Source organism: Oncorhynchus gorbuscha, linkage group LG08 (assembly GCF_021184085.1).
Source record: "Oncorhynchus gorbuscha isolate QuinsamMale2020 ecotype Even-year linkage group LG08, OgorEven_v1.0, whole genome shotgun sequence".
Classification (NCBI taxonomy): Eukaryota; Metazoa; Chordata; class Actinopteri; order Salmoniformes; family Salmonidae; genus Oncorhynchus; species Oncorhynchus gorbuscha.
The window spans coordinates 22,430,698-22,537,194 of record NC_060180.1 but is presented as its reverse complement, the minus strand read 5'-3'; the positions used below and the strand labels follow the sequence as shown (position 1 = coordinate 22,537,194).

Here is a 106,497-nt window from a genome sequence, read left to right as displayed (position 1 = left end):
CTGTCGTACACATAGATCCAGAAGATCCGAAACATGCTCAATGGGTGACATGTCTGGTGATTATGCAGGCCATTGAAGAACTGGGACATTTTCAGCTTCCAGGAATTGGGTACAGATCCTTGCGACATGGCGCCGTACATTATCATGCTGAAAAAATAGGTGATGGCGGTAGATGACTGGCATGGCAATGGGCCTCAGGATCTCGTCATGATATTCTGTGCATTTAAATTGCCATCGATAAAATGCAATCGTGTTTGTTGTCTGTAGCTTATGCCTGCCCATACCATAACCCAATCGCCACTATGGGGCACTCAGCAAATGTTGACATCAGCCACCCGCTCGCCAACAATGCACCATTCACGCTCTGCCATCTGCCTGCTACAGCTGAAACCGGGATTCATCCGTGAAGAGCAGACTTCTCCAGCGTGCCAGTGGCCATTAAATATGAGCATTTGCCCACTGAAGTCGGTTACGACGCCAAACTGCCGTCAGGTCAAGACCCTGGTGAGGACAACAAGATGAGCTTCCCTGATACGGTTTCTGACAAGTTTGTGCAGAAATTCTTTGTACAAACCCACTGTTTCATCAGCTGTCCTGGTGGCTGGTCTCAGACGATCCCACAGGTGAAGAAGCCGTTTTTGGAGGTCCTGGGCTGGCGTGGTTACACGTGGTCTGTGGTTGTGAGGTCAGTTGGACATACTGCAAAATTCTCTAAAACGACGTTGGAGGTGGCTTATGGTAGAGATCTGAACATTAATATCTGGCAACAGGTCTGGTGGACATGCCTGCAGTCAGCATCTAAATTGCACTCTCCCTCAACTTGAGACATCGATGACATTGTGTTGTGTGACAAAACTGCATATTTTAGAGTTGCCATTTATTGTCCACAGCAAATCAAATTTATTGGTCACATACACTAATTTAGCAGATGTTATTGCGGGTATAGCTAAATTCTTGTGTTCCTAGACCTAGCTCTAACAGTGCAGTAGTATCTAACAGTTCTCAACAATACACACTAAAAGTAAAATAATAGAATTAAGAAATATATAAATGTTAGACTGAGCAATGTCAGAGTGGCACTGACTAAAATACAGTACAATAGAATACATTTATATACATATGAAATGAGTAAAGCAGTATGTAAACATCATTTAAAAATGATTAAAGTGGCCAGTTATTCCAAGTCTATGTACAGTTGTGGCCAAATGTTGAGAATGACACAAATATTAACTTCCACAATGTTTGCTACTTCAGTGTCTTTAGACATTTTTGTCAGATGTTACTATGGAATACTGAAGTATAATTACAAGCATTTCATAAGTGTCAAAAGCTTTTATTGACAATTACATGAAGTTGATGCAAAGAGTCAATATTTGCAGTGTTGACCCTTCTTTTTCAAGACTTCTGCAATCCGCCCTGGCATGCTGTCAATTAACTTCTGGCCCACATCCAGACTGATTGCAGCCCATTCTTGCATAATCAATGCTTGGGAGTTTGTCAGAATTTGTGGGTTTTTGTTAGTCAGCCTGTCCCTTGAGGATTTACCACAAGTTCTCAATGGGATTAAGGTGTGGGGCGTTTCCTGTCCAAAATATCGATGTTTTGTTCCCCGAGCCACTTAGCTATCACTTTTACCTTATGGCAAGGTGCTCCATCATGCTGGAAAAGGCATTGCTCGTCACCAAAATGTTCCTAGATGGTTGGGAGAAGTTGCTCTCTGAGGATGTGTTGGTACCATTCTTTATTCATGGCTGTGTTCTTAGGCAAAATTGTGAGTGAGCCCACTCCCTTGGCTGAGAAGCAACCCCACACATGAATGGTCTCAGGATGCTTTACTGTTGGCATGACACAGGACTGATGGTAGCGCTCACCTTTTCTTCTCCGGACAAGCTTTTTTCTGGATGCCCCAAACAATCGGAAAGGGGATTCATCAGAGAAAATGTCTTTACCCCAGTCCTCAGCAGTCCAATCCCTGTACCTTTTGCAGAATATCAGTCTGTCCCTGATGTTTTTCCTGGAGAGAAGTGGCTTCTTTGCTGCCCTTCTTGACACCAGGCTATCCTCAAAGTCTTCGCCTCACTGTGTGCTGATGCGCTCACACCTGCCTGCTGCCATTCCTGAGCAAGCTCTGTTCTGGTGGTGCCCCGATTCCCACAGCTGAATCAACTTTGAGACGGTCCTGGCACTTGCTGGACTTTCTTGGGCTCCGTGAAGTCTTCTTCACAACAATTGAAGTTCTTGATGATCCGATAAATGGTTGATTTAGGTGCAATCCTACTGGCAGCAATATCCTTGCCTGTGAAGCCCTTTTTGTGCGAAGCAATGATGACGGCATGATGACCATGGTTGACACAGGAAGAACAATGATTCCAAGCACCACCCTCCTTTTGAAGCTTCCAGTCTGTTTTTCGAACTCCATCAGCATGATATAGTGATCTCTAGCCTTGTCCTCGTCAACACTCACACCTGTGTTATCGAGAGAATCACTGGCATGATGTCAGCTGGTCCTTTTGTGGCAGGGCTGAAATGCAGTGGAAATGTTTTTTTTGGGGGGGGGGTTTAGTTCATTTGTATGTCAAAGAGGGAGATTGCAATTAATTAAGCCTCTGGAATAAGTTAAATTGGGGCAGCACCCCACCATGTCATCATGTAGTACAGCTGTGTATGAGTACTTCATGGCTGAAAAACACCACGTATCCCTGAAGAACTCCTTTAGGGTCAGCTGAATGACATTGAAGTTGGATTTTCAGGCTGACCTTCAAACCTCTTGGAGTCTATTTCTCTGCTGACGAGTAAATATTGGCCAGGGCCCGGTTTCCTAATAGCGATGGAATTTAGGCTTTTGTTTTAACGATTCTTGCGTTTCCCACAACACCATGCAGAGAATGTTTGTCTGAGCACACCAAGTCATTTCAACGTGGATAATTGGGTAATATTTGGTTGAAACAATGATTAATGAGAACTATATTAACCCACTCAAAAAGACAGCCAAAAGTTAGTTGAATTTCCAATGTGTTATGACTTTCAACCATCTAAAAGCACAACCAAATTCCAATTAAAAAACAATGTCTTATTTTTGGTTCAGTTGTCACACAAATCACCACGCTTTATATAATTACATTGGAATCTAAATGTGACCATGGATGTGTTTCTTATTTTAAAGTTGAGTGTTAAATTAGTCTGTAAGAGCCTTAACTTTAAGCTATTTACAGTATTAAAAAAGTTATATTGAACTGTGTTTGGTTGTCAACGCAACATTTGAAGGAGATGCATCTTCTGTTTGGATAGTTCCATCTGTGCTGCTGGCTTTAATTTAAGATGGTCTACAAATTAATTAAAACCAACCAAAAATCTAATTTAAAGAATAGAACTAAATCAAATCAAACTTTAAATGCACTTTAAATCAAATTAGATTTTATTTAGTCCTATTCTTTAACTTAGATTTTTGGTTGATATGGAGACGTGAATCCAGCATATTAATGATTAATTTAAAAACAAACTGGTATTAAAGCCAGACTAATTCAGTGGCACAGATGGAACTATCCAAGCAGAATATAAATATCCTTAAAATGTTGATATTTGGTTGCGTTGACAACCAAACAATTCAATAAGACTAAATATAGTTATATTTGAAATCAATTAGACCTTGAAACCCTAGGCCAGTGATTCCCAATCTTTTTATAGCCCCATACGTACCCCTTCAAACATTTAACCTCCAGCTGCGTACCCCCTCTAGCACCAGGGTCAGCGCACTCTCAAATGTTGTTTTTTGCCATCATTGTAAGCCTGCCACACACAACACTGTACGATACATTTATTAAACATAAGAATGAGGTTGAGTTTTTGTCTCGTGGGAAGTGACAAAGAGCTCTTATAGGTCCAGGGTACAACTAATAATAATCAATAATTTTGCTCTTTATTTAACCATCTTACATATAAAACCTTATTTGTTCATCAAAATTATGAATAACTCACCACAGGTTAATGAAAAGGGTGTGCTTGAAAGGATGGGCATAACTCTGCAATGTTGGGTTATATTGGAGAGAGTCTCGGTCTTAAATAATTTTCCACACAGTCTGTGCCTGTATTTTGTTTTGATGCTAGTGAGAGCAGAAAATCCACTCACATAAGTATGTGGTTGCAAAGGGCATCAGTGTCTTAACAGCATGATTTGCCAAGGCAGTATACTCTGAGCGCAGCACTATCCAGATATCTGGCAGTGGCTTCTGATGAAATTACACTTTCACAGAACTTTTGTTTCGATGAGGCTCTCTTGTTCAGATATCGGTAAGAGGACTGGAGGCATCTCTCCATTCATAAAAACATAAAATACTTTGCCCCTTGACTCTGAGCGCAGCCCTATCCAGATATCTGGCAGTGGCTTCTGATTAAATTACATTTTCATAGAACCATTTGTTTCGATGAGGCTCTCTTGTTCAGATATCGGTAAGAGGACTGGAGGCAGTCTCTCAATTCATAAAAACATAAAATACTTTGCCCCTTGATAACCAGCGCACTTATGTATGTTGTGAAGGCGTTACATGGTCGCTGCCCATATCATTGCATAATGTAGAAAATATACAAGAGTTCAGGGGCCTTGCTTTAACAAAGTTAACCATATTCACTGTAGTGTCCAAAACGTCTTTCAAGCTGTCAGGCATTCCCTTGGCAGCAAGAGCCTCTCGGTGGATGTTGCAGTGTACCCAAGGGGCGTCGGGCCATCAGTACAGATACCAACACATCTTGACCACCAAAGTCCATTTGATGTCACAACGCTGTCCAGTACTTAAAAAATATCCTCTTCTGTTATCCTGGTTTCCAGAAGAGGATGTCTTCCTTATTTGACCCTCAAACATAGCTGGGCTAGCAACAAATGTAGAATTACTGATGCTAGCATTGGATGTGCTTGTGGAAGCAGAACAACTTGTGTCGTCAACAGGTGCAGGTGTAGTACTGCTGGTAGTAGCAGTACTACCAGTAGAGCTGGTATGTGTCTCTATGGACGCGGGCCTTACTTTTTTTTAACCATTTATCAATTTTCAAGCAAACGGAATGAGCAGCAGCTACGTTTGGCTACATACAGACCATTAGTGGATTTCCGCCGAGAGAGTAACAGGTAATGTGATTGGATGTTAATTATTTGACTAGGCTACCTGTCTTTGACATTGTGTTGTTATTTCGCTGAACACTAGATGGTTTAATTTTATTTTTGGCAGTGAAATGTGGCTACTCAGGCGAGAAAAAAACATCACCCAAATGTATAGCCCCATGGAAAATCTAAATGGACTGTTTGAGAATGTGATTCACATTTTTATTTGGCATACCCCTGGGTATACCCCAGTTTGGGCATAGCCGCCCTAAGCCTGTGTTCTCTATTTTTTTGTTGAATCGAAACAATAGCTATGGATGACTTTGCAAATGCTTTATACCGTAGTCCTAAATAGCTTAATTGGTCAGATTTCATTTGCTCTATTAAACCTACACTTTGGAATGGCTTTGATAGCAACAGTAAATCTATTTGGTTTTTAAGTGGAGATCGCTCAACAATCATTCTCATGATAGCACATTGGTAATAGTCAGTGATAAATATCATAGCTAAGCAAGGCTGGGCTTGGCTATAACCTTGCTGCCCAGCCTATTGAATTTTATTCTGATAGTGGATCTAATGTTGTTTTAAAGGTACAAATTCAACATATTTTATACAAGGTTTGTCTATGTTGAAATGTGGCAGCATAGCCATGCCCTCCACTAGTCCTCTACGCTCACTAGGGGAACTATGGGATGTGACTGCAGTCTGCAACGAGACATGAGATAGGCACAGTGGAAGGATACTCAGCTGTCACACCCTCAACCTGGGTGACTACCAATGTGCTGGAGGCTATGGTTATTCAGTAATCACATATATATATATATATATAATACCAGTCAAACGTTTGGACACACCAACTCAAAGGTTTTTCTTTATTTTTACTACATTGTAGAATTATAGTGAAGAAATCAAAACTATGAAATAACACATATGGATGTGTAGTAACCAAAAAAGTATTAAACAAATCAAAATACATTTTATATTTGAGATTCTTCAAAGTAGCCACCCTTTGCCTTGATGACAGCTTTGCACACTTTTGGCATTCTCTCAACCAGCTTCATGAAGTAGTCACCTGGAATGCATTTCTATTAACAGGTATGTCTTGTAAAAAGTTAATTTGTGGAATTTATTTCCTTCTTAATGCGTTTGAGCCAATCAGTTGTGTTGTGACAAAGTTACATTCTTCAAGAATCAATGGCTATATATTAATATATTAAAAGTCCCTTTAATGGATTTAAAATAATTAATTAAATCTGATGCCAACCAGATGTCATCAAACAGGCACCAACTCACATCAACAACTCTCCAACCCATGAATATCTAACAATATCAACACAAACGCTCTCCTCGCATGCATACAAATACGTGATTCATGTGATACAGATAGCCTAAACATATCTCATAACACTGTCTTACTATCTCATAACTCTTAGTTAGATTTGATTGTTTAGGTGGTGGGAACGAGCTTCCATAATAGTGTGTTTGACCCAGAGAACAGTGTAATTGGAAGGTTAAACTCATGAGAGTTTATTCTAGGCCTATTGATTATGATGCTTTTTAAAATTTCAAAACGTTTTTATAGGGAATAGTTATATGACAGGCCTATCTATTTGGTGATCATGTTGCACTATGCACTTACATTAATAAATGGAGGGGAAGAAATGGAAAGGCCAAGAGCTATCTATCTATGGGTGTGGTATAGACAGGTCAGGTGATGTATTTGGGCAGGACGAGACCAGCACAGCCCCGGTCAGACCAACGCCAGCACTGCACGTGATCAATAGCAATAACCTACTCTGTACTGAGACCACAGCTATATATATTCGCCCTCGACTTGCATGTTTTACTCCTGAAGAAACATTTGCTCAGACCAGCAATATTTCCCGAGGTCTGCAGCCACACATATTCTTTGAGGAGGCTGCACGCGCCCTTGACGACAGAGGAAAACGAGCATTAGTAAACTAATTAGAGAGCAACATGTGACAGTCAGCAAAGGACTGATTGCAAAGATGTTTCTGATGACATTGAGAAGAGGGTGACCATAGTAACCGCTACCTGCTGCAAAAGGGGAAAACAAACGATCGCCTTTGCTCCGGTGCCAAGCTCAAAAGATGACTGGAATGCAAACAGTTTGTTCTGCATGAGGATCTGGAAAACTGCACGACATTCGATTTTATTGGAGCCTGGCTAATATGTATCGACGAATGTACCCATTCACGGCCTGTGTAAGAAGAATCGCGAAGGGTTTAGCGAGCGAAGTGGTAGCAGGAGGTTATGTCAGCGCTTGAAACGGCGCATGGGGGTTTAGGAACGATTTAACTTCAGAACACCTACCTCGTGTGCTCTTTTCCTATGCATAGCCTAATAAGAAATGCTCAATTAAACCAGCTACAATACAGACAGTCTTGCAAATATCGGATATCGTAAATAGCCTATTGACTTTGAAATGTAATTTAACAGCCTGCTGACGTTGGATAATTGTATGCCTACAATGCATGTCCATCTCTGCTGGGCACAAACCTTGAATGTAATGTAGGCCTAGTAGACAAACATTGACCAAAATGCTACCAGGTTCTATTCAAATAACGGGAGAGGCACTGTCGGGAGCTGAGATCAAGGATATTTGTGAAAGCCTGAAAGAGAACAGTGTGAGGCTTTTGTCTATCAGGGGATGTCAGCTTTCAGACCGAGACTTCGGACGGGTGTGTCGCGGGGTGACGGAGTCTCACTCACTGGCGCAACTCAACCTGAACCTCGGTGTGGTCTCCACCATCAACCGAACCAAGCATCTTGCCGATGCACTCAAGACTAACAGATCGATCCAGACCCTTTTGTAAGTAGTGGATTACAATTAATAAGTTGTCTGTCTGATTGGTCTTAGTGGTTGATAATGATACGGCTACTGTCTATTCACTCATTGTAATCAGCATGGGTCCCTCAATTTGGGATCCATTAAGAGCTGTAGCATGTTTTCGCCATGGCATCACTTCCGGGGGACCAGACTCTAATTGCCATGAGGATGAGGATGAGCATGAACTCAAGTCTATGTCAAGTTGATGCTTTATGTAGCTTGAAAGTGGTGCTCTGCATTAGGCTATATGTGTAAACATGAGTGAATGAATTGGATGGTCTTCACTGGCACTTTAATATTGAATGATATTCTGCATTTTTTCCCCCCTCTTTCTCTCCTCCCATCTCTCATATGCCACAGTCTCCACGGAAGCCCCCTCCTGGATGCAGGATTGGTCACACTTAACACTGCTCTTTCCACTCACCCTTTACTGGTCTCTCTGGACCTGGGGGACTGTATGCTGGGGGACGAGGCACTGCGGCTAATCTGTGGCATGCTGCCTCCGGACGGGGCCAAATCAGGTAGAGCCACGCAACACTGCCCTCATTTTTACTGGAGGTATCGGATTCTGAACCTGCTTGGCCGGCTGAGGGACTGTGGCCTGGAAACAGTAGGCTAGTGTAGAGGTCCTCTCTTGTTAGTGTGTGTGTAGGGGAAATGGAAGCAGAGAGAGAAACACATGTTTTAGTATAGAAAATACAGTCCAGACAAATTGCAACTTCTATAGGCTTTATAGAGCATTCATAAAGTTGTAATTAACACCACATAGCTCTGTCAAATGATCTTTTTCCATCCTATATGTAGCATGACATTTGCTTATGAGTGATTTCTGAAGCATCTTTATAGGCCGTATAAAGGGCTTTATGAAGGCATTATGTTTACAATTAGACTCATTTGACATGATAATGGAGAAAACACACACTAGCTAGTCAGAGCCTTTAATATATGGCTACATTCGGCTCTGGCTATAGCTGGTTGGTCATTTGATGGTGATAGACTGTCTGTCCCACAGGTCTTAGGGAGCTGACTCTGAGTGCAAACCCCAGCATCACCACAAAGGGCTGGGCCCGCTTGGCCATCGCTGTGGCCCACAGCTCCCAGCTCCGAGTCCTCAATCTGGACTACAACCCCCTGGGTAAGAACCAATCACGAGGACACAAAACCAATTACTGTACTTTATATCAGTGAATTTCTTTATATGGAATCCGCTTGTATGGAATCAAGTTCTTAACATTTGAAAGGAATATTGCACTCAACCCAAAGTGTTGCCATTAAAAATACTTAATCAATATGAACTATTGTGAACTTCAAGTGTTGGAACAACATTAATGTGTCATCATGCGTAACGGGCCTGTTTCAGAGGTGAAGCACTCTTGAGTTACCGATGATGTCCATTTTATGGGCCAGTTGCCTCCTGCATTACCCAATAATATTTGTTATCTCCATGACAACCATCTGGCTGCTTGCACGAGAGAGAAAGAGAAATAGGAAAGGAGGCCATCTGAAGAACATAATGTCCCAAGTTAACTTAAGTTTACATTTTAGAGGCCTTAGGCCTTCTTGATACACAATTATAGGGCTATGGTCATTTTGGGTTATACCGAGTATTTAAGTATATAGGGCATAACATTTGGATTCCATTTCATCCATCTGAATTATGGAGGTCAATGACACTCCTAATGACTGGCACATCAAAATCAATCAAATGTTATTTATTTAATGTCAAAGTGCTTTGCAGAAACCTAGCCTAAAAGCCCAAATGGCAAGCAATGCAAGTGTAGAAGCACGGTGGCTAGGAAATGCATGTGCCTTTAACATAGCAAATTGTAGGGGTAGACCAGACCAGGACTCAAACCCGGGTTCAGTGACTGTCAGCCCACCACCTTAGCTTTTACGCCAAGTGATCTGAATCCCTTGACGAGGTCACTAGGTGTTGGGTTAAGGTGGTTACACTATAGCAAGTCCCTCATGTGAACTGCCCCGCCAATGGCCTCGCGGGCGCGTTCCCACTTCTGACACCAATGTAGTGAACACCGTGGGTAGCCCCAACTGGGACTTGTTTGGGCTCCCGAGTGGCGCAGCAGTCTAAGGCAGTGCATCTCAGTGCTAGAGGCATCCCTACAGACCCTGGTTTGGTCACGGGCTGTATCACACCCGGCCGTGATAGGGAGTCCCATAGGGCGGCGCACATTTGGCCCAGTGTCGTCCGGGTTAGGGAAGGTTTTGGCCGAGGTAGGCTGTCATTGTAAAATAAGAATTTGTTCTTAACTGACTTGCCTGGTAAAATACAAAATAAGTAAATAATGACGAGAGATCCAAACCTATTGAGGTCGCTAGGTGTTGGGTTAAGGTCACAATACTTATACTGTTGAAAAGATATGCATACGCCTGATGAAGGTGAAAGCCGAAATGTACACTCAGTGGTCAGTTTATTAGGTACGGCCATCTAGTACTGGGTCGGACCCCACTGTAGCCATGAAGGGATGCACCTGGTCAGCAACAATGTTCAGATACGCTTTTTCAGATACGCTTTCAAATGTTGCTCAGTTGGTATCAAGGGACCTAACGTGTGCCAGGAAAACATTCTCCACACCATTAGCCTGTACCGTTGACACCAGGCAGGATGGGGCCATGGACTCATGCAGCTTAAGCCAAATCCTGACTCTGCCATCAGCATGACGCAACAGGAACCAGGATTCGTCGGACCAGGCAATGTTTTTCCACTCCTCAATTGTCCAGTGTTGGTGATTGCGTTCCCACTGGATAGGAGTTGAACCTGGTGTGGTCTTCTGATGTAATGGCCCATCCGTGACAAGGACCGACTAGTTGTGCGGTCTGAGATGCTGTCAATTCTTTTGACCCCTTTTTTCTCCTCAATTTCGTGATATCCAATTGGTAGTTAGTCTTGTCCCATTGCTGCAACGCCTGTACGGAATCAGGAGAGGTGATGGTCGAGAGCCATGCTTCCTCCAAAACACGACCCTGCCAAGCCGCACTGCTTCTTGACACACTGCTCGCTTAATCCGAAAGCCAGCCGCACCAATGTGTAGGAGGAAACACCGTACACCTGGTAACTGAAGTCAGCCTGCATGTGCCCGGCCCGCCACAAGGAGTCGCTAGAAAGCGATGGGGCAAGGACATCCTGGCCGACCAAACCTTCCCCTAACCTGAACGACGCTGGGCCAATTGGGTCTCCCCCGGCTGCGACACAGCCTAGGATCAAACCTGGGCCTGTAGTGATGCCTCTAACACTGCGATGCAGTGCCTTAGACCTCTGCGCCACTCTGGAGGCCTGAGATACTGTTCTGCACACCATTGTTGTACTGCACCATTATTTGCCTGTTTGTGGCCCGCCTGTTAGTTTGCATGATTCTTACCATTCGACCGCTCTCATCAACAAGCTGTTTTCGCCCACAGGACTGGTGCTGACTAGATGGTTTTTGGTAGTCGCACCATTCTCTATAAACCCTAGACATGGTCGTGTGTGAAAAGTCCAGGAGACAGGCCATTTCTGAGATGCTGAAACCGGCGTGTCTGGAACCCATGATCATACCGCGCTAAAAGTTGCTTAGGTCACTCGTTTTGCCCATTCTAACGTTCAATCGAACAGTAACCGAATGCCTCAATGCCTGTCTGCTTTATATAGCAAGCCACAGCCACATGACCTACTTTCTGTAGGAGCGAACCATTTTCATGAACATGGTGTATCTAATCAACTCTATATCAGCTTTGTGCTGTTGGAATAAATTATTTATGCAAATACTAATCTGTGTGTGTGGTCCTAGTCTGTTCTGAGTCAATGGCACCAATCAGCTTTCTGTAATGCTCAAATGACAAAATCACCTTCTGAATTCACTCATGTTTTGGCTGTGTTGGGATTCCAGGGGACCAGATTGCTGGTATGCTAGCCGTGGCTGTGGCGTCCAGCAGAACTCTGGAGGTGTTAGATCTGGAGGGAACAGGCCTCACAAACCAGTCAGCACAGGTCTGTAGTGTCACCAACATCACCACTAGTGCATAGTCATCTGCACCACTGAGTGTGTGGAAAAACATTACAAAGAAAGTGGAAGAAATGTAAATAAAAAATAAACGCAACATGTAAAGTATAAGCCGATTTCTCTCAAATGTTGTGCACAAATGTGTTTACGTCGCTGTTGGTGAGCGTTTCTCCTTTGCCACGGTAATCTATCCAACTGACAGGTGTGCCATTGTCAATAAGCTGATTAAACAGCATGATCATTACACAGATGCACCTTGTGCTGGGATCAATAAAAGGCCACTCTAAAATGTGCAGTTTTGTCACACAATGCTACCGATGTCTCAAGTTTTGAGGTAGCGTGCAATTGGCATGCTGACTGCAGGAATGTCCACCAGAGCTATTGCCAGATAATTGAATGTTCATTTCTCTACCATAAGCTGTCTCCAATGTCAATTTAGAGAATTTGGCAGTATGTCCAACCTGCCTCACAACCGTAGACTGTAATCATGCCAGCCCAGGACCTCCACATCCGGCTTCTTCACCTGCGGGATTGTCAGAGACCAGCCACCCAGACAGTTTATGAAACTGATGAGTAGTATTTCTGTCTGTAATAAAGGCCTTTTGCTTGGAAAATCTCATTCTGATTGGCTGGGCCTATATCGTCCCAGGTCCACCCATAGCTGCACCCCTGCCCAGTCATATAAAATCATTAGGGCCTAATGGATTTTTCAATTAATTGATTTCCATATATGAACTGTAACTCAGTAAAGAAAAAAAAATGTTCAGCATAGTTTCATTATGATTTATAGCTTCCACCCCTGAAATGAAACATTTTAGTCATTTAGCAGACACTCTTATCCAGAGCAGCTTACAGGAGTAATTAGGGGTCAGTGTTATGCTGAAGGGCACAGACAGATTTTTCAGCTAGTCTGATAAGGGATTTGAACCAGGGACCTTTCGGTTACTGGCCCAACGCTCTTATCCGCTAGGTTACCTGTCGCCTTGTCATGTGAAAGTGTATTTCATATCATTGGAAAAGACACCCCATTCACATGGATTTGCACCCAAGTGAGCAGTTCGGATTTGTCACTTCAAGCCCAAATATCATGTTTGACTAAAACGATGACTTGACCTAAATCGTTGTGCAACATCATGGGTAAGCTTTGGCCATCGTCTTTCAGCTCGAAAAAGGATTTCTACTGGTGTGGCCATTTAACTTCCATGCCTCTTCTCAAAATGTGGTGCCCATTTCCAGCATTACTAATGCCAATCATCAATTGAAAAATAACTCATTTATTTCCATTAATATTATGGAGGTAGCTTTTCACATCCCTTATGGTTCCATTATATTTAATGAGCTTTAATGTGAATGTAACATTGTTTTTTTTCAATCCCACCTATTCTGTAGATTGTAAATTGATTTTATAGTTATATCCACTAGGTGGGGCTGCTGTATATCAAATCTCCCAATTTAGCTGTCATCGTAGCAAAGCCCTGTTCCTCTCATGGGCTAATTTCAAAGTCTGTCTGCTTTCTTAGGAGACGAAGGGGCTTTCATGTGCATGCATATGAGTGTGGAACAACAAGGGTGGGAGTGCTGAACAGAGCCTTGGGCTAGCATACCACAGTCACCGTCTGGTGGCTACGAGGCCTCCTCAGTCTTTGATCAAAGTAAACTTAATCTAGACAGGCAGCTCCTTCTTAGTCTCCCTCCCACACTCACTGGTATTGACCCATAACCCTGAGTCTAATTTGCTGTGAAGATGTGCTTACTACACTCAGACACTCTTTTCTCACAAACACACTTCGCCAGCTTTGGCCTGGCAAGTGCAAATGAAAAGTGCTCAAGGCTTATGGACAATTTATCCATTTCAGACTTTCAATTCATTTTCTAGCTACTGTGTCTCTCTCCTCTCTAAAGCTAGCTGATTCACAAAGAGACTAGCCTTGACATGCACTTCACATTAAGAAGAAACGTCACTGCTTTTGAGACAAGTACTATAAATCGGAGCAAACAAAAATACACATTGACATTGAAGTGATTTGTTACATGCCGAAGTATTCAAGATGAACAAACCACATACACTGAGCAAAAATAGTTACAGTTCATATAAGTACATGTAAAGAAATGAATTTGGCCCTAATCTATTGATTTTACATGGGAATGCAGATATTTATCTGTTGGTCACAGATCCCTTTTTTTTAAAGTAGGGGGCGTGGATCAGAAAACCAGTCGTATCTGGTGTGACCACCATTTTCTTCATGCAGCGAAACACATCTTATTTGCATAGTTGATCAGGCTGTGGAATGTTGTCCCACTCCTCTTCATTGGTTGTGTGAAGTTGCTGGTTATTCGCGGGAACTGGACCACGCTGTCGTATGCATCGATCCAGAACATCCCAAACGTGCTCAACGGGTGACATGTCTGGTGAGTATGCAGGCCATGGAATAACTGGAACATTTTCAGCTTCCAGGAATTGTGTACAGATCATTGCGACATGGAGCTGTGCATTATTATGCTGTAACATGAGGTGATGGTGGCGGATGAATGGCATGACAATGGGCCTCAGGATCTCGTCACGGTATCTCTGTGTATTCAAATTGCAAACGATAAAATGCAATTGTGTTCGTTGTCTGTAGCTTATAGCTGCCAATACCATAACCCCAACCCACCATGGGGTACTCTATTCACAACGTTGACATCAGCAAACCGCTCACCCACACGACGCCATACATGTGGTCTGAAGTTGCGAGCCCAGTTGGACGAACTGCGAAATTCTCTTAAACGACGTTGGAGGATTATGGTAGAGAAATGTACATTTCAGTTCTCTGGCAACAGCTCTGGTGGACATTTCTGCTGTCAGCATGTCAATTGCACTCTCAACTTTAAAACTTCTTTGGTGTTGTGTGACAACTGCACATTTTAGTGGCCTTCTGTCCCCAGCACAAGGTGCACCTGTGTAGTGATCATGCTGTTTAATCAGCTTCTTGATGTGCCACATCTGTCAGGTGGATGGATTAACGCTCACTGACAGTGACGTAAACAAATCTGTGCACAACATTTGAGAGAAAAAAGCTTGTTGTACGTACGGAACACTTCTGGGGTCTTATTTCAGCTGACGGAAATTGTGACAAACACTTTACATGTTGCGTTTTTATATTTTTTGTTTAGTGTAAATTCACAACCTAGATTACAAAATCCCCACTGGCATGCAGAACTCTATCTACCAAGTCCTCTTATCAACCCCTACTGCAGCCTATCGGTGCTTCATGACAGTCTCTCCTCCCCTGTGCCCTCAGGTATTCCTGGACGTGGTGGAGAACTACCCCACCTGTCTGCGCATGCTGGTCCTGGCTGAGAACGCCATCAACCCCGAGCTGCAGCAGCAGATCTCAGACCTGCTCTCCGAGGGAGAGGAGGACGACGACAAAGAGAGCGAGGCCCAATGCAGCGCTAGCATCCCCACCAGGGAGAAAACCACCTGGGTCCCCCACAGTAGTAAGGGCTGACCTGGCCAACCAAAACACCCTCCTTCCCTGTCCCTTCTTAGTCATAGTCTAGACAGTTCCACTGGGGTGTTCTGTTCTGGAGTCTTGCAGATTCAAAATAAATAATTTTCTATAAGCTGCTATAAACCCAAAACGTCGGTATAAGTGATGACCTAAAATAAATAACCCTACAAACTAACTAACCCATTTGCTTAAGAATGAGGCCTGCTCCCATTTCCAGAGTGCTTTAGAGTAGACTGGTAGTGAGATCTGTTTGTGCTTTGGCCAACTTGTTCATTGTCTTTCCGTATAAGGCTGAAGCACCCTACAGATGTGGCGACCAGGCTAGCTGTGGAGTTGTAGAAGTCCTAAACCCGTTTCCGTTGTCTCTGCCCCTTGCAGACTCCCACCCCCAGAGGGTCCTGCTGACGTCAGGTCTAGGCGAGAGCCTACTAGCAGAGACTGAGATGTGATTCCACAGCCTTCCTACCTTTTTTTTTTTTAATACCTCTTTTCCTTTTGCTAGTCTGCACATATTTGTGTTAAAGATCACCTAGTAGCCTGCAACCAATTACACTTTTTGCATGACCTGTAGCACTTTTACATAACACAATACATTTTGGAGCAGGCACAAAATCCTTAAAACCCACACCAAGTGACTTATAGGCAATAGTGAATTATTTATTTTAAACATGCACAGTCTATTTATAGTTCCGATTTTGAAGGTTATGTAACCAATACAAGTCTGTATGCTCTGATATGATAGATCGACTATATATGATTGTTGTGATGGTCTGATGTCAGAATAAATCTGTTTACATCTTCTTAAAGACGTTTGGGTTCTCGCGTTTCCTGATTGGAATAGCCTGCTTATAATGAAATTCCTGTACAATAGCTAACCGAACACGGGTTTCCTTTGATCTGAAATGTACTTTTCTCTCCACTAATGCTTCATATGAACATTATTTTGAAATTGTAGTACTAGCCCTAATAACAGGATGTTCCTGGGGTCAGCGCTTAAACGTCACATACAACATGATCTGAATTGAATGTAACGAGCATGTGGTAATTCAGTATCACACTATGACAATGCAGCAGTGTTGTTTCATCATCCCTGTATACAGGGAGCCCTACCCCCCACCACCATCGCCAGTCAAAGCTGATTACTATGGAGGAGAGACTTCATCCCCATCAAATCCCCTTGTTTGATCCCTTTGTGCCTAAATTAATTTCTAACTGGCCTATATCCACCCATGTTATAACATTCCTCCACATCAATACATTTTAAACGCCTCCAGTGTGCTTAGGGATGTTATGGACAGAGTACTAAACCTCAATATTATCCATATTGTGACATTCTATAGGACATTCCCTCTAACGCCTCTTTCTTTGATGTTGTGGATTGAGGGTACAACAAGCCAATGTTAAGAGGCACAAAGTCTTAGACACAGAATGAAAAATAGAGCAGAAATTACTTTCAATGCCCATTCTGGACCAGCACATTCTCATGTACTGTAAGCATAAACCAATCACTTGTACAATTCACATTCAGTTTGGCTGGTAATCAGTTAAGGAGTCCATAATCTTATTTTTCACTGATCTGAGTAATCCAGTGAGGTAGGTTTCTGATGTTGGGGTGCATAAATGAAAACAGACATTTACTGTGTTAACCCCTTTCAGTGCTCCATTCCCACAGGACAGCTAAATAATGAGTGGAACCAGGGATGGATATCACGATCAATCTCCCGAGTTGCTAAGTGACAGGGACAACACAAGCCTTTTATTCCAGTGTATCTCCTCCTGTTACACTTGAACCCCTTGCTGGATATATGCTTTGAGGGCCCATCACCTAATGGCATGATACAATAGTTTAGGGCAGTCATTAATGTTAATTACAGTGGGGAGAACAAGTATTTGATACTTACGATTTTGCAGGTTTTCCTACTTAAAGCATGTAGAGGTCTGTCATTTGTTATCATAGGTACACTTCAACTGTGAGAGACGGAATCTAAAACAAAAATCCATAAAATCATTGTATGATTTTTAAGTATTCATTTGCATTTTATTGCATGACAAGTATTTGATACATCAGAAAAGCAGAACTTAATATTTGGTACAGAAACCTTTGTTTGCAATTACAGAGATCATACGTTTCCTGTAGTTCTTGACCAGGTTTGCACACACTGCAGCAGGGATTTTGGCCCACTCTATACAGACCTTCTCCAGATCCTTCAGGTTGAGATGCTTCTTACGGAGCCCCTCCTTAGTTGCCCTGGCTGTGTGTTTTGGGTCGTTGTCATGCTGGAAGACCTAGCCACTACCCATCTTCAATGCTCTTACTGAGGGAAGGAGGTTGTTGGCCAAGATCTCACGATACATGGCCCCATCCAGCCTCCCCTCAATACGGTGCATTCGTCCTGTCCCCTTTGCAGAAAAGCATCCCCAAAGAATGTTTCCACCTCCATGCTTTACAGTTGGGATGGTATTCTTGGGGTTGTACTAATCCTTCTTCCTCCAAACACGGCGAGTGGAGTTTAGACCAAAAAGCTCTATTTTTGTCTCATCAGACCACATTACCTTCTCCCATTCCTCCTCTGGATCATACAGATGGTCATTGGCAAACTTCAGACGGGCCTGGACATGCGCTGGCTTGAGTAGGGGGACCTTGCGTGCGCTGCAGGATTTTAATCCATGACGGCGTAGTGTGTTACTAATGGTTTTCTTTGAGACTGTGGTCCCAGCTCTCTTCAGGTCATTGACCAGGTCCTGCCGTGTAGTTCTGGGCTGATCCCTCACCTTCCTCATGATTATTGATGCCCCACAAGGTGAGATCTTCCATGGTGCCCCAGACAGAGGGTGATTGACCGTCATCTTGAACTTCTTCCATTTTCTAATAATTGCGCCAACAGTTGTTGCCTTCTCACCAAGCTGCTTGCCTATTGTCCTGTAGCCCATCCCAGCCTTGTGCAGGTCTACAATTTTATCCCTGATGTCCTTACACAGCTGTCTGGTCTTGGCCATTGTGGAGAGGTTGGAGTCTGTTTGATTGAGTGTGTGGACAGGTGTCTTTTATACAGGTAACGGGTGCAGTTAATACAGGTCATGAGTGGAGAACAGGAGGGCTTCTTAAAGAAAAAACGAACAGGTCTGAACTGGAATTCTTACTGGTTGGTAGGTGATCAAATACTTATGTCATGCAATAAAATGCAAAATAATTACTTAAAAATCAGTGATTTTCTGGATTTTTGTTTTAGATTCCGTCTCTGAGTTGAAGTGTACCTATGATAAAAATGACAGACCTCTACATGCTTTGTAAGTAGGGAAACCTGCAAAATCGGCAGTGTATCAAATACTTGTTCTCCCCACTGTATATCATTGTGACGGCAACTGTAAGTAGGCTACTTACACTTTTCATAAGCAGATTGCTGACCCTGTTGCAGTCGTCATTGGATGCCACAGAGAACGGAATGCCCACAGGGAGGCAGGCTGGTTCACTGCTGGACCATGCCAAACGAACGCTGCATTGCTGGCAATGATAACATCTCGTCTGCAATGCAATCCGATGACGTAGAGAATCTCTAATGCCGGCATGTAATTCAATTAGGATTCTTTTTTTTTTTTTTAATCGCCGTCCCCTTTCTCTCTCAGGCAATGAAGGCATTTCAGCCATAAATCTAATTTGAGCTGCTACAGGATCTTTGGATGGAGCTCCAATTTCCTAGGTTTTACTATTGTGAGAACATTGGATGGTGTGATATTGAAAAGGACTTGTGCATACCTCATATACAAGGTCATGAAAAAGTCCCTTTGTATAGTCTTTAATGATTGTCAATTTTGTTTAGTGTCCACCAAATTAATACATTTAATCACTCACATATGTATAACAGGAGGGTGAAGTATTTAGGCTTTTCTGTTTGTATTATTATCAGGGAAAACACCACCTCGAGCTGGACTAACATTTTAAAAGTGATCCTTAACTGCAAGTCCAGGATGAGTCATATCAGTAGGGGGAACCCTTAGTTAAGAGCTACTGTTATCTTCCAAGGTAAATGTGTCAATGTTTAAAACGGAGCTGAACTTCCTGATTTAGGCTCGTTCATTAAGAAATGCAGCTTGTTTGACATCAAATGGACCAACAAATTACACCATGTAAAATGGGACACTTTTAATGTTGCACATCTTTCAGTTGTCTTATTAAATACAAAATATTAAAAGTATATGAATTTCTACAATTTATAGTTAGTTTGAAATTAAGTCGTTGAAGTTAGGAGCTATAGGTGAGTTGGTTGTTTAGCAACAAAGCCAACGCATGTGCAAATTTGGGGCAAAACAGACAGGGTTGGCTTAGATGGTTGACAATATGTAAACAAATACATTTGCACAATGAGGACTTCTCATACATCGTTGCAGTTGTTGGTTGGCTAGCTCGCAAATGTTAACCATATTGGAGTTGACGTGACAAAACACCAACTACATGGTATCAAGAACAAGATTTAAAACGAGCCACCTACGATTCACCACATTGCAGTTTCTTTTGATTGTTGCTGGCCATCGTCACAACACAGACTTCTGCCCCATTGAAGCGTGCGCATCGTTTGTGACGTTGTCAGCTAACCAGTCTACAGACATTTTAAAGGATTGGCCCATGTACATTGCGTTATTTACTTATAGGGATACCAAATTGACCACTGTCCTGACGATAGGGTTGCGAGCAGCTGCACTGCAGCTTGTGTTGTGGGCAGGATTGAAATCAACCCAAGAAACGTTCAGTACCCTTCATTCACTGAAATACTATTTTTTTCCTATCTCGCAAACCTGTTTTGGACGAGACTAACATCGATTATCTTATTGTCAATTTAGTCACTAGAATAAATGTTTGACTCAGATGCCATATTGGCCGTTTTCAAAACAAGACGTTTCTTTTTCGGGGCAGTCGATCTTTAACCTCTAAAAAGGAACAAACCAAGTAAAAATATTGGAGGTAACAAAGATGGCTACATAACCAGACCACAAATTAAGTTTAAAATATTTAATTTGTTTTAAAATATACATCAGTTAAATTCAGAAAGAAATGAGTTCAGTTTTAACAGTCTTTTGTATAAGTAATTTTTTTGAAAAAAAAAACAATCATATGACCATGGAAGCATACACTTACATACAAATCAAAAGGAAATCTACAAAGCTATGAATGAATGAACAGACACTGCATCAGGAGAGCGATAATATGCAACCAAAGAACTCAACGGAGCACACTTTTCTTAGTATGAGAAAATAATCTGAGTGACACTTAACTCCATGCAAGACTACTAGACAGGGTTTGGTTTGGGACCGACAGGTACCAGACGGCAGTGTGTCCCCTAGAATCAAATGATGGGTATAACAGTATTATTCCCCAATAAGCACAATCACACCGTATATTTTAAATGGCAACCTCCAGTCAAATAAAAGTCCTGAATTAGGCATGTGTATTTGAAAGTATTTAACATGTATTTCATTCATGTCAAAGGGATCATTTGACAACTGAACACCATAAAAAGGAGACGCGGTGAATAAGAAACAGCAATGGATGCATACATTGATGTGACAAGACAGCATCTTTATTAGTATTCATGAACCATCTCATTGCAATAACACCGCCCTTGGGCAGGGACTGGCTTTGTCACCTGGCAGAAATGAATGCTGAGCGAGAGAGAGCACAAATGCAACTTCCAAGCTCAGAATGTATGATTACACTATAAAACCCTGCTTCTGTATTCATATGTAGAGCCGGGGTTTTCTAATTGCATAATGTAATACTACACGCTCCAGTTAGTCAAATATCAATATTTCCAATAAACCCATGGCACTGTGTAAATATTGTATTGGAGATAACTGTGACTGGCTGTTTAAGTCATGCTCTGACTAAAACCTACACCTTCAAATTAACTGTGAGCTACCGGTTAACGGTCACCGTCACAGAGGGATTATCAGTGTGTTTATTCCACCGCATCAGAGAGAGCGACGAAGCTGCCATTTTTCAACATTTCAGACTAAATTTTAAAAAGCTCCACATGACTGGAGCATCCTGGGAAGGTGACCTTGGATCAAAGAAGCTATGTGTCGGGCAGAGATGTGTTCAATTATATTCTTGAAAGAGGAGTCATTAAAGTTGCAGGAGACCAGATGTAAAGGCCTATTTATAATGCCGAGTAAATTAGAGCCCCGCACATTTTATCCTCTTTCTCTCCCCCATTTCGATTTTTGTATTTGCACAAAACCTTGTCTACAGCACATCTGATGAGCCCATTAAATATTAAAAATGTACATTTCCAGTTTCAAGACCATGACAGACTACCATTCCTCCTTTCTCTTTTTGAAGTATTAGAGACCTATTTCTGAGTGTAATAAAACATGAATAATTTAGCCAAGGGTTGTTACAACTATTAATTACGGGCTATTAACAGCACATCTAGACATCATGGAAAGACCAATAAGCAGACTAAGCAAAAAATAAAATGGCTAAAATAAAAATAAAAAATGTTTAAGGCTGTAAATAGGTGGAGTGAGGTGGATTTCTGAGCCCTCATTCCCACGTCCCGGCCCGTCACACAACAATGGAGTTGAATTATTCAGGGATCAGGAGTGAAAGATTCCAACATATTGGATACAGTATGTGGAGAGCCTTTTATACCGGGATATGGGGACTCATCTCACTCAGGAGGGAATACAGCTCTCAAATATGACCCCAGTGACCGGCAGCGGCACAGTACTAAACAGAGCAATGTTTCCATTTCCTTGATATGTCTTGTACTTCTTGGTCTAAGGACAGAGATTTTAGGGGGGACTGAAACCCACATCTACCAGGTACAGGGCAGGCTCAAGAGACATCAAGGAGGAATATATACATTTTTCTCCAGGTGGTGTCTGTGTTCCAGCATGCACTGCCTGCCAATGGACTTGAAATGATATTACACCGTCATCAGTCCATAGAGGGTGGCATGAACATAATACCAGACGGATTAGAGTCTGACACCATGTGGACACGAGCATGTCTGAGGGTTGAGAAACACCGCACCAGGCGTGCAACTGTATCCTGGATTACTGCCTTATAACGGATGCAACTGCAGAGCTCCCACTGTGAGCGGTCAATCTAGGACCAATAAAACAGCAGGACTGTATCGTAGATTTCATAACCACACAATCAAAGAGCTGTTAGAAAGGGCAACAAAAATAAATCACCCCCCCCCCCACCAGTAAATCATCCTTATGTACTAAAGCTACATAGTTGAGTGTCTGATGCTGAATAAATGGAATTAAAATGAACACAAATTCAACATGGCTGAATGCAGAACACTTAGTCAATTGAATATAATGGACCAAATGAAGAAAAAAAAAAGTACACAAAATCAATTCATAAAATCACAAAAATAATCTCTTGATGAATGAATAAATATTCCCGATCCATATCAAAGGCATGTGGATGAAAAAGTAACTACAGTGAAAATAAACGTTACATACTGCAAGCCATTTATCAGATCCAGGTACAAGTATGACATCCTCGGTGAACCCCCACAATGGAGACGGAGTAATACACCAAATCAAAAATACTTTCCTGGTTAGGATTTTGTCAACGCTACAATTACCCCGAATCTCATCATCAACCAGCTGTCATACCATACAGACCTTTTGCCTTTCATTATCCCTGGTCCCTTAGATGGTCTGGACACATGTACTGTAGCTGTATGAGATAAAAAAATACGTTACCCACAGAAGTGGTACACAATGAGAATTGAAGGAATCTTCAAGGAGAATTACTTTCACCCAGAACCCAATGAATACTTGAAAAACACATCCACAAAAAATGCCTGGAGATGGATGGCTTGGTTCTTCCCGAAAAATACTGACTCCATCTTTCATGCCATATGAGTCTTCCATTGTAATACCCCATGTACAGTAGAGTTACCAATAGTACAACCGGCCTGTTTGTTTCTTGAAATGAAAATACAGTGATGACAAAAATCCAATGACAGAACAAAAGTGAAATGATCTTCAATTATAGAGCCAATGTTATATCTCCGTATCTAGTTCTGGAAATAATATTTACACACAACAATGACATGAGTTGCCCTCTGAACACAGAGCTTCAGGTTATAGGGGTGTAACGGTTCACCAAACCCCAGGTTTGGTATGTATTGCCGTTTTGGGGGTCATGGTTCGGTTTTACAGTGGGGAAATGAAATCAATTGTTGTTTATTTAAGAAAGTACAAAGTGCTGTTATTCCTGATTCCATATATGATCATGAATCATAACACCTGATGAGCACAGTCAGGAATATCACTTTGTATTTTCTTAAATGAAAACACACGATTACTCATCAACACTAAAATAAAGTGCAATGTGCATGTAAAATCAATATGTAAACATGGCTCAGACATTGTATAGGCCTATGCTATAAGGTTTTCTTACAAGGAGAAAAACGTGTGTGACTCTCATAAAGGGGGCCTGTCTGTAGCACGCTACTTGTCATTTGCCACTCCAGGGTAATGTGATGGGCTGTCACTTAATAAGTAGCACTCTGTCGCCCTGGAGGCCCATCAATCTGTAGTAAGCGCGACACAGGGTGTGATTGGCCAATTCATTGACAACTTCGGTTTTTAGCTTGCTTATATAGAGCGAGTACTAACCACCCGTTGGCTGAAATGGGTACGAGAGGGCGAAGATCGTAATGTTGCTCGAGCACTTTCACCAGGTGCTGAAACCCCTAATTTTCTGAACTAATGAAAATGGGCGCATATCCGCGGCTATAAACATCAGCATCGCTCTTGTAGTTTCTTTGGCCGGTCAGAATCAGCTGTGAAGGGTTCCTTGAATGTAGAGGAGAGACGAAGTTGTCGGCCTAAATGTGTCATGTTTGAGATGTTGGCAGCTGCATAGGCTCTTCTCGTTGAGCAGTGGCGACATACTCTCCCTGTCCATCGCTGTTGTAATCTACTAGGAAGCAAACATTTTCCAAAACTGGAGATTTAAATGATGGAGAATCCTCCTGGTTTATCAACCACACCACTCGCCATACAGAACTAGTTCCCGGCTGCGCCTCACAAAAGGACGGTTTGAAATGCACAAATTAAGATAATTTTGATTGCAATTTTGAGATATTTATTAAAATTTTATAATGTATGTATTCATTTGGGTACACAGTGCGGATCGAACCCAGGTCCCCGTACAAACCGGTTCAGTACAAATACGTGTACCGTTACACCACTAGTAGGTTACTCTAGCTCAGAGAACACAAATACATTGACTGTTCTAGATTATCATTGTCATAATATCTCTAGAAATAGTTGAGTTAACACCTCTGGCATAAAATGGTCGCTTTAAAAAAAAGAAGGCCAAAATGTAAATTATTTGAATGAAGTAGTGATTGAAGAAATAATAAAAGGGAACAAAATAAAATAAAAAAATCTATGAATACTGTATTTTTGTTATCTAGAAAATAAACTTTAGAGTGAGACCTAGAATTTCTGGAATCAAGATTGACCTTCCTAGTTGTTGTGTGGTGGACCAATTTCAGAGAAGAGAGCCCTTAAGAGTGGGTGCTCAACAAACCAGTGCACACTGCAGGACATTCAGAGGGGGATCAGAACAGAACATTTCTAGGCATTGGGGGGGTTACAAACCCCCTCAGACAGAGAGGGATAGGCACAGAGTCTGTGTGGGGGTCCAGTCCACAATCCACCCCAGACAACAGCATGCACTTGCAAGTGCTCATCCTCTCCCCCATTCATCAATGGAGGAAAGGTTCACATGTCATCAGATGCCTGCATGACGTAGCATTTCTCTAGGGAGGGGGAACACAAATACAGGGCAAAAGAGAACACAGGAGGGAGAAGGCAACGACTCCATCCACATTGTCTGTTTTCCAGTCCTGCATATCAACAATCATCTCAAATGAGGAGCTGAATCGTAGCTCCATCTCAGCTGTTCCATGAAAACACACTGGCTGGATGTTTACACACAGGAAATGACACGGTATGGCTATATCCTGGAGTCGCCCTTCTCCTCCGGCAACAGTTCGGAGTGTTTGAGAGACAGAAAAAAATCAAACCTCCTGTAGGACCCTTTGTTCTGCTACTGGAGAGGTTTGCAGCTCACAGTGGCAAGAGAGGAAACACTATGAACTTTGCCATTCAACTGGCAGGCAGGCATTGCACAGATCTCCAAAGAATCAGTTCTTGAATGTAGTTATTAGAGAATGTGCATATTTCCTGACTAAACTCATGAGAGACAGCAGCACGGACAAAGGTAGGACCAACACGTAGGTATGTTGGTCGACTCGAATCATCCTTCCTTGCTGGTAAGATAGAGAGCCCGCAGAGAAGAGTTAGTCTGTCAGACGACATATGAAGTGAGAGGAAAAAGTCCCCTAGGTCTCAGTCCAGCAGGTTACCATGCTCCTGTGCCCGAGTCAGGCTGTCTTTGCGGTGCAAGTGGTGTACTCCCATCCTCTTTGGGCTCTTCAGGGGTCGGCCGGAAGTGGACGAGTTGCCGGGGAGGGGAGGGGTGTTCTCTGTGTAGTCCTCTAACCCTGCCAGGACCCTGGGTACTATGACAGGGAAGTCCTGGGGCAGGATGTCTCTCTCCTCTGCAGAGCTGCCTACAGACCCCGTCTCCTCCACAAACTCATTCCTCTTGGCCTCCGCCAGGCTGGTCTCCACAGTGATGGCCGTTGACACGGTGTCGCCACTGGCGTCGTCTTTGTCGTTGTCCAGGGCCATCAGCAGCTGCTCGCTCTCCTCTGTGGAGAAGTCTGCTCCGTAATGTCCCCTCCTGTTGCGGAGGTCAGCCATGCTGCTGGTGTCAGTGTCCAGGCTGGACTCTCGGCTAGCTGTCCAGCTGCGAGTGGAGGACCCCTCCTCCCCGTCCGAGTAGGCTCCCCTTAGTGCACCCCTGTGGGATCCCTCGCCCCCTGGCTTGCTGGTCCGGGTCCTCTCCAGGTCCTTGACTGTCTCGCTGCTGAAGGAGGTGCGGTTGACCAGGGTGCCCTCAGAGGATGGTGCCATCTTCTCCACAAACATGCGCTGCCAGTTGGCCAGCAGGTCCTCCTCAGAGCTGCCTGAGCTGGCGAAGGCGCTGGGGGGCTGAGGGGGGCTGCTGAAGGGGCTGGACTGACTGGAAATGGGGTCTGCTGTGTCCAGCTGAGTAGGTGTGCGGCAGGGGTCACGCTGCCCCCCTCCCCCTGAGGAGGAGGAAGCCCCAGAGCGCCAGCCCCCGTCCGACACAGCGGGGCTGTTTGGCACAGTGCGCTGGCGCTCGTTCTCCTCGTCATTTTGCACCAGGCTGAGGGAGATGGCCTGGCGCGTTGCGTAGGTGCAGTTGGGCAGGGGGCTGTTCTTGGGGAACTTCACCTTGTCGTCCGAGGAGAATTCGATCACCTTGCGGCCGGGGTAGAGGGGATGGGGCGGAGGGGGGGCTGGGTAGGGGTTGAGCTTCTCAAAGGCCCCACCACCCTCTTCTCCTGGCTGGCCGTCTGCTGACAGGCTGCTCTGGCTCCGACACATTCCATTCTGCTGGAGGAGCTCTTGTGCCTGGTTGCTTTGGGCTGAGACTCTGCTGCTGTGGCGGGGACCCCCATTCTCTCGACCCCCTCTTCTTGCCTCGGCCTGGGGCCCCGTCATGTCCACATGCACAAACACGTCCTCTGCCTGGGGTCGGCCTGCGCTGCTGCTGGACTGGGCAGAGTTGAGCACCAGAGGCTCAGGCTTCTCCAGTACACGGGCGATGACGGAGGTGGGCACCACGTCGGCAGGCGTCAGGCTCATGGTGTCGGAGTCCTGGCCCTGGGCCCCCTGGGAACTCTTATCCGGCAGACTGGCCTTCATGTGCTTGTTCACCATGTCCTGCAGCTCATAGGGCAGCTGGAAGACAGAGACACAAATATAAAACGTGACATGTTTCACAGACAGGCAAAAAAGACCATGTCAAAATCAAAAAATTAAGGGCTATTTTAAACTAGAGTCCCGTGGTACACTAAAAGTACTACATATTACAGACGTAACTTGTATAAACAACATGGCACCAAATAATGAGAACGCCTCCCAACTGCAGTACCTCCCAATTCCCTCCATTAAGTAGAACGACTTTAAAAACCTGCATCTCACAAGGGCTGACAAATGTTTCCCGACTTGCGCTGTAAAAGCAGCTGGTGAAGCCACTAAGAGCTCGCAGTGGGACTATTTACAACCTCATGTCAAATGCAATGAGCCTTAAAACTTTACCTCGTAACCAAGTAGCTAAAACGTAGCACTCAATCGCTCCTATGCAGGGACTTTGTGCTCCGATCCAAATTAGAAAGCGGCACATCTCAGTGGGATACGAGTGGAGTCAGTATTGTCAATAGTTCCAGATTATTTATCAAAGAGCTGCTATGATCCTGTAGTGGATTAGCCTCCCTGTGTAAAAGCAGTGAGTGACACTAACACATGGCAGCCAGATCAGACACGGGGCTGGATGTCTGATGCCGAATATGTGAATGGAAGAGAACGCAGGGATCTATCTGGTGGGTTGCCTTCAGAGAGGACTATCTCAACCTCAATCAGCGCTGTGAAGGAGACTGTCTCCTGATGCCTTTCTTCCCTGGCAACCAAATGTCTCCTTGTCCCCGACTCCCCATTCACAGGAAACGAATAGCAGAAAGAATGAGAAGAAAAAAAATCTCTCACCTCTAATGAGATAACTGAAGGGTGGCAAGAAAGAAAGAGAAAGTGAGTAGAGAGAGTAAAGGGGGAAAAAAAGGCAGGCATCTAGGGCCCTTCTATCACGGTAATACTGGGTGTGAAGAGGCAGAGCAGATATATTGATTTGTGGAAAATGGGCAGAGAGAAGAGGTGATTCCGCAGCACCCACACTGCCTGATACCCTAACGATCCTGGTGAGCAACGATCGGACAGACCGCCCTCCTCCCGTTCACTTCCTCTGGTCAGCCGGGCGGGATCAATTAAACAGCACAGGGCTGCCAGGATGACCCCTGAATTTTATATGACATACCCCTGACCTCTGGGCCAACTACATATAGAGAGCCAACAGGCTCCCTGGAGTCATAGGTCATAACCAATGATGTATATATACACTAGATGACTGACTGACAAGGAGTGCTGTGTTGAAGCCACTGCGCCTCCATCTTGGCACTCACATTTGTAAAAAATAAATAAAAACATTTTGGAAGGTATAGAAATGCATTTATTAATGTCTACATTTGTTTTCTCCAAGTTTATTCTAATAGACACATTAATGCATACTTTCAAATGTTATAGTTTGAGCTAAACATATACAGTGCATTCGGAAAGTATTCAGACCCCTGTACGTTTTCCACATTTTGTTACGTTACAGCCTTATTCTAAAATGGATGAAATTGGGTTTTTTCCTCATCAATCCACACACAATTCCCCAAAATGACAAAGCAAAAAAAGTTCTGAAATAAAACTTTTAAAATACTTAGATGTCAAATTTACTTCAGTTTCAGATCCTTTATTCAGTACTTTGTTGATGGGGAGCGTCACTTCACAGTTATTTTCAGTTCTCTCCAGAGATGTTCGATCAGGTTAAAGTCCGGGCTCTGGCCGGGCCACTCAAGGACATTGAGACTTGTCCCGAAACCACTCCTGCATTGTCTTGGTTGTGTGCTTAGTGTCGTTGTCCTGTTGGAAGGTGAACCTTTGCCCCATTCTGAGGTCCTGAGCGCTCTGGAGCAGGTTTTCATCAAGGATCTCTCTGTACTTTTCTCGGTTCATCTTATCCTCGATCCTGACTAGTCTCCCAGTCCCTGCCGCTGAAAAACATCCCCCACAGCACGATGCTGGTTTTTGCTCTGACATGCCGTGTCAACTGTGGGACCTTATATAGACCGGTGTGTGCCTTTCCAAATCATGTCCAATTAATTGAATTTTCCACAGGTGGACTCCAATCAAGTTGTAGAAACATCAAGGATGATCAATGGGAACAGGCTATACCTGAGCTCAATTTCAAGTCTAATAGAAAAGGGTCTGAATACTATGTAAATAAGGTCTGTTTTTTAAAATTTGTAATAAATGTGCACAAATTAAAAACCTGTTTTCACTGTCATTATTGGGTGTGTAGATTGATGAGGATTTTTTATTTATTTTTTACTTAATCAATTTTCTAATAAGGCTGTAATGTAACAATGTGGAAAAAGGTGTCCGAATGCACTGTATGTAAAAATGATTCTCCTAAAAGTATACTTTTTTCAAAGGTTCTAATGGTTAATATCCACACTACTACAACAAATACACATATGTTTGTCCTTTAAACATTTAGGTGATTTACGTTAATTCTTATGCTGTTCCTTCTGGGGCGTGACAATATGGCCAACCGGTGGCTTCAAAGCCTCATTGGCCAATACATAATATCAGCAATCCAAGGTTTATATACAGTACCAGTCAAACGTTAGGGAACACCTACTCATTCCAGGGATTTTCTTTATTTTTTAAAACTAATTTCTACATTGTAGATTAATAGTGAAGACATCAAAACTATAAAATAACACATATGGAATCATATAGTAACCAAAAGTGTGTTAAACAAATCAAAATATATTTTAAATTCTTCAAAGTAGCCACCCTTTGCCTTGTAGTCCTTACTTAAGTAGTCCTTACTTTGATTTGTTTAACTCTTTTTTGGGGGGTTTGATGTCTTCACTATTATTCTACAATGTAGAAAATAGTAAAAAAAGAAAGAAAAACCCTGGAATGAGTAGGTGTTTCCAAACGTTTGACTGGTACTGTACATCACTGGTCATGACGAGCTAACAAGCAGCTATGCATCACGTCCATGTGCACACAAAAGGTAGTGTTTTAGAGCCTCAACTAAAGACACGCAATAGCTGTAGCAAAAAGTGTTACATTATTCAGTGAGTTAGAGACCTTTTCAGGGACCATTCTTTCCTATAGAACACTGGCTGTATTATTACAGGCACTGCAGGCAATCACCGTGACGTAAATCTGCACGGGCCCATTGATGGCCACAGTCATGGTCATTTTACACGCTTTTGTATTAACTGCTTGTGCACTGAAAATGTTATCAATTAGCATAAACGCATCAATAGAGGGCCAGTTTGAGGCAAAGTGGGCATACTATATATGGCATGATGCTTGGGCAGAAAAAAGCTGAGCTTTCTCATGGAACAATTACATGTGCAGCAGTGTGAATTGGTGCTCACAGACAGCCAATCCACTCTAGCGAGTAGCCTCAGGACTGGGCTGCTGGGCAACTTCTGCAACGCTGTATAATTGACTTGTTTCCTTAGGCAATCTTCAGAATTCATTAAATCTCCCACAGATGGCTGCTGCCCGCCTGATAAGATGATTTGTATACACAGCTTCGTTTCAGTCCACCTCCCAGGGAGCAGCGCATCTGGACACAGGATGACTCAATGCTGTCTGTCTCTTTCTGCCCTCCTGTCTGTCTGCTTGCCCGTCCTTGTCCATTCTGCAGGATCTTTTCCCAGGAGGACGCCGTAACCATGGTTATCCATGTTGCCCTTTTGGTGTGCTTTCATCTGCCGGTGTCATGCTTCCTCTCCCCCTCTCTGATTCTCTCCTAATGGATGATGACTGTCAAGGGGATGTTTCCTAACGGTTAATGCTTTGAATTTCTAAAACGTGTCCTTGTCTTCAAAGGCACTTTTCCTTGTTTTGTTTTGCTGCAACAATTAGACTTAGACCTCAGTCGGTAGACCCAGTACAAGAACTACCAAGTTCTGCTCACTAGTTTCTTATCTAAGTCCTAAGTAGCTTAGTTGGTCAGAGGGTGATGCTGGAAACACAAAGATATTTGAAATTCCAAGATGCTTCAAATGTATGCACTCATTGTACCTTAAGTCCTGCGTGCGTGCGTGCGTGCGTGCGTGCGCGTGGAATCTGCTATGTGGCATATAAATATACAAAATCAGTCTCGCAAGCTCAGGGGGGGAAATTGCTGGCTCACTAAGGGAAGTCTATACAATCAACAAGTGTTTGAACAGGCTGCACAACGTGGATGCCTTGGACTACTTGAGCAGTTTAAAGAAGATCATGTGAAATGTGTGTTTAAGTACTAAAGTTGCCTTTGGCATAGAACCACCAGGTAAGGAAAACGCTCATGACAAATATAGGAGAGCATAAAATAGTTCCCTCAAAGTACAAAATAAGCTGATCACAAAACAAGGGAATACATTGAGGCATGAGAACAGATCTGCAGTTTGAGGCAGGTTGTTAGGTTCCACAGCAGTAATCCCAGCTGCCACACATCCTGTAATGAATTACGGCAGGACTGCGAGATCTATTTCTGCTCAGATGAATTATACTTCTCCTAAAAATAGCCCTGGCTCCTGGCTGCCTGTCACGGCCCTGCGGCGACAACCTGGCTGGCGCATCGGTAGTAATAGTCCTCCGGAGACCAGAGTATCAGGAATTAAGACGGCACTGTAGATGAATAAACTAACTGAAGGTGTTCGAGCCGGCAGGTAATAGCCCTGGCTGCCTGTCACGGCCCTGCGCATCAATGGACTGGAGGAAAAGACCCTAAAGTCACTAAAGCCTCACCTCCAAACACGCTCTCTCATTTGATAAGGGACTGGATTGTTAAAGCACAGGTAGGGTTGGACTTTGGCACTAAAAGGGAAGCTGCTCATACTAAATGTATTTATTCAAGAGTCTCAGGGAGTGAAATAAGACTGCTTGTGCACTGAAAATGTTATCAATTAGCATAAACGCATCAATAGAGGGCCAGTTTGAGGCAAAGTGGGCATACTATATATGGCATGATGCTTGGGCAGAAAAAAGCTGAGCTTTCTCATGGAACAATTACATGTGCAGCAGTGTGAATTGGTGCTCACAGACAGCCAATCCACTCTAGCGAGTAGCCTCAGGACTGGGCTGCTGGGCAACTTCTGCAACGCTGTATAATTGACTTGTTTCCTTAGGCAATCTTCAGAATTCATTAAATCTCCCACAGATGGCTGCTGCCCGCCTGATAAGATGATTTGTATACACAGCTTCGTTTCAGTCCACCTCCCAGGGAGCAGCGCATCTGGACACAGGATGACTCAATGCTGTCTGTCTCTTTCTGCCCTCCTGTCTGTCTGCTTGCCCGTCCTTGTCCATTCTGCAGGATCTTTTCCCAGGAGGACGCCGTAACCATGGTTATCCATGTTGCCCTTTTGGTGTGCTTTCATCTGCCGGTGTCATGCTTCCTCTCCCCTCTCTGATTCTCTCCTAATGGATGATGACTGTCAAGGGGATGTTTCCTAACGGTTAATGCTTTGAATTTCTAAAACGTGTCCTTGTCTTCAAAGGCACTTTTCCTTGTTTTGTTTTGCTGCAACAATTAGACTTAGACCTCAGTCGGTAGACCCAGTACAAGAACTACCAAGTTCTGCTCACTAGTTTCTTATCTAAGTCCTAAGTAGCTTAGTTGGTCAGAGGGTGATGCTGGAAACACAAAGATATTTGAAATTCCAAGATGCTTCAAATGTATGCACTCATTGTACCTTAAGTCCTGCGTGCGTGCGTGCGTGCGTGCGTGCGCGTGGAATCTGCTATGTGGCATATAAATATACAAAATCAGTCTCGCAAGCTCAGGGGGGGAAATTGCTGGCTCACTAAGGGAAGTCTATACAATCAACAAGTGTTTGAACAGGCTGCACAACGTGGATGCCTTGGACTACTTGAGCAGTTTAAAGAAGATCATGTGAAATGTGTGTTTAAGTACTAAAGTTGCCTTTGGCATAGAACCACCAGGTAAGGAAAACGCTCATGACAAATATAGGAGAGCATAAAATAGTTCCCTCAAAGTACAAAATAAGCTGATCACAAAACAAGGGAATACATTGAGGCATGAGAACAGATCTGCAGTTTGAGGCAGGTTGTTAGGTTCCACAGCAGTAATCCCAGCTGCCACACATCCTGTAATGAATTACGGCAGGACTGCGAGATCTATTTCTGCTCAGATGAATTATACTTCTCCTAAAAATAGCCCTGGCTCCTGGCTGCCTGTCACGGCCCTGCGGCGACAACCTGGCTGGCGCATCGGTAGTAATAGTCCTCCGGAGACCAGAGTATCAGGAATTAAGACGGCACTGTAGATGAATAAACTAACTGAAGGTGTTCGAGCCGGCAGGTAATAGCCCTGGCTGCCTGTCACGGCCCTGCGCATCAATGGACTGGAGGAAAAGACCCTAAAGTCACTAAAGCCTCACCTCCAAACACGCTCTCTCATTTGATAAGGGACTGGATTGTTAAAGCACAGGTAGGGTTGGACTTTGGCACTAAAAGGGAAGCTGCTCATACTAAATGTATTTATTCAAGAGTCTCAGGGAGTGAAATAAGAATCTAATGGATTGTACACCTGAGAAAAACATTTAGTGGAGAGACATCACTGATCACATTATGGGCCAGAACCCAGAGGTGAGAAGAGCGACTGAGGTGCTTCAAGTGTTCATTGGTCAATGGCAGGTCCAAACTAAGAAAGTATTTCTGGTACTGTATATCGTCCACCTCATAGAGTTGATTGGTCACACACACACAAAGGCCAGGAGTTGGGATAAAGCAGCCAGGCAAACCTCTGCTTTTTTTTACCCTCCCCTCTTTCTACTCTCTTTGTTTCTCTCTTTGCCTAGTCCTCTCTGACGCCAGGGTCAGACAAAAGTCCCCCAGGCGACCGCTCTCTCCCCCTCTTTCTCTCTCCCATGTCCAAGAGTGTCACTGCGGAGGGCAAAACAAAGATCTAACAGTGCCACCATGACAAGCGGTAGGCGTTTTATTTATATATATATATATGAGATGTAATCATTCAAATCATACGATCAGAGCTGTACTTACATCTGCAAACTTGTGGTTCCTGAAATGGGACTTATTGCACTTCAAAAGCTGCACGGCCAAATTGCAATCTTGCCGATAGCGCTCCTGTCAGGGAGAAGAATAGAACAAGGGGTGAAAGGGTAGGGGTATGGAGAGAGAAAAAGATAACATTTTTGTTTTAAGTTAGAGGTATACTGGAAACGTCCATTTCTCACAAAGCACTTGGACTTTGATTCTCAGAACGGTGGTTGAACTGTTCAAGGTCTCAATCTTACACACACACACACACACACACACACACACACACACACACACACACACACACACACACACACACACACACACACACACACACACACACACACACACACACACACACACACACACACACACAGTGGTTCATTACATCTAACTTCCTATTTGGTGTGAGATAACTCAGAGGGACAGTGTGACAACACCCACGTTCAACTCCTCCAGCTTGTCGATGGTGTTCTTGGCGTCCAGGAGTTTGTTGGTGAGCTCCACTATCTCCTGGTCCGTGGTCTTCTTGTCTCTCTCCACCTTACGGAGCTGCAGACGGATAATGGTGGTGGGGATGCAGAACATTAGAAAAGCAGCATCATGCATCACTGGAGGGATAACCATAGCCAGCACTAGCTGCAGGACTCTATGTTTAAGTAAGCACACATGGGGATTTCCTCATTGATTACAGCGAATGCCAGTCTCCTCCTCCAAAGGCTGTTGCTAGCCACTCAGCTCAGCGGTGTTGAGAGAGGAAAAAAAATAAAAAATAAGTACAGCTGCAGAAAATGTCATAAAAACCAATCGATGGCACATTATGAAGGGACAAAATGGGAGCTCTGGGTCTGAGTCTGTGCCGAGTCACCCTAATAATGCGGTTACTCCCTCTCGCACTCACGCCATACGTTTGGGGAATACAATAACCTAGAACTGCAGTCAAACAGCTGGGCAGGTGACACGCCGTTGTATCGTCAAGAGAGCCAGTGAATGGCTTCCGTTAACATCCAGCTATGTGAGTCACACTAACAGGACAGATAGGTTATGCAAAAATCCATAATAGGCAACAATTGATCAAATACTCTGTAGCTTCAGCACTAATAACTGATGCGTCATTATTAAAATCAGGATTAAGGGGATTTCATAGGTACCACAGGAATAGCTTGTGGTTCTGATTGGCTATGGGGAGTGTTTTTTTAAGTAACCATGACTTCGCCAACAAATTGTGATTGCTACAGTAGGGACCTCACACTGTACGTGCAACATTTCTCAAGTTTTAACAGAGGGGGGGAGTAGTTTCTCTGGGCTTCAGTACGTTCTCTCACAGAAAACAATCCCTAAACCGCTGAGCTGGAGAACTTCCAGACCAATTAATTGTGTGTGCGGATCCAGATGCTGTGACTCCTCTGTGTGTGTGTGTGTGTGTGTGTGTGTGTGTGTGTGTGTGTGTGTGTGTGTGTGTGTGTGTGTGTGTGTGTGTGTGTGTGTGTGTGTGTGTGTGTGTGTGTGTGTGTGTGTGTGTGTGTGTGTGTGTGAACTAGCAAGCAAGCACAGGCCCAGATCGTTGCATTAATATTCACCACAGGCTCATTATTTGTTATTTTTTAATTTAACCTTTATTTAACTAGGCAAGTCAGTTAAGAACAAATTCTTATTTACAATGACAGCCTAGGAACAGTGGGTCCGACTGCCTTGTTCAAGGGCAGGACGACAGATTTTTACCTTGTCAGCTCGGGGATTCGATCAAGCAGACTTTTAGTTCCTGGCCCAACGCTCAAACCACTAGGCTACCACCCCCACCCCAAATTAGAGCCTCCAGTGAGCCCACTGCGTGGGGTTTGGATCTGCACTGACACCCTGTGAACAGCTGAGAGAGGCCTGGACCACGGCTGCTGTTCTGACCATCTGCTAGCACAATATCAACATCATTATTGGTGAACACACCAAGCACAATGTCTTAAGTTGGGGGGTGGGTCCTCCCTGCATCTATCTGACATTGTCCATTTACTAGCTAGATGTTAACTGAAGCCTGCACGGAAGTGAGCACTGAGCAGCTCTGTCCAGTTGTTTTAGAGGTCGTGATCGATCGCGCAACATGATTGGACTATGAAAATAGCTAGATCCAATCCTCAGAGGGAGAGGGTGTGGTCAGCACCACTAAATCACACTTAGTAGAAAAGAGGAACCGTCATTCATCTGTCCGTAGAGAATCAGTGAGAAAGGGAGTTACTGAGCGACATATAGACAGAATGAGACCCAGACTGCATCTCCTGCTCCACTGGCTGCCATGTCAATAATTAACCAATTCGCTTTATATATGCTAAACTGAAGAGGCTTCGGAGGAGAAATACAAAATGCACACAAAAATAAGCCAGCCAGCCATTGTGATGCAGAGAGACAGTTTGACTGGGCAATGCAACATCCATAAAACACCAGTGATCTCTTCTACAGCCCATTGAGCTGCAGAGCGTAACACGCCTATGGGAAAGGGGATATACAGTCCACACCGTCCTAATATTGAGTTGCACCACCTTTTGCCCTCAGAACAGCCTCAGTTCGTCGGGGCGTGGACTCGACAATGTGTCGAAAGCTAATCAACAGGGATGCCGGCCCACGTAGACTCCAATGCTTCCCACAGCTGTGTCAAGTAGGCTGGATGTCCGTTGGGTAGTGGACCATTCTTGATACACACGGGAAACTGTTGAGTGTGAGAAAAACCACCAGCGTTTCAGTTTGACACACTGGTGTGCCTGGCACCTACTACATGAACCCGTTAACAAGGCACAAGAATGCCATGGAAACAGTTCCTAATGTTTTGTACACTAAGCGCACAGAGAGGTGGGGGACTTGAAAACTAAAAAAGTTTCAATCACTGGGCACACCCAGAGATACACATAATCGCCCGGCCCCTCATGCCCAACCCAACCCCCATGCATAGGGGCCATAGCAGAGCTACACAGACAGGAGGATGACTGCGGGACATCTGGAGCAGTTTGCCAGGACAAGACAAGAGGATGGAGAGACTTTCCTTAGTTCAGAGGCGACAAGCAGAGCAGTAATGGACATGACAACTGCAATAAATGCTCAGGGGGAGGAGGATGGAGGGAGGGAGACAGGAGAGAAATAGAATGATCACGCAACTGCGTAGACCCAGGTTTGACTGATAGCAGCCTGATGATGATGAGACAGCCCGTCACGAAGCAGCAGCATGAGAGAGAGGGAGAGAATGAGAGAAACAGACAAGAGAGAGAGAGAAAAAAAAAAAAGAGACGGATGGTGAAAACAAAAGACAACACAGAACATTTTGGTCTCTTCTTTTGGACACTTGGCGAGATCTGCCGTGCGTCATCGGCTAATATGGTTTCTGATTGCGAACTCCTCTAACGCAGCACGTCAGAATAGGTTGAAACGGGGCCCGTCATTTAAGCCTGGACTGTTAGACAGTGGTCCATAGGCCTACTCCAAAGCCACACAATCAGAACCGGGAAAATTGCATCAATTTAGGCTCAACACAAAAATAACGGAATCCACAAGGATGAGGAAGGATTTGAGAGCTGTGTGCTAGGGACGGCGGCGAGGACGCGATAATTCGATTCAAGGTTCGCAATTCGTTTAATAATTGAATCCAAACATGTACAAATGCAAAAGTTGTGCAGGTTAAATTAATAAGCAGTGACCGACAACAATGTCTGTCAAATGCTGTGAAAACGTGTGACGTTTTGTTTTCCGTCGTGCATCAGAACAACCAGTAATTGGAACAATAGACAGCATACTGCGAACGTTTTGAGTTCAGCCAAGTTCCACGGTAACATGCAAGAACTCGAAAATGATGAGTACGCAAAGCACAGACATCGTTTTAACTGCCTATCCCTACTGTGCATTTTTAAAAGGCCACCGTTGACACGGTGACTGTGGGGGTCAGAGCATGTTTTGGACAGAGTAATCCTCTGCCAATTGCAAAGAGATTACCTCACATCAGGGCCAGCCTCACTCACATACACAAACGAATCACCTGTCCCAAACACAAAGCGCCAACCGGCCCGTCAGTCCTCGATCCGTCTGTTTTCCTAAAGCTACCTCCTCTACAATGACAATTAACAGGGCTGGACTGAAGTCAGAATCAGACAGTAGAATGTTTGCAGATAATTCCACAGTAAATATGTGGTGTGAATCCAGTCTGGGTAGGGCTAGCCTGTGGGTAATGGACAGTCAAGGGGGATGGCTTGTAGTGGTGCTCAGATCACTTGCCATGCGGAGAGTTGGCAGTTGCACACTACACCAAGCAACATCATTTATTTCCCTGTCAGTGTAAAACAGAGCAGTTTGAACTTTGATTTTCTCACACAGCTATCACAGAGGGCAGGGGATCGTACCACAGCCACCAGCAAAGGATCACAGCAAACTAATTCGACATTAGTCAATCTACATATTTAAGGGAAATTAATAGTTGGCCAGTGGGAACGTTTGCTTTGACTAAATGTGATTGGATTAGAAAGAATAGACATAACGTATGCACACGCATACCACCAACAGAGACGGGCTAATCAAACAACCATCACACATGTGTAAACAGCAGCATACATATTAGAGAACATAGATGCATACTTTATGTCCTGACACACACAACATCTGATTGGTTGTACGGTTGATGAGTCGTATTATAATCATCCAATAAAAACGTACAGCAGCATACATAGGTGACTATGTTTTAAAGGGAAAGTGTGGGATTTGACATTGTGGGAATATGTAAAAGAGCCTCTGCACATAAAACCCCTGGTTGTCACCTAGTGTGGTTTCGGGAGCGTGTGTGAGCTCGCGCACACAGACACACGTTTGCCTGGCATGCTGCCTGGGGGAATAGCAGAGCTCTGATCCTTCCCGTCTCCCAGAGGGGCTTGCAGAGACATGGGTGATAGAGAGAATTGACTTCAAATGAAAGGCCAGATCATTCTGTGCTAATTCCTTGCCGCACTCTGCACCACAGAACCTTCCAAAAGAGACCCTGCGGCATAATTAGCTGACAGGTGTGGGATAATGGCATAATGAGAGGGCTCTTAAATTTAAAAAAAAATTAACACACCGCTGTATGGGAAAGGTTCTTCCCCAATACAGAATAACTCCACTGACCTGGCATGCTGGGAATCTCCTTCGACATAGAAACCTTTGGACGTTGTAGTGTTCGCAAATCTACAATACTTTTGACCAGGGAAAGGTCAAAAGGAAAAGCAGTATTTTGGGAAATGGAGTGCAGGTTAAGTTGTGTGTAAATGTTTCCTTTCAAAAAAAGTAGTCACCAGAAGAACATGAAATATTTATGTCCAATGAACACCTATAGATAAGCAAAGAGGGCAGGTGGGAGAGTTGAAAGGTGAATGGTTACCAGGGAATGAAGCTTCTCCTCCAGGTCCTGGTTGGCCCTCTGGGAGGCGGTGTAGCTGTTCTGCAGTCTGTGGAGGACAGAATGTGTCTCAGTTAATAGTACCGTGTCTACAGAGCTGAGCCCCATCCAGATAGAACACATATTTGAAACCCACTGATGCCATTGCTGCAGAGACTGAGACACAGTGCCCACTGGTACAGAACGTAGCACTGCAGTAAAATAACTCGTCAACCACTTTTCTTTTTCAGTGCAATCGCCTCCCATCATAGTTCAGATTACGCGGTTGTCTTCTTGTGCGTCTTGTCTGGTTGTCAAATGAATAATTCAAATTGCCATATAGACCAGAATTATCTCCACAATGAGGCACCAGAAAACAGGCAAATCCTGCAGTACAAGTATGCACGCAGTTATCTTGGCAGTCACATCCATGCACATTTAGTTCACTTTATTTCCATTGCTACTCAACAGCAGCACGGTATGAATCCTCTCAGACTAAATGAAGCCATCAGAGTTTTGCTCGCTCCGGTTTTCAACAGGTTAGACATTCAGAACAAATTACGAGAGATGGGAGGAAAAGGGAGAGAGGGGACTGTATTAAACCCATTTCAATAGGACCAATAGCAATTACTTTCCCACTATCCACTGCCTCCTAAATTGGCTAGATAAATTCCTCAAAAAAGTGAGAGGTTGTGTATTTCATGGAATGCAATTATGGAGAACATTTTTTAAAAAGGGCGAAAATGGCAACACACTGATTTTCCACATAGCTTTGCAGGACATGTTTGAGGTATTGATGTTCCTGTTGTATAGGACCCCTGATTGTGCACCACCTTCATCAGTCACGCTCACACTTTGTAATGGTGAGCAACAGTAAAGAGGTGTGGTAGTCCAGAAGTTCAGGGCACTAAAGTGCGCCACGCCTTAAGCTTTCAGAAAGTGTGAATCATGATAAACTATGCTCAAGTCAACTCCCTTTGAGACTTTTTTAAATTTATTTTTTAAACCAAGAAACTGATTTTTGGAGAGAAAAACATCTATTTCAAAAAAAGGTTTCATCACTTCTCGGTCCATTGTTAAATTACAAATATTTCCTTTGTATGGTTCAAATCCCATCTCACAGAAACCCCAGAGGGTATGAACGCAGGACTGTCGTCTTAAAATCCAACACCTGAAATCCAATAGAAGTCGAAGAAGCACACAAATGACGCTCACAAAGCACTCTGGCCGTCACCCTTTCCACCGAGAGGGGATTACAAGGCCAGAGTCTAACAGCCGGTGATCCTCTCCGTGGTAGTCAGGTCTGCACCAGGGCCAGGCTCTAGCCTACTAGTTTCATTTCCTCTTTCTGCCATGAGCCATGCTGGGTGCTCATTTGACCACGCAGACGTGAACGGTGTCACAACAACTGCTGTCCCCGGGCCAACTGGCCACGTGATCGATTCATTGATCAAACAATATTGCACATGGACACGCGCACAGGTTTCACCTCATCTATATTACAACCCTGATGCAATGACACTAAATCGCTACTGTAGTGTCCAGGGTGATACCAGTGTGTATCAATGGGAGTCATAGTACAAAACCTGTCTTTTTAAGGCATATTTCCCAAAGGGCTGTCCTTCCCAATAACACCAGCATCTCTTCTTACCCCCTGTCGCATTCCTCACTAATCATAAAGGCTTTGCTGCAAATCACCGCCAATGACTTTCACTGTCTTTTTCCCCAATCAAAAGTGAATAGACATTTGAGCAAAGCTCACAGATTCCCACCGAGACCACAGCGGTGCCCATTTACATTTGGCATTCGAGTCATTCAGCAGACGCTCTTATCTGGACTTACAGTATTGAGTCCATACTTTTCCTTCACACTCCCGCAGCATTTCAGGGTTTCAGAGGGTAGACATTGATCGGACTTTGCGCTGATGCACTTCAAATTGGGGAGCGCAATTACAATCACCTGATGGCTCCACTAAGAAGTCAGATTGAATAGTCTGGCAACCGCAAACTAATCAAACGAAGTCCTCAGAGAGTCACATGTGAATGCTGCTAATGGGAATGGTAAAGTAAATAAATAGCTAAATAAATAAAAATGTAGTCGTAATTACAACAATTGGCTTTTCATTCCCAGAGCCTTTTCAGAGATTGATCTCTGAAAACATCTGTGTAGCATCTGCCTCTAACCCTAGGAAGCTCTTTGCCACCTTCTCCTCCCTCCTGAATCCTCCTCCCCCTCCCCCCCCTCCTCCCTCTCTGCAGATGACTTCGTCAACCATTTTGAAAAGAAGGTCGACGACATCCGATCCTCGTTTGCTAAGTCAAATGACACCGCTGGTTCTGCTCACACTGCCCTACCCTGTGCTCTGACCTCTTTCTCCCCTCTCTCTCCAGATGAAATCTCGCGTCTTGTGACGGCCGGCCGCCCAACAACCTGCCCGCTTGACCCTATCCCCTCCTCTCTTCTCCAGACCATTTCCGGAGACCTTCTCCCTTACCTCACCTCGCTCATCAACTCATCCCTGACCGCTGGCTACGTCCCTTCCGTCTTCAAGAGAGCGAGAGTTGCACCCCTTCTGAAAAAACCTACACTCGATCCCTCCGATGTCAACAATTACAGACCAGTATCCCTTCTTTCTTTTCTCTCCAAAACTCTTGAACGTGCCGTCCTTGGCCAGCTCTCCCGCTATCTCTCTCTGAATGACCTTCTTGATCCAAATCAGTCAGGTTTCAAGACTAGTCATTCAACTGAGACTGCTCTCCTCTATCACGGAGGCGCTCCGCACTGCTAAAGCTAACTCTCTCTCCTCTGCTCTCATCCTTCTAGATCTATCGGCTGCCTTCGATACTGTGAACCATCAGATCCTCCTCTCCACCCTCTCAGAGTTGGGCATCTCCGGCGCGGCCCACGCTTGGATTGCGTCCTACCTGACAGGTCGCTCCTACCAGGTGGCGTGGCGAGAATCTGTCTCCTCACCACGCGCTCTCACCACTGGTGTCCCCAGGGCTCTGTTCTTGGCCCTCTCCTATTCTCGCTATACACCAAGTCACTTGGCTCTGTCATAACCTCACATGGTCTCTCTTATCATTGCTATGCAGACGACACACAATTAATCTTCTCCTTTCCCCCTTCTGATGACCAGGTGGCGAATCGCATCTCTGCATGTCTGGCAGACATATCAGTGTGGATGACGGATCACCACCTCAAGCTGAACCTCGGCAAGACGGAGCTGCTCTTCCTCCCGGGGAAGGACTGCCCGTTCCATGATCTCGCCATCACGGTTGACAACTCCATTGTGTCCTCCTCCCAGAGCGCCAAGAACCTTGGCGTGATCCTGGACAACACCCTGTCGTTCTCAACCAACATCAAGGCGGTGGCCCGTTCCTGTAGGTTCATGCTCTACAACATCCGCAGAGTACGACCCTGCCTCACACAGGAAGCGGCGCAGGTCCTAATCCAGGCACTTGTCATCTCCCGTCTGGATTACTGCAACTCGCTGTTGGCTGGGCTCCCTGCCTGTGCCATTAAACCCCTTCAACTCATCCAGAACGCCGCAGCCCGTCTGGTGTTCAACCTTCCCATGTTCTCTCACGTCACCCCGCTCCTCCGTTCTCTCCACTGGCTTCCAGTTGAAGCTCGCATCCGCTACAAGACCATGGTGCTTGCCTACGGAGCTGTGAGGGGAACGGCACCTCAGTACCTCCAGGCTCTGATCAGGCCCTACACCCAAACAAGGGCACTGCGTTCATCCACCTCTGGCCTGCTCGCCTCCCTACCACTGAGGAAGTACAGCTCCCGCTCAGCCCAGTCAAAACTGTTCGCTGCCCTGGCCCCCCAATGGTGGAACAAACTCCCTCACGACGCCAGGACAGCGGAGTCAATCACCACCTTCCGGAGACACCTGAAACCCCACCTCTTTAAGGAATACCTAGGATAGGATAAGTAATCCCTCTCACCCCCCCCCCTTTAAGATTTAGATGCACTATTGTAAAGTGACTGTTCCACTGGATGTCATAAGGTGAATGCACCAATTTGTAAGTCGCTCTGGATAAGAGCGTCTGCTAAATGACTTAAATGTAAATGTAATGTAAATGTGTAACGGTGCTGCCCGGTGATAATCAGATAGGACATACGAGTGGAGCACACTAGTTAACTGATGGTAATCCAATTGAACCCTTATCTTTGCTGAAGCTGTATTTGAATGTGTGATCATCTAGTACGGAAATGCAGATGGACCATCGCACAGGCATGTAGCCTCATTCTGTGATTTATTGATGGAAACACTGCAGGGATAATTGAAAGTGACTGGTTGCTCAGAGCAAAGAACAGGAAGATTCCTCTCGATTGGAGATAAACTGGGATGATTGCTTTTGAATGTGACACACACACACACACACAACACACGAGATTTGAAATGAGCAGCCACGTGGTTTTTCCCTGGAATCTTGACTTAAACGTGCATCTTCACATTAATGCAACCCAGAGCCAAAGCATTCGTAACAGTAAAATTAGCATATCTATTTCTCCACCTGCATGTGGACAGCGAGATAAAAGTGAAATGGCACATTGGCATATAAAGCTATAGGGAATGTATTACGAAAATAATTCAAAAGCAAGCAACATATTTAACGATTGAAATGCTTAAGAAACAAAATGGCAACCATTATCACCCGACAGCAGATATGGGAAAATGTGTTGCCGCCATGTCGTATTTACCAGCTTCAGCCCTGTGTCCTCCCTCTGGAGGAGTTTAGGTTTCCTGCGTGTGGTAGTGGGAAACTCATCCATCATTACCATGACACTTCCATAATAACATAAGCTTTACAATCTCATTAAAGTGAGAGAGTTTGTCTCAAATGGTGGATTATGTATGCCAACCATTACACACATGTCATTTTGGCCTCTTTTTTTTACCTGCACTTAAACTCACAAATTAGGAGCAAAACAAAATACTCAAATCTATTTTAAATTGTTTTTGTGTTTTTTTTAGGAATCAAAGCGCGCATTTTCCAGGCTTTTCAAGACCAACTTCCGTTAATAAGCTTTTATCGCTAAACTGTGAACATTTTAAATCTTTATTTAACAAACTACAAAGTTGTACACAGGTGGGCCTGCCCCCTTTTCTTCAGAAGTGACTTGATTGACAAGCAGATGTGTAGAGTTTGATTTATTAACCAAACACTGAGAGGCGGGTTGCAGGTGTATTGCCAGGGAAAGCAGGAGACGCTTTTAAAATCAAGAGGTTCTTCAACAGCGGAAAGCTTGACAGAAAGACAAATGATAGAAGAACCATCGTTGTGTGCCCGTAATGTGGTATAGAACGAAGTCAAGAACATAAACAACTAAAGCGTTTGTTCTGGCTCAACATTCAGGATCAGAGTTCTAACTCAAAAAAAGGACTGGTGGTCATGTATTGTAGAGGAAGGCCTGAAGTTGTCACTAACTAGGGCTGACAGAGGAAGTGTGGTCGGGCGCTGAAGAGTCCTATGGTAACATCCTCCCATTGAACAACGTTCTGAATTATAGATAGATACATTATAGATAAAACAGCAGAGACTTTCTGGCATCTACATTTTATCCATGTGGCAGAAACTTAACAAAACTCCCCCCAACCACCTCGCTCTCAAATAGACGATCCAACATGCCCAGAGGTTGAAGAACTTAAAGTAACAACTAGCTGCATAATCAGATGCCTAAGCTCTCATTAATTCAACAGCTTTGATCAGATTCATTAAAAATGGATTGCCGGGGAAGGTATTCATTTCATCTTTATGTTTCCGAAAAAAAGTGAGGTTGGGAGAGGAAGTGAGTGTCCGGTGTAACGGAGTGAAATATTATCCGTGTCAGGAAGTGGCAAGAGTGCCTCCCATAACATTGATAATGGGCTCAGGAAAGGAGGGAGGTTACACTCGTCACCTGCGGAACTTGTCTCTCATCTTCTCCAGGTCGTCGCGCGTGCGACCCATCTCCCCCTGCATGTAGTGACGGCTGGTCTCAAACTCCGTCTCCATGGCCTCCATCTTGTGGGTGGTGTGGGAGAGCCGCCGGCGAAGCTCTTCATTCTGCTGCTGCAGGATCCTGGAGGGGAGAGGGAGTGGTAGAGAGGTGAAGGTGGGTGGGTGGGGGGGGGGGAGTCAGCCCAGGTGCAGTGGAATGACTCACAGACAGTACTGTATTCACACATAGTGACTAGACTGACAAGACAAACAGAGAGCCATGGGAACTTGCTTCAGCCACAGAACTCACCCAAAATTCCGGGTCACAATTTATTCACAGGTTATTGAAAATAATGTCAATGGGAATAGAGAAAATTCATAATTAACAACTACGATTAACATGAGGGGAAAATGGCATATGTGAAAGAAAGGTCCATGCACATGAGTGAGTGCATATTTATGACAGAAAGTATGTGTCTTTTCTCTGTGTGTATGAGAGAGAGCGAACACATGGTTGTCCACAGCACTCGTGTGTGTGTGTGTGTGTGTGTGTGTGTGTGTGTGTGTGTGTGTGTGTGTGTGTGTGTGTGTGTGTGTGTGTGTGTGTGTGTGTGTGTCGGGTGGCTGCCTGCCTTTGTCCTAGTGTGTCTGTGGAGTTTAATGGGAGCAGCTGTTAGGATGCTGGGGGGACGGAGCAGCTGCCATGGGACAGGACACATCTGCCATCTGCCACAACCCACTGTCCACAATCCTGTCACCACACCGTGTGTCGCACTATGCAGCATCCAGCCACCCACTCACTCACTCACTGCACACTGATTAAAACCACTGTTTTCAGGGTCTCTGTCCTACCGGCTCAGACAGACCCAAATACCTAGGGGACCGCTCTGCTGCATGACAGCAGTTCGCAGCAACAAAAAAAACATCTCCTAACTACAGTCCACCGATGTATGTTTAAGTAAGGCTTCCAGTGGGCTCAGATTAGGTTGTGAGAGCCAGGCAATTGATCGGCAGACGAGGGACCACAACAGGAGCATCCAGGTGCGTTACCCTGTCACAGGGTGTGATTGGGTGTGACAGGGTGGAATGAAGTTAGCCCTCGCACCGCTACCGGTTCCCCCGTGCTGCATCTGCAATAGTCAAATGGGATATTTTCCCCCACCTAACAGCTGGCAGACACAAAATCTTTTAACATCGACACAAGCTCCCGTCCAAACTTCCAGAGCAACAGGGTAGTCCTCTTCAAAGTCGACAGGTCCGGAGGGGAAGGAAGGAAAATGCCCACGTGTATCCTACACATGCAGACACACTTTGCCAACCAAAACCAGGGCGACTCAAGAAAAGAGAACATCAATAATTCATGGTATGTTACGGTTGGTGCGGCGGCAGCCAATGTTTTATTCTATAATTACACACAGGATTTCACCGTCTCTGCACGGTTGTTCTGTTCTGTTTTGGCTCTTTCAGGGCACGGGTTTGAGGAAAAGGGCTGAAAATGGGTTTTTGGCACAAAAACTTGAGCCAAGTATGTGCGCGCGCACACACACACACACACACACACACACACACACACACACACACACACACACACACACACACACACACACACACACACACAATGTTTATGCGGATTATGACATGAGAAACATGAGCTCAGATCCTATTCAGATCACGGAGAGTGGGTGTGTAAAAGAAGCCAAGCTTTACGCCTTCCGTTTAAAAAAGAAGAAGAAGAAGAAGAAGAAACAACAAAAGGAGCGTAATCCACTCTGCTATGCTGTAAATACACATAAGCAGTGAGGGGAAAAAAAATGTACATTAATTATACGGTAGAATACACACTTTCACAGAACTGCTGCTGCTAACCAATGCACAGTGTGTATAAAAGCAAGGCGTGGCTACCATTAGATCTAACCTGGATGATTGAGCATTACAGTGCAACAGCAAAAGGCTAAATGAGCATGTCACGGCATAAAAGGTGTCTTGCGATTACAGACTACCCAGAACCAGAGTGCACTGCGTTTAGGGTACTTTTTTAGGCTGTTACAAAACACCTCTAACAGCCTTGCACATCGAGATGCTCCCCGGGAGCCAAACAGGAGGAGTGGTAAATTAAGGCGAAATGGGAAAATGACTGTGATAAGAGAAAATAGATATTCCCAAGCTTTCAGAAAGGATTTTGAAAGACTGGGATTGGGAAAGGGTCTTTCAATTCACTTGTAAAACACATCCTTAGAGGTTCAGGGGTTTTACATGCATTACACCAGGGTTGCCCAAACTGGTGACCCTAACTACATTTTTTCCCTTGTTTTAAAATTGTTGGACATAAAAGACTGCAAAAACACCAAAAGTATTCCCACACATAAGAGAGATATACACTGAGTGTACAAAACATTAAGAACATCTTTCTAATATTGAGTTGCCCTTTTGACCTCGGTATCGAAAGCGTTCCACAGGGATGCTGGCCCATGTCGACTCCAACGCTTCCCACAGTTGTGTCAAGTTGGCTGGATGTCCTTTGTGTGGTGGACCAGTCTTGATACACACAGGAAACTGTTGAATGTGAAAAACCCAGCAGCGGTGCAGTTCTTGAAACAAACTAGCGCGCCTGACACCTACTACCATACCCTGTTCAAAAGGAACTCAAATATTTTGTCTTGCCCATTCACACTCTGAATGGCAGACAAACACAATCCATGTCTCAAGGCTTATAAAAAAAAAAATCCTTCTTTAACCCGTCTCCTCCCCTTCAACTACACCGATTGAAGTGGATTTAACAAGTGACATCAATAAGGGATCATAGCTTTCACCTGGATTCACCTGGTCAGTCTGTGTCCTGGAAAGAGCAGGTGTTCTTAATGGGAAACCTTTTCTGACAAAACTATTGTTACTTTAGTTGGACTTTTCGGACCTTTTCCCATTCAGAAGAGTATGGTGGAAACAACGGGAGGGAGAGAGGAGGAAGATCGGCCTGTCAACCGATGTATTGGTAATCCCATTCATCTGAGAAGCAGTCCTCTGCAGCGTACGCAGTAGACGAACAGCCAACATTCTATTCTATAGAACAGCATGACAAAACTCCACTACCGCTGGGGAGACAGACTCAGCTCTGGCCTATGTGGAGACTTGAGGAACTCTAGGGCAAGAGTGGGTGACTGGGCGGTAGTGATTAACAGCGGCACTCAGCTCAGGTTGTATTCAGTTAGTCAGACACAGAATCATTCAACATCCCACACCAGCGCAGGGGCATCTAGGCCAATCAGTGACATTGCTTGTGTGCCACAAAGGAGCTTATCAGCATTTACCACCACAAGGAAGAGAAGGGGGAGATCCAACAGCAGCTACGTCAGCGGCAATTCATTAAGCATTGCTGCCTGATGATGCCCACACGTGGATGGTGACCTGACTAGATTTACCCTTTACATCTCGTTCACTGACACCAAAGGGAACTTCACTGTAGCGAACCAGAGCCAGCGCTGGGCTAGACTTTACTGCGAGGGGCTAAAATGACACATCAAACATGCACCGTCACACACGCAGCTGATAGATTTGGTAGTAATTAGCCAACTATAGGGATTCTTTTTTGGGAGAGGAAGTGGAGCGGAGGAGGACCGCAGGACTGCTGGAGGTGAAAGTTCGAGCTGTAATTACAACTGGTGTTCAGTCTCTGTACTAGTGGTCAATCCTGCACGGCTGGTGGTAATGGACTCCCCCACATACTGTTTTCTCTCATTAGCTGTGTGGAGTTTTCACAGCTGGGGGAAGGAGGGGGGGGGTTCCAGCAGGGAGACGCCACTGATCACATCGATTCACTTTGAGCCCAGGCTGGGGTGGGAGAAGGAGGCGGCAGGGGGGGGGGTGTGGGTGACGGATGTTGGCGCTAACAGCAACCTGCTCCTCTTCCACTCTCGCTCGCCCACCTGCGCAGCACCCTTCCCACCACACCGCAGGGGCTTGTCATCATAGCAGCATATGGGATCAGCCATGTCTCTATGAACCCTCCCTCCCCTTAGCGTTACTGACACAGAAGCTGGGCGTCTGAGTGCGGCCTGCCCGGCTCCCTCTCCTCAGGAAGTGTCTAGACGGGAGCAGCTGGGGCTCCTGGGAAGGGCTGGCTGTGGCTTGGTGCCAACCTGGCCGTCTCCTATAAGCAGCCTATCTACCCAGTGCCAATCAGGTCACGCCACCCGGGGCTACAGCTTCCCACACAGTAGACTGATCTATACAGTACACACGGAGGTGTCAAAACTGGGCTCAAAGTGAAGCAGGCAAATAGACACAGAAACCCATAGTCAAAGAAGTCATGCTGAGATTCACTGTTTTCTGTTTGTTTAAACCGTAAGTCAAATTTAGTATTTTCAATCCTGTGGCTGAAGCATATCTCACCAAAGATACAGCACATATTTGTCAAAGCATAAGTAGATTATAAAATAATTACTTACTTGATCCTGTCTGCATCTGATAAGGAGTCCTGCAACAACAAACATCCTATTAGTTTGGCCATTGTAGATATGTTTGCAACAAAAACAGACATTTTGCTGGACCGGCAATCATTACTGGCTGTAATTAGTCATTTCTTTTAAAAAGGCTCTCCATCTACAACCTTGAGGCATTGAGCAAGGCAGACAGCGAACAGACCTGGGAAACATTGGAGATGCACTCCGCGACAACAATACACCATTTCAAAAACACTCACCGGCTTTCAAGGACTGAACTAAGCAGAAATTGTACAAAAAAAAGAAAAAATGTTCCACATTTATATTAACCAATTTCGCACTGCACAGAACTCAGATTCCTTGGTAGTTCAGTGTCAGCCACATTTATGTTGAAGCCAAAGGGTTAGAGAGATAAGCAGACAAGGCAGAATTGTACAGGATGTCTCTTAGATGCACAGGCCAATACATCTCATGGAGCTATGAAATCAATTTGACAGCCCCTGTCATTCTGCAAACTAAAAAAAGAGACTTCAGTTTACACAGAAGAGCAGCCTGCGCATCTACGGCACTTAAGAGCCTAGTTATCAGCACCACATTTATGAATATTGTATTCTCATCTCTGTAGAATAATTTCACAGTATTAATCCAGAATATCTTTACAACATAATGGCCAGTCTCAACAACAGCTATACACCGAGTGTACAAAACACTGTCATGATCTTTCCACTGACCAGGTGAATCCAGGTGAAAGCTATGATCCCTTATTGATGTTAATTCCACTTCAAATCAGTGTAGATGAAGGGGAGGTTAAAAGGTTTTTTTAAGCCTGGAGAAAAACTCAATATTAGGAACGGTGTTCTTAATGTTTTGTACACTCAGTGTAGCGCTATAGCAGAATGCAGTGCATTAAAATAAAGAGATCTAAAAGGTTAAAAACTAATATGACACAGATGCACAACACTGACCTTTTCAGTTTGGATTGGACGAGAAAGCTGGCTAGTGAATACCACTTGAGTGTTCGTACAGTAAGTTTCTACTCTCCAGCCATCTAGGGAAATGACTTGCCTTCAGTTATTGGCAAATGTCATTTCAATTTATAATATGACTAGAGTTGTAGCTAAGCAACTCGCATGTTGAATCCGCTCGACACAATACACAGATATTTGTTGAGAAGGCTTCCAATTATTTTTCTGGAAGGCGTACAACAATGTAGGGGAAGGGGGGGAGAGAGAGAGAACTTCTCCTCACATACCTTGACCTGTGAGAAAATAGAAAAAGAGAGGTGTTGTGATACTGTTTCAGAGTGGGGAGGCTGGGGCACGTATTTAGCTGTGGGTTTATCCATAGCGTCCTTGTGCTGTGTTCTGGTGTCCAGCTGAGAGGACTGGTGCCGTTTTTTCTGGTGATGGTCTCTCTGCCGACTCTTGTCCTCGCAATCAGTCTCACTGCAGCGTCGAGAGCTGGAGTCCCTGCCACCCCCCACACGGCTGTAGATGGGCCCCTCAGCTTTGGGCCTCGCTCCCTCCCTAAGGGGGTCTGCCCTACACTTCTCTGCATTCTGGTCAGGGATGTCCTTCGGGGTGGGGTGCCAGGTCTTTGGTCGACCTTCTTCCTTCCTGGAAGGCCTGTCCCTGTCCAGCGTCGAGGACCACTCGTCCCACGGCCGGCTCATCGCAGGGTTCCTCTCGGTTCCTCGCTTCTTCTTCGCTTCGGGAGTCAGGGGAGAATTTTGTGACTGGTGCTGAGGCTGGTTTCCCTTAACCGGTCTTGTGTCCTCTTGCTGTTTTCCACCCAGCATTTGCATTCTGGCAGGGCTGATGAGCCTGGTGGTGACATCATCCAGGAAGTTGGAGAACTTCAGCTTATTTTCTAGGAATTGGATCATTCTTTCTGAGGTTGCTGAGCTTTGCGAGGTGGAGGACGAGGTTATCTGTCTGGTTGAGGTGGTCTTGGCCAGAGACCTCCTCTTGGGCTTCCAGTCCTGGCTCTGGCCCAGCATCTCGGCAGACTTGGACTTCCTGAGGTCTGAGAAGTGGACGCCCAGCTGGTTGGGCTGCTTTAGGATCCCCTTAGGCGGGAGGGCTAGTCTCTGGAAGGAAGTCTGCTGGTGGTGCTGACCTCCTCTGGGAACCAGGATCTCTGCATTGTCCTTGAAGACCAGTGAGCGCTCCAGGCTGCGACTGGACTGGGCTGGGGAGGTAGAGTAGCCACCTCGCTGGGAGTCATCTGAGCGGAGGTCTTCATCTCCAGAGAGAGCGAGTAGGCCCTCACTGCGGCTCAAGAAGAGTCTCATCCCCTGCAAGTCCCTGGCTGCCTGGTTGGCTGTGACGCCCACTGTCATGCCTCTATGGCTGAAGATTTTGGGTGGGGGCAGGACAGTAAGATCCAGGCTGGACAGGCTGGAGACATCCAGCTCACTGACCGAGAGCAGAGACCAGGAGGAAGAAAATATATTGCGGCTCTCAGGACTAACTGGGCATTTCAGGTAGGGGTCTGTGAACCTTGTTCGCTGAAAACCTGGAGTATGGTTTGGAATGCGAATTACCTGGCAGGGGTCAGGAGGGTTGAGGCCAGCGGTGTTGGCAAGCGCAGGCGGCGTGCTCCCACTAAGGTCCTCTAGGAACGAGGGCAAGTTGTTGCGCGACTCGCGGTGCTGAGGCGGAGCCTTGCGGTACGGCTTCCTGGCCGGGGTAGCGCTCGTCATCCTTGGTGCTCAGCGTCTGTCCGGTCGGTTATTCCTGCCAGGAGACAAGCATTAGATGTGGTAGAAGCGACACCAGCCCTGAGCCCTGCCCTGTGCAAAAAGCCAGCTGTAAAGGTCTGTGTCCAGTTCCCCTCCCTTTCTCTCCCTCCCTTCCGACCATGCCTACTCTCTCCCTGGCTCTCTCCACTCTCCCTCTCTCCTAAAGCGGTAGCAACAAAAAAAGTGGTTTGAATCAATAGGCTTTGATGAGAGCAGTAGCAGTGGGCAGAAAAAGAAACGGCTGCCTGGTGCAAACTGTCTGTAGTGGAGAGTGGAGGGAGGGGTATGGGATGCCACTTCAAATAAACATCAAACACAATTTATGTGTCGTGATGGAGGATTTTTTTAAATATCTGCTCTCAAAATTCTGCCTGCAGAGTATGGTGTGTGCATACGTGTATGTGGAATAGAATGAGAGAGAGGAAAATCTGAGCATGCCCTCAAGCCTACAATTGATTACAAGCAGAAGTGTGTTCCCAATAGAGGAACTCTTACACTACAGTCCACTGACTGGAAGCATTGTGGGCTAAGTTTAGAATGTAAAAACTAGGCATATTTGTTAGGAAAAGAAGCCACACCCCCTACCAAAATCAAAACCATGGAAAACACACACGCGCTCCGGAAGGCACTTTTAGGAACACAAGCACACCCACACACACTAGTGGCTGTAAATGACTAAGACGCTGAACAGGAGAAGAGCCTGTCACTATATCTATTCTGATTGATGACTTGGCTTTTGCTGAGTCACTCTGTAGCCCTGTGGATCCAATTGCCACAGAGAGTGGAGAAATACCAGAGAGCCGTCTATCCTTCCTGCAGCACAGAGAAGGAGACCGTAGACCTCTCTATATCCATTATACACGTTACTTATGCCCCAGTCTGATGCACTCATTGCACTGTAAATGCGTCCGCATGCTTTCCAGCCAAAACCGTTCATGATTCATGATCCCCCCCCCCCCCAGTTGTTCGTGCAGTCGGTAGTTAAAGTCTACGCCCCTTCATCAGTCAACAGTAGGGATTCTTCAATTAAATGTTTGTCATTCAATGAGACAAATCATTTTTATGCAAATTTCACTTGAGGAACCACTGCAGCAAACATCTTAGTTGGATGTAATATAGCGCGACAGATCTCTGACAGATTTGAGTTATCTTGAGGAAGTGTATACTGGCTACGGCATCTTAAAAATTAAAAATAAATAAATGGACAAACCGTACTATTGCTGCGTTTTTCTAGCGAAGGTCTTTTAAGGGAGTATGCGAGCACGTACCCGCCAGCCGAACTGAAAGTATGCCGTCAACTTAAACCATAGAAATAATCTTAAAAGGTTCAGATACAATAAACCAGATTGAAGATCAGCACTCGAGGTACCCTAAGAACATGCCACTTCGATACAGCTAAGACCAGAAGTGACATCTTCATGGCAGGTTAGGAGAATTTACACAGAAGGTCAGGAAAGTTAGCATAGCAGGTTAGAAGAATTATGTTAAGGTTTGGAAAAGGGTTTGAAGCGGTGTGTTTTTAGGGAGTCCCATCAGCACTTTGCTATGTATCCCTGGGGAGAGCATTCTGAGAAATCTGAATAATTAGGAAAACATTATAGAATAAAGGAAGGTTTAACTACATCTGGCTTGGTTCAAAGATTCCCTTCATTCAAAACAGTGCATAATTGCACGACTGGATTATGCCCTGGGGGGGGACCAATGAACATAAGCCATTGATCAGTCCACCGCTTCCTGGGTCAGATGCCCCCTCCACCCCTGTTCTCTCTCGTGTCCCACAAATACCCCAGCAGCACAGGGGTGTTCATCATGTTGCTATTTTTACAGTGTGTGAACCCCGCTGACGGGTTCATTGGGGAGAATAAAGGGAGGGAAAGGCTGATGCGTCACAGCGGAATTCCAACGAAAGATCAATGACCTTCACAGCAGCTTGTGCAGTGGGGTGGGGCCACATGGTCAGAACTAGTGTATGCGACGTCAGAGCAGAGTACAAAGCATGTAGAGGCCTGTCATTTTTTATCATAGGTACACTTCAACTGTGAGAGACGGAATCAAAAACAAAAATCCAGAAAAATCACAGTGTATGATTTTTACACGGCCTCTCACAGTTGAAGTGTACCCATGATAAAAAATTACAGACCTCATGCTGTTACATGCTTTGTAAGTAGGAAAACCTGCAAAATCGTCAGTGTATCAAATACTTGGTCTCCCCACTGTATGTCACATGCGCCAAAAAGCTTACTTACAAGCCCTTACCCAACAATGATGTTAAGAAAAATGAGTTTTTTTTAGTTTTACTAATTAGGGGGAAGAGGTGTACAGGTTAGTCGAGGTAATATGTACATGTAGGTAGGGGTAAAGTGTCTATGCATAGATAGTAAACAGGGAATAGCATCAGCGCAATACAAATAGTCAGAGTGGCCATTTGATTAGGTGTTCAGCAGTCTTATGGCTTGGGGGTAGAAGCTGTTACGGAGCCTTTTGGACCTAGACTTGCCGCTCTGGCAACGCTTGTGGTGCGGTGGCAGAGAAGAGTCTATGACTAGGGTGTCTGGAGTCTGACAATTTTCAGGGCCTTCCTCCGACAGAGGTATAGAGGTCATGTTATAGAGGTCCTTGATGACAGGAAGTTTGGCCCCAGTGATACTCGGCTGTACGCACTACCCTCTGTAGCACCTTGCTGTAGAACATTGAGGATCTGAGGACCTCAAATATTTTCAGTCCCCTGAGGGGCAATAGGCATTGTCATGCCCTCTTCACGGCTGTCTTGGTGTGTTTGGATCATGATAGTTTGCTGGTGATGTGGACACCAAGGAACTTGAAACTCTCGACCTGCTCCACTACAGCCTTGAAAAGAATGGGGGCTTGTGCAGCCCGTCTTTTTCTGTTGTCCACAATCATCTCTTTTGTCTTGATCACGTTGAGGGAGAGGTTGATCCCTTGGCACCACACGGCCAGGTCTCTGACTTCCTCCCTATAGGCTGTCTCATCGACGTCGGTGATCAGGCCTACCACTGTTGTGTTGTCTGTAAACTTAATGGTGTTGAAGTTGTGCTTGGGCACGCAGTCATGGGCAAACAGGAGTTCAGGAGGGGAATAAGCACGCACCCCCGAGGGGCCCCCGTGTTGAAGATCACTGTGGCAGATGTGTTGTCTACACTTATAACCTGGGGGAGGTCAGTCCAGGATCCAGTTGCAGAGGGAGGTGTTTAGTTCCAGGGTCCTTAGCTTGTTGATGATCTGAGGGAACTACGGTGTTGAACGTGGAGCTGTAGTCAATGAAGAGCATTCTCAAGTAGGTATTCCTTTTGTCCAGGTTGGAAAAGGCAGTGTGGAGTGCAATAGAGATTGTGTCATATGTGGATCTGTTGGGGCGTTATGCGAATTGGAGTGGCTCTAGGGTTTCTTGGATGATGGTGTTGATGTGAGCCATGACCAGCCTTTCAAATCACTTCATGACTACAGATGTGAGTGCTATGGGTCAATGGTCATTTAGGCAGGTTACCTTGCTGTTCTTGGGCACAGGAACTATGGTGGTCTGCTTGAAACATGTAGGTATTACAGACTTGGGTCAGGGACAGGTTGAAAATGTCAGTGAAGACACGTACAAGTTAGTCAGCACATGCTCTGAGTACACGTCCAGGTAATCCGTCTGGCTCTGCGGCCTTGTGAATGTTGACCTGTTTGAAAGGTCTTGCTCATCTGGAACAGCTGGTGCGCTCATGGATGCTTCAGTATTGCTTGCCTCGAAACAATAAAATGCATTTTATTGGCGGCAGGTAGCCTAGTGGTTAGCGCTTTGGACTAGTATCCGAAAGGTTGCAAGATCGAATCCCCGAGCTGACAAGGTACAAATCTGTTGTTCTGCCCCTGAACAGAGGCAGTTAACCCACTGTTCCTAGGCCGTCATTAAAAATAAGAATTTGTTCTAACTGACTTGCCTAGTTAAAAAAAGGTTAAATAAAAAATTAAATAACAATTTTGCCCATCTGGTAGGCTCGCGTCACTGGCCAGCTCCTGGCTGGGTTTCCCTTTGTAGTTAATAATAGTTTGCAAGCCCTGCCACATCCGACGAGCATCAGAGCCGGTGTAGTAGGATTCAATCTTAGTTCTGTATTGACGCTTTGCCTGTTTGATGGTTCGTCTGAGGGCATAGCAGTTTTTCTTTTTTATAAGCACCGAGATTAATGTCCCGCACCTTGAAAGCGGCAGCTCTAGCCTATAGCTTGGTGTGGATGTTGACTGAGGTGGTACACTCCTCAATGCCATTGGATGAATCACTGAACATATTCGAGTCTGTGCTAGCAAAACAGTCCTATAGCGTAGCATCCGCATCATCTGACAACTTCCGTATTGAGTGAGTCACTGGTACTTCCTGCTTTAGTTTTCGCTTGTAAGCAGAAATCAGGAGAATAGAATTATGGTCAGATATTCCAAATGGAGGGAGAGGGAGAGCTTTTTACGCATCTCGGTGTGTGGAGTAAAGGTGGTAGAGTTCTTTCCCCCTCTGGTTGCACTTGACATGCTGGTAGAAATTAGGTAAAACGGATTTAAGTTAGCCTGCATTAAAGTCCCTGGCCACTATAAGCGCCGCTTCTGGATGACATTTTCTTGTTCGCTTATGGCCTTATACAGATCGTTGAGTGCGGTCTTAGTGCCAGCATCAGTATGTGGTGGTAAATCGATGCCTACAAAAAATAGACAAAAACTTTCTTGGTAGATTGTCAATAACAGCTGGTGCGGCAATGTCTAAGACACATATCCCACTCCTCATCTTACCGGACGTAGCTGTTCTATCCTGCCGATGCACGGAGGGTGAGGGAGAGCTTTATTCCAGTCTGTGTGTGGATTAAAGGTGGCCTAGAGGTTTTTTTTTGCCCCTCTGTTTACACATGTTGTATGTGTCGAACTGCTTTGCTTTATCTTGGCCAGGTCGCAGTTGCAAATGAGAACTTGTTCTCAACTAGCCTACCTGGTTAAATAAAGGTGAAATAAATGTGACATGCTGGTAGAAATTAGTTCTGGATGAGCATTTTCTTGTTTGCTTATGGCCTTAAGACTGCACTCAACGAGCTGTATTAAATGTCAGCATCGGTTTGTGGTGGTAAATAGACAGCTATGAAAAATATAGGTGAAAACTCTGGGTAAATAGTTTGTTCTACAGCTTATCATGAGATACTCTACCTCAAGCGAGCAAAACGTTGAGACTTCTTTAATATTAGATTTCATGCACCAGCTGTTATTGAAAAATACACAGACCCCTCATCTTAACGGAGCTATTCGTTCGGTCTTGCCGGCCAACTGTATATTATGTGTGTCATCGTTCAGCCACGACTCTGTAAAACATAAGATATTACAGTTAACGTCCCGTTGGTAGGATAGTCTCTAACGGAGCTCATCCAGTTTATTCTCCAATGATTGCATGTTGGCCAATATAATGGATGGTAGAGGTACCCAAATCTGCATCCCTGTGTCGGTCTCCTCTTCATGCGAATGAAAGGGATTTGGGCCTGGTCCGGTATCAGCTGTAAGTCCTTCGTGTCCGACTCCATCCATTCACCCTTTTGTCTTTTCCTATAACCAACTTTGTAAAACAAAATACTGTACTGTAGAAAACATTCTCTAAATTCTATAGCATGTATCAAGTTCAACTAGACATTAAAATATGACCTTTGTCCTTGGAAACTGCAACACTCACTTAACTGATGCTTTTACCATTTACATTTCAGTGTTTATCTCATAGAAAGAATGACTAGAACGTGCATCCCCATTAGAAGTTCCAAGCCTGTTCTCGTCATTATATTTCTGTGGTTCATCTATCCTCCATCTAGATTGTGAAGGACTTTACAGTATGGTGGAAAAGGAGGACTGTACTACGTAACGGTTTGACTCATCCTCGAGAACTCTATTTCCTTGCCACACTGAACTTCTCATGCATGGTGTAGTCAGTGACTCAAACCTCCATTAAACATTCATTCAGTTATAACGAGAAAGGGAAGAGAAGAGCATGTTTCGAGTCTGGAAATCATAAATGTTTTGTGCGTTTCTTCTTCACATTTGAGTGACGTAGCCTAGAGCGATGGCCTACGCTTTAAGTCCCCATGTCACGCAAGGCATGGCAACCCCTGCAGTGGAAAGGAAGGGTGCATCTACTCAAAAACAGGTATTTGCCACCGGACCTGCTTAACCAACTGCATAAGAATGTGCTTCTATTGGCCTGACTAATATTTCAGTTTTTCCTGAGCTGTTGCATAAGCTGCTGGGGTCAAATAAAAGTTGGCAGATATAGAAAATGTCTGCCAATTTGTCCCTGGTGAAGAAATTCGGCTCGTCACCAAAAGCACTCAAAACTTCTACAGATGCACAATCGAGAGCATCCTGGCAGGCTGTATCACCGCCTATTACGGCAACTGCTCCGCCCACAACCGTAAGGCTCTCCAGAGGGTAGTGAGGTCTGCGCAACGCATCACCGGGGGCAAACTACCTGCCCTCCAGGACACCTACACCACCCGATGTTACAGGAAGGCCATAAAGATCATCAAGGACAACAACCACCCGAGCCACTGCCTGTTCACCCCGTTATCATCCAGAAGGCAAGGTCAGTACAGGTGCATCAAAGCTGGGACCGAGAGACTGAAAAACAGCTTCTATCTCAAGGCCATCAGACTGTTAAACAGCCACCACTAACATTGAGTGGCTGCTGCCAACACACTGATTCAACTCCAGCCACTTTAATAATAGGAATTGATGGGAAATGTAAAATATATCACTAGCCACTTTAAACAATGCTACCTAATATAATGTTTACATACCCTACATTATTCATCTCATATGTATATGTATATACTGTACTCTATAGCATCTACTGCATATTTATGTAATACATGTATCACTAGCCACTTTAACTATGCAACTTTGCTAACATACTCATCTCATATGTATATACTGTACTCGATACCATCTACTGTATCTTGCCTATGCCGCTCTGTACCATCACTCATTCATACATCTTTATGTACATATTCTTTATCCCCTTATACACACACACACACAAGTGTAAGACAGTAGTTTTGGAATTAGTTAGTTAGATTACTTGGTTATTACTGCATTGTCAGAACTAGAAGCACAAGCATTTCGCTACACTCGCATTAACATCTGCTAACCATGTGTATGTGACAAATAAAATTTGATTTGGTCACTAAAATAACCAGATCAATGAAACACCACATGGATGTACAGCCTGTATTTACGCCCTGCCTACGTTTTACCAATAGGAACCTCTGTCCCCACGTCTCGGTCTCTGTCTGCGTGTGGATTTGTGAAATCGACCTCTGTTAAGAAAGCCAATTAAGGCTGGATTTCTGTCACTTTACAGCACTGCGGCTCTTTATAGAAATACACTTTACAGCCGTGTGGCAGTTTCTCAATAACAGCGCAGTGGAAAATAGCATAGTGATTTTCCGGGACTTGATGTTTGCCTGGGATTTAAGTGGCAGCACGAGGGGGTGGCAAGTTGCATTCCTTCAGTCATGAAAGAATTGGTTTCTACTCTCAGTTCTCAGATGCACTCCCACATAGGGGGGGGGGGGGGGGGGGGGGGGTCTTTACAAATGTTCCGGCAGTTAGAAGCATTAGTTTGTGGCATTTGTAAATGCGCAGGCAACAAGTCCCATTTAATGAACTTCCCTCATGGTTATCCCTGTCGTATCCTTTTCTTCATATGTCAGATGTCTTAAAGCCTTGTCTGAAAAACAACATTATTAGAACTGACTACAGCCCAGTTTACGATATCTTATAAAAAAGGAAGCCAAACTTCGGTCAAGGATTTTTCTGCCATTGAAATGCTTGGGTGAACCACCTACAGTAAGTGTTTTTTTTCGGGTTGCCCAAGTCCTAAAAGTGTAAAATAAATAACATTTTTGGTGTAAACGACTAAAAACAGATAAAGTATGTAGGAAAGACAATGGACCTAGATATGGGCGGCAGGTAGCCTAGTGGCTAAGAGCATTGGACCAGAAAGGTTGCTGGTAGAATCCCCAAGCCGACTAGGTGAAAAATCTAGTGATGTGCCCTTGACCAAAGCACTTAACCCTAGCTGCGCCTGTAAGTCGCTCTGGAAAAGAGCGTCTGCTAAATTTCTAAAATATTTTACAATATAATCTTTGAGAACTAACAATCACCTAAATAAAAGCTAGACAGTCTGGGAGAATGTGTGAGCAAAAGAACACAGAATTGTGTGAGAGCAAAAGAACACAGCATTAGCAAAACACATAGAACTGCAGGAAATTAGCTTTACATTCTCTCTCAGCTGCATGGCAAAACGTGTAGAATTACAGGAAATCAGCTTAACTGCAAAAATGTGAGAATTTTGGGGAATTGCAGGAAATCTCTGCCTAAAATTCTCTCTAAAATTTAGCTGACCGCACCCCTTGCCATGCCCACCACCTAAGCCCCTTTTTGATTCAGAAAAAAACCCTGACTTCAGCTCAATAGAAAGATGGAATAACTTATAGGGAATCTGTAGTGACAGCCCTTGCTTGGGACATGAAAGTGTTGGAATGCCATTTACCCAAAGACAGTGTATTTGAATGAGCCACCGGGGGGGGGGGGGGGGGGTCTTGGTAAAGGAGGGTGTGAGTTAAATCAGCCTTGGAATGAATGATCAGATACAATTACAGTACAGAGATAGTCAGGCAGAGGAACCGTGAGTGTATGAAATTACAGCACATCAATTAGGCAATCTGAGGTAAAATAAAACATGCAACAATTTCAAAGATTTAACTGACTTGCTCATAGAAGGAAATCAGTATTAGGCCACAATCTATGCATTTCACATTGGCGCAGCCAATTCGTTTTCCCCCCCACAAAAGACGCCATAACTGCAGTCAGATTAAGACCCTGATGAGGACGACGAGCACGTAGATAAGCTTGCCTGAGATTTTTCCTTACAATTTGTGCAGAAATTCTTCAGTTGTGCAAACCCACAGTTTCATCAGCTGTCCGTTCTGGTGGCTGGTCTCAGACAATCCAGCAGGCGAAGAAGCCGGATATGGAGGTCCTGGGCTAGCGTGATTACAGGTGGCCCGAGGTTATGAGGCCGGTTGGATGTACTGCCAAATTCTCTAAAACAACGTTGGAGCCGGCTTATGGTAAAGAAATTAACATTCAATTCTCTGGCAACAGCCCTGTTGGACATTCCTGCTGTCAGAATGCCAATTGCATGCCCATCAAAACTTGAGACATCTGCGGCACTGTGTTGTGTGACAGAAATACACATTTTAGAGTGGCCTTTAGTCTCCAACACAAGGTGCACCTGTGTAATGATACTGTTTAATCAGCTTCTTGATATTCCACGCCCGTCAGGTGGATGGGTTATCTTGGCAAAGGAGAAATACTCACTAATGGGGATGTAAACAAATTTGTGCACAACATTTTATAGAAATGGGCTTTTTGTGCATATGGAACATTTCTGGGATCTTGAATTTCAGCTCATGAAACATGGGACCAACACTTTATATGTTGCGTTTATATTTCTGCTCAGTATAGATTGCTAGTGGGTACAGCAGTACTTAGAGCAAAATTGACTATAACATACTTTAGAATAGCAAAGCCTAGTTAGTGATTTAGCTTTACTTTTGTGTACATGACACTGACATGAAAAATGATATGCTGCAAGGTCTAAAATAGCTCAATGAAATGGCACAATCCAATAGCATTACATTTGATACAATTATCACACCACACAATCCCAGTTCCTAAACCTACTTTAAAAAACAAACGGCATCATCATTATGGGAAACCGTACAGCTCTTCCACCTCAAAATAATCACACAGGCGCAAATATATCCAACGCTTTCTACAATCAGTAGCATGAAGAACACAGTATCTTCTAGAGCCTTCTGTACGTTAGTCACAGGGGATCTGAGTGGAGAGCTCTGAGGTTCCCCAATGGCGAATGTGCATAAAGATGGCAGAATCTTGAGGAAACCATTGTTTTAGCACTATCCACCAAGTTTTTAAACTACAGCACGTGATTTGTTTCAATGTGGCAATAAAATTAGCACAATCTAAAATTTGGATGCTAATGGCCATAGAAAAAAAAATAATAGCGGAGAGCAATGTACAATACGGCAAACTTAGCAAAACAAGTAATTCATGGTAGGCCGAACACAGTATCTTCTAGAGCCTTCAGTATGTACGTCACAGGGGATCTGAGTGGAGCTGTAGGTTTTATTTTATACCTTTAGACAAGTCAGTTAAGAACAAATTCTTATTTTAAATGACGGCCTAGGAACAGTGGGTTAACTGCCTTGCTCAGAGGCAGAACGACAGATTTTTTTTTTTTTACCTTGTCAGCTCGGGGATTCCATCTTGCAACCTTTCGGTTACTAGTCTAACGCTCTAACCTAGACAGGGGGGGGGGGGGGGGGGGGGTCTGGTGACTTATTATACCAGCAACATTTCCCCATGGTAAACCCACACACCTAAACGTAGCATTATAACGGTACAGAAACAACCCCAGGTTTGTCATTATTAGAAATAGAACATATTTTGAGGAAAATAACCACCGTACCCAAACTCTGAGGTACTCCAGCGACGTCTTCATCCACAGGTTCTTAAGTCACAGGCATTCTGAAGATACAAAAGGAGCAGGCTGAATTGTAATCAAAAGGGTTCCAGTAAAGTAGCTATTAGCTAGTGACTTCATTTGACCCTCCGTGATAGAAAGGATTCAGTGCACATGCTGCTATGCTGGGTTCCCTCCTCCAGAATCGTCATACACCAAGGGGACTCGCGTACCTGAGACAACCTTAAAAACGTTATGTGTGGAACCACTACTTTATCATACCCAGTTACCTAATGATGTCCACTGGGATTTGAGTGACATAGCTCACAATGATACCAGGTTTCGAAATTAGGTCACTGAAAAAAAAAAAATCTGAGAACTTTTACACACCCAAAACTGTTCCGAGGCACTCTACCTAAAACGTTAAATCAAATATTGAGAGAGTGTTTCATGTTTGAGTGGAAATTCATGTGAGGCTGATTACACAGCAAGAACACTTCATACAACATTCAGCACCCCACTTTCACAATCTTCAATTACCTGGATTTGGTGGCAGTTAAAAATTAGCCTAGCCTACCATTAAAAATATATATTTTTATGAAACAAAGCAGGCATATGTTTAAGCAGAATACTGTAATTTAACACAATGGGTGTTTAATATTCCTGTATCAAAGAACTCTTGAAGGATATGTATATTTTTTCGAAAATAAATTCTCCATAAAATTGGCTAATACAGCTTTCTGGTTTCCTGCTATAACTTTACCACTCTCTCTCTGTGTGTTTATCAGCCTTGAGCTGATCACACACAATATTATTCAGTGTAAAAGCGGTCTTTTTTTTGTGCTGCTCAGGGCTGTGGATAAGCAACCTTTGCAGGAAGATGTGTCAGAGAATAACAAATGTGAACGCCTGTGCTGTAGTCACCAGCAACGCGTGACAATCAGCTAGTGGTGCCCTGGATTATTGAAACGCACCATGGTTTTTTCTGGATCAAAATGGGGCTAAGTTGGTGGGTGTGACAGGGGCGTGGCCATGGGCGTGGCCAATGGTGTGCAAGCCAACTATTATTTTTTTAAGGCACTCCTGTTCGCCGCTGTGACAAAATATAGCTGTTTTCAAGCTCATATCCTGCAATTCTACACAGATAACAAATCAGTTTTAACACACAAGATAGATTACATTTTTTTTTGTGGAAACAAGTTATAATTTAATAAAAAGTTGCCATTTTGACAAATTAGACGTGCAGAAATAAAAGCAACTTCTGAAAATGAATACTCGGATTATAGTGATGTGTCTGATCTCGCCAACAATGTCAAGCATGTTTAGATGGGTATAATCTAGAGCCAAGTGTGTTGATTTTTAATCCAAGGGTATCTTTGACAAACATGTTGAATTATGCAAGACAACAACAGTAATTAATGAGGTAATCTCGACAATGCAGGTGATTGAGTGCAGATAGGGTAGTGTATAGGGTAGTGTTTAGTGCTTGCAGCCCTGTTCCACCCATTTATGCTAATGTATGTAATTTATGCAAATACACTATTTATACAAACAAGGCACATAATTGTCTTTATTTTAACAAAAAATATTTTTACAAAACCTGATAAAAGAAAATTGTTACATTTCACAATAAGTTGAACACCTGAATTCCCACCAAAATCTAATTTGTAAAATGGTTTGTGTGCTATAACTCAGTCAATATCTGATGGTTTATACCATTTCAAAAGGTATTGTTATTCATTGTCCAACTGTTGCATTAAAAACATCATTTTGTTGACTGTTGCTAATTGGAAAGCGAATTTCCTGAAATTCTACACATCTAGCCATGGCTTATGCTATCAGAGTGATTCAAATAGTTTAACAAAATCAAATGGGGGCCTCCCGTCATGACAAAAATACATATTGCATAATATTTAGAATTTTAGATTCTCGCTGGCTGTCTAGCTTTTATTTGAGTGATTGTTTGTTCTCAAAAATAAATAGGTTAGCATTTTTTTTACATACAATATCTTACAAATAATTTCTTTCCCAATCTAGAACGGTCCAAAAAACACTTACATGGTCCACCCAAGACTTTCCCACGCAGAAAAAAACCTGCACACACACACACACACACACACACACACACACACACACACACACACACACACACACACACACTTCAAACAGTCTCAGCACTGACATTTCACCTAATTTAAAATCATGTCATTTAAGCCATGGAGAATATAATGGAACATAGTGTTTGTCTCAGAGGTCACCCAGTGTTTTTGGCAGAACACTCTTATAGGGCTCATTTACTATAGAACAAGCCAGTCAACAATAAGGGAATCAAATCAATTTTTTTTAAATCTAAATGAGAAATGTACCCTTTTAGCCTGTGGCTTACAGCGTAAGGGCACAGCTGTGGGAAGAGCTTGACCTCAGAGAGTTATGGTCGTCACGAATCAATCGTAGAATTTCTATTTTAAGAGCCATCCTTACGGTCACTCCTGAACAGTGGGTTGGTGTAAGAGTTGTTTGTTGTGAAGCGTTTCTCTTACCACTGTCCTGGTGACACTCTATGACATAGTTAATAACTGCTGGGATGTTCATGTTGCGCCTAATCTGTGCTCCCCCTGCTGTCATTCTGTGCTAATGTGGCTGTTTAGATGACTCTCTACTCCATGTCCAGCATCCTGCTACCTGGGCTTTGTTTAACTTTCTGTAACAAATGAATTCGTAAAAATTGATTGATTGTACCGCCATTTTTGCCTCATCAACCCAATATAGCGACCAATTAGAGCAGCTGTTGGTGGCGGGCTGTGTTAGGGGGAGATGGAGGCGCACAGCTGGTGTACTCAAGGTTACCTGAATTGGTCCAATGAAAAAGCAGCTGCATAAAGTGAACTAATGTTCCCACTGAGGTGATGGAAGGACAGTGCTCTGTTATTAACAAGCACCTGGACCGGGCGGTAGTGTGCTCTACAGGGCCATGTTCAGTCTTGTTTGGGCTAAGCTTGAAAGCTACGGTTCATATAACTGAACCCGTGGAAAATAGTCATTATTTTCCAGGGACATGGAGTATGGGAGAGAGAATAATAACCCGAGTCATTATGATACACTCAGGGCTTTTGATTTGGTGGAACCTAGGTGGCTGGTTCTCCTTCGCACCGTTTATGGACGCATGTATTATGCGTCTGGAGCTACTGTACTAACAACAAAACACTAGACATTTAACACAAATTTTGTGGCTCTTCTGCCTCATTTACATTTAGTCAACAGAAACATTACCTTCTTGTATCAATGAATAAATAAACATGTTTAAGCAGGCTCTAGTTCAAGCTTACGAGTGAAAAGCATTCTTCAGTGAGGAAACCATTGGAGAATATCCCAAACAGCAGGAGGTCCAGTGTGCCATGCTAAACTTACCTGACAAGCAATTCACAAAACAGTAAGGCCACAATGTACAGAAGGGAAATGAATGTGTATGTTAACACTATAAACAGGAGTGATTGTGCATTTTCCATACACAAGAAAAAGGGAAACCAAGGACAGAGAGTAATGAATGAAAAGCATACTTTGTGTGTTTGTTGCGTGTCTATGAGGGGAATAGCCACTCACCTTTAAGAGCGTATGCTACGTGTTCCAGACTGATCGCCCTGGGTGTGTCCCCTCTGGCTCCTCTTCCTGCCCCTCCTCCTCCTCGCTTTCTTGGCATGTGAACCTCTGGGCTACCGATAACCTGAAACAAGAGAAGGTGGATGGAAAAACACGGTCGTGTCACTACCTCCGAGGTGTCAATCTCCCGACTCTTCGAATATGTAACAAGCTAGACAGAGCTGGGGCTCAGGGGACAGTGTGCGAGGAAAGCCTCATATACAGGAGTCTTTCATTCTCTGTCCTTGACATTCACTCCCACACCGTCTGACTGCCTGAATGACTGCTGCCACACATTAGCTCCCTCGAAGCACGGTGATGCTATTGAGGGAAAATAAAAGGCCGTGATAATACATTTCTGCTTCGATTGAACCATCGGTCTGGAAGAGAGACCGGAGTCCTTTTCAAACAGAGATCCAGTGTTTCTAACGTGACCTTGATTAAGTGACAACTTAATTACTTTGTTTCCTTGGATGAGCCCTGGAGTTGAGTGCGTGAAGTCATTTGTTCAAAGTAAGGTCACAGGAGCCAAACCGCCCTGTCAAGAGCATGACTAACACCCCGGGCCAGGCCAAATAGATACAGTAAACCTGACAATCTCTCACCTCCAATTTATTAAGGCTTACCTTTGGATATACTGGGATTTTGAATCCTTCATTTGAATAAAATAAATTAAAGAGAGTAGCCGAAGACCCGACACGTGTTGCCTGCGGACGAGAGCCAGTCAGTCTACAGCTCGACTCTGGCAAATCAGGGCTAACTTACTGACTTGTCTCTGCCAATCAGAAAGTCGATGAGACAAAGCTATGAAAGTATTTCCAGGGTTAAAATGTGTGCTACTGCAGATTGGACAAGGTTCACAGTACCCCTTGGTTGCTGCGTAGATTAAATACTGTAGCCCACAGGTTACCTCAATGACATACTTTTGCTTCATGCTCAAGTCAAGAACAAAACATTTTTACGTTTGAAGTCTTAGAAAATAAAATGTCCAGCACTGCAGTGGGCCATAGACTGCAGCAGGGTTCTCTAACTGTAGGGCTGCGTTCTTTAAATGTATTTCTCCATTTTCATTGACACAAAAGATGGTAAAAACACCAGGAAATCAGCTCAGAGTGATTTTAATTTAATAAATCTGTTCAAATATTCCCATGCATAAGAGACCCACGTGATCTTATACAAACTGTAAGCAAGGTTTGAAATTATTTTTGGGGGTCAAATATATCCGTTTCGGCTTCTTGCGGTCAATCTGCAGTCTACAAATTATTTGTAATTATTTTCCGACCCCCTGACCATCCACTCAAGAAAAAGATTTTCACCTCATTCTCCAACTCAGTCTTTCAGAACTATTTACAAACAAGACCCCATTCATCGTCGGCCTAAAACATCTTGATTACTGGCTACTTTGGAGAATCTCAAATATATTTATTTGATAACCTTTTTGGTTACTACAGGATTCGATGTGTGTTATTTCATAGTTTTAAGTCTTCACTATTACTGTACAATGTAGAAGTTAGTAAAAAATAAAAAACCCTTGTGTCCAAACTTTTGACCGGTACTGTAGTTAAGCTGCAGCTGGCCCAGAACAGAGCACACATCTTGCTCTTCTTTATAAATCAGAGGGATAATATTAATACTACGCATGACAGTCTCTCTTGGCTAAGAGTTGAATAAAGACTGACTGTTTCTTATAAAAACAAGAAGTGACAATGTGTTGGAAATTCCAAATTGTTTGCATAGTCAACTTACACACAGCACTGACACACACACTTACCCCACCAGACATGCCACCAGGGGTCTTTTCACAGTCCCCGGGTCCAGAACAAATTCAAGGAAACGTACAGTATTATACAGAGCCATGACTGCATGGAACTCTTTCATCTTATAGAGCACGTGAACCGCAAACCTGGTTTCAAAAAACAAATAAAGCAACTTCAAGGCACCAAGCCTCTCCCCCATGTTACCTACTTGTTGTGTGAACGTACCGACACGCGTTGTGTGTGAACGTACCGACACGCGTTGTGTGTGAACGTACCGACACGCGTTGTGTGTGAACGTACCGGCACGCGTTGTGTGTGAACGTACCGGCACGCGTTGTGTGTGAACGTACCGGCACGCGTTGTGTGTGAACGTACCGGCACGCGTTGTGTGTGAACGTACCGGCACGCGTTGTGTGTGAACGTGCCACGCGCGTTGTGTGTGAACGTACCGCACGCACGCGTTGTGTGTGAACGTACCGCACGCGTTGTGTGTGAACGCATACCGGCACACGCGTTGTGTGTGAACGTACCGGCACGCGTTGTGTGTGAACGCACCGCACGCGTTGTGTGTGAACGTACCCGGCACGCGTTGTGTGTGAACGTACCGGCACGCGTTGTGTGTGAACGTACCCGGCACGCGGCGTTGTGTGAACGTACCGCACGCGTTGTGTGTGAAGCGAACGTTGCGTTGTGTGTGAACGTACCGGCACGCGTTGTGTGTGAACGTACCGGCACGCGTTGTGTGTGAACGTACCGGCACGCGTTGTGTGTGAACGTACCGGCACGCGTTGTGTGTGAACGTACCGGCACGCGTTGTGTGTGAACGTACCGGCACGCGTTGTGTGTGAACGTACTGGCACACGTGTGTAACTGATAGACGCGCGAGCACGCACACACGTCCTTTGTAATGCCTTTTCGTCCTGTGCCCGACCCCGTTAAGACTAGCTGTCGCCATTGGCGTCGGCTAATGGGGATCCTAATAAATCAAAAACACCGAGGCAAGGATATAATTAAAAGCATCAGGTGGAATGTCAGTTAAAATGTCAGCAGCTGTCTTCTGACTGGGAGACACGGCTCTGTTCACAGTAGGCCTACATGGATAAATCACAGATCATAACGCAAAAGTGAGAAGGGAATGAACTGTACCGTGTTATGCATGTGGGGGAGAGACAAGAAAATATGCAAATCCCTTTAAGTATCATCAACAAGAGACCACAAGAGAGTACAAAATGCATTTCAGTCATATTGGATGTGGGCCTAAGTAGTGAGCAGGAGGATTGGATCTAGTTTATCCATGTTGCTTTATACACTGCTCAAAGAAATTAAGGGAACACTAAAATAACACATCCTAGATCTGAATGAATGAAATATTCTTATTAAATACTTTTTTCTTTACATAGTTGAATGTGCTGACAACAAAATCATACAAAAATTATCAATGGAAATCAAATTGATCAACCCATGGAGGTCTGGATTTGGAGTCACACTCAAAATTAAAGTGGAAAACCACACTACAGGCTGATCCAACTTTGATGTAATGTCCTTAAAACAAGTCAAAATGAGGCTCAGTAGTGTGTGTGGCCTCCACGTGCCTGTATGACCTCCCTACAACGCCTGGGCATGCTCCTGATGAGGTGGCGGATGGTGTCCTGAGGGATCTCCTCCCAGACCTGGACTAAAGCATCCGCCAACTCCTGGACAGTCTGTGGTGCAACGTGGCGTTGGTGGATAGAGCAAGACATGATGTCCCAGATGTGCTCAATTGGATTCAGGTCTGGGGAACGGGCAGGCCAGTCCATAGCATCAATGCACTCCTCTTGCAGGAACTGCTGACACACTCCAGCGACATGAGGTCTAGCATAGGCTTGCATTTGGAGGAATCCAGGGCCAACCGCACCAGCATATGGTCTCACAAGGGGTCTGAGGATCTCATCTCGGTACCTAATGGCAGTCAGGCTACCTCTGGCGAGCACATGTGCAGCCCTCCAAAGAAATGCCACCCCACACTATGACTGACCCACCGCCAAACTGGTCATGCTGGAGGATGTTGCAGGCAGCAGAACGTTCTCCACGGCATCTCCAGACTGTCACGTCTGTCACGTGCTCAGTGTGAACCTGCTTTCATCTGTGAAGAGCACAGGGCGCCAGTGGTGAATTTGCCAATCTTGGTGTTCTCTGGCAAATGAAAAACGTCCTGCACGGTGTTGGGCTGTAAGCACAACCCCCACCTGTGGACGTCTGGCCCTCATACCACCCTCATGGAGTCTGTTTCTGACCGTTTGAGCAGTCACATGCACATTTGTGGCCTGCTGGAGGTCATTTTGTAGGTCTTTGATAGTGCTCCTCCTGCTCCTCCTTGCACAAAGGCAGAGGTAGCAGTCCTGCTGCTGGGTTGTTGCCCTCCTACGGCCTCCTCTACGTCTCCTGATGTAGTGGCCTGTCTCCTGGTAGCGCCTCCATGCTCTGGACACTACGCTGACAGACACAGCAAACCTTCTCGCCACAGCTCGCATTGATGTGCCATCCTGGATGAGCTGCACTACCTGAGCCACTTGTGTGGGTTGTAGACTCCATCTCATGCTACCACTAGAGTGAAAGCACCGCCAGCATTCAAGTGACCAAAACATCAGCCAGGAAGCATAGGAACTGAGAAGTGGTCTGTGGTCCCCACCTGCAGAACCACTCCTTTATTGGGGATGTCTTGCTAAATGCCTATCATTTCCACCTGTTGTCTATTCCATTTGCACAACAGCATGTGACATTTATTATCAATCAGTGTTGCTTCCTAAGTGGACAGTATGATTTCACAGAAGTGTGATAGACTTGGAGTTACATTGTGTTGTTTAAGTGTTCCCTTTATTTTTTTGAGCAGTGTATGAGACACGAAGAAGAATTGTAAATATCATACATGTGATGGATCAATCTGCATGGAAACTGATCAAGTTTTTCTGACTGCTCTTTGGTAGACTGCAGAGAGAAGTCGACAGCCACTTAAAAAAAATGGGGCCTGTCAGTGAGAGCTGCCATGGACCTATTCCTCCTGAATGCACCATATTGCATCACCAAAACCCCAGCCCTATAACACATCCCTACCTACAATCCCGCTCTGCCCATGCTAAACCGTGTGACATTTAATCCCACCATATTTCCACTCCTGCGCTTCGTAGAGCACAGGCTCACACAGATGGACAGACCGTCCTGGACGGAGACAGTGGGCACAGCCGAGAGGTGACTGTGACAGTCTTCCATACTATAGTGACATTAGTTCCTCGGCCAGGGCTCAGAACATGTTTGAGTTACGGGGGCCTGAGGGCTACGGTGCAGAGGGAGTGTCCGGCTGGGTCTGAGAGATGTCAGATCAATGTGTGGCAGCCTCCTCACTCTCAGGTCATGGCTTCCTGTCTCCCCAAGGAACATACAGTATGGCACCAGGCAGCAGGCTCCACACAGGAACCGCACAGTGGCAAAGAGCGGAGTCACTGGTTGACTGAATGAACAGCACATTTTGAGAGAGCGGCATCTTTAGTACATGCTAGATGAATTGAACTATTCTTTAATTGGATTTTACAACAATGGAATGTCTCTAAATGACCTTGGATTTCATATTCTGTTCAAAACTACCACGCAATCAACTGTGCGGATAGAAGTGTGATTTTCGAGATTCAAATCAACTTCGAAATCCTTTGTAGGAAATGGAAAATAACATGTATAAAAACACAAACGAGAACAATAACTCAAACACGGGTTTACCGGGGAAACTATTTCCAAGAGGCTGACAGGTGTGTATAATTACTGCCGCGTTGGCGCTGGTTGGAGGAAACTCTAATGCAGTTTGCAGCTTTGAACTATGGTAATTATTTTCCTTTGCCTATTACATTGAAGCTTAAAAAAGGGGCAATCTGCAGTTGAAACGATAAAGCACTTTCCCAGTCTCTGTTCTGTTAAAAAGCTGCGGGATGGGGCCTGGAGAAATGTAACCACTCACCGATTAATAGACAAGAGTTATGGATGCAAGGACTGACTGACCATGATATTAACATGATCGTTTTAACCATGTTTTCAGGCTATATAGTGTTTGTTTACAAACATTGGAGTAAAACAAGCTTATATTTTGGGTTCTGATGGAGTGTGACAGTTGAACTAAGCTCATGAGGCATTTATAAGTTCTATTCTTCAAGAATCAATGGGTATTAGGGAAACTTCGGTACATTTTGCTGCCAACTAACCGACCCTCATTAACCGGTCACGTTTTTTTCCAAACAGTAAAATGATGTGAACAACAGAAAATACTTGTATACATACAAGGAAAGGACATTTTTCATTTCGAGCTTCATGTAAACATGCAACAATAGCCAGCCTATTGTATTACACTACAGCCTATTATTGAGCATTCACCTCATGTAATGAAGCAACTAATAAAACACGCCATTTTCATTTCTCTAAATGCAATTTGTGGGTTCTAAACAGCGCACCTTAATGCAAGCTGTGAGAGATGAAAATCTTAGAAACTTAGAATGATGGGGAATCTAATAGTAACAACTAGGATGGGTCGCTAATATGACTAGGATTGTGCCTTTGGCGTCTAAACAACAAAATAAAGTTAATATGAAAAATCAGTAGAACAGGAGAGAAATGCTGGTTATTGGCATGAGGAAGTCTTGCATTTGCATTCACGGTTCTACGGGTGGATTTTGGCAAGGCTACTTTGAAACAACGCCTCATTATGTGAAGTCAAGTAAAACGTTCAGGATTCAAACGAGTACACTGCCTCAAGCTCCCATTGGAACGTGGTGGGTGACACGCTGAGTACTGTTGACTATAGCCTATGCCAGGGGTATCCAACCTTCTCTAGCATGAGAGCAACTTCAAAAGAAATTAAACGTGTCGCAAGCTTTCAAATTAGGCTCATTCTTCTCCTCTCTCCCTTGCAACTCTTCCCCGGATCTTTAGTGCAATACTTTCTCTTGTACACTGTGTTTTCTGTCAATATACCTAGTAAAATAAAATGGTTCATAAACTTTTTTTTTTTTAAACTTTATCTAGGCAAGTCAGTTAAGAACAAATCCTTATTTACAATTATGGCCTACCAAACGGCCTCCTGCGGGGACAGGGGCTGGATGTAATAAAAAGAATATAGGACAAAAACACACATCACGACAAGAGAGACAACATAGCGCTACATAAAGAAAGACCTAAGCCAACAGAGCATGGTAGCAACACAACATGGTAACAAACATGGCAGCAGCCCAAAACAGGGTACAACATGACTGGGCACATACAACAGCACACAGGGCAAGAAGGTAGAGACAACCATACATCGCGCAACGCAGCCACAACTGTCAGTGTGTCCATGATTGAGTCTTTGAATGAAAAGATGGAGATTATTATTATTATTATATTTTTTTTAACTGTCCAGTTTGAGTGTTTTTTTGCAGCTCGTTCCAGTCACTAACTGCAGCGAACTGAAAAGATGAGAAATCCAGGGATGTGTGTGCTTTGGGGACCTTTAACAGAATGTGACTGCTGTACGTGGAGGATGGGGGCTGCGGTAGATATCTCCGATGGGGGCAGTGAGGCCTAAGAGGGTTTTAGAAATAAGCATCAACCAGTGGGTCTTGAAACGGGTATACATCGATGACCAGTTTACAGAGGAGTAGATTGCAGTGATGTGTCCTATAAGGAGCATTGGTGGTGTAACAGTATAGCTTCTGTCCCTCTCCTCACCCCTACCTGAGCTCGAACCAGGAACCTTCTGCACACATCAACTGCAGCCACCCATGAAGCATCGTTACCCATTGCTCCACAAAAGCAGCGGCCCTTGCGAGTGACGTCACCGATTGAAACGCTATTAGCGTGCACCCCGCTAACTAGCTAGCCATTTCACACCGGTTATGGTGGCAAATCCGATGGCCGAATGGTAAAGAACATCTAGCCACTCGAAAGCACCCTTACCTTCAATGGGCTTATAAAAGTATGTTTCACTCCAGTACCAGCTTGTGCACTATATAAAAACAGGTGATATTTTACATTAGTAGCCTAAAAACACATCTTGATTAGATTGATGCAGGGGGTTGAATACCCGTGTCAGAATCACCTTTGTCAGCAATTACAGCTACGAGGCTGTGTGAGTCTCCAAGCTTTTCACACCTAGATTGTACAATATTTGCCCATTATTTTTATTTGTTTATTCTTCCAGCTCTGTCAGTTGTTGATCATTGCCATTCAGCCATTTAAGTCTTGCCAGATTTTCAAGCCAATTTCAATTTTAAAAAACTAACTAGGCTACATTCAAATCAGTCTTGGTAAACAACTACAGTGTAGATTTGGCTTTGTGTTTTAGGTTATTGTCCTGCTGAAAGGTGAATTTGTCTCCCAGTGTCTGTTGGAAAGCAGCCTGAACAAGGTTTTACTCTAGGATTCTCTTTTCCGTTTCTTTTAGCCTAAAGAAAAACTCCCTAGTTGCTTGCCAATGGGAAGCACACCTAAAACATCATGCAGCCACCACCATGCTTGAAAATATAACGAGTGGTACTCAGTAATGTGTTGGATTTGCCCCAAACATTACACTTTGTATTCAGGACAAAACCTTTTTCTTTACCACTTTTTATGCAGTATTACTTTGGTCTTTTTGCAAACGGGATGAATGTTTTGGCATATTTTTAGTCTGTACAGCCTTCCTTTTCACTCAGTTCAGTTAGTATTGTGGAGTAACTACAATGTTGTTGATCCATCCTCAGTTTTCTCCTATCACAGCCATTATACTCTAACCGTTTGTAGATCACCATTGGCCTCGTGGTGAAATCCCTGAGAGGCTCACCTTCCTCTGTGGCAACTGAGTTAGGAAGGGCGCCTGCATCTTTGTAATGACTGGGTACATTGATACACCATCCAAAGTGTAATTAATAACTGCACCCATTTACCAATAGGTTCCCTTCTTCGCAAACCATTGGAAAACCTCCCTGACCTTTGTGGCTGAATGTGTGTTGAAATTCATTGCTCGGCTGACCTTAGGTAGTCAATCGAAAAGTATGTTAAAACACTATTACTGCACACAGAGTGAATCCATGCAAATTATGTGACTTGTTAAGTACATTTTTACTCCTAAAAATATATAAATAATAAAATGTCCATTTAGGCTTGCCATAAGAAAAGAGTTGAATACTTACGGACTCGAGACATGTCAGCTTTTCATTTGTAAACATTTCTAAAAACATAATTCCACTGACATTATAGGGTGGTGTGTAGATCAGTGACATGAACTCTGAATTTATTCCAATTTAAAACAATGTGGTGTGATTACTTTCTGAAGGAGCCGTACATACGCGCCCGTTTAATACCACTAAATTATGAAAATTAACCCATAGACTGATAAGCATGACTGCACAAATATATTTGAGGGTTAACCGATTAACGTCCCTAACTGGGGTCGCATTAGCTTTCAGATATCTAAACATCTGTGTTTTAAACCATTTCACCTGCGTTTTAAATTGAAAGTCAACCGTTTCTTTAGAGTGCAACTAAAGTTTTTAATCACACAAAATACATTAGTGCAACACATTCGTCAGAAACTCATTTTAAAATCAGATTGATAACAGACAGAAATGCAACGCTATTTGGCTAGCAGCCACAACTTCTTTATTTTTGACCGAGTCAGTTAAGAACAAATTCTTATTTTCAATGACGGCCTAGGAACAGTGGGTTAACTGCCTGTTCAGGGGCAGAACGGCAGATTTGCACCTTGTCAGCTTGGGGGTTTGAACTTGCAACCTTCCGGTTACTAGTCCAATCGCTCTAACCACTGGGCTACCCTGCCGCCCCACACAAGTACATTATCTTTTGCAAAAAGGATACATGGCCATCATACTTCTAATGGTCATCATAGAAATTAGCTAGACTACATTTCCCAATGTTTTGCTTGAAGTTAACCTTCATTACTAAATCGGAGAAAAACTACACCCGTGATCCAATGAGGAGCGCAAATATATTTAATCCGAGTGAAGTGCAATTATTTATTACATACATGATTTGGAACGAAGCCAGACTTAAAATAAGAAATATTTACAAAATACAGTAAGATAATTTTTTCTGCGTTCTTTCCTTCTCAGAGTAAAAATAAAGCAGAATCCTGCCCTAAAGCGTATTGTACTCATTTAGAAGTTTACAAAAATGGGATGTAGCAACTGAATTGCACCTTTGACTTTCTCGCGTTAAGACTTTACTAACTATGCCTTAGAATTAAGCTCAGCAACATGTGCAATTATGAAACCATTATGAAATATATATATCGGCCAAGAAGGTTTCATAATTGCAAATGTATATACATACAGTGGGGCAAAAAAGTATTTAGTCAGCCACCAATTGTGCAAGTTCTCCCACTTACAAAGATGAGGCCTGTAATTTTCATCATTGGTATACTTCAACTATGACAGACAAAATAAGAAAAAAACAAATCCAGAAAATCACATTGTAGGATTTTTAAATGAATTTATTTGCAAATTATGGTGGAAAATAAGTATTTGGTCACCTACAAACAAGCAAGATTTCTGGCTCTCACAGACCTGTAACAACTTCTTTAAGAGGCTCCTCTATCCTCCACTCATTACCTGTATTAATGGCACCGGTTTGAACTTGTTATCAGTATAAAAGTCACCTGTCCACAACCTCAAGCAGTCACACTCCAAACTCCACTATGGCCAAGACCAAAGAGCTGTCAAAGGACACCAGAAACAAAATTGTAGACCTGCACCAGGCTGGGAAGACTGAATCTGCAATAGGTAAGCAGCTTGGTTTGAAGAAATCAACTGTGGGAGCAATTATTAGGAAATGGAAGAAATACAAGACCACTGATAATCTCCCTCGATCTGGGGCTCCACGCAAGACCTCAACCCGTGGGGTCAAAAAGATCACAAGAACGGTGAGCAAAAATCCCAGAACCACACGGGGGGACCTAGTGAATGACCTGCAGAGAGCTGGGACCAAAGTAACAAAGCCTACCATCAGTAACACACTACGCCTCCAGGGACTCAAATCCTGCAGTGCCAGATGTGTCCCCCTGCTTAAGCCAGTACATGGCCAGGCCCGTCTGAAGTTTGCTAGAGAGCATTTGGATGATCCAGAAGAAGATTGGGAGAATGTCATATGGTCAGATGAAACCAAAATATAACTTTTTGGTAAAAACTCAACTCGTCGTGTTTGGAGGACAAAGAATGCTGAGTTGCATCCAAAGAACACCATACCTACTGTGAAGCATGGGGGTGGAAACATCATGCTTTGGGGCTGTTTTTCTGCAAAGGGACCAAGGCGACTGATCTGTGTAAAGGAAAGAATGAATGGGGCCATGTATCGTGAGATTGAGTGAAAATCTCCTTCCACCAGGCAAGGGCATTGAAGTTGAAACGTGGCTGGGTCTTTCAGCATGACAATGATCCCAAACACACCGCCGGGGCAACGAAGGAGTAGCTTCGTAAGAAGCATTTCAAGGTCCTGGAGTGGCCTAGCCAGTCTCCAGACCTCAACCCCATAGAATATCTTTGGAGGGAGTTGAAAGTCTGTGCTGCCCAGCAACAGCCCCAAAACATCACTGCTCTAGAGGAGATCTGCATGGAGGAATGGGCCAAAATACCAGCAACAGTGTATGAAAATCTTGTGAAGACTTACAGAAAATGTTTGACCTCTGTCATTGCAACAAAGGGTATATAACAAAGTATTGAGATAAACTTTTGTTATTGACCATTATCCACCATAATTTGCAAATAAATCCTCTCTCAACTTTTTGAGTGGGAGAACTTGCACAATTGGTGGCTGACTAAATACTTATATATATATATATAATAATATAGTATAATGTAGCCTACAAGTACAAGTGTGTTTAGACTGTTCTGAAAAATAAGGTTCAAATCTGTACCAAAATGAAGTGTAAAAACAGTCCAGATGGATATTAGGCACCAAGTGCCTTAGCAGCTGAAACAATCATTCATCCTAAAAGATTCAACACGAATGCAGGAAGAGTGTAAAGAAAACATGTCTTATACAGAATAACAGATATGTCAAGAGCCCACTCACTACAGATGAGTCATCTGATCACATTAATTTGTGAATGACAGGCAGAATCTTTAACTCCACCACTACAAATGGACAGTTGAACAAGTCGATCAAATCAATTTGTTGTCTGTAAAGCTCAGACACTTGCTCTTTCATCCAGTGAAAATACACTAGTGAATTAGGAAAGTATTGAGATCTTAACTTTTTCCACATTGTTTTCCACATTACAGCCTTATTCTAAAATTGAATAAATTGCCCCCCCTTCAATCTACACACAATAACCCATAATGACAAAGAAAAAAACACTGAATTATCACATTTACATAGAGTTGAAGTCAGAAATGTGCATACACCTCAGCCAAATACATTTAAACTCAGCTTTTCACAATTTCTGACATTTAATCCTTGTAAAAATTCTCTGTCTTGGGTCAGTTAGGATCACCACTTTATTAAAAGAATGTGAAATGTCAGAATAATAGGAGAATGATTTATTTCAGCTTTAATTTCTTTCATCACATTCCCAGTGTGTAAGAAGATTACATACACTCATTTAGTATTTGGTAGCATTGCCTTTAAATTATTTAAATTGGGTCAAACATGTCAGGTAGCCTTCCACAAGCCTCCCACAATAAGCTGGGTGAATTTTGGCCGATTCCTCTGACAGAGCTGGTGTAACTGAGTCAGGTTTGTAGGCCGCCTTGCTCGCACACACTTTTCCAGTTCTGCACACATTTTCTGTACGTTTGCGGTCAGGGATTTGTGATGGCCACTCCAATAACTTGACTGTTGTCCTTAAGCCATTTTGCCACAACTTTGGAAGTATGCTTGGGGTCATTGTCCATTCGGAAGACCCATTTGTGACCAAGCTTTAACTTCCTGATGTCTTGATGTTGCTTCTATATATCCACATAATTTTGCTCCGCATGATGCCATCTATTTTGTTTTGCTGCAGTACTTCCTGCAGCAAAAACACCCCCACAACATGATGCTGCTACCTCTGTGCTTTAAGATTGGGATGGTGTTCTTCAGCGTGCAAGCCTCCCCCTTTTCCTCCAAACATAACGATGGTCATTATGGACAAACAGTTCTATTTTTGTTTCATCAGACCAGAGGACATTTCTCAAAAAAGTACAATCTTTGTCCCCATGTGCAGTTGCTAACCGTAGTCTGGCTTTTTTATGGCGGTTTTGGAGCAGTAGCTTCTTCCTTGCTGAGCGGACTTTCAGGTTATGTCGATACAGGACTCGTTTTACTGTGGATAACAATACTTTTGTACCGGTTGCCTCCAGCATCTTCACAAGGTCCTTTGCTGCTGTTCAGGAATCGAATTTGCACTTCTCACACCAAAGTACCCTCATCTCTAGGAGACAGAACGGGTCTCTTTCCTGAGCGGGATGACTGCTGTGTGGTCCCATGGTGTTTATACCTGCGTTCTATTGTTTGTACAGATGAACGTGGTACCTTCAGGCATTTGGAAATTGCTCCCAAGGATGAACCAGACTTGGAGGTCTAAAGAAATTTGGCTGATTTCTTTTGATTTTCCCATGATGTCAAGCAAAGAGGCACTGAGTTGGAAGGAAGGCCTTGAAATACATCCACAGGTGCACGTCCAATGGACTCAAATGATGTCAATTAGCCTGTCAGAAGCTTCTAAAGCCATGACAACCTTTTCTGGAATTTTCCAAGCTGTTTAAAGGCAGTCAACTTGTATGTAAACTTCTGACCCACTGGAATTGTGACAGTGAATTATAAGTGAAATAATCTGTCTAAACAATTGTTGGAATAATTGTGTCATGCACAAAGTAGATGTCCTAACCAACTTGCCAAAACTATAGTTTGTTAACAAGACATTTGTGGAGTTGTTGAAAAATGAGTTTTAATGACTCCAACCTAAGTGTCTGTAAACTTCCAACTGTAAGTATTCACACTTTACTCAGTACTTTGTGGAAGCACTTTTGGCAGCCTAGAGTCTCCTTGGGTATGATGCTACAAGCTTGGCAAGCCTGTATTTGGGAAATTTCTCTCATTCAGATACAAATCCGTTCTCTGGCTAGGCCACTCAAGGACATTCAGAGACTTGTCCCAAAGCCACTCCTGCGTTTCTCTTTATCCTGTTGGAAGCTGAACCTTCGCCCCAGTTGAAGTAGGTGTTCATCAAGGATGTCTGTACTTTGCTCCGTTCATCTTTCCCTCCATCCTGACTAGTCTCCCAGTCCCTGAAAAACATCCCCACAACATTATGCTGCCAGGTTTACTCCAGATGTGACACTTGGCATTCAGGCCAAAGAATTCAATATTGGTTTCATCAGATCAGAGTATCCTGTTTACCATGGTCTGAGTTTAGATACCTTTTGGCAAACTCCAAGCGGGCTGTCATGTGCCTTTACTGAGGAGTGGCTTCCTCTGACCATAAAGGCCTGATTGTTGGAGTGCTGCAGAGATTGCTGCCCTTCTGGAAGTTTCTCCCATTTCCACAGAGGAACTCTGGAGATCTGTCAGAGTGACCATCGGGTTCTTGGTCACATTCCTGACCAAGGCCCTCATCTCCCGATTGCTCAGTTTGGCCGGGCGACCAGCTCTAGGAAAAGTCTTGGTGGTTCCAAACTTCTTCCATTTAAGAATGATGGAGGCCACTTTGTTCTTGGGGACCTTCAATGCTGCAACAATCTTTTGGTACCTTCCCCAGGATCTATGCCTTGACACAATCCTGCCTCTGAGCTCTAGACAATTCCTTCAACCTCATGGTTTGGTTTTGCTCTGACACACACTGTCAACTTTGGGATCTTATATAGACAGGTGTGTGCCTTTCCAAATAGTGTCCAATCAATTGAATTTACCACAGGTGGACTCCAATCAAGTTGTAGAAACATCTCAGGGATGCTCAATGGAAACAGGATGCACCTGAGCTCAATTTCAAGTCTCATAACAAAGGGTCTTTTATTTTTAATACATGTGCAAACATGTCTAAAAAGTGTTTTATTTTTAATCCATATTTAAAATCAATTTTGGAATAAGGCTGTAGTCAATATTTTCCAAATACATGCACGCGTGTTTGTACACACACACAAAGTTAGACACCACTTCAAAATTAGTGGACTCGGCTATTTCAGCTACGACAGGTGTGTAAAATCACGCACAGTCATGCAATCGCTGAGGACAAACATTGGCAGTAGAATGGCCTTACTGAAGAGCTCAGTGACTTTCAACGTGGTGCCATCATAGGATGCCACCTTTCCAACAAGTCAGTTCGTCAAGTTTCTGCCCTGGTAGAACTACCCCAGTCAACTAAGTGCAGTTCCACTGTGAAGTGGAAACGTCTAGGAGCAACAACAGCTTAGCCGAGAAGTGGTAGGCCACACAAGCTCACAGAACGGGACCACAGAGTGCGTAAAAAGGAATAATGGTCTGGGGCTGTTTTTAATGGTTTGGGCTAGGACCCTTAGTTCCAGTGAAGGGATATCTTAAAGCTACAGCATACAATTACATTCCAGACAATTCTGCACTTTGTGGCAACAGCTTGGGGAAGGCCCTTTGTTGTTTCAGCATGACAATGTCCCCGTGCACAAAGCGAAATGCATATAGAAATGGTTTGTTGAGATCGGTGTGGAAGAACTTAATTGGCCTGCACAGAGCCCTGACCTCAACCCCGTCGAACACCTTTGGGATGAATTGGAACGCAGACTGAGAGTCAGGATAGTCGCCAAACATCAGAGCACAACCTCACTAATGCTCGTGGCTGAATGGAAGCAAGTCCCTGAAGATTGGATGCTGTTTTTAGTAGCAAACGGGGGACCAACTCCATATTGATGCCCATGTATGAGTTGCTCGACGAGCAGGTGTCCACATACTTTTAATCATGTACTGTGCAATCCTTTAAATCATGGATAAAGGATCATACCAAGTTACACTCCATAATTGTTGTAGCCACACCGCGTGAATCTGACTGTACCATTCCACAGATTCCGGCAGGGGTTCAAGGTATGGTTATCTAACTGGCTCAATGCAGGTTGGCCACAAAGGCCAGGTGATTCATCCCCTCTTGGACAACCTAATGCGTCGGCCCAGTACGTTTCATTCTTTCTGAAAGATTGAAAAATAAGTAATTTTGAAAATGTCTGGAATCCAATCTCTTCAAAACGATCCTGTTTTGAAGGAATACCGCTGTTAAACGAAGCCAACATGTGATGTGTCCGGCAGAGGTCTGGCTGCATACGAATCCTGAAACTCTGCTGCCGCCGCCGCTTCCATTCCTCATTATTTTTAACGAGAATGTGGAACACACCTGTAGAGCCCAGTAAGCTGATGACCAGCACTTCACCTTGGGATTAACATTTAGCACATATAACTTCTGAATCAGAGACAGCTAAATTATTCACAATCCTTCCATTAAAAGGTCAATGGAGAGTCTGAGATGGAACCCGAAGGCGGACGTCACTACTGACTAGATGTACTTTTTCCCCCTCCCCAACTAGATCCAGGGTTTACCAGAGTGCCATTTCCATCCCAATATAGTGCTCCATCTCTAGTTCTCCACAAATGGACAGTCTAAAAAGGGGTTATAATGGCTAACCTTAGATAACGAAATAGCGCCCCTTGTGTGCACTTCTGGTAATACCGTATACCCCGGTATGAAACAGAAAAGGTATGCCGGTATACAAATATGGATACCGCCCAATCAGACTGCACTGCAGCCTCACAAACAGGTGACACTCGGTCACACAGGGCAATTTCCACAAGCAGTGCTTAAGCGCATGAATGGTAATTCAGCTCTCAAGTTTGTGACAGCTAATAAAAGAGAGAGCAGCCCTAATTAAAATCAGTAACACCCTCTGTTCATCTCTGCACCCCGGTCTCATTTGGGCAAAGACATAAACATTCTAATTGGTCATGGGCAGCACAGGCAAACAGACAAAGCTGTTAAAACACGTACACAAACATCCTGGCACGTCAGTTGGTTACGTTCTACTATTCTGATTTAGTTGTCATCCAAGGGGGGGGGGTGATTCTCCATCATTGACCTTAGAATTAAATTCCCTTTGACTGGCAGTGAACTATGTCCTGTGTCAGTAATATGCTAACCACATATCCTCTCTCAAGGTTAAGACTGCAGGAAGGAAAGAAAAGAAACGTCTGAGACGCCAGCCTGGTGTGCAATCCATCACCCGCCCGAAACCAAGTGCCCCGTCGTTGAAATAAATCATATGAGGCACAAATGTCAGTCAATAATTTAGAAAAACCTCCATCCTTGTCATTACCTGAGTACTAACACAGTGACATGATATAAGAGGATGGAGAATTTAAATATACATGATATAAAAAAAAAAGTTTTAAAAAAAAGAAGGGCATTTGAGTGTAGCCTCATACCATGGCTGTCACTCCATCTCATTCACTATGGCAGCCAAATAACACCTCAGAGCTTGACAGGCACACACAGTGGCATACATGTCACTAACTTAGTCTGCCTGTCACCAGATATAACAACATTACAAATGTCAGGGAGAATCTGCCATTGGTCTTTTAACTTGTATACATTTACATAGACACACACACATGCTATTTATTCACCACTGACCCAGGACTAATGAAAATACTGTTCACAATCACTTATAGCAGACAGTGTATTGTAACTAAGCTTTTTTTTATCAAACGGAATCAGCAAAGTGAATTAATTTCCACACGTGGATAGAATCCCTGGGCAGAATAGGATGGAGGAAACGCAGTAACATCACCACCCTATCCAGTACATGCTAAACAAAGCAGAGTATTAACATCACCACCCTATCCAGTACATGCTAAACAAAGCAGAGTATTAACATCACCACTCTATCCAGTACATGCTAAACAAAGCAGAGTATCAACATCACCACTCTATCCAGTACATGCTAAACAAAGCAGAGTATCAACATCACCACTCTATCCAGTACATGCTAAACAAAGCAGAGTATTAACATCACCACTCTATCCAGTACATGCTAAACAAAGCAGAGTATTAACATCACCACTCTATCCAGTACATGCTAAACAAAGCAGAGCATCAACATCACCACTCTATCCAGTACATGCTAAACAAAGCAGAGTATTAACATCACCACTCTATCCAGTACATGCTAAACAAAGCAGAGTATTAACATCACCACTCTATCCAGTACATGCTAAACAAAGCAGAGTATCAACATCACCACTCTATCCAGTACATGCTAAACAAAGCAGAGTATTAACATCACCACTCTATCCAGTACATGCTAAACAAAGCAGAGTATTAACATCACCACTCTATCCAGTACATGCTAAACAAAGCAGAGTATTAACATCACCACTCTATCCAGTACATGCTAAACAAAGCAGAGTATTAACATCACCACTCTATCCAGTACATGCTAAACAAAGCAGAGTATCAACATCACCACTCTATCCAGTACATGCTAAACAAAGCAGAGTATTAACATCACCACTCTATCCAGTACATGCTAAACAAAGCAGAGTATTAACATCACCACTCTATCCAGTACATGCTAAACAAAGCAGAGTATCAACATCACCACTCTATCCAGTACATGCTAAACAAAGCAGAGTATCAACATCACCACTCTATCCAGTACATGCTAAACAAAGCAGAGTATCAACATCACCACTCTATCCAGTACATGCTAAACAAAGCAGAGTATTAACATCACCACTATCCAGTACATGCTAAACAAAGCAGAGTATCAACATCACCACTCTATCCAGTACATGCTAAACAAAGCAGAGTATTAACATCACCACTCTATCCAGTACATGCTAAACAAAGCAGAGTATCAACATCACCACTCTATCCAGTCATGCTAAACAAAGCAGAGTATTAACATCACCACTCTATCCAGTACATGCTAAACAAAGCAGAGTATCAACATCACCACTCTATCCAGTACATGCTAAACAAAGCAGAGTATTAACATCACCACTCTATCCAGTACATGCTAAACAAAGCAGAGTATCAACATCACCACTCTATCCAGTACATGCTAAACAAAGCAGAGTATTAACATCACCACTCTATCCAGTACATGCTAAACAAAGCAGAGTATCAACATCACCACTCTATCCAGTACATGCTAAACAAAGCAGAGTATTAACATCACCACTCTATCCAGTACATGCTAAACAAAGCACAGTATCATGCGAGTTGGAACTAAACACTTAGGTATCCTTTTCATATCTTTTAACACCTGATTTACTTAACAAAAGGCACATCTCAATAGGTGGACCAGGTAAGTCATGACATGGCACAAGTAAGGGGGTGGGCCTTTCCTCTTTTGTTCAAGCAAGCGGGGAGGCCAATGACATCATAGATTCCCATCAGGCCAACTCCTTGAATGCCCTACTCCTTGTGGTTTGCAGTTGTGTCAACAAAAGAAAAAAAAACTTCTTTACTCAAATAGTTTTTTACCCTTTAGTGTGTGTGTGTGTGTGTGTCCTTTACTGTATTGATACTTGGGATATCGCTTTTCAACAGTAAAAGTTCCAAATTGGCTGGAGGATGTCTTTAAACAATAAACAAAGGCTATCAGAGCCTGGTGAATGTGGTGGTCTGTGAAGAGGAAAAAAGACAAACAAAAAGCTCATTATGGCATGGAAGAGTACACATTTATAGGGATATTACAGCAGCAGCAACCAGCCCAGAGGAACCCTGCTGCTGGAATGCAGTGGGGGAGAAGAGGAGGAGAAGACGAGGCGGCTGTTTTACCTCTCAGAAAGGCAGTGGAGGGAAGCCGATCCACCTGCTTAGCTGAGCAATGTTACCCAAAGCCCTCGGAGGACCGATTGTGGCTCTCATCCAGGTGTGACCTCGTGTTTCTCTTTCATTACCCAACACTGAATGAGCAAACACGTACGCACATGAACACACACACTGCCTACCTGCACTGGCTCATGGCAATTATCTGGAAATAGTGTGGAGGCATACACACAAGTACACCCAGTACCTTTTTAAACTACACACCACACACTAAAAACAGCACACCCACACACTGCCTTCAACCCAATTAGGCTAGGCCTACAGTATGTTGAGTTCTGTCGCCATTTCTCTCCCACCGTCTCATCTTCCCCTTAAATCATTAGTGGGAACAGGAGAAATGTCAGTGTCTGCTCTGAGCAAGGAGGGTATTTCTCCTCAAGACATTCAACAGATGTTACAACAGCTTGTGATGGAGTCTAAAAGAGACACTCATACTTTGGAAACGAGACATTTGGATTCAGATGAAAAGCGGCTAAAAAAGATCAAGTTAGAGAACAAAGAAGAAAGAGAGACACAATAAAAGAAACCGATGAGCTGAAAGACTAGTTGAAAAGTTTTTTTTTTTAAAGGATATAATCAAAAGGAGGAGAAACATTAGTCAGTCTAACATTTAGGCTATGGCTCAGTGCATGAGGAGAGAGCCAGATGAGTCACGATGAGGAAGAAATCAACGGCAGACCACACCCCTGCCATATTCAAATAGGCCTACCAACCAGGGCCAACAAAAGAAACTACACATACTAAATGGGACAAGTGAGAACATGATGGGGAATGGGAGCAGGTAGCCTAGCGGTTAAGAGCGTTGGGCCAGTAACCGAAAGCTCACTGGTTCGAATTAGGGCTGGGCGATATAGAGATAATGTTTTAGCGCAAATGTTCCAAATGACTATCGTTTTCATGAGCGTTTGTCTTTTTTTTTTTTTTCATGTGCACCGCCCAACTTGCAAAGACACCAAGCCCCTACACCTCACATCAACGAAAAATCTTCTTCCTCTCTGACAAGCCGTTCCAACTCACTTTTTGCATTTAAAGTTTGGTCCAACATTGGTCATATGGACACCGAAACATTATTTGACCGCAATAGAGGATAACTGAACCTTTGTAACAATACCTTTTTATATCTCAACTCCCAAAACTTAGAGCAGATCTTGCTAAGACAGGAGAATCAATTAACATTTTTGTGGAAAAATAATGCTCAGTTTGTCACATGCGGCTAGACTTTAAATACACTGAGCAAAAACATAAAAATGCAACATGTAAAGTGCTGGTCCCATGTTTCATGAGCTGAAATAAAAGACTCCAGAAATGTTCCAAACGCACAAAAAGTTTATTTCTCTCAGATTTTGTGAACACATTTGTTTACATCCCGCCTCCCGGGTGGCGCAGTGGTGAATGGCGCTGTACCGCAGCGCCAGCTGTGCCACCAGAGACTCTGGATTCGCGCCCAGGCTCGTAACCGGGAGGTCCGTGGGGCGACGCACAATTGGCCTAGCGTCGTCCGGGTTAGGGAGGGCCTGGCCGGTAGGGATATCCTTGTCTCATCACGCACCAGTGACTCCTGTGGCAGGCTGGGCGCAGTGCACACTAACCAAGGTTGCCAGGTGCACTGTGTTTCCTCCGACACATTGGTGCGGCTGGCTTTCGGGTTGGATGCGCGCTGTGTTAAGAAGCGTGCGGCTTGGTTGGGTTGTCTATCGGAGGACACATGACTTTCAATCTTAGTCTCTCCCGAGCCCACTGGGGAGTTGTAGCGATGAGACAAGATAGTAGCTACTAACAATTGGATACCACGAAATTGGGGAGAAAAAGGGGGTAAATTCAAAAAAGAAAAAAAAGAAGCTGATTTAAAAGCATGATCGTTACACAGGTGCACCTTGTGCTGGGGACAATAAAAGGCCACTCAGTTTTGCCACACTACACAATTCCACAGATGTCTGAAGTTGAAGGATCATGCATGCTGAATGTTAATTTCTCTACCATAAGCCGCCTCAGTCATTTCATAGAATTTGGCAGTACGTCCAACCAGCCTCACAACCGTAGACCACGTGTATGGCGGTTTGCTGATGAAAACGTTGTGAACAGAGTACCCCATGGTGGCAGTGGTATGGGCAGGCATTAGCTACGGACAACGAACACAATTGTATTTTATTGATGACAATGCACAGATACCGTGACGAGGTCCCGAGGACCATTGTCATGCCAATTATCCGCCGCCATCACGTGTACAACAGCGTATTCCACTTCCCGCCAATATCCAGCAACTTTGCACAGCCATTGAGGAGGAGTGGGACAACATTCCACAATCAACAGCCAGATCAACTCTGAGGAGATGTGTCGCACTGCATGAGACAAATGGAGGTCTACTCAATGGTTCTGTTTTTTAAGTGTGTGTGACCAACAGATGCATATCTGTATTCCCAGTCAAGTGAAATCCATAGATGAGTTTAATGAATTGATTTAAATATTAATATTTCCTTATATAAACCGTAACTGAATAAAATTATTTGAAATCGTTGCATGTTGCGTTCATATTTTTGTTCAGTATATCGAGATTAGCTGGCTACTCACTATGTGTAACTTTTATTTAACTAGGCAAATCAGTTAAGAACAAATTCTTATTTACAATGACGGCCTACCCCGGGACAAACCCGGACCCGGCAGGGCCAATTGTGCGCCGCCCTATGGGACTTGTGATACTGCCTGGATTTGAACCAGGTACTGTAGTGACGCCTCTTGCACTGAGATGCAGTGCCTTTGACCGCTGTGCCACTTGGGAGCAGTATAATTTTACAAGTCCTGAATTTATTCGATTTGTCCCAACTGTTTCAAATGCAGTCTATTAACCTTTTAATTAAAAGGTCATTTGTTTATATATATATTCCAAAAAAATCATTAAAAAAAATAAATATATATATATATTTTTTTAATGATTTAAAAAAAAATAGATAACGTGATATGATTTTTAGGCCATATCGCCAAGCCCTAGTTCGAATCCCAGCACCGACTAGGTGAAAAATCTGTCCATGTGCCCTTGAGCAATGCACTTAACCCTAATTGCTCCTGTAAGTCACTCTGGATAAGAGTATCTGCTAGATTACTCAAATGTTACTGTAAAATGGGGGAATACTCTGACAAAATGATTAGGCGTAGACTGCCTTTTGGGCATGTGGAAAAATGGAATAGAACAGATTGAGGGAAAAAGATCGTAGGGGGATGAATACTGGGGGCGGAGACCAGAATAGGCATTGTTTACTTTGACACACTGTAGAGTACAAAATACACACTAAAATACAACATTGTCAGACAGCTTGCTGTGCCTGCCAAACCCCTGCTGGTGCAAACCCACATGTTTGTTTGTTTAGGTACATAGGCCTATAAACAGCTCTTTCATAAGGTTATTAATATTATCATCAGGGAATGGAATGTGCATGCAAATGTTTTTCCTCTGTCAATCCTTTTTATCCACCTCTGAAACAAAATAAAAAACACCCTGTACCATTCAACGCCGATTCAAATGGGTTTTCATACGTTTTGACAAGACCTGGGATTCATCTGTGCCTCTGGTGCATCTTAGGAGACGAACCAAGGAAGTTAGTGGATGAACTCAAAAACGACAGAGGCTCTGCTCTTCCAAATAAACGGCAAACATTATTCCACAATACAAGAGACACTTCCAACCTCTGTCCTGGAATCAGTCAGGAGACGGGACTAATTCACAGCAACTGCAGGGGACAAAAGACTGGAAGAGCAGACAAGAGACAGCTACTGGCAGTCTCCCTCCCTCTAGCTGAAACTATCCCATGGTGCCATTGGAGCGCGGCTCTGTTGAGACATGCCAGTCCAGACTCCCCATACAAAGTCGCCCGTGCAGTACAAGACCGAGCTCCTTTTATTAGTAGTCCAATATCATAGGCAAACCCCCAGGAGGCATAATGGCTTTACCGCCACTTCATATAGGAAGTAGGGGTCTGAAAGCCACTTGGAGGCCACCAAGAAAATTGGACACAGACAATTCTAATCTAGAGCAAAGCACTAAAGGCTGTTGCTTTTATTGCTTTGCAGTTGATTTTCCTTTTTATTTTTCTAACCCGGAGTTAAACCCAATGCTTTGCCTGTCACAAGGCACCGTTTCAACAAGACAAGTCACACACGCAACGTAACTAGGCAATAAAAAGCAAGGGAGTAAACACTGAACAGTATAACATTCTGGTTAAATCATAAAGGGTAATAGCTGCCAACTGGCCTAAAAAGGCTGATAAAAATAACATCCTCTAATTTCAGTATTCTTTCTCATTACGAAGCGACTCAAAAACAACAAAAAACATGCGGAGTCTCCCATTAAAAGTTCATGTTGGCCAGCTCTCCCTCTATACATAATAAAATGACAGTTTGCACACACAAAGTGCTCCCACACACTCTAGGGAGCTGGAAATCATTAAAACCACGTGTGTAGCAGGGAAAACAAAAGGTGGACCTGGCCAATAATATTCATAAAATATTGAGCTATAAATGATTCAGCCATTTAGTGGTAGCAGCTGTGAGGATGTGTGTCCTGCTTGTCTGAATAATACCAGCGGAGAACACAGTGCCTGGCAGGATTCAAGACTGCACTGTCCCTAGGGAGTGTCAATTCTCATTCACTCTCTGTAAGGCCAACAACTGCTGCAGGTGACTGAATGAAACAGAAGAGGAAGTATATTCACTATGGAAACAGGGACATTCTCTGAAGTGTGTGTACACACACACACACACACACACACACACCATTGCATACACACACACCAGTGAGAGAAAACAGTAATCACTAAGTTTATTTTAGAAGGACTGACCTCTGCTTTAATGCAATGGATCCAGAGGTCAGTACAATGCTGATGTGGCTGTTCCAGCCCTAGTGAGTCACTGGGCATGCAGCGGTGCTGCGAAATGTGCAATCAGCGCAAATCACTGGAATCACTCAAGCCTGGCGCAACCTTGGGAGCGCTCCTGAAAACTTCAAATATCAGAAGACAAAAAACAGTGACATTAGAAATGCAGATATGCTGCGTGCTTTGGCCATTGTTCTTTCCAAACCAAGCAACGGTCTTATTTTTATATTTTCTTTTTTTAGATCGTTCAGCCAAAGCACGACTGGTTAGATGGGTTTTGCTTCATCATTTATTTTACGAGTCGCTTATAGGTAGTAAAGAGCCAGGCTCAGACCAGGATTACATTTTTTCATCAGTATCCAACTCATTCACAGGACACATTCCACACTTGCCACAAAGGGATGTGTAATGAGTGTATATAGTGTATGACTGAATAAATGGCAGAAAGACTCAACCTTCAGAGGAGAGCTTGAAATAGGGACTGTTTTAAGAAGAAATACTGTGACCACTTGTTTGCCTGGATGTCAGAGGTTAGAACACTATCAGCCCGTGATGCCAAAAACACGGCACAATAGTAGGGCCCTGTTCACCATATCTGGAACAGTGTGTCCAAACGTTTGCTGGGAAATTACAGGCAAGGACAGCCAATGGCGCTGACGCAAGAACGACAGCGTGGGAGGAGGTGGTGAAAATGAGTGAAAAGAGGAAGAGACAGGGTGAGAGTGAGAGCGCCTGGGAAAGGAGTCAAGAATGTCCTGGCATGAGCTCGGAGGACTGTCATGACGAGTGTGACTGCAGATGATCCTCAGCTATAAAAGGACAACGCCAGATCCACTAGAAAATAAGCATCTGACCAAATTACACGAGAATCCCTAATGCCAAAAGTTAGTCAAAAACAAGAATGCCATTCAAATTAAGGCGCGAGACAGTATTTCTTCTTCCTGAATAAAGATAGCAACTTTCCCTTCCCCTACAGCCCATGATAAGGGGTGAATGATAAGCAGTGGAGGATGTAGGCAAAAAAGTAGGTCTAGTGGCAGCCAGAATGAGAGGCCTGTCGTGCAGGCCAGAGAGGCCTCTAGCCTAATGAGCCAGGCCAGTCAGAAGCTCTGTAATGAGGCTACGCTCCTCATCCCGGTGTTTCCGCCACTACTCCAGTAGCAGCTGGCCACACAGGCAGTGACACCTGGAAAATCCCAGGGTGCAGGGAGTTAAGCCCCAGCCAGCAGAGCTGGTAGCAGTGGGAGGCAGGCACAGAGAGATGGCCTGTTTGGCGTCTACACACAAGGTTCGGTTTGCTCAGCTAGGCGAAGTGAACGTCCCTTAAAAAGAAATTCCCTTGAAAAACGAGATGAAAAGCATCAAGAGTACCGTTTTGCCCCTCTTGAGAAGCTGTAGCCAGTTTACCCTTAGATTCATTCTGACTAAGACAACAAGAAATCTGTAATTAATTGACGTAATTCGCATGAAAACGAGTCACCACTCGTTGAACGACAAACACTTAATTGAAGAATCCCTACTGTTGACCAATCACCATCGAAGGGTTTTGCCTCAAAAAAGAAAATTGCAACCACAAACAGCCCAAAAAAATCCTTGGCGAAGACCAATATGAACAAAATATATGCAAACTGTTCCAAACTCTTCGGATAGGATGCACGCAACGTCTTTCGCCTAGCTAGCTAAGGCCTGCCAGACTTTGTACGGTTTCCCAGCCTCTGACTGACAGACACAGCCAGCCAGGTCTAACAAAGGAAAGTAAGCAACAGGAATACGTGAGGAAAGGAAGGTTTGATGGAGTGGGTATGGAGGGAGGGAGAGGCGTTTTGAAAGGTTGTGGTTGTATGCCATTGTAAAAATACCGCAGCAGGCTGTCACAAGCAACAATTCATTTTAAATACTCACAAAATGTGCAAAACACCTAGATAAATCATTCAATTGGAAAACAAAACGGGATATACCGGGAACAATAAGATTAAGAGAGAAAGTGGGTGTTTGTGTTGGAGGACACAAAGGGGACTGTGCGACTTCTCCCAAGGTTACTTTCAAAGTGTTTAATGTCGTCTTTAGGAATGGGTGTGTAGCCGAGATCAGTTATTCTTAACAGTAAATATATCCATTGGCAACACTAGTGAGGAGAAATCGACTAAAAGGACTATGGCCTCAATTGTTTTACTTTGAGTTAACAGAGTTATAAAACCCTCAAAAAAAATATATGTATATATGCTTATTAAAAGCTCAGTGGTAGCCAAAGATCAACTGAATTGTTTGGTGTGACCTACCAAGCATGCACCTGACATGTCAAGATGATTGGTTTTAATAATGCCTCAAATGTACCCTAATCAATTCACTGTCACTCAGTGCCATTCATCCCATTTCAAAAACATTTTAACAATTAACACTCTGAATGTACTTATGTTGAATGATACTAATTAGGTTAGATTACTTTTTAAGAGAGATGAGTGTGCACGTAACAGTCCACCGCCTCTTCTCTGAAGCAATGACCTTTCACTTAGACATCTGAACAGGTTATAATGAGGAAACAAGTATCTTCATTAACTTCCACTAATCGCTGAGAAGCATTTAAGATGTGAACGAGGTAGGGAGGGAGCTAACAGAAAATAATAAAGAGCATGGAGAAAACTAAATGGCTGGTTAAGTAAGAGATAGTCTATACGCTAGATGTTTGGCCGTCTAAAATAAGCTTTGGAGGAATCCAAAATGTACTCCAACTTGTCACAATTCAAAACCCACTTCAAAATATTTTGGGGGGCAAATAAAAACTTTCAAATTCTAAATCCTCACCGTTTGTTCTACTCAATCATTTAGAGAGACGATTTGTCTTGAACTGCCGGCAAACAAACACTATAGTGCAGGTTGTTTTTATCCACCTCTATCTGAGACCAAACGGAAAGTATGTGGCGGGTCACAGATAATTGGAAACGGCCAACTAAACAAACAGAAAGAGAGTCCTGACAGGATGGCAATGGGAGCATGTGGCTGAAGGGTACATTTGCATAAGAACCGCATGGTGTGCTTTCTGAAGTGCATTCCACCAAAACGGGGGCACTGAAGGACAGCTCGCACCACACGGCTACGGGTTTCAGAGATCAGCTCCCCTTTCACCAGCCCCCTGGCTCTTCCCCCTCCACACACACACACAAACAGATCAACCATTGTCTGCTGAGCTCCCTGGTAAATGGTATGGACTGTCCTGTGTTCACGTCACTTCCAAGCACTAGCAGCAGCTTTCTGGATACTCAGCAGCAGGGATAATGAACAGTCACGCAGTAGCCGGGCTGGCTCGGATTCAGCTCAAATCCACTGCCCCAGACATTCCGGTTGCGCTGTGTCCAGAGGATGATTAATATCTCAGCTACAAATCAGTCAAGTTTTATTACCAGTTCCAACCCATGATGGTGAGTGTCAGGTTTATTGCAAAGCCAGCCCCCACAGACATGGTTTTTTTTGCAACAAATGTTCTTCAATAATAAAAAATAAAAAAATAAAAAAAGTTGAGGTGCCATCATGGTGAAGAGCACAGGCTCCCGGCACAGCTCTCCTTACTAACATACAAGTGCAACAAAGATTTAATTTCCACATATTGGTGAACCATTTTATTTTTTACAAGCTCCAACATCTCTATTCAATCTCACTCTCTGATCCATCAGCAGCCAATACTCAAAAGTGCAATCTTGCCACAAATCCTAACATCTCTTTTCAAATTGACAAAACCCAAAGAGAGCTCTATATTACCAAACCACACTCATCCTGATTAAAAAAAATGTTTAAACTCCTTTCTCTCGAAGCTGGATTTATCCCTCTCTAAACTACCACGCCAAGCTCATCAATCCACCACTACACCCACAAACCTCATGAGTGTGTGCCTCCCACGTGGGCCCCAGAGTGAGGAGAACTTTCTGGGACTGGTGGCAGAGGCTCCCCCTCAGGGGAGACAACGAGCGGTGCGGATAGGCCTAGCTCTTTCGGCTGCTGAACCAGTGTAGTAGAGGTGCCCCTCCCTTCCTTGGAGCAGACAGAACAGAAGAGTGCATGCTGTCCACACTGCAGTTGTTAGGCCATACAAGTTTGCTGTAATATTTTAACAAGGTCCACTTTTTTTCTTTTTCCTCCTCTCTGCTCGCACTTCTCAAAAAATGAAATCCCGTTCAACATTTAAGGGGATATTTTACCCAAATTACAAAATGACATATTGGTATGACAGAAATCCCTGCTTTAGTTTAGTTTCCCTGGCACAGTCTCCAAATGCTTACGTTTGAGCATTTGTGGCACAAATCCCATTCAAGTCATGGTATCAATATTAGCATTTTCGTGCATCATGTTCAAATTATCTATAAATGACAGATTCAGAATCAATGAGATACTTTCAGATGATTTGGACAAGATGATGAATGGGATTTGTGCCACAAACGCTAAAACATTTGCATTTGGAAACAGTGCCAGGGACATAGGCTAAGTAACCAGCGAATAATTTTGTAATTTGTGTGAACTACTCCTTTAATAAAATGCAGATTGCCATAGCCTAGTTATCCAGCTGAAATCACACGCTCTCAGCTACTTATCCAGATGAAATCACACGCTCTCAGCTACATCAGTCAGCACACCACATGGAGTGTGCATTATAGGTCTTCACTGGTCCCCAAAAATTTGACCTTTGGTAAACAAATCCAAAAGCGCATTCAGGTCACGCTGAACGTCTGACAAAAAGTTCAAAATGGTCCGTTACAGCCTGTAGAAACATGCCAAACTAAATATGGAATCAATCTTTAGGATGTTTAACATAATTCATGTTCCAACCAGACAATTCCTTTGTCTGTACAAATGAAGTGGAACGTAACCTTTCACGTTAGGGCGCCAGACCGAGGCTGTGGCACTCTGCCAGACCACTCACTCAAAGCACTCTTATGAGCCCGTCCTTTAGAGTAGAATCCTCAAAACAGGTTCTAAATACTGTTGACATCTAGTGGAAGCCTTGGGAAGTGAAACAGAACTAATATCCCACGGTATCTTCAATGGGGGCGGAGTTGAAAAACTAAAAACCTCAGATTTCCCGCTTCCTGGTTGGATTTTTAAAAATCAGGTTGTCCTGCCATATGGGTTCTAGTATACTCACAGACATCATTCAAACAGTTTTAGAAACTTCAGTGTTTTCTATCCAAATGTACTTATTATATGCATATTCTAGCTTTTACGGCTGAGTTGCAAGCAGCTTAATTTGGGCATGTTTTTCAACCAAGCTACCCAATACTGCCCCCTACCCCAAAGAAGTTAACCAGAACTGATAAAGCCGGAGAGAAGGTCCGCTCTAGCAGGCAGGGAGGAGACGTACTTTGAGCGAGTGACACAGGCAGGAGGCAGCAAGAGAGAGCAACCAACCAAGACTAACTTTACTGTAGATTAATAGCTGCCATAGCTGGGTTATTTATCATCAAATATGATTGTAGTACCAGTCTTGACTGCTAGTTAAGCTATCTAATGTTAGCTAGCTAGACTGAGGCTGCAGTGCAAGTGCTTTCTAATCCTACATATAACTCTTCATAATACTAGGTAGCACCCTACCTGTTGGTTCTTTTAGTTCCGTTATTTTAATTCAATTTTACATTGACTAAGTATATATTTTTTGGCACACACAGAGCAAGGCTCGGACTGTAGCCTATTGCCGCGTTGATGACTCACTATTGGCCAACAACAAGCTACACTCTCGTGAAAAGCAAGAGCAGCAGCATAAATTATGCAATTTCTCCCTCTCTCTACAGCAGCGTTCGGGTCTGTACAGGCCCTTTCCGGATAAGTCAGTGAAGATGTACACATATCCGAGAATCATATCAGATCCAACCCAGACCCGTGATATTAGTTAGAATTCTGGATCGGGTCTCGGGTACAGGTGGAGCCGTGAAAACATTGGTGTGCATCCCATCCATGTTATAACAGATTCAGTAAACTAAATGCTATCAGTGTAGTGGGGGAGACTGGGTTTGTCTTTTCCCAAGCATCAATTCCAGGGAAATGTCACTCTCATTATGACCAGAGATGTTTTGCTATACAGACAATGGCATTCTGGTTAGACCACAATTCAAGTAACTTTCTCTACAAAAGACACATTTGTACCACAAGTCAAGAAACACAAGAAGGACAAAGACCGTGTGGCTACAAACCATTAGCAGGGAACACATTTGACTGTGTGGAAGTTTCACTACACTATATTCTATATTTCTGATGAATGATTGGACAACAAATACATTGACCACTAGTAGTCATCTCATAAAACACTGGCAGCCCACTGGTGTGTTGGGTAAGTCTCAATGGAAAAGCACCACTAGACTTCTGCTAGAGCTAGACTACTGCTCTCCCTCCAGAGACAAGCATGATGGAATAAACGTACCACGCAAATATTTTATAAGGAAAAATACAAAAAGCACTTAAATAGTTCATTTCAAGTTGACGTAAGAACAGTGAAAAACTGGGGCTACGGTGAAAGCCTAATTAATTACCAGGCTTACGTTGGATAAAGCTTTCAAACTCTAGGTGGCATTCTGCAGTCTCCCTATAGTCTTTTCAGTCTCCTGAGGGGGATAGGTTTTGTTGTGCCCTTTTCACAACTGTCTTGGTGTGCTTGGACCATATTAGTTTGTTAGTGATGTGGACACCAAGGAACTTGAAGCTCTCAACCTGCTCCACTGCAGCCCCGTCAATGAGAATGGGGGAGTGCTCGGTCCTCTTTTTCCTGTAGTCCGCAATCATCTCCTTTGTCTTGAGCACGTTGAGGGAGAGGTGTTGTCCTGGCACCACACAGCCAGATCTCTGACCACCTCCCTATAGGCTGTCACGTCGTTGATCAGGCCTGCCACTGTTGTCATCGGGAAATTTACTGATGGTGTTGGAGTCGTGCCTGGCCGTGCAGTCATGAGTGAACAGGGAGTACAGGAGGGGACTGAGCACGTACCCCTGGTGAGCTCCAGTGTTGAGGATCAGCGTGGCAGATGTGTTGTTACCTATCCGTACCACCTGGGAGCTGCCCGTCAGGAAGTCCAGGATCCAGTTGCAGAGGGAGGCGTTTAGTCCCAGGGTCCTTAGCTTATTGATGAGCTTTGAGGGCACACTGTTATTGAACGCTGAGCTGTAGTCAATGAATAGCACTCTCACATAGGTGTTCCTTTTGTCCAGGTGGGAAAGGGCAGTATGGAGTGTAATAGAGATTCCATCATCTGTGGATCTGTTAGGGCGGTATACAAATTGGAGTGGGTCTCGGGTTTCTGAGAAAATGGTGTTGATGTGAGCCATGACCAGCCTTTCAAAGCACTTCATGGCTCCAGACGTGAGTGCTACAGGTCGGTAGTCATTTAGGCAGGTTACCTTAGTGATCTTGGGCACAGGCACTATAGTGGTCTGCTTAAAACATGTTGGTATTAGAGACTCGGACAGGTGTTCGGAGCATGCTAGATAGCTAATTAGCACAGGTGGTCGCATCTTGTCTTCCGTAAACAGGCGCTGTAACATGGAGATATGGCCATGGGGGAACACTAGTCCTAACAAGGTGTGTATCAATTGAAAACATTTTTTAAATTATTGTTATTGACTCGTGTAATGTAATGGAACTGAGAGTCATGATCAAGGGCTGTTGGATACTGTCTCCACCATGGGCTAAAACAATGACAATTTCAGAAGTTACTGACCACTGTAAAATGCTTTTTAAATACGATTTGAAGTGTCCTCATTCCAATTACAGGGACTCAAAAGAATCCTGTATTGTTATTTTTCGTCACTACCTCCCCAAGTCGGGAGTGGATAATTTGCATGCCTACTGCCTTCCTTGGATGTGGTAGCCGTTTCTCAGGCAGCCTCTCCGGAATCGAACCCTGATTCCCAGTTATCCCTGGTCACCATGGTAGGCACAGAAATTACCATCAAAAGTTGATAGGGCAGACATTCGAATGACACGCCAGTGCTGCAAAGGATTACCAAAAGCGGGTGCGCATGTCCCCGAAGACTAGAAACGATTCGGTTGACCGTTTTACGTGTGGATTAATTGTCAGGAGTAGAGGACCTTGTGCATTTCAGGTAAAATAACAACTCAATGTTTATATCCCAGGACAAATTAGCTAGCAACAGCAAGCTAGCTAAATAGGACAAATTAGCTAGGACGTGCATGCTAACTAGCTAAATTGCCATAAAGGTTTAATGCTTTTCAAGCTTTCCCCAAATGAATGTCTTTGGTTCAGAGTTTGTTTTGATATTTTAACCTGAGTGTCGTGATCGCGTTTGGTGTAGGTGGACAAAATAAATGTATGGACAATGGCGCACGCACACAGCCGGTTTGGGTTCCGTGTAAGGGGGGAAAAAGCTCTCACTCCGTTGGAAATCTCAGACTGTTGGTCCATTTTGGGCCTTATTGTTAACAGTAAGCCTAACATGTCACCACAACATGTTTTCATTGCTTTTTATACTTTAATTATACAAATTATTTCCATATATAAATTCAAAAGGCATCACATCAAAGGACTAAGAAACAGACCCCTTTTATGGCAGAGAAGTGCAATGTTTTGAGAAATATTTCTGATGTAGAGCTTACAAATTTGTTCAAGAACCAGCCATGTCTGTACTTCCTTATTGCAGAATCCTGCCCAGCACAATGGTGCCCAAATGCTGGTTCGTTGTTTAATCACAGAATTGTGTCACACTAAGTGGACATTGATTAAATGTTGGCCCTAAAAGCAATCAGAACTATTTGGAAATATCATGAATAGACTGGGGGACTATTCTTTCATTAAATACATTTCTGTTACAAATAAAATAGTAGGTGAAGGGAATATTATTCATTTTTTTCATTAATTTACTTAAGTTCAAAATTTCACTACCTTAGCTGGGAACAGTCACACCATTGAACAATTGTCACGGTTGGTTCATTGTAAGAAAACACATTATACACTGCATGAATTGACTAATGATTAAAGAAAAAAATATATAAAAAAATTAAAAGCTTTTAGTATTGTATAACAATTTTGCCATTATGGATTAAAATGGGTGTCTAGTCAACTACCCATATCAAGTTTTGATCTCAACTTTTAAAGAAGGAATTGTCTCCCGACCTCGAATTTCATGAGGTTTTCTTGAAAGTGGAAAATGACAGGTGCTTAGATCAAACGATATGGACGAATCAGAGTTAGCAAATCTCAGGCCATATTACCTTAGCAATCGAGAGTGATGCATTGACAGCATACTGGCATACTCACTATGCAGATTCGGTTGCAAAACGTTTCGTCAATCGTTTACATTACTAAGCAAACGAGAGTTTCTATTGGACAAATCCCCATTTCGTTCCGTTTACTGTTTGCCTTCGTTTGGTTTCTTACACCGTAAACGTTTTCTGATGCAAGACGTAATGAATCCACCTCTACCTCAGTGCCATCAATATCAGTCAACCGTGGATTTATCGGTCAGATCAAGTCATAAAAACATTGAGTAGGCTTTAAATACAAACGGGCACCTCTGTCGATACTTACACGACATAGCCTGCGGCAATGTCCGACTCAATGATTTACAGTCGATGCAAATGACTTAGCCAGTTAAAACAAATGCAAAATATCTCCGATATCGATGTTAACAATTTAGCTAAAAAATAATCAAAAATAAGCCATCGATTTGATGTCTCATGATTGACCGGTCACGCGATAACGAAAGTACATCCCCATTGAATTCGGTTCTGTGGCCCACTTCAAAAGGTATTGTATCGAATTTTGTTCACAAATAACATATATACAAACGTTTGCTTCTTTAGATTATTATAAATATAGACAGCTAAACTTAAATCTTACCTGTTTAATGTCTGCTGTTATAGTTGCCCCAAATAATACAATTTTAAAAAATCAGTGTCAGAGGGCTGAGTCAGATCCGTAATAAACTTTATCCGCTCTTCTTAGGACGGACGCTGTCTGCAGTTTGGTAGGAAGGAAGCTCATGCGCTGTAATTCTTCGATCACGTTGCATAGACTAGACTCAAGAATGACACTGATATAAGTGTCTAACCATTAAGCAATTACACAACCGTTAACTAACGGTTTATTCTCTATAAAACCGAAATTCAGCTATAGTTGTTCCCGGCCAAAGTTGATCTCCTACCCTCTTCATCTATCGCCATCTTTACCCGCGGGGTACGCTGGGTAATCCTAGGAATCCCCACGCACTGCGCGTCCTGACGTTTATGATATTCTGGAAATGGGATGGCAGGTGGGCTCTTCCAACTTTGCGCTTGCTGCAGTACTTCATAGGCCACCAGTTTCATGGTACACATAATATGAGTGAAGGTGCTATTTTTGATATCAATTGAAGTACATTCATTTAATAATAGGCTAAAGGGTTAAATGTTAAACGTTGATAACAAAGTGCCCAATAGTCTACTTTATGATGTAAATTAAATTAGGCCTACTGCCCAACATAGGCTATTTAAGCAATAAGGCCTCAGGAGGTGTGATATATGGCCAATATACATACCATGGCTAAGGGCTGTTCTTAAACACAGCACAACAGAGTGCCTGGAAACAGCCCTTGGCCGTGGTGTATTGGCCATATACCACAAACCCCTGAGGTGCCTTATTGCGATTATAAACTGTTTACCAACTTAATTAGAGCAGTAAAAAATACATGTTTTGTCACACTCATGGTTACTCTTTTTTTGTATGGGCATTAGCACAGTATACCTGATCACAATTCTAGTTTCAAGACAGCAGCAATTAGAAAAAACAAAAAAGTAGCTTTTGCTGATTTATTGGTGCATTGAACCATGTCCCGCGCTGTAGTTTAAAAACTCTGTAGATAATGCTGAAACGATGGCATCATATCTGAATTTCTCCATCTTTATGCATCTTCACCATTGATCCCAAGTGGAAGACAAAACAATCATTCATAATTGTATTCACAGGATAGGCAATCCCCAAATATTTCAAGTAATATCTGAAACGTAGGCTACTGCAAGAATCTTTGTTGTTTTGGGCAAAATGAGCCAGAACAAAGCATTGGGAGAAAAGAGGCTACCCAATTCTGATATTTTTTCCACTGATTGGTCTTTTGACCAATCACATCAGCCCTTTTCACACCAGATATTTTTCAGATCTGATCTGATTGGTCAAAAGACCAATTATTGAAAATAAGATCAGAATTGGGCTGCCATTGTAAACGCAGTGAGGGTCCTCTGGGCTCCTGATGTGTTACACATAGAGGCTGAGCAGCAGGTGGCAGTCTCAGATCCTAGTTGACACATTTGTGGCTCCATGAGCAAAGATGAGCACTCCTCAGAGCAGAAAACCAGTTCAGCTAACTTCATCAATGATTGCTCATTCCAGGCGCCCTGCCATTTTTAAACTGAATCAATTATTACACAGGGGTTGGCAATGGTATAGGCTATATTTGGACAAATAAAGTGTTTTAAAATATTTATTTTACTAGGCAAGTCAGTCAAGAAGAAATTCTTATTTTCAATGACAGCCTATGAACAGTGGGTTAACTGGTCTAGGAACAGTGGGTTAACTGCCTTGTTCAGGGGCAGAACAACAGATTTGTACCTTGTCAGCTCAGGAATTCGGTCTTGCAACCATTCATTTACTAGTCCAACGCTCTAACCACTAGGCTACCTGCCGCAGAATGATTAACCACTTTACGATTATATACGATTAAAGTAGGTAAATTATATAAGGCACTTATGGTTGTCCCATAAGTCATTGTTTAGAATCACTAGTTCTACAACATTTCAAACAATGTTGTCAACAGCACCTTGCCATACCCTCTAGTAAGACAATTAATTAACCTGCATTCATCTCTCAACAGCACAAAACAATGCTACTGGAGTTGCATATCTCTCTATATTCTAATGTGCTGGTTGTTGTTTGGTTTCACCAGGTGAGGAGGCCCTTTCCTGTCAGGCTCAGCAGGAGGTTGCATATTAATGCTCTACCTGCCTGTTAGAAGTGCAGACAGCTGACCTGAGAACAGAAGGTAGAGAACACGTGTCACGCCATAGGTATCAGAGTCCACTGGCCCAGCACTTCAGCAAGCCTCACATCATGACGGGGAGCAGGCTGGTGAGTGAGTCATTTGCATTTTAGGTGGAGGAGCTAGAAAATGTTTGAATGAATTAAAAACAATGAGTCATCATGAATAATTTCCCCCAGCACATGAGAAAACCAGCAAACCAGATCGTTGTGATCAGTGTGTCTCCTCATCAAACAAAATCCTCTCAAATCTGCACAGGTAGGTGGGTGGTTAGGGGGAGGGGGGTAGCAGCAGAGAGAAGCGGATTACTGTAGTTGAGATATTGTTTATTTAGGAATAATTAAGAGTCGCATGAAAAGGTAAGTGCTTTCAAAATACAATATGCAATTTCATGGTAGAACATGCCCAAAAACCTTTCACAAAGCTCTGTAGGCGTATTACTGAAAACATAAACAGCAAGGTCAAAACAAACTTTTGGTAACACGGCAGCCTGTAATTAATGGCAGTTTGGTAATTCCGTTTTTTTGTGTTAAAAACAGCAGAGGAAACCATTGTACCATCACCCAGGCTTTGTTTTTACCGGTGGTGGAACAAGTACAGTTGTCATACTTGAGTAAAAGTAAAGATACCTTCATACAAAATTACTTAAGTAAAAGTGAAAGTCAGCCAGTAAAATAATACTTGAGTAAAAGTCTAAAAGTATTTGGTTTTAAATATACTTCAGTATTATAGATAGCCAGGGGCACACTCAAACTCTCTGACATAATTTACAAATTAAGCATTTGTGTTAAGTGAGTCCACCAGATCAGAGGCAGTAGGGATGACCAGGGATGTTCTCTTGATAAGTGTGTGAATTGGACCATTTTCCTGTCCTGCTAAGGATTCAAAATGTAACAAGTACTTTTGAGTGTCAGCGAAAATGTATCTTTAGGAATGTGGTGAAGTAAAAGTAATACTTTAAAGTATTTTTACCTAAGTACTTTAAACCACAGATTTTTACTACAACAACCTTTTAGATACATTGAGGATGTAAGCATATTACGTGTAAATACACTAAGCTGCTAAAATGGGAATTTATGTTTTTTAAATATTTTTCGTTATGTTTAAAAGAGAATACAATTATAATCAAACTAGACCAAACCTAAACTAGAATCCATTCCACAATAGGCAATTATGGTTATTTGTGTTAACTAGAAAGGATGGGTTATATTAGTGTGCCACACGTAACAATATAAACATATTTTGATTGTAATATTCTCATATGAAGAGGCAGCATGAATCTTGAGAGAGTCACCGTTTCCCCTTTTCACACCAGCAGGTTCAGCCCCCGGCTATGTTTGTTTTCCTTGGTTGGAAAACGCTCTGGCTTGCTGGAAAACCCCTTCGTGGCACAGCGGGAAAATCTGCTCCTCTTCCGCTGTAGTGTACTGTGACAGAGCTTCATGTCACTAATGTGGGTAAGGCAGAGTGACAGAGCCTGCCAGATCCTTTCCCCTGTTGTCTTCTGATGGAGTGTCATTATGGTTTACAAAACCCACATGCCTGTACCGCTCAAGTGGTGGCAAGGCCACTAAACAACTATTTACAATTCTCAACATTTGAAGTGTTACAAATTGTTATTCACCGACCTAAACAATGACTGATTGGCTATATAGCTTGTTGAATGGAGGTTTCAGAGCTCTCAGACATTACATTTCACAGAAGAGGGATTGAATGTAACCCCTGTGTCACTCCTGGACATCTCTAATAGGATTAATTTGAGACAACAGTTACATGCCGCCTTCAAATAAATGAGAGGAAATTCACTATATTATCTCTATATCTAGCATTACCAGACATAACCACAAGGGGAGGATAGGTAGCAGAAATCCCTCGGTTGGGCTCACTTAGGGTGAAGTGACGATGTCTCATAGGGATTTTTTTAAGGTCTATGTCCCTAGAGGAAAATGTGTGATAGCAGTGCAGCAGCTGGATCTTTCTCCGGTTATCACTCATTCTTTCATACCTCCATCCCATTCATTTTTCCCATGGGGATTTGACCCTATTACAAACACTGTGAGCATACAAGTTATTGCACACGTATACCCTTTAATCATGTGTCATTGGAAAGCTTAGATTCACACCTATCCATCAGACACATTTTCAGAATGTTCAGATGGACAGTACTTTGATTTTTGACCTCTAGGGTACATTTCAGAATTACCTGTATAAATTGCTTTAAAAGGGCAATCCTGTTACATTTTAAACTTTGTTTGACATGTGATTCTGAAAGCTCATGAAATTACCTTTCAAATTATATATAATATACAGTAACCAACTTTGAAAGCATCAACTACAACTATTGTTTAAAAATACCCCATATTCTGCCATTGACATTAGGATGTTGGAAGCTTAGCCATATGTTTTTGGATTGTAACTTTTGTGACAGAGGCACCACATTTCACAGAAACAGTTAAAACAGGTTAAAAAATGGTTTTGTAGATACAGGGCCATCGCAGGATTCAAGCATTAACCACACTGTCACGTTCTGACCTTTATTTCCTTTGTTTTGTATTTATTTAGTATGGTCAGGGCGTGAGCTGGGTGGGCAGTCTATGTTTGTTTTTCTAGGTTTTGGGTATTTCTATGTTTCGGCCTAGTATGGTTCTCAATCAGAGGCAGGTGTCATTAGTTGTCTCTGATTGAGAATCATACTTAGGTAGCCTGGGTTTCACTGTGTGTTTGTGGGTGATTGTTCCTGTCTCCGTGTTTGCACCAGATAGGACTGTTTAGGTTTTCGCACATTTATTGTTCTGTTAGTTATTTCATGTCTAGTTCCTTTATTAAAGAACACGAATAACCACCACGCTGCATTTTGGTCCGCCTCTCCTTCACCACAGGAAAACCCTTACACACACAGAAGCCTTTTTCCAATATTGCTGACTTATTGGATGAATTTTGCATGACCATACCTGTATAAAATATAGTAGTATAGTAGCCCAATAATATAGTAAAATGTTCATAGTGATGTAGAATACACAACCAAATGAGCCAGGAGTGCCAGATATACAAAGATGTTAAATTATTCACACAAATGTGGTAAAAATGTGCACAAAAAGCTGTCCGAAT

The 106,497-nt window shown here is 43.6% G+C and overlaps 2 protein-coding genes and 1 long non-coding RNA gene across 7 annotated transcripts; 2 read left to right on the top strand and 1 right to left on the bottom strand.

Annotated features, from left to right (window-relative positions):
• The first annotated feature begins 6,805 nt into the window (after window positions 1–6,805).
• lrrc73 (leucine rich repeat containing 73) lies at window positions 6,806–16,232 on the top strand. 2 transcript variants are annotated; one of them, XM_046357903.1, is made up of 6 exons: window positions 6,806–7,922; window positions 8,301–8,461; window positions 8,953–9,075; window positions 11,825–11,925; window positions 15,220–15,418; window positions 15,811–16,232. In XM_046357903.1, exons 1-6 carry the CDS (start codon window positions 7,651–7,653, stop codon window positions 15,879–15,881), a joined length of 927 nt encoding a protein of 308 aa, XP_046213859.1. In that variant the 5' UTR covers window positions 6,806–7,650; the 3' UTR covers window positions 15,882–16,232. The 2 variants fall into 2 exon arrangements, with proteins under 2 accessions (XP_046213859.1, XP_046213860.1); XM_046357904.1 differs by having other exon boundaries at window positions 15,723–16,232.
• Window positions 16,233–20,422: 4,190 nt separating this feature from the next.
• Window positions 20,423–101,560, bottom strand: tjap1 (tight junction associated protein 1 (peripheral)). 4 transcript variants are annotated; one of them, XM_046358853.1, is made up of 12 exons: window positions 101,220–101,560; window positions 95,259–95,412; window positions 66,914–67,034; window positions 63,320–63,378; window positions 52,549–52,741; window positions 50,010–50,038; window positions 45,548–45,709; window positions 39,638–39,704; window positions 37,399–37,428; window positions 34,702–34,809; window positions 34,261–34,344; window positions 20,423–27,303 (listed from the first exon to the last, which is right to left on the bottom strand). In XM_046358853.1, the coding sequence occupies exons 5-12, from the start codon at window positions 52,705–52,707 to the stop codon at window positions 25,819–25,821; spliced, it is 2,124 nt and encodes a 707-aa protein (XP_046214809.1). In that variant the 5' UTR covers window positions 52,708–52,741; window positions 63,320–63,378; window positions 66,914–67,034; window positions 95,259–95,412; window positions 101,220–101,560; the 3' UTR covers window positions 20,423–25,818. The 4 variants fall into 4 exon arrangements, with proteins under 4 accessions (XP_046214809.1, XP_046214808.1, XP_046214811.1 ...); XM_046358852.1 differs by lacking the exon at window positions 95,259–95,412; XM_046358855.1 differs by lacking the exons at window positions 37,399–37,428; window positions 95,259–95,412.
• A 1,770-nt stretch (window positions 101,561–103,330) lies between these two features.
• Window positions 103,331–106,023, top strand: LOC124040800. The gene is made up of 3 exons (XR_006839791.1): window positions 103,331–103,478; window positions 103,569–103,647; window positions 104,705–106,023. It is a non-coding gene; the product is annotated as an uncharacterized LOC124040800 (long non-coding RNA).
• Window positions 106,024–106,497: the final 474 nt, after the last annotated feature.

Bases quoted from the DNA above. Each gene is read 5' to 3' on its own strand.
- lrrc73 (XM_046357903.1), top strand. From the start codon at position 7,651: ATGCTACCAGGTTCTATTCAAATAACGGGAGAGGCACTGTCGGGAGCT. The intron at 8,462-8,952 runs GTAGAGCCACGC...TCTGTCCCACAG, and splicing joins TCCGGACGGGGCCAAATCAG to GTCTTAGGGAGCTGACTCTG. The intron at 11,926-15,219 runs GTCTGTAGTGTC...CTGTGCCCTCAG, and splicing joins TCACAAACCAGTCAGCACAG to GTATTCCTGGACGTGGTGGA.
- tjap1 (XM_046358853.1), bottom strand. From the start codon at position 52,707: ATGACGAGCGCTACCCCGGCCAGGAAGCCGTACCGCAAGGCTCCGCCT. The intron at 45,710-50,009 runs GTAAGTAATTAT...TCTCCCCTCCAG, and splicing joins TCAGATGCAGACAGGATCAA to GATCCTGCAGCAGCAGAATG. The intron at 27,304-34,260 runs GTAAGTACAGCT...TCTGTCTTCCAG, and splicing joins GGAACCACAAGTTTGCAGAT to CTGCCCTATGAGCTGCAGGA.